Here is a 144179-nt window from a genome sequence, read left to right on the forward strand (position 1 = left end):
CTCTGTAGACGAATCTTAATCATTCTCCATACATTTTCAATAATGTTTATATCTGGAGACTGAGAAGGCCAGGTTAAACAATTAATATTGTTTTCTGTTTTCCACTGTTTTCCACTGCTGGGCCCTTCCCGACATGTGTGCAGGACAGTTATCATCTTGGAATATCCAAGGCTTATCAGGAAAATGTTTCAAGACAACAGGCCATAAATTTTGATCTAATAGTTCAATGTACTTATCTGTATTTAAATTTCCTTCTATTGGTCTCAGCACACCTACTCCGGAGGCACAAACACACCCCCAAAACGACACTGACACTCGGGAACTACCGTGACGTACAGTCCTGATCCCCAAACACTCGGGACGCCATTTCTCGTCGGCTTTTCTCCACACATACACTTTTTTATCAGTACCTAAAACTACTTGTGTCTCATCAGAGAATATTACAGTGTTCCAATTTTCAGAAATTGTCCAATTTTTATGTCCACGGCACCACTCAACTCGTTTTTTCCTGTTAACTGCCGATATCGTCAACGTCTTACATACAGACCGCCTGGAATAACCCTCAAAATGTAATCTTCTCTGTACAGTACGTTTTGAAACTTTAACAGGAGTAAATGAATTAAATTGTGTAGATAAATCTGTCAATGTTTGCCGACGATCATGTTTTACTAGGCGAAAAAGTTGTCGATCCCCCTGTTCACTTGTTAATCTGGGCCGCCCGCTTCGCTGCTTATTTTCAATACTTTCTCTTTCTTTGAAATTCTTTAAAAATTTACTGATGGTTGAATGGGAGAATCCTACAATTTTGGCAATATCTACAACTTTTCTACCACCTTCTTTCAATCGTACCACTTGTTCCTTTTCAGCCAACGTCAATTCCCGGCGAACCATCCTTCATGATTGTTGACGTCTGCTACAAAACTAAAAATAGCCCCACGCGAATTTGACAGATATGGGAGATAACCCCCGCACTTCATCTTGCACAACACAAAAGAGTTCCGATTCTAGTACTAATTTTTGGATCGCGAGGAAAGAAATTCTAATTACTTCCGGGTATTGACCGACGACGCGTCATAAAATGTGAAAGACTTTTGGCACGACACTGTATGCTGCCGAAAGTCATTTCAGGTTTTGCATGTCAGCTTAACATATATTTACAAAGAGAAGAATTTGAAGCATGCCTGGTCCATCCCTGTGTTTTAGCAGGTCCGAGTACCCAAAATAGAACACCTCAGAAATATTGATTGATTACATATTAGTAAATATCGACTCACAATAAAGTAATTTTATTGCTTTTATCCAAGTATAAGCCAATAACATCTCGTTAAGAGGGTTTTTTTTTTTGTTTGAGAACACAATGAGCTTAAAAGTTTTCGTATGACATCACTGCCTCGTCGCCCTGAATGAGAGACTGGTCCGGTTCGTTTTTGAATTTTGCGACCGGTAGAGGGCGCGTTTAAACGTTAAACAAACACGGACGGCAGAAGACGAAAAGTACAATACATCTTCTTCGTGCATAACATTATCCTGAAGAAAGGTGATTTGTATTTTGTTAACTGAAAAATCTGTTTTTCTTTGTTTAAGTGTGACTAACAACATTTTTCAAATTTTGTATCCGTCATATTTGTGGGTGTGTATCTATCAGCCAATAAAAATCTCTACCGATTTTTCGGTAAGCCTCGATTTAAAATCACAAACCGTAAATCAGCGGCGAGAGTCTGGGGAATACGAGACTATGGTAGTTTTGAGTATGTGAAATCTGATACGCAATTAAAAAAATTTATCCAACTGACATAAAAATAGATCATCATTTGAAAATAAAGTTCATTGTATTGTCAAACTCTGAGGAAGAAAAATCAGATAGAGTTATTAATCCTCCGGCCTTGAAACACAGGTGATAGGGTACAGATAAAGGTAACGTACACAATGTTACACCAGTTTGACTCCTTGTCATTGTGATGTATGAAACAAATAAAAACTATTAAATATCTTTTTTAATGATTAATACCTGTTTCCAATTTACTATTAAAATCGTCCAAAATGGCGGTATAAATGAATAGCCCGTCTGCTGTTGTTGAAGAGACCCTTTTATTCTTCCACTATTCCCTGATTTCTCACCGGTTTTAGCCGTGGAAGATTTCTCTGCCCATCCCTAGGATATAACAGATTGCGCGCTAAACTTTTGAACCTGAAGCCAATAACGTGACGTCATGATTTCATGCCATGTGATCGTGGCGTGCTGGTCGATAACGTCATCAATATTGATGTGCAGACGACGGAGCCATGTTCATGTTGCGGTGAAAATGCTTCTTTTTAGACTATTATCTGTTTCTTTTGTATATAGGAGAAAAAGAATTATTCCCTACCTTTGAGGGTGTGACAACCAAATCACAACCCTCGGAGGAATTCCTTAATGTCCAACCCTCGGAAAGCCTCGGGTTGGACGTTTATAAATTACCCCTCGGGTCGTAATTTCGTTTTCACGCCATCTAGTTAAGGAACGATTCTATCAATCTTTCACGCCAATTGTAATACATTCGCCGTCAATTATTTGTTAAAATTTGTGAACACAATAGTTTCCTGACATACTTTACATTTATATCGATTGACTAGAGAGCAAAGGTATACCATAGTTTATGCCGTAAATCCAGACGTTCCGCTAACTGAAAGTATGAAGTCATGATGTTAAAATGTACGAGACACCGTTTATGTTAAAAGGTAAATTACGCATTAGAAATCGATAACTAATATTTTAGATATCACGGATATGACATTTTTGATTTTATAAATGCATTCTGAATGTGTAAAATGAATTTGAACACATGCTGTTTCACAAGCTGTTCTGTTTTCGTACAGAAAATTGTATATGGATTTTAGAATATGAAAAACTCTAATTCTTAAAACTAGCAATGTAACCGATTTTGACTCAATCGTTTGATACTATACGGTGTATAGTCTGACCTTACAAGTAAGAATAAACAAGATAAATAAACAGAAACTGACAGATTCGGTTTATCTGGCAAATCTCCAGTTCGAAAGTCGTTCATACCCCCTCCTTCACTTCACACACACATACACAAACACACACACACCCTCCCTAGTGCCCTACGCTCAGCCTTAGCACCATTGTTTTGTATTCGCGATAACGGACTACTGTGTGTATATGCATCTACGTGTATATATACCAAACTTTGGCGGGAAAATTTCACAACAGCAATAGACTCCAAGACAGCACGTAGAGGATCTGATCAGAATGGCCGCAACACCAAGAAACGTCCCAAAGGCAATTTCCATCTTAGACCTGATTGTGAAAAAGAGACACGGACTTGCCCTGGGTAAAGAGGAGATCGAATACTTTGTACAGGGAGTTGTAGACGATGCTATAGCCAAGGAGCAGCTAGGTATGTAAACATGGCCATGTTAAATCTACGTCAGCTCCCTGTAGCAGATGCTGCACATAGAAACCACATTTTGGGCATTAATCAAGATAAGAAATCAAGGTCAATTACGCTCAAATTTCGGCCGTCTGCTTTTGTTTCACACAGCTTCTGTAACTGTGTCAAATGTTAAGATCCAGTTTTTAAAGCAGCTTTTCAACATTTATCCATGATTTATGTTGAGCAGCACATATATTGTATGCTAAGCATGATCTTGAATCGTTTATCTCCCAAGTAACTCAATGTATTCGTATTCTGAACTTCTTATAGAACATGGGGTAAATAAAAGCTACGATTGTACATGTTACGTTATAAGTAATCCGAGTAATTTTACATGTCAAAAACAGAACGCGTCTTATCAATTTATAATCCGATAATTTCATCAAGAAATAGTACCATTGCATGTTCCATGAAAACTATTGACGTAAATTTTCAAAATGGAAATTAATCATTAATCATTTATCAAAAGCGACAAAAAAATAAAGTTGCTAATAATACTATACAAACCTTTCAAAATTCCCTAACCAAATGATCTATTAAGGATAAATCAAATTGTTTCTATGGAAAAAAATTACATTCAGTACCATTAAAAGGATAAATGATATTTGTGTAAACTTATTGGAATTTGTTGGATATGTTGGCTCTCAAAATGAAAACTTCTAATGTTTGATTTATGCTACTTGACTTAAATTGATCACTCAATTAGATCCGATATAGATATATGTGTTACAAGTATGTCGTGTTACTAAATAGGCGATCTTAATACAAAGGTGATGGCTAGGCAAGTTTTACTGATGGAGGTGGCTAGGCAAGTTTTACTGATGGTGGTGGCTAGGCAAGTTTTACTGATAGAGGTGCACGTGGCTAGGCAAGTTTTACTGATGGTGGTGGCTAGACATTTTGTACTGGTGGTGGCTAGACAGGTTTTACTGATGGTAGTAGCTGGACAAATTTTACTGATGGTGGTGGCTAGACAGGTTTTACTGATGGCAGTAGCTAGACAAATTTTACTGATGGTGGTGGCTAGACAGGTTTTACTGATGGTGGTGGCTAGGCAAGTTTTACTGATGGTGGTGGCTAGACAAATTTTACTGATGGTGGTGGCTAGACAAATTTTACTGATGGTGGTGGCTAGACAGGTTTTACTGATGGTAGTAGCTAGACAAATTTTACTGATGGTGGTGGCTAGACAGGTTTTACTGGTGGTGGCTAGGCAAGTTTTACTGATGGAGGTGGCTAGGCAAGTTTTACTGATGGGGGTGGCTATGCAAGTTTTACTGATGGTGGTGGCTAGACAAATTTTACTGATGGTGGTGGCTAGGCAAGTTTTACTGATGGTGGTGGCTAGGCAAGTTTTACTGATGGAGGTGGCTAGGCAAGTTTTACTGATGGGGGTGGCTATGCAAGTTTTACTGATGGTGGTGGCTAGACAAATTTTACTGATGGAGGTGGCTAGGCAAGTTTTACTGATGGTAGTAGCTAGACATTTTTTACTGATGGTGGTGGCTCAGGCTAGACAAGTTTTACTGATGGAGGTGGCTAGACAAGTTTTACTGATGGTGGTGGCTAGGCAAGTTTTATGATGTGTGGTAGGTGGGTGCTAGGCAAGTTTTACTGATGGTGGTGGCTAGGCAAGTTTTACTGATGGTGGTGGTGGCTAGATGATGGTGGCTAAAGTTTTACTGATGGAGGTGGCTAGAAAAGTTTCTGATGGTAGTAGCTAGACAGTTTTTACTGATGGTGGTGGCTCAGGCTAGACAAGTTTTACTGATGGAGGTGGCTAGACAAGTTTTACTGATGGTGGTGGCTAGACAAATTTAACTGATGGTGGTGGCTAGACAAGTTTTACTGATGGTAGTAGCTAGACAGTTTTTACTGATGGTGGTGGCTCAGGCTAGACAAGTTTTACTGATGGAGGTGGCTAGACAAGTTTTACTGATGGTGGTGGCTAGGCATGTTTTACTGATGGTGGTGGCTAGGCAAGTTTTACTGATGGTGGTGGCTAGACAAGTTTTACTGATGGAGGTGGCTAGAAAAGTTTTACTGATGGTAGTAGCTAGACTGTTTTTACTGATGGTGGTGGCTCATGATAGACAAGTTTTACTGATGGAGGTGGCTAGACAAGTTTTACTGATGGTGGTGGCCAGGCAAGTTTTACTGATGGTGGTGGCTAGACAGTTATACTGGTGGTGGCTAGACAGGTTTTACTGATGGTGGAAAAAGATATTTTAATTCACGCTATCCACAACATACAACACTCCACCACGCCGCATCACTGGTTATATCATAAATGTCAATGTCATGCTGCCAAAATCAGATTCAAGAGTTATTCGCCATTTCATAGAGTATGAAAACAATTGAGACTTTCTGTATTGTTCTTGTCTTTTAGTTATTGTTTAAAAGTCTTTATATTTATACTATTTGTATTAGCCTACATGTATACTACAACATGCAGTGAGACGCAGTAAGGTTACTTTTGATATTTGTGTAGTGCTGGAGTAGAGTAAGCGTATAAGTAATAAAGATACTGTTTATGTAGGTAGGACGTATGAGTAAATATTCCTATCTTTGGATTTTTCTGTCAATACAGTAGTGAACATTCGGAGCCCTAGCACACCGATAGGCTGTATTGTAGTGCTACGATAGCATTCTCCTGCAGCTAATCTAAACAGTGTAGAAAGATGTTATGTAATCTAGCACCATTAATCATGTCAGGGCCTACAGTCGTTACAAGGTCAGCGTGTCAGCATTAACCTTTGAAAACAGACGAAAATAGGGTAGACTTCCAGAAAGGCCGGAAGTTTTTTTCTTACTAAAAGAACATTTGAATATATTGCATCCCTTTTCAGATTTTAGGCCATCTAACCTAAAGTGTCTGATTCCCTTTAAAGGTCATTATCCTTCATCCTTCGTCGTCCGCCGTCAGTTAATTTTGCACATTTTGAACTTCCATTCAGATCTTCCGGCGCGATTTTGCTGAAAATTGCCTGAAGTAATTCTGACATGGCCTCGACAAAATGTCGCTATTTTTTGGGTTGATTTGAAATCCTAGATGGCCGCACAGTCGCAATCTTGAAAACTGATTTTGAATTTCTTCTGAAGTTCTATCAGTGTGGTTTGGCTGAAACATGTGATCATGACATGGTCAAAGTGTTATTACATCTCTGGTTTATCCCAAATCGAGATGGCTACCATGACACCATATCTAATTAATTTTCTGTATAACTATTGCCGGGGTAGTAAGATGACCGTTAAAGCCCGCTTGAACCTCCTGTAAAATTTATATATACATCAGAAAATCATTGGCTCACTACTTGGTAATCAAATACTCATTATGTATCATGATATATAATCTTGATGAAACCGCATGTTGATGTTTGGGAGACAGTCACGGATGTATGTTTTGTAAATTAATATCGTTAATAGTACAATGCTGACGTGTCATATTTTAAATTAAATCTAAATATTTTCTATACTTATTACGAACGAACGAAAAAAACCAGATGTTCTCCAAAATGTCATGAATATAACCATTCCGGATCATCTGGTCGCTGATGGTATGATTATCTGATGAAATATGCTAATAACACTGGTATTACTGCTTCTCTCCCTGTCAGTTCATATAGTTCAATATTACTTTGGGTAATTATCCTTTGTGTGTACAATATATATTTCCCTTTCCTTGAACTGATGTCGTTCTTTAAGTATAGATCAGTTAGCTTATTTATGTGTGTATTGGTAGAAGTCACTGGTCCATACAGAGCGGGGTCATAAACTCGTCATTTGTGGTATTTGTTTACATTGTGTTATGTTTATGTCTTTGAGATTTTGAATCAAATATCGGACATAGAAGGGTAGCAGTATTTCAGTATTATAATTTGAAGTGGGTTAAAAGATGACAACAAAGCATTTCAAAACTATCAAGAAAATATTACCATATGTTTCGGAAAGGAATTCATCCCTTTCATCGACAAAACCTCTAACATGATTGCAAAATTAAACAAGAGTTCTCCTTTTGAATAAACATACTCAATAAAATCATTGCATCGAATCGGTTAATACAGAGAAGGTCATTGTCATTGCAGGTTCCATGCTAATGGCAACTGTCCTTAAAGGACTGGATGATTTTGAGACCACGTGTCTGACACGTGCGATGATGAACTCTGGTGAAGTGATGAGCTGGCCCGAGAGTTGGCGCGGGAGGATTGTTGACAAACACAGTACAGGCGGTGTTGGTGACAAAATCAGCCTCGTTCTGGCACCGATTCTAGCCTCTTGTGGAATGAAGGTAACATGATTTATCGTTGTTGGACATATGTATGTATGATCTATGTATGTTGTGAGTGTATGTGTCTTTTTGGAGTCTGTTGTGTGTTTCATTTAAAGAATTTAAGAATTTAACTTAATAGTATATGTTTAAGAATTAAACAAGGAAAGTTATATAGTTCTATAACCCAATGGAATCTTCCTAAGGATTCAATCAAAAATTAATTGATATCAGACAAAACGGATGAATTAGGATAGAGTACAGAACCCTATTAATCAGTAGATGTATACAGTGATTGATGTACATGCCGTGCTGTCCCTAAGGTACCAATGGTTTCTGGTCGCGGACTGGGACACACTGGAGGAACACTAGATAAACTAGAATCTATCCCAGGGTTCAGTGTTGCCTTCAACACGGCCGCCATGACCAAAATACTTGAAGATGTTGGCTGCTGCATTGTCGGACAGACAGATAAACTAGTACCAGCTGATAAGAAATTGTATGCTACTCGTGACGTCACTGGAACGGTGGAGAGCGTTGGACTGATATCATGTAAGTTACTAATCTAGTAATTCAACTTATAAATTTTAACAAACCTATGTAACATGCTAGACTTAATTCATTTTACAATTTTATGGTATTGATTGAAGATTGATAAATCAACGTAAGCCTGAATTGACACACACATAATGAGGTAATTCCTTTCGTCGAATACATGTATGGTATCCCAGACAAACTCTTGGGTAAAATTTGTGACACGTGTTGGACACAAAACCAAAACATTTTATTACTGGCTTAGATTTCTTTTCTCACGTTTATTGTAGCTTCCATTGTAAGTAAGAAGGCTGCCGAAAATTTGGATTACCTTATTTTGGATGTGAAGTGCGGGAAAGGAGCAACTACGAATTCAGAGAAGGATGCTTTGGTGTTAGGCTCTCGAATGGTAATTCTTTTGTGGCTCTCGAATGGTAATTCTTTTGTATGGTGCTTTTGATTTTACTATTGGCCAATCACGTAAATTTAACGTCAGTGATATTATTGCATACACCATTCTAGGAGAATGCTTAGTTATTAGTCATTTCGCGTCCATCCAATGTTCATATTGTGAAATGTACTGGCCGCAAACGAAGTTGGTTTACAGTAGTAATGGTGGATAAAATAGACAGAGTAGTTAACGAGAAATATAGTGTTGAAAAATAGTTTTGGTGGCACACTTACAGTTCTTTGTTGGTTTATGCAATTGTACAACATATTTTTACTGCGTGAACAACTGATCCACGCGTAACTAAAGGATAATTCGTTTTAAAGCTTCCAAAACCTCCAAACCATGGGAGCTCTTTATCTTCGATGATCATACTGTATTAGATAGTAATTATAGATGCATGTCATTCCCTGAGGATATAGCAAATACTTCATCATAATCAAGACGTAAAACGTGCTCTCCTCTTGAAAACATATCCTCCTTACCTCTAGGTAAATATTGCAAAAGGGCTGGGAATCAACACAGTAGCTCTCCTCACGGAAATGAACAATCCTATTGGTCAAGCGATCGGCAACTCTCTTGAGGTAGCTGAATCGATTCAATGTCTCCATGGCAAGGGCCCTAGTGACGTCATGAATCTTGTCTATCAATTGGGTATGTAGAAGGATGATAATATAAATGTGTTTTTTGGTGCACGAAATCTTGTGGATTCTTAAATACTAAAAGTGTTGTATTCATGGAAATATTTATTGTTGTTCTAAATCTATATATGTTGAACATTGTCTGTTTATCATTTAATCCTGTCATTAGCTACAGTCACTAGGTGAAATAAAATAATATCAAACACCATTAAAACAATCTGTTCAACCTCTACATTGTTGGAATAATTTCATAATTGTATAAGTTTTTTTTATTTCTATTTTATTATTTTGCTTTAATCTATCACTAGGGGGTCACCTATTATTTCGCGCTGGTCTGACCGAGACGGTAGAAGAGTCTTATAGTTTGATGGAGGCTAGAGTACGTGACGGGACAGCCATGGACTGCTTCAGAAGGATGGTTGTCGCACAGGGAGCTTCAGATGATGTTGCCAAGCAGCTCTGTGATCCAGAGGCTGATGTTTGGACGATATTACCAAAATCTAAACACGTTACAGGGTTAAAAAGCACAAATAAGGGTAAGAACTTGTCATTAGTTTACTATTCTTCTGTATCATTTATAACGTAATACCCATAAATAATATTGCATTGCAGGAAAAGTTCAATAATTTGGTTAAATTATAATCATGGGAAATAATTGTCTTTTCCAGCACTTCGTAATATTTTTGCAGAAATCATGAGAAATAGTGGAGATGTTTTTTCTGCATTTTGCTTTGTTCCTTAATTTTGACTCATTTTGTTCTGTACAAGTTTACAAATGATTTTTCTTCTACCAAACGTGTTTTTGGCTATGTCCATATAAGAAAGGAACATCGAATTGGCACTATCTGTGAATGGTTTCCTTACCTACGCTAAAACGCTGTGTAAATTTTAGGATTTGTCCACGAGATCGACTCCAAGCTGTGTGCCATTGCCTCCGGTAAGCTGGGCGCTGGTAGAAGTAAGAGCGGTGACGTCATCCAGTTCGGTGTCGGCCTCATGTTACAAGTCTGTGTTGGGGATGCTATTGACCAAGGTACGGTGTGTAGAAATGTTGTAAGGACTTTAAGCCAACTGTGATTAATATTAGATTTATGGGAATTGAAGATGCTTTAATTCTTTGTTGATTATTTCCAGAATTATTCTAATGATTTTCTATTTATTCGATTAAATTCGTTGAAAATTATTTTTCGTATGGTATTATTGTAATTGTTTCCAGGGGTTGATAAGTAATTTAATCTTTTTTTAAAGGGCGGAGATATCCAAAACGAAATTCCTCAGTGAATGGTTTTAAGAAGGTATAGCTTCCGTTAGACCAGTATAGAATAATTCCGTATACGGTTATTGGCGGTATCTTGGTTTTAGAATTTTGATCATGCCATATCCTCTTTCAGGCGAAGTATGGGCCAACGTCCACCACAATTCGGACACCATTCCACCAGAGGTACTGACCGTATTAGAGAACGCTTTAGTGGTCCAAGACCAGAAATTGACTAACATAAGTGGATCACGTGTTATCAAGGTCATCACGTGATGGAAACAGGTCTTCAAATGAAAGCGTCATCGCTTAGGGCTATTGACTGTGATGTATTGATATTGATTATACAAAGTTGAGATGATGAAGCAAATGTTGAAAAAATGGAGAAAAAAATAACATTCTTAAATGCTGATGCTGGTACACATGTGAGAGTGGCGAAAACAATCTTTGTATCAACTAGATCGTTTTGTGATCTCAGGAATAAGCAACACTACCTCTCAACTTATATTGTGAGAGTTATCTCCCCTCCCATTCTCCATCCGAAATAATTACTTACAAAATCAAGTGTATTTGCAATTGGTATTGAAATTTAGTGAAGAAGTAATAATTGATAAAAATTAATTGTTACTTGACTTTCTAAATAAATATAAATAAAGTAATTTGGACTGTTGACCGGTCAAGTCATAATGAATTGTTGACGTCATAAACACCGGCGCGCCGGAATGACCCTGATACCGATATTGTTTTGGCGAAAGTCTTTCTCACAAGAATCTCAGTGTTCAATTAAAGTTTGCGGTTCAGGTTACAAAACAATTGTTTTCATGCCTTTTCAGTCAACAGTTAAAACCTCTTTCCCGAGGTGTTGGGACCGAGGGAAACAGTTCATTGGGTTGGTCCCAACACCTCGGGAAAGAGGTTTGACTGGTGACTGAAAAGGCATGAAACAATTGTATAATATGTTTTTAAAGTATGTAATACTATGTTACTTTTTCAAAGGTAGTCCAATATGTCCGAAAATAACATTTGATCAGTTTGTCTTTTGAAAAAAATAACTTGTGATAATGCTTTTTATTATTATTTTTCAAGACTTCTAAATTGCTTTACCAAGTAATTGTGCAAAATTTATTTATCTTTTTACTGTTATCTTTTCCAACTTAGAATTCTGTTTACATGTAGTCTTATGATGGATACATAAACGAATCATTATTCTATATTGATTATGCTTCATAAGTCTCCTAATTAACATTCGACTTCTATCGCCGGAAGATGAACTGGTTCATTGCTATAAATTGGAAATACCAATTAACATGTTTGATGCTAATAAAAATGATGCTTAAAATCGTTCACGTAAGAAATTTAGATTACATATGCCTCGGTAAAAATGCGAATGGGATATAGTATGTATGAGTTTCTTAGTCTTTTCTTTGTTGCATGTTTATGAGGGGATCCAGATGAAATAAGAAAATCGTACTATAATGTATTAGTATACTCACCCGGAATTATCCGAACATTCCCCGTATTGTATCTCGCCATAATCTACCAATAATGTGTGATTAGCTCATTGGCTAAACTATTTCAGTCGAACAACCGGAGTCTGACGTGCAGGGGTCCAAACCACACCAAACGTGTGATCAAAGGGAAGTAAATCTGGTTTCCGTTTATATTGACCATTGATTATCAGTATCACTTATTTTAATGCTGTATTTTAGTATTAATGCCGTAAACGGTGCCTCATCCTTCACGTGAACATGATATCCATTTGGTGGTAGAATAATAGCATCAACCTATTATGATCTACTAGTATAACGAAATAAAGGTATTCTATCTAAAATATATTTCTATTTCAAATGTCGGTGTCAAACTGACATGCAAATTGTATGTTATCTGTTGATATGTGTATAGCTTTCCGATTTATTTTCATTTTTGCTATGCTATTTAGAATGTGAAGAAAATACCTTTTAAGCTATTTTTGATGTATGTAGTATTTTCCATGCACGGACCACATGTATATACCCCATCCACGGAATACACTTTGGTAGAACTTTGAAACATCCTTAGTGATAACCAAGCTTCATAATAGGAATAACGCCGTCTTGATGTTGTGTTGCACGTTACCTTGGTACAGTATGCATCAATTTTAATTTGTACTAATGTTTAAAATTTCATCTAAGAATGTTGTTTTCGAAAACTCTCTTGGAAACGTCTAGACCCAGCAAACGATAAGGGCGCCATCTTCGTGTTTTATGATAAGTTTATGATATTGATTGATCAATATACCAATCATGTCATTTAATATATAAAGTTTTTATCTTCTTATTATGGCGTACGATTAAGTTTCGCGTATCGATTTTCCATTCCTTGTATCATCAAAAATATCAAATGAATCCCGAATTACCCAAGGACGAGAAATCGAGCAAAGAAATCACAGTAAAAAAATCGTAAAACACAAAAACGCGTAATGAAGTCACTGCGAAAATAACGTGGTTATCAGTTATCAGTATAGTGCTTATCCAAACTCTGTATCATTATGGTGCCTATCCAAACTCTGTATCAGTATGGTGCTTATCCAAACTCTGTATCAGTATGGTGCTTATCCAAACTCTGTATCAGTATGGTGCTTATCCAAACTCTGTATCAGAATGGTGCTTATCCAAACTCTGTATCAATATGGTGCTTATCCAAACTCTGTATCAGAATGGTGCTTATCCAAACTCTGTATCAGAATGGTGCTTATCCAAACTCTGTATCAGAATGGTGCTTATCCAAACTCTGTATCAGAATGGTGCTTATCCAAACTCTGTATCATTATGGTGCTTATCCAAACTCTGTATCAGAATGGTGCTTATCCAAACTCTGTATCAATATGTTGCTTATCCAAACTCTGTATCATTATGGTGCTTATCCAAACTCTATCGGTATAGTGCTTATCCAAACTCTGTATCAGTATGGTGCTTATCCAAACTCTGTATCAATCTAGTGCTTATCCAAACTCTGTATCAGTATGGTGCTTATCCAAACTCTGTATCAGTATGGTGCTTATCCAAACTCTGTATCATTATGGTGCTTATCCAAACTCTGTATCGGTATAGTGCTTATCCAAACTCTGTATCAGTATAGTGCTTATCCAAACTCTGTATCAGTATAGTGCTTATCCAAACTCTGTATCAATATGGTGTTTATCCAAACTCTGTATCAGAATGGTGCTTATCCAAACTCTGTATCAATCTGGTGCTTATCCAAACTCTGTATCAATCTGGTGCTTATCCAAACTCTGTATCGGTATAGTGCTTATCCAAACTCTGTATCAGTATAGTGCTTATCCAAACTCTGTATCAGAATGGTGCTTATCCAAACTCTGTATCAGAATGGTGTTTATCCAAACTCTGTATCAGAATGGTGCTTATCCAAACCTCTGTATCAGTATAGTGCTTATCCAAACTCTGTATCAGAATGGTGCTTATCCAAACTCTGTATCAGTATAGTGCTTATCCAAACTCTGTATCAGTATAGTGCTTATCCAAACTCTGTATCAGTATAGTGCTTATCCAAACTCTGTATCAGTATAGTGCTTATCCAAACTCTATCAGTATAGTGCTTATCCAAACTCTGTATCAGAATGGTGCCTATCCAAACTCTGTATCAGTATAGTGCTTATCCAAACACTGTATCAATCTGGTGCTTATCCAAACTCTGTATCAGTATGGTGCTTATCCAAACTCTGTATCGGTATAGTGCTTATCCAAACTCTGTATCATTATGGTGCTTATCCAAACTCTGTATCGGTATAGTGCTTATCCAAACTCTGTATCAGTATAGTGCTTATCCAAACTCTGTATCAATCTGGTGCTTATCCAAACTCTGTATCAGTATGGTGCTTATCAAAACTCTGTATCGGTATAGTGCTTATCCAAACTCTGTATCAGTATAGTGCTTATCCAAACTCTGTATCAGTATGGTGCTTATCCAAACTCTGTATCAGTATGGTGCTTATCCAAACTCTGTATCAGTATGGTGCTTATCCAAACTCTGTATCAGTATAGTGCTTATCCAAACTCTGTATCAGTATAGTGCTTATCCAAACTCTGTATCAGTATGGTGCTTATCCAAACTCTGTATCAGTATAGTGCTTATCCAAACTCTGTATCAGTATAGTGCTTATCCAAACTCTGTATCAGTATGGTGCTTATCCAAACTCTGTATCAATCTGTATCAATTGGTGCTTATCCAAACTCTGTATCAGTATGGTGCTTATCCAAACTCTGTATCAGTATGGTGCTTATCCAAACTCTGTATCAGAATGGTGCTTATCCAAACTCTGTATCAGTATAGTGCTTATCCAAACTCTGTATCAGTATGGTGCTTATCCAAACTCTGTATCAGTATAGTGCTTATCCAAACTCTGTATCAGTATGGTGCTTATCCAAACTCTGTATCAGTATAGTGCTTATCCAAACTCTGTATCAGTATGGTGCTTATCCAAACTCTGTATCAGTATGGTGCTTATCCAAACTCTGTATCAGTATAGTGCTTATCCAAACTCTGTATCAGTATAGTGCTTATCCAAACTCTGTATCAGAATGGTGCTTATCCAAACTCTGTATCAGTATAGTGCTTATCCAAACTCTGTATCATTATGGTGCTTATCCAAACTCTGTATCAGTATAGTGATTATCCAAACTCTGTATCAGTATAGTGCTTATCCAAACTCTGTATCAGTATAGTGCTTATCCAAACTCTGTATCAATATGGTGTTTATCCAAACTCTGTATCAGAATGGTGCTTATCCAAACTCTGTATCAGTATAGTGCTTATCCAAACTCTGTATCAGTATGGTGCTTATCCAAACTCTGTATCAGTATAGTGCTTATCCAAACTCTGTATCAGTATAGTGCTTATCCAAACTCTGTATCAGAATGGTGCTTATCCAAACTCTGTATCAGTATAGTGCTTATCCAAACTCTGTATCAGTATAGTGCTTATCCAAACTCTGTATCAGAATGGTGCTTATCCAAACTCTGTATCAGTATGGTGCTTATCCAAACTCTGTATCAGTATGGTGCTTATCCAAACTCTGTATCAATATGGTGCTTATCCAAACTCTGTATCAGAATGGTGCTTATCCAAACTCTGTATCAGTATGGTGTTTATCCAAACTCTGTATCAGTATAGTGCTTATCCAAACTCTGTATCAGAATGGTGCTTATCCAAACTCTGTATCAATATGGTGCTTATCAAATTCTGTATCAATATGTTGCTTATCCAAACTCTGTATCAGAATGGTGCTTATCCAAACTCTGTATCAGTATGGTGCTTATCCAAACTCTGTATCAGTATGGTGCTTATCCAAACTCTGTATCAGTATAGTGCTTATCCAAACTCTGTATCAGTATAGTGCTTATCCAAACTCTGTATCAGTATAGTGCTTATCCAAACTCTGTATCAGAATGGTGCTTATCCAAACTCTGTATCAGTATAGTGCTTATCCAAACTCTGTATCAGTATAGTGCTTATCCAAACTCTGTATCAGTATGGTGTTTATCCAAACTCTGTATCAGTATAGTGCTTATCCAAACTCTGTATCAGTATGGTGCTTATCCAAACTCTGTATCAGTATGGTGCTTATCCAAACTCTGTATCAGTATGGTGCTTATCCAAACTCTGTATCAGAATGGTGCTTATCCAAACTCTGTATCAGTATGGTGCTTATCCAAACTCTGTATCAGTATAGTGCTTATCCAAACTCTGTATCATTATAGTGCTTATCCAAACTCTGTATCAGTATAGTGCTTATCCAAACTCTGTATCAGTATAGTGCTTATCCAAACTCTGTATCAGTATGGTGCTTATCCAAACTCTGTATCAGTATAGTGCTTATCCAAACTCTGTATCAGTATGGTGCTTATCCAAACTCTGTATCAATCTGTTGCTATTCAAACTCTGTATCAGAATGGTGCTTATCCAAACTCTGTATCAGTTTAGTGCTTATCCAAACTCTATATCAGAATGGTGTTTAGATGTGCTTATCCAAAATCTGTATCAATATGGTGCTATTCAAACTCTGTATCAGTATAGTGCTTATCCAAACTCTGTATCAGTATGGTGTTTATCCAAACTCTGTATCAGTATGGTGCTTATCCAAACTCTGTATCAGTATGGTGTTTATCCAAACTCTGTATCAATATGGTGCTTATTCAAACTCTGTATTAGTATAGTGCTTATCCAAACTCTGTATCAGTATGGTGTTTATCCAAACTCTGTATCAGTATGGTGCTTATCCAAACTTTGTATCAGTATGGTGCTTATCCAAACTTTGTATCAGAATGGTGCTTATCTAAACTCTGTATCAGTATGGTGCTTATCCAAACTCTCTATCAGTATGGTGCTTATCAAAATTCTGCATGTTCTATTGTTATTCCACGGTTTTAGTTTTCATTAGTTTTTACGAAAGTGTAATAACGATTATGATTATCAAGATTTTTGTACTTAAGATTATATACAAGCTTTGTGGAAAATATAATCATTGGTTTCTGGATGCCATCTATTATATCCAAGCTGTTAAATAAAGCGATTGTTGTATAGTTTTTTAGGCTTATTCTATCTTTGCAATGTGTAATTGTACATACCCAACCATGCACACACTAACTCTATGTAGAATATTTGTACTTAAACATGACTGTGATGTCATCTATTGTTATAGCTTGAGATATAGTTTGTGAACTATTCCACGAGAAAAGGTAACTATTCCACAGATGAAGGTAAATGTAGAGACCGGTGAATATAGCTTAGCATGTAGTCAAAAATACATCCTCATTCACTAAATCCACGGAGAGATGGATTACAGATTAACCCATGTACATGTCAAAATTGTCGTGATGTATTTGCAAACTTATTTTCATAATACCGATATATACAATTTTCATCACTTCTTTCAAAATTAAATTTCATCATTTCTTTCACAGCCTCTGTATTCACAATCCAGAAAAGAATTCACTTAAACAAATCCAGGGGAGAGAATATTAAATTCCATGAGATAAATGCTAAATTCTCTACCAAAATGAAATTACAGATGCAATGCTTGACATGATTTTTCCATATTACGTTATCCAGATCACTTCATATTCCATAAAAATGGCATCCAAACATCTTTCATGAAGATAATAATCCAAAAGAAATTCTTTCTAAAACATACTCTTTTGCCACAAGATGTCACTTTTTTTTCTATATGTACCGGTAGTATTATGATCCAAAATATGAAAATATTTTCTTATTTTTGTTGTTGTTGTAAATTTTGATTAGCTCCCTCTAAGGGCTGTGCTTCATTGGAAAAGATTTGTGCCCAAATCGCTTTACATTTATATCCAGAAATCACCACTTCTGTGTTCAAAATCTGCATACAGAGCTACATATTTACATGTATGGTCCTCTATGCTGAACTGTGAAAAATAAACTGAGTAAATGTTTCAGTGTGATTACCATATAGTACCCGTGAATGGTTCTTTAAAAAAAAAGCTTGCAAATCATGATTCTTGTTTTCCGAGTGAGGTAATGAAATGAATCATGAATAGGTCTCAAGGTTTAAATAGGTAGCAAAGGTTTACCTGGAGCTGTGGAATAGTAAAACAATACCCAGTGTAATATTGGAGAGTACCAGTGACTTTCGGTGCCATGTTTTAAGTATGAGAAACACCGAAAAGTGTGGAATTGTCAAGATAATGAATAGTTTTCGGCCCTCATGGGCCTCGAAAAATTCATCATCTTGACTATTCCACACTTTCCGGTGTTTCTCCTATATCTATTTATACACCGTTTTGTTGATTACAGGGTTTTCGACTGTCCGTCTGCAGACACGACAATTAACCGACTTCTCCTCCTAAACTACAGAAAGTATTTCAATGAAACTTGGTTACAATAAATTTGTATTCGTACGACTTAATAACCCATTTCCAGAACTAACCCCCATATGTTTAAATTTATCGTCTGACTTCTCTTAAACTACTCAATTAATGTCAACGAAACTTGTTGGCAATATTCCTTAACGGAACAAATTACCCCGTCCCCATCTTTAAGCTACTTCAATGGTACACAATCGGGAAGCTACTGCTCTTAAACTACTCAAGGTATTTCTAATTTATAAGAAGCCTGATGGCAATAACCCTTAAACAATTAAGATATGTCTACATAATCGATATCGGGATTCAGTTATGAAGGGTTTCGATGAAATCAATTATTACGTACGGCGTAGATGTGCGACCCTCTTCATGTTTGAAGTAATGTCCCCGTTATTGCTCTTATTTGGATAAAAATTCTGAAATCATTTTTGCGAGTGGGGGAAGTTTAGATTTGGGAATAAGTTTGCCGGAAGACAGTTCTAATTTCATTTTAGCGGTTTATTGTTGTTATCGAAAACGAACAAACAAATCCTTCGTGGTTTCTCAACGTTCAATGGATAATCATGTAATGGATTTCGGAATGAGGTCCATCCGATTTCACAGTCTTACGCAAATTAATTAAAAGAGTTATCGAAACCACTATATAGTGACGATTATAATTCGTGGTTTCTTATTGGTATAAAATATGTGAAATACATGGTGGTATTATATAGTTTCTGTAGGTATACCAGCGTCATTGTATAGATATTTTAATGGGACGTTTACTGATGCGTTACCACGGAGTATACATGTGATGGACGAGGTTTTACAGAAGGTGAAGACAGGTGAGTTTTTTTCCCATACTTAGCATTTTTGTAATCAAAAAAATATATGTAATACATTTACAGTGGTTATAGTGGTTGGATAAACCACTATACATATCAAATCATACTTTACCTCTGACATTATGGAATGTAGTTGTCGAAACGTTATTGTCGACCGCTTGCATTTGTGTTGGAAGCGGGTGACATAAAACGAAACTCTAAAATAGCTTATGGTTTAGAATCTAATGTTACCCCTGGTACCGAACCAAACGCTCGGCAGATATAGCGTTATACAATATAAATGTAAAGTGGTCATCCATTCCCAGTAGTCACACTGCCATTCGTAATTCAAGTAAAACTACTGAAAAAGTCATATCTCTGGTTTTGTACAATGAATTTCTTGAACGTTTTTAACACTAAATGATCAGGTTTTAGTACATACTTGGGATAAATTATACTTAACGTTAAGTTGCTTATCTTTTAAAGTTTCAATATGTATAGAAAACCATTCGATCGTTAATAAAAGCAAAACTGCAGAATGCAAAACAAGACATTTTATGAATAGATATCTCATATGGATGCAATAACTGTATAATATAGATCAATCGCTCACCACTAAGCAAAAGCAGTCCAAGATATCTTTAATCATTGACAGCAAAATAAAAATAAGTCGAGAAAATAAAAGTAAAATAAAAAAAAATACAGGACAAAAAGGCAAACGTTATCGAAAAATAGATGTAAACTTTTATGAAGTGTCTTAAGAAATGTGTTATTTCGATAATAACTTTAATTCCAACCTAAATGATAGTCTTTCTTATCTTTCATTTTAAATGTTATATCTTAAAATTATCTATTCACTCCTACATATAAATTATAAATAGCTGTAAATCACTAAGGATAACAACTGATTAAGTCACCAGTACATGTACATTAGCACCTATAGCGAATTTAAACCTTATACGAAAGGGATTATCTTTTGACAACATTTAAAATCGTTCATGTTGCGAGATCTACCGATCATGGTTTTAGGTACCTTAAGTACATTTCATACTCTATGGCGCATGACATTGTGAAGTGTATTGTAAAACAGTATACGACCCAGGTGTACCGGGGAAAGTAGTACTCCTGCTTTTCTCGACCTTATTAACTTGGTACCCGACTTAAAACCTATATGTACCGTACTTTGTATACTCACGAATCAGAGGTACCGTTTCACAAAGCATACGTAACTTTACGGGTACCCGTAACCTGTACGTAAGTTATTTTGACCGTTTCACAAAGCACACGTAAGTTACGGGTAAACGTAAATGACTTACGGGTACACGTAAATAACGTCAAAACCGTACGTAACTTACGCCAACAAAATACCACCCGTAAACCCCACGTAAGTATGATACAAGTCACAAAATCGTTGTTGTTTGGCATATTTAAAGTCTCAGAACAAATAGCCAAACACATTACATAAGTTTTAAAGTTTTCTCACTTGGATTGTCGATGCGGAAATTTCCACGCCGTCGACGGTATTTTGTATTTTTCTACTTTTAAAATGTTTTATTTGCTTTTTATTTTCATTTCATATTGATTAATCATGTCCGTGTGTTGCAGGGATACTGTCTTTTTTATCACTTAGATATTTTTTCGCAAAAGAAACACGGGCTTAATCCCGATATTCGCATATTTGTTTACGTCAGAGCGATGGTCGCTGATTTCAGTAGATCTAAATCTAATGTTGTAATCGTTCCGTTTCGTATTGAAACCTGACTTTATTTCTGGATTTTGTTTGTTACAAACACATATATACTGTATTGAAAACTTTAGGTTATACAGACTTTATTAGTATGTATACATGTAGAGTTATCACTGGTTTCAATCATTAAAGTATCTCCATTTAATTAACGCGTCACAAAGATATTGATGATACAACGTTATTCGAACGTTAATTACGTCAAATTTCGCCGATATTAGGGACATCAACAAATTGTGACACATAAACAAAATAGTACAACTAATATATGTACCGAATCCATAAATTCATCCTTAGGAGCAAATACATTTCAACGTTAACGTCACAAGTTTGAAACCATCTTTTTTTCTATTTGTGTAGACCAACATGAGTTTCTTGACAGTTTAATAGTAATATAATTATGAATATCGTAAAAGCTACAACTGCACACTGAAATAATGTGTTATAAGTTATTTACTACGATCACAAGTGCTCATTGCTACGTCATCGAAATGTTCAAAACTGTACATTACATTGTACAACAAGTGTTGGATGTACTTACCAAAGGCATACGATAGTATAATATAACATTAATTATATAACTTTGCTACACTTTTATAACACACGTAACTGTTACAAGTATGTGTTTGTATCAAATGTTCCTGTGTGCTATTGGTACTGAAAACTTTGGATATACAGAAAATAGGAAATGTCCCATTAGCGTTCCGTACATGTTCTTCAAATTCATACTCATACTATTCCGATATATGTTGTTTTTTTTTCTAACTCTCAAGTCTTACAAATCACATACATAAATATAGTGTGTACTATGTGCTAATAATGACACGTGAGTCTATATAAATTGTAATGCTTTCATTTGGAGAGGGTGACATAGGTTTATTATAGACATATAGTCATTAGCATACTATGTGTTAATAGTAGGTTTCAAATTCAAGAAAATAAGCTCAGATGAAAATAATTTAGTATAGTAGGAGTGTACCTCAGCTTTTCACTTGTTATTTTGTGCATCTTTAATATAGCTACAAGGTATAGCCTGCATATCTTTAGGGTTTCGTAATAATATCCACAGATAGCGCGCATTAGACATTTTTTATGTTAAAAATAGCCCGCGAACAATACGCAGGAAATAACGTGCTAATGGAGCAAAGTAATGATTATGCAAACCATTTTGAAAACGGTTGTAGGCTTTTCATCGTACTTGTGTTATAAAACTGAACCGTGTGCAATATCTACGGCGGCGTATTAGGGCCATTATGTAATTTTATTTATCTTGTACGTACAAGTTAGTATCTTGTACGTACAAGATAGTACAATGTTGAAACTCTCGATATTAAAGTTAATATTACGCACCCTTGGTTTATTGTGTGGTATTGTGATACTGTGATAAGTTTGTGAACATATATATGTAAATGTCTTTAACGTCTTTTATCATCATTTGGACAATAATTGATGTTTAATCATGTGTATATATGTCTCATCAACTCAAAAACAAATATAAAATGATGTGTTTTGCTTTTGTTGTCTGTGCAATCAGTAACTCATTCCGTATAGGGCATAATACCTTGGATTTTTATCGGAATAAAATTAATTATTTCCAATACTTGTATTCTGAAGTAAAATAAAAGCTAAAACTTTTCAGTGATAGTTTAAGTGTAAAGTATTTAATATTTGTCACTGAAGAAAATTTTGAATTCGTCTGCTTCTGTTTTTATATCCCGCAACGATGTTAAGGGGGTATACTGGAATCGTGTTGCCCGTCTATCCGTGTGATTGTCTGTCTGTACTCCTCCTAAAATTCTTAACAGATCTTAGGAGCTTTTAATATTTAATTCACAACCAAAAACATTCTGAGAATTACAACACTGGTTTTAATTTTAAAAGTATAAATAAGAGCTGAAAATGATTTTTGGCAGTACTGCTAAAAATTGTTTTATTTATATCCACAGTGCAGTGAAGTGAGTACTTACGGTCAGACCATGACGCCAAGTTGTTGTCTACAATTTCATTTCACATTGGCACAGTATTATAAGCAATTGTTAAGTTATATGTATTTCTGTAGGTATGTTTTCATCTTTAATCACATAAGGCATAGAAAACAAGAATTTTACACTGCATAAATTCTGTGCTGTAACTAATGTTTATTATATAGGCTTCATACATGTTTGTCTTTCCATTTGAATGATTTTCACAGCTGAATTAATCGAACCTGTTGGTTTTCAAAAGATTACTGAAACAAAAAAATAACATTCCAAAGTTTTCGCCCAGTTATGGCACATATAACTTTAAATAGGACATAAACAATATAACTCATTGTGTCAAATAAAATTGTGTCTGTATTATTAATCACATTCAGACATGTAGAGTATAGATATTGATAAAGCTGCCTCAAGTTTAGTGGCAACTTTACTTCTTTTAAAAACATATATATTGTTAATGTTTACTTCAGAAACACTTACCCTAGAAAAACATATGTTGTCCAAAGACATTTCTAACATTTGAACATTAGCTGACTAAAAATGGGCGACAGTATTCTGGAGCTGATAAGGATAAAGACGAAAGGAGAGAGGCTGACTGACCGAGATATTAGAAGTTTCGTAAGAAAGATAGTGGCGAACGATGTCGAAGGAGAGCAACTTGGTAAGTACACTTTATTACTGAAAAATAGAATCGAATATTACGTAGTTTCGTCCCACTACACCTCGTCTTAAACTATTGCTAAAGTAATCTGACACAAAATGAAAACTTCAAACAGAACAGTACTTTTACGCTCCGGTGTCAGATAGGTCTGTCCTGGGCAATGACTGTGAAGGTTGATTGTTAAGTTAGTATAGTTACACTTAGATTTAAGTGACCTTTAATCTACACGTCATTAAAAAGGTCCACAAAGGAAAAATTATACAGTAATGGGATATGAGAGTCATATCTCCATAACCACTGTATGACAGTGATATTTCGTTTTTGGAATCACAGCATAATGTAATCATTTAGATTTTAACCAATTTTCCCTCTGAATCTACTAACATTCCTACCCTATAATGAAAAAGTGTTACGAACACGAAAAACATTTTTGATGACATAAATAATATATTGGGTAAAAAAAGAGATAGCCCGTCTTCAATCGTCATAGAAGATAATGAAGTATATCAGTGTTTTACTGAATGATATGTATGCATGCACTGACAATTCAAAGTCTGCTTACAAACACGAGTTAAACTCCACGAGCTAGGAACCCCGATAAAGATGTATTTGTAACTAGCCTTCCCTACTCTGATGCATCTTTAAACTTCTGTCTTCTTTCTTTCATAAATGTTATTATTATTCAGTTTCATTCGAGAATAATAATCTTAACTATTCTTCAAATATTTCATTTTGTGTGTGACATTTACCCACAGGAGCTTTTTTGATGGCTATCAAATGGAAAGGACTAGACAGGAAAGAGACCACGTGTTTAACTGACGCTATGGTCAAGTCTGGAGAGGTCATGACCTGGCCTGACAGTTGGAAAGGAAAGATAGTGGACAAGCATAGTACAGGAGGTGTCGGAGACAAAGTCAGCCTGGTGTTAGTACCTATCCTAACTTGTTGTGGTGTAAAGGTATGTTCACATCTTCAGTGTTCTAAACAAGTCACGTACGCCTTTCATCTGGTAGATGCTATCGGCCAACGTTAGTTTCTAATAAACTTCATTGCTTAAACATAATGGGACATCACTCTAACTTCGTTCTTTCTACTTTTAATGCCATTTGCTGGAGGTTTTTTTTAAAACTAATTTGTGTATATATCCATACATACGATACGCCATTTGTCATTCTAAAATTTTGGGGCCGTGGAGTAGTAAATATGTCTCGGCATATTACCACAACCCCTCCACACCTGGGTTGCGAGTCTGGATCCCATGTGGAGAAGTTGATATGTACTGGTTTTGGTCGACTTTTTTTCTTGATACTCCAATCTTCCTCCCCATTGAATCTGGCACGTCCTTAAAATACCATGACTGTTAAAAACCGCTAAACTAAATGAAACATAATCTATCATTCTAAAAATCCGAAAGGTTTCGGGAAAGGTTTTTGGGTTAATTTGTGGGAAAATGAAGGTTAGGTTTCATCATGTGTATAAATTTCCATTTTACTTTAGTTTTCCGTTTAATCTATGTTAAATTATATTGGAAATATCAGGCTATAAACTGCCATCTGGTCAAGCATATGAATATTTAACGCGTCCTTTGCGTCACCGATAATGATGATTACAAGATCATACATAAAGAAGTCCGTCAGACGAATGGTTTAGACGGAACAAGTTTATCTGGCAGTAGTTATCAGTCATTATATGACGTTAAATGTACGATGAATTCTACCTATTGTTTGTTACCCTGTAGATTCCTATGGTTTCCGGGAGAGGACTTGGCTTTACTGGAGGGACCCTTGATAAACTGGAATCGATTCCTGGAGTCTCTGTCAGCTTTAATGTCGAAGATATAAAAATTAAAGTCGAGGAGGTGGGGTGCTGCATTGTGGGACAAACAGACAGTTTGGTACCAGCAGATAAACTGCTGTACAGTATTCGTGACGTCACCAATACTGTCGATACCAACGGTCTGATAGCGTGTAAGTATTTCTTATTAATACAAAAGATCACGTGGTCATCAATGATTGAGTGTCTTAATAAAATGTATAACTAAAAGAACGGAGTACAAATCAAATTTTAACATTATATCTTTTCTGTATTTTCATTTGACAAAACTGAACAAATCACATAACTAAGCAAATATATTTGCATAACCTACATATAATTTGAATTGAAAAGCGTCACCATGGAAAAGTTCAGATCAGCTACCGATTATCTTTTGCTTTGGCTTGTATAAATGCTTTAGTTATATATGGGGTATTTTAGCGTCAATTGTGGGTAAAAAGGCAGCGGAGCGAGTAGACCATCTGATTCTCGATGTGAAATGTGGAGAAGCAGCCATATATAAGGACGAGGAGAAGGTGGAGGGACTGGCCAAGTTAATGGTTTGTTGATACATTTTAAAATGTATACTGCATGGGATCCTCACACATAACACCAAGAGTTGTACTACATAGAATCGTCCTATAGATAGGTGGCATTTAGTATTTCTTCTTGCTTATAAATGATTAAATATGTAACTATTAACTTTATTTTCAAAACGAATCATCTGATAGTGTATAAGTATCTATCAAAGACCTATTTTGCGCGTTACTATTAAATAACTGGTTTCCATTATACACCAGCTGATGAAATAAACAATGGCATTTGCGTAAGAAAGAAATCTAGCGTTGGTTTGTTTAATTCGCAATAAAATAACAGCATATAATTCATCACAAATTTTGATGAAGAACTACAATCCATGTTGGTAGGTTGACATTTCCAATGGTCTCGGTATCGACACCATGGCCTTGATCACGAAGATGGACCATCCTATTGGACTGGCGATTGGAAACTCCCTAGAGATCGTGGAATCCCTCAGATGTCTTAGATGGAACTGTCCTGTGTGTGGAGACCGTAACACGTGTATACAATGTAGGGGGTGTGAGGATATCAGGGGCCTGGTGTATGAGCTAGGTGTGTCCCTTTTAGTTGATCGTACTTAAGGAGTGGGTGCGTTTTATACTGCCATTCATTTATAAAGCTTTAAATAGTTAAAACCAGGCCGATATCATTACAAGACAGACAGGTTTATATGTATGTAGAAGTATGTAAGTTTTATTTCTATTACATTATAGTATTCATATGATTTAATACACTCTATCACATGAACTATTCGTGGGCACTTTCTGTCGTAGTTTGGCACAATCAAACCATTTTGATGATAGTCTTCTGATCGACGATGATAATGATTGTGTAAATAATCATAAGTTGTTTTATATTCGTGGTTCCATAGGTGATATAGGGACAATAATCAGTGGAAGTCAGATTAATTAAGTTAATTATATTCAATATGTCAATTTGCTCGCGAAAAGTACATCGGTTTGTAGCTAATTGTTGTTTCTATATTATTGTCATTTGTATCGATATAATGTGTATTTTGATATTGGAATATAAAACTGCATGATTAGGAACAGTACTCTTGTGTTACAAATATTCCTTAACCACTGTTTGAAAGAATGCACGAATTTGACCGAAAATAGAAATGACCTAAAAGACCATTTAATTTGATATTTCTTTGAAAAGGGGGTCGTCTGCTATTTAAAGCTGGAGTTACAAACTCCTTGATAGAATCCCGGAACATGATGAAGGAGAAGATACAAAGCGGTGAAGCCTTGGACTGTTTCCGGAGAATGATCATCTCACAGGGCGCTTCTGAGGATACTGCCGATCGTCTGTGTGATTCAAGTACTGACTTCCGAGCGGGACTTCCTAAGGCACGCAAGGTCTCCAGACTAAAACTCCAACAAGATGGTACGTATTGTAAGGAATATTTAGGATGGTTATTAAGTTAACATAATCATTTTAATGAAAAATAACAATAGAACAAAAGGTATAATTAAATTACTTTCGCGAGTTAAATGATAAGTCGTGTAAAGTAATGTGAATGTTATTATTTACTGTAAATACAATTAATCGACCGTATCAAACTTTGTGTCGTTCTACCTAATTATAATCTTACATCTTACAATGTTGCCTTTTATTACCTGTTGTTGTGAATGTTTAGAGACACAGCTAGGTCACAGAAATTAAAGCTTCACATTTTCATCAGCTTTTCAAATTATTTTCATGTACATTGTATAGCAAAGAAATGTTTAAACTTCAATTGATGCAGGTCATAGTTCAAAACGTTTTCGGTTTACAATTATGTGATAAGGTTCCGACATTATTCTAAATAGTCATTTCGATGATATATCGTTATCATTTACACAGTTTCCAGTTACGTCCAACAGACTGAATATCACTCCTTATGGGATGTTGTTGTCACTCTATGTGACAAGTTAAACAATGTTATGTATATGACGCAAGTGTTGTTGCTGACCAAGAATTTATACATATATATATAAGAAATAAAAACAAAAAAGACTGACTAGTGAGCGCTTTCGCCCCACAAGGAAGCTCTTCAGACTGTTTATTGTGACATATTATGACGTCATAGTACATTTTCAATAAACAGTCTGAATAACTCCCTTGAATGGAGTAAAAGCGCTCACTAGTCAGTCGTTATTGTTTTTATTTCTTATAGATTTCGTTCGTAAGGATTTTTCTTCAAATTTATTATACATATTATATATGCTCTCATCGCATTACTTCCAGTCTGAGAATAGTGACGAGACTTTTTTAGCTTTTGTTTCCTCTTTTGAACATCCTTTATTAAAATGTCATGAAAATTAAAGGAATTAATTTGTGTTCCCCTTCATTGGCAGGATATGTGCATGTTATTGATGCTTTGAAATGCGGTAAGGCTTCCTGGAAACTCGGAGCAGGCAGAACCCAATCCAAGGACATCCTAAAGTTGGGAGTTGGTCTTGAACTTCAAATCTGTCTGGGGGATAAAGTTAGAAAGGGTACAGAAGTTCATCTAATTTATAAAAGTTCATGTTCAACCGATAGTGTGTATATGGCAAATAACCTTTCGGACCAAAATAAATGTTTGTATATAATATTTCATCACCAACTTCGCCATTTGTTTGTTATTAGTTTTTATGGTGCATTTGGGTAAGTTATTGGCTGGGTATTATGATAATAATTTCTACCACAATGAATTGTGCTATTTAAATCTCAGGGTATCACGATGTTTAATGATTATTTGGCGGGAAGTAATTGTAAGCGGTGCGGTTCTGCCGTGTGCATGTTTCTATATAGTCCGGCAATGGGTGTTAAATATTGTTAAAGTAACTTTGAAAAGTTGAGTTTTATCAATAATACTTCAAATGAGGTATATTTCATCCTAAAGTCGTTTTCAATTAGAAGCGTTTCATATGAATGGACTTGTTTTTAAAAATATTACTTTTGAATATAAATTAGTGCCGTTTTACTGATGAAAATATCACTACATCTTATTTGCATATCTCGGCGAACACACATTACCATATCCTCGTCGTATTTCTCTCGGCTTAAAGCGGATATAATTGTGGTAGAAACAGGTAACACGACTCGTGGTCGTTGGATTTGGCGTTTATTCCACACTCGTAAGTTATTTTTTAAAAGTTACAAAGACACTCGTGTCTTTTGTAACTTTTAAAAAATAACTCACTGGTGTGAAATATGTGTAACCTCTATATGTCAACGTTTTCTATATTTCCAGGTGACGTTTGGGTCAATGTCCACCACGATTCGGAAACTATCCCAGGGGAAGTGACGTCACTATTGGAAACAGCCATAGAGGTCAAAGGTCATGCATTGGCCGACATAAATGGATCACGTGTGATGAAGGTCATTCCATCCGAAAACGATCTTAGACTTTTAGATATTTCACCATCACGAACTTTGGACAATATGTAGGTTATATTTGTGTTTTTAAAGCTTCTGTGTCATATATTCGTGTATTTGATAACCGTGGGATCGGCATCTCAGGATTTTATTTTTGTTATATGTATTGATTCGTTTGTTGTTATATCGCATACAGGTTCACTGCTTTCTTTTCAGTGAGGCAATTTAGCCTTAAAAATAAGTTTCTTGACATCATAGTTTATTTTTCTTGCTTGCCCTGACTCTTTCCAATCACATAATATCGAGTTCATATATTACAATTTCATGTCATAGACAAATCCTGTAATCATTTGTTAGCCTATATATCATATCCTGATCAGTTTACCAACAGTAACTTGATAAAGCACAGATAATTAGATATATTGCTGTTGTCTATTCACATGTTTGTAAAATATTTATGCTAAAGTAAATGTACATTTAAGAACTAAAAAGAAAAGCAAAGTAAATCACAAGTATTGTATCCGTGTCATTGTGGTCAGTGGTTAATATACATACATGTAGATACAATATATCGCCTGGCTTATTTTCTGCCGTCCAAAGAGAGGTTTTTTTTTTATTCTACATAAGGAGTTATTCAAAATGTCTGGACCAAGGTTTTTTCGGAGTTTTTATTCATTATATATCATTTTTATGTGAAAACAAATACCTTTTATCTTGGGAAGTTGAATCCATTTTCATTGTTGTATTGTTTGTAATTTTTCTGAACATTATAAATGTTGTCATTTAAATGAGAGCATTTTAGGTCACCTGAGACGAAGTCTCAATTGAAGTGATGATGAATCGCCTTTTGTCCGTCGTCGTGCATCTTCCGTCGTGCAACGTGTCTTCGTAAATAATTTACATTTCCGACTTCTCCTCTAAAACTGCTGAAGCATAATCAATGAAAGGGGGTCAAAACTATATATATAGTTTATATAGAAAAAACACATTTATGAGCATTATTTGCTCAATTTTCATAGGAAATGAGTCAAACTTAGTAAGAATTATTAACTTGAGATAACAGTTTAACATCATATCAAATATAGGTCTTGGTTGACCCCAGGGGCCAGAGGGACGGGTCTAAAAAGATAGAAAATGGCTAATATGTAAACAATCTTCTTCTTCACTCGCAGATATGGTAGAATCAAATACTCTTCATAGATTGGAAGGTTTTATGGCCCTCTACAAAAATTGTGAATTTCATGGCCCTTGGGTCTCTAATTTTCCCCTGGAGAGGGGTCAAATTTTCTGTAGTTAATATATAGGGATAATACATTTATGAGTATTATTTGCTAAATTTTCATAGGAATTCAGTTAGATTAGAAACTTGGTTAGAATTATAAGCATGAGATAGAATTTTAACATCATATCCATGTAGGTCCCTGGATGACTCCCAGAGGTCAGAGAGGCGGGGTCAAAGAGGGTCAAAATGGCTAAAATTTCAAAAATCTTCTTCTGAATTCAAATATATGATTGAACCAAATACTTTTCATATATTAAAAGATCTCAAGACCTTCTACAATATATGTGGCCCTGGGGTCTTAGACTTTCCCCTTGGGAGGGGATCGAATTTACTTCAGTTTATAGGGATAACACATTTATAAGCATCATTTGCTCAGTTTTCATTAGAAATCTAACAGATGTAATGGAATTAAATACTCTTTAAAGATTAAAAGTTCAAATTGATATAATCAATGACTTCAAGAACCTGATGAACCAATATTTGTATAGTGTTTATATGTCTTTGTTTTATTCTCTTTCCAAACTCAGCTGACAGTTCAGGCCCATTGGCATCTTGTCTTTGATCTATAACAGATCAGGAATGACGACATTTGATATTAGATGAATAACCAATGAATTTTGCTATATTTTTTTTTAATTTTCAGACTCTGTAGTGTAACTCTCCGTGTGTTGATCGAAGGAAAGTTTTGATTTAGTAAATAAAAATTTATTGTTATGGAGGATTGAGTCATATATTATGCAGGATAGTTTGGTGTAGTAGCTTACTAGGCTATCCTTTAAAGCTTTACGTTTTTGCCGGAGTTTTCTCCCTTCCACCATATAAATGATTTGTACTATGATCATAGTATTTTGTTGGAATGGAGTGTTTGACAAAACTGATAAGAAAACACACGTTTAGGTATTAAAGCCTCTTGAAATAGCATGATTTAAAAAAAAATTACTAGACATTTGTCCTGACAAAATCTTTATCATACACGTATGTTAAGGAAGCTGTGACGATTTCTGTTATTCATTACAAATGACTGTAAACCAACATTCTTCCGCTGCTGATAAACCGTGATTCCAATTTCAAAACAAATTCGCGGAGATCCACTTTCGCGGATTTAAACCATTTAAACTTCCTTTCTGAAACTAAATATAAACGTTTCTTAAATACAACAATAACACACGAAAATTCAAATTGATGCTATATGATGAGATTATAACACCAAATAATTGCAAAATACTCTGTGTAAGCTATATTACAGGGAAGATGCATTTCGCTGTTTTGCCGTCTGGCGCAGTGATAGTCAACTAGCGCGCGGTAATTAGTACGACGGCGGGAAACATAATACGACCCGCGTTATGAAAATTAGCATATTTAAATATTTTATTTAAATTGTATAGAAGGTGATTGTACATGTAGTATTAACGTTAAGTTAATGATGTTTGCGACTCTACAAAATATTCAATCCCATTTGTCATTTCCATTTTAAGAATTAAAAGTCGTTTCGGGAAGGTAGTGGGCCTTTAATGAACATAAATTATTATTTATTGAGAAAAAGGCGGTTGACGGGATTTCAATATTCAGGAGTTATATCGATTAAGTGTGATGTTTTATATTCACTTTAGTAAAAGGACAAAACCAATAAGGCTCAATAATTCGCTAAACATGGTCCATAACGTGACAGTAATGCGGGTTAATGTACATGTAACTAGTGTGTGTACAATGATCTTAGAGAAAGCGGACACTTAGTACTCCATGCAGCTTTGAGAAATGAAAATGTATAATGAGTTCACATGTCTCATTGAAATGAAATTGACGAAAAGATGATATCAAGAATAACGATAATAGTACAGATCCGTTGCAGTTTGTTTTTTCAATAATTTTCCATGAAGAATTATCCGTCGGTATGTCTTATATAATTTAATGAATGCATCGTATGTAAGAGATCGTCTACAATATCTTCTTCTATTGATAAAACTAAGTAGTATCATTACCAATTTCTTTAATTAAGAAATACCAACATATTTATAGAAAGTCTGGTATATGATGAAACATAAGGTAAGTCCAACCTGATGTGAGACTCTAATTACTCTGATAACTCTATATAATTTTACATATACCCTCTAATTCCAATCAATATTCTCAACTTTGTTACTTTAAACTTAATCATGGATTTTTTCATATGGGTGATACTATATGTCTTGTGACAATTATGACTTTTGTAAATAAGTTACCTTAAGACAGATTTAGGAAATAGATATTTTAATTATCTAAGGCAAGATGTTTAGATAAAGAGAAGTACACCAAAACGACACACACTAGCATTCCATCAACCGAAATACTATCAGAGACAATGTCTCAAGTCCTGAATAACTATTTTAATACACACAATGATTGATTCAGATGTATTTAGGTTTTCACCCATCATTAACATAATTGATAATTGTTAAATATGACTATACTTGTTAAAATGGCCGAACACTTTATTTAAAGTCATACATACCTATCTAAATTATTTAGAAAAGATGCAATGTTTATGCAAAATTATTACATCTTAATGAACACTTGGATCCGCCATACATATTAATCGAGTCAACATACAGATGTTGCTGTGTGTAAATTCTTTGGTCTATCCTCCTCTCCTTTCTCATACAAAGGGGTGAACGATCTACAATGCAGATCAAGAGAATACATATTGGATGAACACAATCTACCGTTATCTATCTATTCATAACACCCCGATACCCGATGTTGGCGGGAGTCGTTTACCTGTAATTAACTGAATACATGACTTACCTGTATTTTAATACCTGGGGAAAGTAGACACTGATATGCTTGTGCGTCCCGTCAGATCCCACTTCACAGGTCAATTGGACAACGGACGTGGACATTCCTTTGAAGATTAAATCAAAGTAAATTGATCGCGAAAACTTCATTAATAATGTTCGACTAGCAGATTTTGTTTGTTCACCTGCAAAGTTGGCACGACCTATCACTCAGGTGTGAGACACCTGACCTCATCTTTGGGGCGTGAACCAGGTCAGGTCAATGTATGTTTCTAAAGGAAGATAAATGGATAAATAATATATTGTTGAAGTACAAGATGGTATAGATGTCCAAGGAGTTCGGGGTCCGACTCCTCGGTCGGATGTCGGTCTGTTTGTATACTTGGTATACTTGAACATAACTTAATTAATAAAAAGTGTGTATGCACCGGGCCTAACCTTGTGTATTACTTTGGAATCTGAGATTGTTGTGTCGCTTATGAATTTTTGGTAAAATATGCAAGATATGTATATTTCACTTAACAGATCTAAAGGGTCTGATACATACTTCTGTCACCATATAACTATGCCAGTATGTTTATTTGTGCCTATAGCAGGTAGAAGAAGCACTTGTTTTTGCAGATTCGACTTTGCAAAAGTATACACATCGAGTCCTTTTGACCTTGTCATGCAAATGGAGGTTGTAGATTATAGCAGACTAGTATTCCATATATGAATGCGTTCCAAGTGATACCAAAGTACATATTATAATGTCATCTAAACATAGAGCGAATATACGTACCCGGCCTACTATACCTTTCGGCCGGGTACGAATTGGTCCCTATGTGTCGTAGTGGAGCGCTGCCTCCGAAAATCACTCGGGCATAGTTTTCTATACTTTTTTGTAGGTTCCCAATTATTTTATGCGTATACATGCATTTACATATTATTTTTGTCCAAAACAAGCATAACTACCATTCTTAATATCTACCGTACCGCTCACAAGACGTCAATTTGTGGACTTGCCGTATAAATTCTCTTCAGAAAGACCTTCATATGTATTATGTAAAAAAAATAATGCCTCGATGAGAATTCGATATTTTATGTGGTTCAGTTTTATTGCCTAGTAGGTAAGCGATATCAAACAAGTACGATAAAAATGCAAACAAACGTTTTATAATGGTTTGCATAATCATTACTTTGCTCCATTAGCAGTAATAGGCACCAATTGTAGCTCTAAAGACGACACCATTTTCTGTCAAAAAGTCTTTTGAGCTACAATATTGCAGCTAATCTAAACATTGATCAGTGGGAATACTCGTGTTAAGATAAAATGTTAAATTCAAGAGTTTAAGTGAATTTTTACAATTCGGCATGTTTTGCAACAAATACGGCGGTTAAACTTTTTTTTTCAAAACTGGTCTTCGTTTTATGTTCATTGTTCCTAAAAGTATATGATAGGAGAATTTGTGATGATTGAAATGCCTTCCCATATGCTAAATTTGTATGATAAAAGCTGCAACCGCCATTTTTATGACAAGGCCAAAACGGACAAAAAAGCAAAACAACAGATGATACGATAAGATAAAATTTTGTCGGGTTGGCGATCCTCCCGTTATCAAGTACAATTAATGAATAGAAATTCGGTCCCAAGGCAAAATTAGACGAAAAATGCAACTATATTGGTCCTATGTATAATATACTGTTTACGATCGTCACGTTTTTATTTCTTAATCCTCGTCAAAATAAAGCTTATATTTACAGACCCTATAGCTTAAAAAATCAGAACTATATATATAAACAAGTTTCAGTTTATAATTTTTTATCAATATTGAAATCATTATTATTGGCATAACTGCGTGTATGTAAGGTCACGGATCAAGGTACTTTTGTATTGTCAATAAAAACCTCTCGGGTGTGTTACTTACGAACAGTTATTCAGTAGATATTAACTGTCAATCCCTATACGTTTTATTTGTCTTTATCAAACCTTCTTACCAAATAAAGAAAAAGAAATGATTCGTATTTAGTAAAGGTTAAATGTTTTATAATATAGACGTACGTAAGTATCACTGTGTTAGGATCACGAATATCAAACTTGTTTTAGTGGGCGTGGGAACACTTTTATCGATGAAAAGAAAGCAAAATTTTGTTGAGGCATATTTTGATAATTTTTAATCAAATATTTGTATCATTATAACCATAATTTACATGGTAAAACTTGAATAAACCTTAGAAATACCCAAATACATCAGCAGTAATAAGGATTTGTTTTATAGACATACCCCTGCAGACAAATGTCACCCTACCCTCGACATCTGACGTCTATTCAATACTGACATAGCGGTATTTACATACGGCCTGGTGTCCCAGTACTACTTGTACGATAGGTCGTGTCGTTTATTCAACAGAATAGGTATTCTAACACAGCTTATATATTACAAACTAATTGTATCATTCCATCTAAACAGTGCTTGATTGAATACGATTTAATAAAATATATATAAATTAAAGCAAAACGCGAAAGTCTAAAACTTATTAGGGGTCATATGCCAAAGTGAAGTTGTGTCAACTAAAAGATTATAATGATATCACGAACTGTTTTGGTTGTTTCATTTGGCGATTATAGCATCAAAACACAAATTTATCTGATACTAATCATTTTTATATGACTGACTGCAGCAATATTACTGACTGGATTATAATTAGGGGTCATAAAACGTTTTATGGATAACATTTAGAAGTTGCCTTTTAGAAACCATCTTAATTCAATGATATACCCATACGTTTATGTACCCATACGTTAAATAACAAACCAAAACAATCGTATATTTATCAGAGATAAAATCATGACTTTTACTTTAATCAAAACATATCAAATTGCATCTCTTATAAACAACAATAACAATGGAAATCAACAATTATCACACATTTGGCGTTTAACGCCGACCTTGAACAAACAATTGAGTTCGTCAAGGTCACTAAGTCGTCACAATCCTGTCATCCTCCGCCATATAACGATGTGTTATACGTCATCATACAGTCAAAGGGACTCCCTTTTATGATTCCGGCTTCCGTATGATTACAGGGTAATGTCGTCTGCACTACAATGAAATCGTTATAAAGTTTACTATCACTTTTTCATAACCATTTGATGGGGATTTATTATCTAGACGATACACAACATTATGTTACTGAATCACATTAACAGACATTAGACAAAATGCATGAAGGATGAACCAGTTAAGTCTCTTATCCATACGGGACTATTTGACGCTGGTTCAGGCTTATCAAAAGTAGGATCGTCCATTTATGTGCGTGCATAAAGGAGACAAAAATGAAAATGAGCTATGTTTAGCGTTTCTTGCAGACGACACCGTCATGATGTCAGCTTCGGGCTTGCAATATCAACTGATGTTCTTCTTCTTTCAAGTTCATTGTCTTTCTTTCCAAACATGGCTCCTAATTTCCTCGAAACGGTTACTAGAGAACTCCGTCGACGTTTTAGCAACGGTTTATTTTGCTGCACTATTTTTGTTTCTCGCAAAAGTGCCTGAAATGCGATGCTGATTGTCATATTTGTTTCAGCAGCTGACACCTCATAGTATTGACAGTTAAACTCGATCGCCATCTGGTGGCCTTCGTCCACACCCACCTCCCGTCGGTGCTCCAGGTCTGTCTTGTTGCCGATCAGTAATGTAGGAACATATGACGATGCTCGCTGTTTATTGACAGTCTCGAGGAGAAGTTTAGCACGTTCGAAGGAACACTTATCACATATACTGTATACAATGACGAACGCATCAGCCCACGTGACCTGCCCATCCGCCGGAAGTGTAGTAGAATCCTTAAAATTAAAATAAGTGATAAATCAGAATTGAAAGAGACTGGAAATTACCATGACAATAATTTATTCCACAGAAATTGTGGCATATATGTGTACTTATGATATGGGAAGTAATGGTATGGTACCAAGCAATAGTTACAAATGATATAATGGAACAAGGAACAAATGCCATTTTGTTGAAATTACCATTGAAAATACCATTTATATTTTGGAAAAGAAATCACCAAGGCTTTAATTGTTTTGGGTGCTAACGAGATCGGAGCATGACTATAAGAAACTCCTTATTAATCGTAGCTCAAGGAAAACCAAAACACCAACAAATGTTACCTAACGTGACTTGGTGACACGGCTAGGATCATTCACATTACGGCTTTGTGTGAGTAACATGAACACAATTGTACCAGAAAACAAAAACGTCGTACAGTAAGGTTTTTTTTTGTTTTAGTTTTATTTTTCATTTACATATACTGAAAGAGTTTTAATAAGGGGTTCAATTTATAAGTAAATGAAATTGTTTATAATGAAACATAAAGCTCCAATATTCAAATTGTAATAGCAATGTAAATGAGTATATGATTTTTGAAGACCAATATATACATCACATGGGTCATAAGAACAAAGAGCTTAAACACATTACAACTGTATTCTCATTTTTTGCTTGTGGACATGTGACGTTATCTAATCATATGCCAATGGAGTTTAATGTATCGATAGAACAAAGGGCGTTACCATTTTGTATTAGTTAGAAATGTTTCATCTTTCTTGTATCAGCAGGTTTATCGCGAGACAGGATTTTCAGAGAACAAGACAAATTTGTATAGCAAGCTTATTGGATCAGATATCCATGTTCTCGGTCATTGACCAGGTAAAGTAATTTCTGTGTGAGAAAGGTATACATTGACAATGTCAGAAGGTGTCCTGACCAACTTACTCGTCCGATTTCATTAAGTATCACCTAGATTCGTGTTGACAAAACATGATTATCTTAGTGAAGCAATATTTCAGAAGTGCCCAAACATGGTGAGCTAATTACATCCGATGTTATGAACGTATCCTATAGATGTCTATTTGTACTGGCGATATAATTCCAGATAAACATATTTCAGTTCTATGTTATGACTGACACTAGTTATGTCAAGCATAATAGTGACAGGTATAAACTACAATAAGTAACTTAAACCCATGTTTTTTATGTTGGCATAACAGATTTTAGATATGTCTTGTGGTTCTATTGTTTCCTCCAACACTCCACAATTTAAACTAATTTTATCTGCATAGTTGATGAAGTAGTTCTCACCTTATTCTCCTTGAACGTTTTCACGAATTCTCTTTTTATCAATTATCTTTGTTTTCAATTTGCACTATGTCTATTACTTTGATGTTCAAGTTAAGATTTTTTTGTTTAATATTTTCAAAGATACACATATTACCAAATGGAAAGGGTTAAGGAGCTAAGGTCGCTATTTTATTCCTGTCTCAATGAGATTTATGATGCGATAGCAGAGCGAGATGTAAGCGACGAAATGGCAACTCCGGCGGTATGCTTCTAATGGGTTTGACATAATCAATCTAGTGGTCATATTTTTATTCAGTATTGTTATAAGTTATAATTAGTTTAGGGAAATGTGCTATAATGTGGCCAACTTGTGATAAAGAAAACTGCAATCGTTTCCAATCTTTACTTACCTTTTTTGTACAGGTATCCAGAATTTCTATGTCTGTCATGTAGTCCTCCTGTTTAATGCTCGATTTATACAGAAGATCTGGAATAGAAAACAAATATGCAATGTGATAAACATAACTGAGTGTGAAAATAAAAGCCTATGGTCATCCCTTCATCAACGTGGTGATACAACGTTTAATTAGATTGTATGAAAATGATGTCAAAGAATCTTGCATCTTTCGAATGGTGATCTATGGAAATAATTATCAGATTTAAGTTCAGGTCATGTTTATTTTACAAAAATACATAATTTAATCCATTCGTAGAAAATGTGAAGGAAAGATTGTTGTCGACGACTTTAGTTTGGCATACAACGATTTCCATGAGATATTTTAGGAGATATTTTAAAGTTATGCGCATAACATCCCATACAATTTTTGAACCTTTTGAACTCAAGCCTAAGATTAAATGTCAAGTTTCCAAAGGAGTTGAAATAAAATTTTTGGTCTGAATAGTATTGAATTCCACGAGAAACGTTATCTGAGTGAAATCGAAAACGTATCCAAAAGATTGTTTTCCTAGCCTAGGGACATTGTAAACAATTCTTGAGCAAAGCCTATACTACAAACAAACGCCAACTTAACTTCTTGTCGGGGATTAACCGACTGATATTGAAGCTTTTAAGACACCGGAATACAATTCAGAGGACTTAAGTACTTTTTGTACTTTTATTCCTTATGAAAAGTACAATTCTGTCTTAAAAACACTGATTACGTACACAGGTGTTGTATTTATTCCAAAAGTACACAACCTGTGTGAAGCCACCACTTGAGATGTGTGTTGGTGACTTTGATGTTTAGACAGATGGCCTGGCCACATTTTTGCCGGCCATTACCCTAATGAGAAGTAGTATCATATACCTTTAAAGGTTAATGGATCCCTGGTCTAAGCAGCCCGCTATTTGTGTATCAGATCTCTCAAGACATATGTACTGTTTAACTTATAATCCGGTACCTATCCATCCCAATATTTTTATAGGTAAACTAGGTATTTTTAAAGTTATTCAAGTCTGAGAAAAATAAGACAGTTTGCTAAAATGTTTCGAATACAATCCAAGATAACGTTTATTTCATAATGATGTTACCTACACCTGCTATACCAAGTATGTTTATATTGAAACAGATGGCAATACTCATCATTTAAAAAAAAATCAATTGTCAAAAGGTCAGCAGATTTTCGGAGGAATATAGAACATTATTTGAAATTAAAGAAAATGTTGTGTGTGTCTCAATATAAGTTTCGTGTTGAAGTAGTATATATGTCAAACCGAAGTAAATTTTACCATGAACGGTTATTTTGTATGTCCTCCACTTCTATAACAATACAATATATACGTGTGGGTTATTTCGTGTGGTGCAGACTATACCTGACACGAACACTTAACACATGTGTGAAATGTACAGTAATCTCACCGGCTACATTGGGGTTCTTCTGGGCACGAAAGGAATCACTGGAAATACTGAAGGTCCTTTAATTGATTTCCTCTTTATTCATTTAGAGAAAGTTTTTAATGATTAAAGAAAATAATTAACAGAAACTAACGTGCATTTGATTCTGGGAAAATAAGATAGATATTAACCTTGAACAGACATAAAATGAGGAAAAGGAATATCCGCATCTCTATAACTACTCATAAAATGGCTTGATATTTTACAAACATTGGTAATCCAGTGATGATTGCTCACATATCAGAACAATCATTGAGGAGAGATGTAATCTATTGATATAATATATCAATTCTTAAAATAATCTTACATGTAAAATATCGTGTTGATTTCCCCTTAATGGGCCCCATTGCACTCCCAAGATTTCATGACATTTTGTGTGAATTTCTCTACATTGCATATCATTATAACAAGCTATTCAATGTTTTGATTTCAGGAGTAAGTGTCAGTAAAGCAATCAAGTACCCTCGTGGTTTCACTTTGTCTGTATCACAGTGAGAAAAGATTACCGCAGCGGGTATGGTGAAAAAGTAAACTTTTCAATCAACCTCATATTGTTGATGCAGGATTTAACATAAGCTTGAGGGTGTATCAGTTACATACGGCGGCGTATTAGGGCAACTACAAACTTTTATTTATCTTGTACGTACAAGTTATTATCTTGTACGTACAAGATAGTATCTTGTACGTACAAGTTATTATCTTGTACGTACAACTTAGTATCTTGTACGTACAAGTTAGTATCTTGTACGTACAAGTTAGTATCTTGTACGTACAACTTAGTATCTTGTACGTACAAGATAGTATAATGTTGAAACTCTCGGTATTAAAGGCTTTGGCTGGTTTACTCTCACAATGGCATCGCATGCTATACGTATATTACGTAAACTTTGTTTAAGCCAAAGGGAGAAAAGAATATATGTTGTGGAGTTGTAATGCTGTGATAAGTTTCCGAACACTTATATGTAAATGTTTATAACAGAGTATTTACTATGATCATCATTTGGACAATAATTGATGTGTGTATATATGTCTAATAAACACAAAAACACATATGAAATATTTTGTTTTGCTTTTGTTGTCTTTGCAATCAGTAACTCATTCGAATTAGGGCATAATGCCTAGGATTTTTTTCGGAGGCAGTTAATTATTTTCAATACTACTATTCTGAAGTAAAATAAATGCTCAAACATTTCCAATAATGGCACCATTGTGAAGTATTTAACTTTTATTACTGAAGAAAATTACGAATTTGTTTAATAGATCAAACTTATCATTCATCACTAAATATATCTTATCTATAAAACAAGCGACTATACAGTTTTCTCGAAAGGAACTATACAGTGTCAGTTTCAAAATAATGCAAGTGACTATACAGTTTCAACTCATAATCCGGCAATTTCAAATTACGATTGTGAAAAAGATATTGTTCTCATTAACATATATTCATATTTTTAATATTGTCAAATAAGTTAATAAACCTGTGATCGTGCTTGAAGCAATGTAAAGTAGACCGACTATCTTTAATTACGAAAAATATCAGGCGGGTGACTCAATTCTGCGGTGATGAACAGCAGTTCAACTCAACTTGTATGTTCAAGATACTAAGTTGTACGTACAAGATACTATCTTGTACGTACAAGATACTATAAGTTGTACGTACAAGATAGTAACTTGTACGTACAAGATACTAACTTGTACGTACAAGATACTAAGTTGTACGTACAAGATAATAACTTGTACGTACAAGATACTAAGTTGTACGAACAAGATACTAACTTGTACGAACAAGATACTATCTTGTACGTACAAGATACTATCTTGTACGTACAAGATACTAAGTTGTACGTACAAGATACTATCTTGTACGTACAAGATACTAACTTGTACGTACAAGATACTAAGTTGTACGTACAAGATACTATCTTGTACGTACAAGATACTAACTTGTACGTACAAGATAATAACTTGTACGTACAAGATAAATTAAATTTTGTAGTGGCCCTAATACGCCGCCGTAGTTACACATTATCCAGCAAAGAAAGAAATTAATCTTAAGCTGATTATCACATGCTTACAGATACGTATGTGAAAAGCATCTGTGCATTAACATTGAAACACCCGCACTGAGAACATGTCTATTTGAAGCACGAAAAAACAATCAGTATATGATTTGGTTAGGATGTTAATTGTTATGGAAAGATGATTTAAAACGAAATAGTGTGTGTGATTCCGCTCCAGTTAAGTCTTTATCACAACCTTTTACGATTCACCCACATACTAAGTTTGCTTTGTTCCTGTCACCATTTACGTATATATATAAATGTTGAAGCTAGGCGATGGCTTCATTTCAGCCTACATGTATTTTGTTCTTGATATTTGAGAGCAACATGCCTGCACCTAGAGATCTAATTGCATACATGTTGTTTTATGATAACAATTATCATTTTCTTACGCTTCTTACGGATTTGTGATGTGTAGCTGTCATTGACATCTCGCTAATATAAACCATATATGTTGTGGTAACGTTATAAGCTAACTAGGAAGTATGACATGTGTCTGACTCCGATATAAGCCGTGAAGGCTGGTTAAGGTACCCCGCTCTGACAATCATGCTGGTCCGTTGTGTTAACTTACCTATATTTGAGTTGTATTCACCGATGAATCTCCGAGTTAAAAACCTCACTGTGACCGCTGTAAAAATGGAAATAATATGATAGTATGTTACAATTCATATGATAAAATAAAGCTAATGTTTTATATATAAAATGTTTTATCATTTCATCATGGCCGACTGTCGATTCGGAAATTGTGAGGTGTCTGTTATACAAAGATGGAAATCAAGTCATCTGAATAATAGAAAGAAAACATCATACATTCGAAATAAAGATTTATATCAAAATATCCCTTTCCGGTAGACTTATCTGACTTTCAGACAAGTCATGTAGTGACATTGCAAAAAATATAGTATATCCATTGGACTTTCTCTTCGTTTTGTGTACAGACTATGAAAATACCACTTGAAAAAAATACAAAATGCTTATCATCAGATTTAGAATATGGCGGTTAATGTATGCACTGTCTGTGTGCCGGCCTTATTTACCGGGTAAATATTATTGATGATTGGCCTTGGGATACTGATATAAAACAGTCCCCAGTTCTAGTGGGGTGGGGACGTTAATATCTTTGATATATGGACTACAAAAATAGCTTTTGGTGGCCGTAGGCCTGTAATTAGCTAATGGGAACCTTACCCCACAAATGTGGACTAAAGTTACAAAGTCCTTTCATCGCCCACGTAGCTATATTTGTACTCCGTTATGACTACATAATGCACCACTTAAGTCATTGTGTACCATGTTCATAATTGGGTGATATATCCTGAGGAACCCCTAAGTAGCAAAGAAATATAAAGAAATGACCTCAAAATGGCACTTACTGCATCAACCTTTCCTAACTTCATGGATGTGATAGAAATTCATCTGCTTGCTTCAGGGAAGTCATAGAGAATCACCATAGGGATGGGAGGCTATTATGCGATACATTTTGTAAAGCATTTTGACCATTATTGTGAGATAAGGTAAAAAAACACTTTGCTGTATTGAATGCCTTTTTACGTGTATATTGATCTACTAGCACCCCTGCAATAGAAAAACATCTACCAAATAGGATATTTTGGTTATTTTACATTGAAATCAGAACACAAAAATGTATTAATATTTTGTATATAATTAAAAATTGTTAATATTTACTTTTTTTGCGTTTTAAAACGGAAATACCATAAAGAAATCTATTGTTTATAGAAACTCCTTAACTATGATCAAGTGACTATCGTGACTTCCAACACCCATGAGGGTATATTGAACCATATCAGGTAGATAGCGCCATGATCCTCATGTAGCTTACCTGTATAGGTTATCGACATAAAAACAGGTGTCAAATCAGAATATCTTTTTGTTATCATCAGATGCATACAACCTGGAGCTATTTCCGTGTGCATACATATCTTTATAGTGTCGGTATTGTGTTGTAATCAGGCGATCAAACCCAACAACCGAAAGAAGATAAAAAGTGTATTGTGGTATTTTAATAGTCTGCGTTTTTTGCAGAAAATGTCATTTTCCGCATATTTCACCTTTTCTTTAGGTTTAAATATAGGTATAGGTATCTCCTATGACTCTGAAAACATATAATTATACTAGCCTAAGCTGTTAGATCGTAAACTACGAGATAAATGTTATACTAAATAATAATACTATGGCTTTACATGGAAATTGAAAGGAACAATAGTGTTTGGTACACACATAGCGATTCTGTTTCAATAAGTATGCTGGATGGCCGGTGTCCATTTCAATACACCTGAAACATACATTTTTCAGCTGCCACCTGCGACTGTCACTCAAAGCCCATCAGTCTAGCTACTTATAAATGAATTGTTATCTTGTCTAATGAAATACTATGTATCAGAATTGGGTTAACAAATTTTAACGTTTTCAATTAAATTGCTTGTAGGAACGAAAATATTTAAAGTCAATTATATCTTATTTTCTATGAAGTCATTGTCGCTTTCTGGGATTGGTGTAAAATAGTTTCTATGGATTTTTTATGAAGCTGACCATACTTTCAAATGCCATCTGCACATGATATAAAATCTATCCGTGTGTATGTGGGATAGATATTGTTGCTACATTGGTAATACTATTTATACCCATGAGGACGTTAGCCGAGACGTTCAGCGTCAACATGCGAACACAAAGTGACTGGTACGGTTAAGCGAAATTATAGACACACCCTAATTAACAAACTATGTTACATTTTAAATAATTTAACTAATCCATCATATAATTTTACCAGTCAATGCATCTAGATATACATATAGTATATACATGTCACATCATGTAAATGATCCCAAATTTGTAATGGTTCCTTTCCTTTCCTTTCCGACACATTATGCTTCATACACATATCAGAATAACCATTACTACGATGTTTAGGAGCTTATACGGTCTTATTTGTCATAAATAGGTTTCAATTTGGTCAGTTAGTGATAAAATATCGGATCAACTTAACTAAATAAAATAAGCATTGGATATGTAACATCAAAAATAAACTCTCTGTGTAGTTACACAAAGGGATTTCTTTGTTTCCAGTCAAAAATGTTTCAAATTTCATTTATTTTTGTCTCACGAATTAAACCTCGCACAAAGGGATTTAGATTCAGTTTTCCATAACGTATAAAGCACGAGAAATTCACAGAAGACTGATATTTATGACAAAATGATTATATAATTAGATAAGACGGAGGAAAATTCCAATAGAACGTTTTGTGTGGAGCATACTCCTTTGTACGCCACATAAAGGCAGCAACTTTAATGCTGTAATATTACCTAACCGAGAGGATATCGGATGTTTTATATCTGGGTTTGTAATTTGTTATGTTAAACAGAAACTAATTTATATCGAATGAAAGTCGAACTATTATGCATATAAAAAACATCAGAACTATTTTAAACTCTTTAATTCGCACATTCTTTCCTCGACATGGAATACGATTCCCGGGCTCAGATGTTTATTTCACTATAAAAAGTCGGTGTTTTCTTTTACAACTCCTTTTCTACAAGGTTACTGATGCGTTTGTATGACGGCGAGGTTATTGCATTTTTAATTTTGTGTGGCTTTCTTTTCCTTCCAACGCTATTGTATCTTTTATCATTAAACATTAGAACACGTATTGCAGAGTCATACTAACAGTCCATGATTGCTGTATTACTATATAGTTGATTGAATCAATATTGCACATTATTTCGGTGCATCTCTTTCTATTACTACTGGACTATTTGGAGAAGTCATTCAAAGGTTTTAGGTTAATAATTGTAATTTGCGCTTACTTAATCGACTTTGAGACTGAATTATCATTTCGAAATTATTTGCTGTTTTAATATGGTTCCATGTATTTATGATGCATTTCAGTATTGTGAAAACTGATTTTATTTTATGTTTTCTTGTAATTGTGATTTTTTGATTTTTTCTTTCTTGCTGGTTTTATTACGTTTGTTCACCTTCAGCATGGTAACTAATATCGTTGTGTTACGTATGAGAAATCTACTATTTTCATTGTTTTATCATTGGGCTCATTATAGCTCAATGATTATCAAGGTTTATTGTAATGATTAAAGATATATATAGTCACTTATGGTACATTTAAACATTTACATATTGACACAGACTTGGTGTTTTTCTAAAACCCAATATCTTATCTCACACCCCAAGGTCTTACCCAGAAACCGTATCGTTAAATCGATATATGGGATCAGAGATGTATACCCCGGAATTAGGATTTATGTACAGGGATTGTTGCTGTTGTATATCGCCTAGATCCGGGTTTTGTTCCAAACGACATTTTTGTTAAATTACTTTCTCTAAATACACAAATATATCATCAGCCGATAAGACCCATAGATAAAGGTTTGTATAGGTAAGTCGCAGGTAAATTAACTTTTATTCCCTACATTACATAAAGCTACTTGAAACGACCCACAAATAAAAATGCCATTTTGTTTGAACACATGTGTAATGTAACCCTCTTTAACATATTTGAAGAAGATACGTATTGGTATGGGTGATAATTACAAGTGGGATTGTTGTTAGTTTAAGTTTTGATCAATTAAAATTTCTTTCAGTCTGTGTAGTGATAAAGAGTCTGCCAGTCCATGGGAGCGAGAATGGTCATTTTATTGAAACAATATCTCTAACGTAGGGTTTGGTGTGGATTTCCAGTTAGTTCCACGTAGTTTTTATTGGAATTATTTTTTCATTATTAGGCAAACGATGACGCTACGAGGATACCGTCTCTCGGAAAACCTCAAGGTCACCTAATACCGCGACTAGGTATTTGTTCATCCCAGCTAATACCATAAGACGGATGAGTATCCTACGATGAGATATAAGTCGTTGAGTCAACACATAACAATGTGTATCTGAAGTACCTGAAGAGACAACTTTATCATCCCATTCTAATAGCTATATACATTATTGAGTCAGTGACAGCGATTTCCAGATAACATATAGTGAATGTGACAAAAAAAAACCGTCTGATCAAAATCAAAGTGATAGAGCGTCGCCAAAAGGTCGTCCTCAGACTCAAGTGTCATACTATGGGAATCCATTAGACTGAGGACACATTATCGCTGACACTCTCACACTTCATATATCGATTACAGGTGAAAATTTTACAGGTAGGTGGCAATAATATAGCCCTTGCATACACAACCGTGGAATTTTGTGTACAGGTATGATATATCTACCAAAGTTCCTTAAAACCATGGGTTCGTGATCGTATCGTGCATTGCGAAATAAGTTTAATATTATATGTTACGTACTTATTACAGCATTAGATGTTAGCTTAAACAGAAAACAAATTTTATCTTGAATTGTTTGTAAAACATTTGCAAACAAAATAGAATGATGACGGCAGATTTTGTAAACGCATTCGAAGAATACTGGCACTTTGCATTGGGTAGCTTACTAGTAACTCAAAAAGGTTTTTCGCTTTTATGTAATATTTTAAGAATATAGGTATACAACACAACACATATTTTTAATTATCCGTTTGCTTAGGATTCTGCCAGGTACTTAAACTGATCAATGCAAAAAAAGTTTAAAACGTTTGCGATGTCATACTGCTGATGTGACTTAAATGTATGGTGATGATACCGGTACTCTCATACCAATTTGTGAACATTTTGTATCTCATCCACTTTCACCAAAAACAAATATTGTCCGTCCGACACAATAAATATCTTCACTTCATAGAAAATAAGTTTAAACTATGACGCTACATAAAGACAATTCTTTCAAAGGTTCGCTTTCAAGGATCCACAAAGAGCGTGTCCACCACTACCATTGATAATTTTAGAAGATAAAAGAAAACCACTTACCCGATTTTCCGACGTTTTCGGCTCCGAGAACCACAACTCTGAGACTCGCCATGTTTAGCTTCATTTGTAAAGGCTGCTCACAATTAATACCGACTAAACGATTCCTGCATCACGTCTGGTCGGGGACGTCCGATATGGCACTGTCACTAATAGTATCCTTTTATCTAACAGATAATCACTGTCTGTCCAAACGCGGATGTCAATATACCTTAAAAAGGAACTTAAGTTAACAGTCCGGCTTTAGTTGGAACAGTTATTCGTAGCTCGCACAGAAAGCAATATATTCTGAAATCCTTCTTATGAGGTTAAAAACGTTGATATGAATTTGGAAAAAGTCACATGATATTTTCTTTTCAGTTTTTCAGTTATAAAGAGATGATGTCCCGATCTCTGTTCGTGTTACTCTAAGATTAGGTCTAACTGACACATAGGTTTAATGTCAACATACAGACCACGTGACTCAGCTGTATAATACAGGTACGTGTGATCACCTTGGTGTATCTGTATCGGTTTACTACTATACTTACACCTTTATATTTGTCTATAACTAAAATGGTCTCGTTATATACCACATGATAGCCAAACTTTAACATTAAATATTATCTGAATTTGTCCTTATTGCTTTGAATATATTTCCAGTAACTTGATATTGTTGACTTTTTCCCTGAACATTTCCAACATAATAAAGTAAAAGCTAAATTAAACTTCAGTACATTACACCAAGTATCCTCGATATATACCTGTTACAATGTTATCTTGTAAAGGGATAAGCAGGTGTAGTGTTATGTAAGTCATGTTTGTTTTGGGTTTAAGTCAGGGTATTGTTGACAATTGTTGCCTCAAGTGGACGCTTAGAAACCATTTAATATTCTGAGTATTTGAAGATAATCAAGACAGTTACTAAACATTTCTTTTTGAATGCATTCTATTTCCACTTTTTTCAGAGTAGCAGTATCAAAATAAATATTTCCATCATTGTCATGATACCATTATGTCAGAATGCATTTTTATGTATAATGCTGATTTATTTTTCTCGTTGAAACGATAGCATTTGACACAATACATTACATTCTAGACCTAGTAACTACCATCTGAAATATAATTATAGGTACAATAGAAACAGGATCGCTGACGTGCACATTATATAATAATGAATGCATGCCAACCTTAGAAATATAACTAGTCATAATGGTACATTTTCGTTTTAACTATGTTTTCTTTACTCTTTAATATAATTCGTCCACACTTAAGTTGATATTGAATGCAGAGCTAACGTGAATTGAAATAACTTAAATAGTTTGTAGCATGTTTATCTTGTGTGGAATGCATGTAGATTTCAATTAATTCCATGTAAATCTACAGATATCATACAGCGACCATGGCAGGAGTGAGAATTAAGGAATGTCGAATTGATCACATTCAATCTACCTGGTAATTGAGCAGGTAATCAAGTATACCTGTGCACAGGTGTAACCCACATAGTAAACATTCCTCCAGGTATGCAAATGTTCAGCGCTAGACGAAAGTAATAAACATATATAGTACCGCTATTGAATCCGGACATTTCGCACAACAACACATTTAACGACTCGACCACCAAAGCTTTACTTGATGTAACAGGAAAAATTCTAAATAAAACCACTTTCAATGTACGATAAATTAACAACTGTTTTATTCGATCAAAAGATCCAGATGAGATGAAATTGATTCCAAAATTCTGAATTTTCTGTTTAAATGTTTACGATGTAGTAAGAAAGCTTTAACGATGGTAAAGCTATGTGACAACATAATTGACCCACATCAAAATGTTATAACTCTACAGTTGTAGCATTGTCACATCATTGTCGGAGAAAAACAGCACGTAATCTAGGTGGAGGATATGCTCTTTGGAACACATGAAATTTTGTTAAGCTTATGATAATCTGTATGTTTTTGATTTTGGTATTGTGTTTAAAGTCCTATACACGTTATATATAAGCAAAGCTACCAACCCACGGCAAGTACCTGTCAATCCAGAAGGTAGTGGAAGCTAGTCATAGAAGTAGGGTATATATAACCATTGGGCAAATCACAACTCATCTGTTCGTTAACATAAGTATGCATATCATAAACAGGACAATCATGGAGATTTATCCCATACTTCACAGGGATATCCCTTGCTTGCTAGGGAAACGATATCTCTATGTTACTCAGGGGGTTGTAAGACAGCTCGCACGCGCTAGACAATAACGTGACGTCATCAATACATGCGGCGTAACTGCGGCGCGTATTGTAGATGACGTCATCTATTTTGACGCATAACGACGTTCCTGCGATCATGGTGCGATAAATGCTGGAAACCAAGTGGACTTTCATCATTTTTTCTACAAAGTATAGGAGAAATAGGATCAAATATGGATCCGTGAAGTGGACAGCGATATCTCAACCCTCGTGAAAGATTTTGGCAGTCAACCCTCGGCAAGCCTCGGGTTGACCGGCCAAAATCTTTCACTCGGGTTGAGATATCCCTGTCCACTTCACAGACCTATGTAAGATTCTATTAGTCTTCTTGTAGCATTTTTCATCAGTCTATTCTAGCTTCTTTTTTTACATCATACGTCAGCTTTGGTCTACTACATAAATCTATTCATCAGAGTTCTTTGTATCCCAGGTCGTCATGGTTGAGAGATTTTAAGGTCTCGTGCCATGGATACCATTCTTTATCGTGTAGCCCGCCCAGTACCAGTTTATGTAAGGCCTCGGAATGACATTTAACACATATATCTAAACGTTTAATTGTTGTTCCTCGATTAATTTAAGCAAATTTAGAGTCACTATCCTCTTAAATAAAGAAAGTCTTTTCACAACTTTTTATGTTGAACTATTTGTGGGGTATTTTGATCTTCATTTGAATAAACAAGTGATTTGATGTCGTGTAAGTTACTGATTGATAATTACAGTAAACGGTCTTCGTTGCTTGCTTTATTTCTTTTGGAATAATTCATTTATGGAGTGTAGGAAATATTTAGGTTAAGTTGAATATAATCGTATACGCTTTGTTGAAGTAATTCCTATTTTATCTTTTCTATTCTTCTTCGAAATGGTTTTAGGTCAATGTCACTTCAACTTTATCTCCTAGGCCACTGGTCAGAATGACATAATGTTTGAAAAATGTAGCGCCTTTGCTTCAAAAATTACAAATCATGCAAAAACCTGGATTACCAAAATCAGAAACTATTTTATTTCCTGACGTAAAATAAATGCATACAAATGTTGACAACGACCTTCTCAAATACGCTTATCCAAAAATTACGGCAACATGTAAATAAAAATTTACATTTGTACATACATACCCTAGATTAGGTTAACAATCTCTAGAAGAGTAGACACTCATTGCCTTAATGTCACAACCTGATGTAATTTATTGAGGTTACACAACAAGTGATTGTTGGATATGGAATTTATCACACGAGTGAGTTGTTTTTTAAAAGTTACAAAAAACGCGAGCTTTTGCAAGTGTCTTTTGTAACTTTAAAAAAATAACTTACGAGTTTGTAATAAATTAACCCCGAGTTGTGTGACCTGTTTCTTCCACAGTGAAATCATCTACAAGACGGCCAAAAGAAGATAACGTTATTTTCCAATATGCAAATAAGGTGTAGTAATATCATCATAAGAAAATAGGCCTTATTGATATTCAGAAATCTTAATTGTTGAAATAACGTATAAATAACAAATTATTTTAATTGTGAACAAATATTCCATGTATTCTTACTTACCATAATGTTTTTTAAACGAAATTATTATAGGCAGTTGAACAATAACCTTATCATTGTCGAACGACATTTTGATATGTTTACAGCACAGTGACATCTACTTCCCACCAGATAATCATCAAACCATTATAACCAAGTTAAAGGCCGGCCTAGGAGCGTTTATTCTACCGAAATCACCTCCGAAGTCCTCGTTCGTCAAGATACAACACTAAATCATAGACAACTATAAATAATACGAATGGGAAAACAGTAAAGATTTCTACGCCGTCACACATCCCGTTTCAACAGCGGTTTGGTCAGCGAGCAGCGATCAGGGTGCTGCAACACGACGTCATTCGATAATTGATGACCATAACAATCTGTGACATGACAGTGAGAAAAAAGTAGTTCGTGTTAAAATTTAAAATCTCAACCAATCAAAAGACAGTAATTGTTCATTTTATCAAACATTATATTTACAAAACAAGATGTGTACATGTTTCTTTAAATATGACGGCTCTTTTAAACTTTACAGAATATTACTATGCTCAAAGATATATAGCTTATTGAAAAGGAGAAACTACTATTAAAAATTTACCAAACATTGGAAAAAATGTTAAAAGCTAGTAAAACTTCCAAATCCCTTACAGTTGTACATATCCTTTATTAAAATAAAATGTATATTTATTTGTTGTCTTACATACATGTGTCATGCTTGCATTTAATTGGGATGTTGAGCAGTAATTTTCAATGGTATTATTAGAAATAAATAGGTGTTAGTGGTTTTTTTTGACTGAAGAGGGCCCGATAGTGACTATGTTCCATAGAAAAGTGATTTTACTTTAAATTTATTTTGGCCTTTTATTTCGGATAATTAACATACTAGCTTTATACCGTTCTTACCTCATTACATTTTTTTTTCTTTTATCTCTTTCTTTTCTTGTTTTCATTGTTTTATTTGAATTTTTTCACAGAAGGATATATCTACATTTAATACTTTCCTTCCTAATTCTTTGTTCTTTCTTTTATTATTTTTTTCTTCCTCCTCCCTCTCTATATTTTTTTGTTTTATTAGTTTAAACGTCCTTTTAAAAGCCAGGGCCATATAAGGACGTACCAGGTTTGGTGGTGGAGAAAAGTTGGAGTATCCGGAGAAAAACCATCGACTAGCAGTCAGTACCTGGCAACTGCCCCACATGGCTTTCGAACCCGCATCCCAGAGATGGAAGACTTGTGGTAATATGTCGGGACATCTTTTTTTTTTCAAGGATCAAAATAGTTTTATTTTATTTTATCTTATTTTTCTCGTCAATAGGGCCTCTGGGGTTGGATGTTGGGACATCTTAACCGATCGGCCACCGCGGCCCCTAATAAACCCAAAAATGTAATTATATTGATGAATGAAAGGATAGAAGAGTGAAAGATGTGCATGGAAGACAAATATATTCATATTTCATGGTTATGTGATTATTGTAAAATTGATATATTGTTTGAAAAAAAACTAAGAAGGTGTTATTCCACTAGTGGAATATCAACATATTTATCAAATACACAGCACATTTATACGATGACCTGATATTTGAATACCACGACGCATTGGTGTAGAAATATATCTATCACATCTCTCTTAAAGTAACTCAGAAACAAAACACAAGATGATGACAACCTCTAAGCTTGTTGCAGAGATTTTCGGTTAGTCAAGTCATAGTCATTCACCATTAGAGTTAAATGTTGGCCAATGAAAATTTATATGGCGACCAAATGACCTCAATTTTCACCTTTTAATTCTTACTTTATTTATAACATTTTTTGTGGTATTCGTCAATGGAGCGGTGAACAGTTACGCTTCTGAAGCTTGTTCTATCATGCCAGCAATCTTATTAGAATAGCATGTTCTTAACTTGTTCGTTACCTCCATGACTCTTGTTCAATCGTAATAGTCTGTGATGAAACCATGGACAGATAATTATCCAATTCTTGTATATTGTGTTAAACTTCCTGTAGATAGGTTAAATTTATTGGGTTTTTTTTTCACAAATTAGTCATGCTTGTATCTACACTGTCGCTTGTGAATCTGTTAGGGGAATGAAAGTATGTGTTTCAACTTTCATGGTCATTACATAACGCTTTTGTTTATATATCAGCTTTATGCAATGATATTTAACTGACTGACGATAGCTTTATAATTAGGTGTACATATATTTTTAAAAAATCACTAAAATATATCCAGCTGCGACAAATAAAAACGTCTGCAACGCAATACACCTGAACCTTGCACGGCTAATATCTCTGTTCTATGCTTGTATTCTGAGATGTTCATATTGTACTAGTGACCCTGATGGTATATTCACGGGACATCGTATCGCTGAATATATCATGAACAGAGTATGGTCAGCTTATCGTTGTCTTATCAAACAGTTTATAGTTGAAATTAAAGTAATAGTATATATGCTTTTATACGGGGCATTTTTGAAGCCCTGTATCAGAATTTTATGTGTCAAATGGAGTGGATTTATCCTAATTAGAACATACAATGTACACAGAGGTTGAGACATGTATGTAAAAGCTGTATTTCAAGGAACATAATTATTCTCAGCTGATGATGATAATGACATGATACAGCACATTCTTAAAGCTGCCAAACAATATGCATTATATTCTTTCCTTACGTTGAATAGGTAAATATGTATCATTCCACGTGAACATATTTACCGCTTGTCCTATTTAGCATGTATGAGTGATATTTAATTCAGTCGACCCCCTGGTGAGTATAAATATAGATGATTAATTAACATGACCTTGTTATTACTGTGTCTACATGACATGGCATTTTGATGGAATTCCTTTTTCGTCCATGGACTCCCTTTGTTAATATTGATGCCTCTGATATGTTTATAATTCACCTTTTAGTGTTAAATGTTTTCATCCTTGAAGCGATAGCAGGAGGTAGGTTATTAGACTAGAAAGACATCGCCCTAAAACGTCGTACGATTCCTTGTATGTCTTAAATCAATGACAACACGTCCTGTTTCTCGAGTACAACACCCACGACATTTATCTACTTTAATTGCTTGTCATTGATATTTGGTAATCATACGAATAGTTTCTATCTTACATCTTCATATTCAACTCGAGAAAACGTAAGACATGAGAATTACAATTTCAACAAAATTCTATTTCAATGATAAATTGAAATAGGATTGCACAACAAACAATGCCTATGTGTGTACTTTCCTAGCTAACAGAACTGAATAGAGCTGACAAGTATCAATCCACAATATGATAATAACATGAAATTTATTGATGTAAAGATGTTTCAATACTGTCTTTTAAAAGCCAAACACTTGGTATCAGTCATAGTTTTCAATGGTTACTTTGTGAGTTAAATTATTGATTTTATGTGAAACAAATTATGGTTCACGTAAATTCAAATGAAAAGCATATCTTTAGCAATGTTCTTCTAGATTTTAAACCACACATTATTAATGACATTATTCTACAGTGTGATTTTGGAAATGAATGAACGATATTTCTAATGATTTGATAAAGGTATCCCCTGCATGTGTGACTTGGTTATAAACATGATATTAAAGGGGTAAGTTTGGATGTACTATATTTAAATGAGTCCTGAATACTGACAGGTTAGGAATTACCCCGCTGTAGGACTGACCCATCTTCAGACTCTATAACCCATGCAACATATGACCTTAACCCTGACCCCTTATTTCTGGAAAATTCTTGTTAAAATTGCATCTGAATTCAGTTATCCAAAACCATTGCACAGCGGATCATGGTATTGGAAATCGTCCTATCATTTGCGAACCATATTCCACTCCTTTCCATGATAATTGTACAAAAGAAAAAAAGACAGACGACAGACGGACAACCTGATTACCATGGATACCCGCATTTCAATGTATTTACATGTGTATATAACTTCAGTATATTTTTTTTATATTTTGCTGTCAATACTATCCAAACTTTCCATGTTGTGAGCCCATAATATATATATCCTATCTAATCAACGAAACAAAAAAAGGTTTCTTCTTTCTATTACTTTGGAGTTTATCCAATTTTTTAAATATATTTTTTTTAATTTTCTTTCTAGTGCAATAGGTAAAGTTTTGATCCGTGGATCCTTTTATCTTATTTCTTCTATGAGACTGAACATGCGGTATGTTAAAACCTATGCTTTAAATGGAAACACACTGAAAATGGGAATCGCCACGAAAAATCTTCAAAGCATTGTTATACTTCGATCCATTATTACAATATTTTTGTGTTATCTATATCAAAGGTATCCCAGACAATTTGATAGAGCTTCCCTAGAGTCTCCTAGACAATCCACGAATATCTATGTCCGTACACTCTTTAAACTTTGTTGATAATATGAAACTCATGCTGTACTCTGTATGGAGGTCACGTTAGACGTCCCACCAGATTGACCTTGTGGATAATGTACATATTTTCATTTTCGTGGCAAGACCTCACTGGAGGAGAGATACAAGGCCGAGTGGTTTGATGTCTTTGTGACAAAGGATATAATGATTACTGTGATATACTATATACACAACAAAGTCGTTAGAAGCCAGTTAGAAATAGTTTGCTTCATCATTCTTCGTACTACACCTTCTATATTACGCCACGGTAACGTAAACAGACTATATGTAGTCCCTGATTTATTTTAATTGGGATCAGCCCATTTAACGCCCATCTGATTTAAACTGATTCGACCTGAACATTTAAAACGATGGTAACATAAGAACATTCCTCTTAGATAGAATGCTTTAATGCGTTGTTGTCAATTTAAACCAAAACTACCATTATTTGATGATTTCTATGATAACCTAGCTTTAACTGCCCTGTAGGTAGGCAGTTGAAATTTTACCTGTTACATCAATTGCATGATCTTATAAGGTGACTATAATTGGGGTCTTATCTTTTAATTATATGTGATCCAGAATGTATTCCAATGTTGAAAAGTTTAGTTGTTAGTCAACGTATTTGAGTGTTTCATAACTTTGAAAAGCTCAATATCGAATTGTAATATTAATCTGTATACATGTACTGCTGTAACCATATATTACCGTTTGGTTAAATTTATGTGCAGTAATACCAATGGCCATCAAAGCGTACAAGGTGATGGAGTCAGAATAATACAGAATGAAAAAAAAAACACAAAAGAAACCTATCAGGAATGAACATGGTAAGTGTCAAACATTGGTTTAAACTTAATTTGGGGTCGGACTTGTAAGGACTAGTATTGGACTTGTAGGGGACGCTTAAATGACGGTTAAGCTAGCCGTCTAAATCATTCTCAAAGTTACTTATTCATCAAAATGTCTTTAAATCGTTGATATGTTAATATTGATAGAGATTATCTGATTTAGTGCCAAATGATATTTGTATCGCAAAATTCTATTGAGAATCGCTGTAGAGACGGTTGTAACATAACCGTGTTTCATTGATCCGGGTGTTAAAAGGCTAAAGCAGCATGTCTGACAATATATGTATTCAGGTATCATAATTCTACTTTTTTAAATATGTGATATTGGAATGTCTAACATGTCTTTATTTCTAACAATAACTCTGCAGATAGGACATCATTATGTACCTGTTTCTCCAATTGCATAATCACAAGAGAATAAATATGACGTCTTATCTACATAATGTATTTTCCAAAATGTCTTGTTCTTCCTAAAGGCGTCTCTCTTGACACCGTTGTTAAATGACCTTGGTTTGTGAATGGACGTTAATCAATATAAAACCAATAATAATAATAATAGAGTCAATACGTGTATTTCACTTTTTGAGAGACAGTGAGCCTTTAAGTGGTGAGCATGATAATTTGATATCATGGTACACTACCACACATCACAAACCACAACCATTTCCGGACTGGTACAAGCTCAGACAACCTCTCATTACCATATCAGACGCGCGAGATTTATCACCAATATATATAGTGTTTTACCGGGTTCTGTCGGTAAATTTACATAAATGTGCTTTATTACGCAAACACTATTTTCACAGGGTAATGTTCTGGGTTACTTAGGGACATACATTATCATTAATCCAGAAGTTAAACATCGTTACATGTAGCAATATCAATGTTAAAAGGGTTATTTCTAATATTCAAAGTCTTTTAAAATGATCTTAGACTAAATAAGCAGATGCTAATTTCATATTTCTCGTTGGTTCCTGTTTTTGTTAGGTAATGTTTATTACTCTGTGTAAACGATTCATATAGACAAAGATCCCATCGAAAGTAATTTTTATAAGTTGTATATTATCATAAACAGTTTCGCAATCGATGTAAAATAAATGAAGTTTATTCTTTCCACACCGACGCTATTTATGTAGTGTGTTGTTTCTTTATCGTTTGACGCTACATGACATGTTTATAGATCGGATATGTACAGTATACCCATAAATGTCTGAACTTAACCTAGATCAGATATTGAAACACATATCGGAAGTCTGATCCAACTTGACATGCACTTAGTGGATACCTTAAAATTATTCGTTCGAGGTTTTCTCATTAACCAAAGTGTAAAAACCACAGTTCATTTAGAAGTGTAGAAAACATGGTAGTGAGACCAAACATAATTATCATAATCAATCAACATATTGCTTTACAAAGTCAAATGAATAATGAGTAATCTGATCACAGGGTTTACAAAACAAAATCTGCCTTAGAGATAAGACCACATTCGTTTGGTCCGGGTGGTTAGTATCAATACATTTAAATATTTGTGTAAAATACCACTTAGCTATAAAGACTAACTGTTTTAATTTGTCCATTAGAAAATCTTTATAGACAGATATCACTGTATGCCCGAAGTAATCGTACATCAAAACGAATTGCATAAGTCATATAATGTGTAACTTTGATCGTTAATACAACTTTCTGGTACCCGCCGTTTTATATAAAGATCTGGATTAAACGATTAATATATCTTATAATTCAATACATTCGATACGCCACAAATGAAAAATTATTTTGAGTGGTGTGTAAATGCATTTGATCTCCATCAATTACATCATCCAAATGTTCACGTATCCATATGCCAAGGGCGACTCTTGGATTGGCTAAATGTGAGATGTTTTGCTTTTGATTTGTTTATGAAGCACTACTAAAGCGAAATTGGCAATACTCAAACAAAAACACATTTTTTGTCAAATAATCGATCATAATTAAGATTGAATCACACGAATTATTACGTGACCTCAGCCTATTTAGGAAACTCTAAAAAATATGGTGATGTAACTACCTGAATTGCTTTCTCGGCTATATACATTCTCAACTCTGTTTAGTATGACTACACTTCTTATATGTAGTAGTTTCCTTATTGTGGACCGGTAAAAGAACATTTGAGAATTCAGCATCCATCTTCTGATTATGTCGAGAACGCCTACGATGCAACTAGTAAAATCTTTTACTCCAATGGTTTGTTCGTCATAATTAACCATGGCTAACTATTCTGGCATAATCTACGACATTCCTAAGATTATGTTTTTATTTGCATTCTTTGGATTTGCAGGAGAACAGAATCAATATAATGTCCGTAATACATGGAGATAACATGCACGAAAGGATCAATAATGAAAATGGATTTAAATCACGTTTCATATAGTACATAAAAGTTACTACATTAAATCATGTGTTACTTCTACAGATGTACATCAATGTGTATATCACAATATCACGGATCATTGAATACGCCATGTCTATCAGAGCTTCGTAAAGTTTTCTACTGAAGGAAACGTTGAAGTTGAGGAACTCATTTTCAAAGTAAGTTTGGATGAAGATTTCTGTGCCCTGGGAAAAATAAACAAAATAAGTATTTTCATTTACATTGCATAGACTTTGTACTATTAGCGTTATCTATCTTCAAAATTAATTTGTTGAAATAATTGCACCTTAAACAAAGTTTCTAGATAAACAGGCAAACATTAATAAATTTATCAGTTTTCAATGATTTTTGACGTATACATTACTATCAATGCAATTGTATTATACAAATCATACGGTTAATCATATGAACTTATACACTTATAGTCGGTTTTTATATTTCTGATACTTACTTCCCAAACGTTTTAGCATCTTCGATAGTTTCCGGCAGTTTTCGCTCGAGTGTTTCCGGAAGGAGAAGAGCGAGCAATCCAGCAGCTACTGATGCGCCACCAAAGATCATTAACGGTAGAGCTAATCCAAACTTGCCTTCAACCAAACTCCCCTAGAAATTACCATAATACCAAATACCTTTATTATTCATTAAAAAATATCAATTTTTAGTCTTATCTACGATTTATCATTTAATATGATATACATTTTGAGATGTCTATAAAAAAGTAACTTTAAGAAAGGCTTCATATGTGAAGAGTGTGGTAATGGTAAGGACTATGGTCAACTGAAACTACTGTAAACTGTTTACTTAGTGATCGGACGCCGAAGACATCGAACAAGAAACTAAAACATGATCAGAACTTATCATAGTGTACTTTCTTTGTGTCTTACCGATTGTGCCACATAAGGTGCAGCCATTCCACCAAAGCGAGCCACACAAGAACTTGCTCCCATCCCACCGTTTCGGACCACAGTGGGATACAACTCGAGGGAAAAGACATATATCACTCCAAATGCAGCCGCAGCTCCGAATTTTCCAATCATCGACAACGTTAAGGTCAACGGCATAAGGTCTGCAATAGAAAACATACAATTTGTTTGGTTTTAAAATTCATAAACTAATTTAAAGTTGTTTGATGTTTGGAAGTTCATGTACTTGTTTTCACTATATCCTGTCTTAGTTATCTTAATATAAACGTAAATAATATGATAAAATGGATATGTGGTAACAGAAATGTCTTAAAATCAAACATTTTAGAAAGAACCCTGTTATTCGTTTTTTAATCATTTCATTATGGCAAGAGGAAGGGAGATCAACGTAATTAAAGTAAACCGTTCATATGTTTAGTTAGAGAACTATACGGATCGCTATATGACAAATTGTATTACCGTCAGGTATCATTGGAAATCATAATTTAGATAATAAAACTAGAAGCTTTTTAAGCTCTTTAAATATTATAAGGTCAAACTTGTATGAAATAATTTATTCATGACAATAATTCTTCCTTATATCTAATACATTATATGACCATTCTGTTTTCTCAGTATATGTAAGTATGATAAAGTTAATTACTTTTTATAAGATATGTTTCCTTTTGAAAAAACTATAGAACTGTTTACATTTGGCGCTTACTTATCATCTTAAATATCTTAATATTTAAATCACATACAATTGTACATACCTTCGCCTCCAAATAAAACCGGAAAGATGGTGCACAAACATGCAATGCCTGCTGTAAGCATGCAAGCGCATTGGAGCTTCTGTCTGCCCCAACGGTCTAACAATGCAATTGTGGCAGCCCCAGCCGGGAACTCCACTAGCGCCATCAGGAAGAATCCGAAGAAAAAACTGTCGCTTAGGTTCCCGGCATGCATTGTTACTCCATAGTAAACCATACTGACAACGATCCTGAGATAGAAAAGATTGTTGGTGGCATTTTGATGAAAATATAACAAAAAGTTTGAATTCTTAAATTTCAAGGCTACATATAGTTATAAATACTTAAATACTTTCTGAATGTCTAGCCATTTCAAAGCAACTGAAACATAGTCATAAACCTTGGAAGCTAGATACATTATGACACCAATGTGTCATTTTAAACGTTCGGTCAAGTTACACACGATCATATTACATAATAAACTGACTTAACTTACCAGTTAAAGAACAGTATCATTGTTCTGATAAACAACACCTTGTTTGTAAACAGATGCCAGAGTTGTCCCCCTTCTGGCGCGTCTAATGTCTTCTCGTCCACGAACCGTTCATTGGTCTCCACTTTGTTTACCTTCGCGACCTTCTGCATGATCTCCTCTGCCTCATCATAGCGACCTTGACTTATGAGCCAGCGTGGAGACTCGGGGATAAACCTGAATACGGAAGTTTGTGTATAATAACGTCATAATTACGATTAATGGTAAGGAAGGGGATAAGTTCACCTATTTTTACGTGTCCGAAATTCCGCGATTGTAGCTTAATGTGAGATTATGAAAGTTTTCAAGAATATTTGGCAAAAAAAACATGATTTACAATGACATTTCTTTTTGCGTTGATCCAATTCTAGCTATCGTATTATTAAGGAAATTGCGAAAATTAATTGTTTTGATACCCACGGAAATAATCGACAAACGGTATTTCGCCTTGTTCAGGTCACCCGCGATACTTAAACGTCAAACAATGGAGTCATCACTTTGTGGTCACAGGTATGCAGAAAAAATGGGTTGGTACTTTAAGCAGAATGCCAGATACAGATTGTTAGCTGCTCCATGGAAATATTATTAGCATGGAATATTAAAGGAAGAAAGGAATCACCTACCACCAGTAGAACATGTAAATAGAACAGGGAATGGCGACAGCTAACTGGATCCACTTCCAGTGTCTGAGGAGAAACCCCACACCTGCCAGATAACACAGCCCGATGGCGAAGAAGATGTGGATGACAATTCCAGCCCATATTCTCTTGTTCGGCCCAACCAACTCCAAACCTACAAAAATGAAACATTCCAAAAGCGTCAACACGACTCTGTGCTTTTGGAGAAATTACATACAGGGGGAGACCGTCCTTAGATGACTATAACTATTAATATGTAGTTAAGCTTCATCACTCAAACAATCTGCATAGGGTGATGATCTTAATAGGTTATCGATTTCCAGTTAGTGACTACCGTTAATCTTTGGAATATATATTCATTGTTTATCATTAACATAATTTGACTAATACTTAAAATTATATCATACTTTGAACAAAGGACCGAAGAATTGAAATATTTTTTCAAATAATTGATTGACATTACGTAGGATATTAAAATAATGAATCGAATAAGGAAGAAGTCAAAAATCAAAATAACTTCTTCTGAAAATAATGATCAAAGAGAAGCAACTCTTCATTTTCGCGATAAACCAATACCACCCTAAAGAGCAAGTTCGACAACTCTACGTATTTCAATAAGGTTACACAAAACTACGTCGGGCTTTTCTCCAAAACCATCTATTCATTCTGAAGTCTGAATTGTTTAAAAGAACTTCATTATCCCCTGATTTGTGTCAGTATACCTTACCTGGATTATCGGTACCTACCATGTACACAACAGACCATGAACAGTCCATGTATGGAGGCTCCTACGATAAACTCTAACACCAGAAAACTGTAGTATTCCGGGGCGAAGGCAGCACTGACGGACGAAGCGACCAGTATAACAGATGTGATGAGGAAGGTTTTCTTACGGCCGATACTATGGAAAATATTGGAAAAGAGGCAAATTTTATTCTCCAGGAAAGCTTTCCTAGACTAAGAGAAGATCCGACGGAAAACCTAGAAAAAAGGTAAAGTTTATTCTCCGGGAAAGTTTTCTAAGACTAACGGCCGATACTGCGAGAAACATGAGGAATAGTCAAAGTGTATTCTTCAGGAAAGTTATCCTATGGCCGATATGGTACTAACACATCATAAACAAAGATTTATTTTACATGCGTTCTCCTGTAGAAGGTAGTATCTAACAAAATGAACTAGTAATTAATCAACAGTTGTTCTAAGTGCTATTTATATCGTCACCTGGTGAATCAAGTTGTTTTACAAACCTATTTGACAAAGTATATTCCAAACAAAAATCGTATTGTATTGACAAAAATAAGGTTATCGGCACATAACTTGTGCATTGAATCTGGACGTTTTTCAAATTTAGATAGAAGTGAGCGTGTTTGTCAGTTTTGTGACCCTCATCGTGATATTGAGGACGAATATCATTTTATTCTCATTTGTCCAATTTATCAAGATATTAGAAAGAAATTTATAAAAAGACATTATTGGGAAAAACCATCTGTATTTAAATTAACCAAACTTTTGAGTACTACAAATATAAAAGAATTAAATCCACTTAGTAAATATATTTACAATGCAACTATTTTGAGAAAGTCATTAATGTAATGCTTTGTCCATTCTCCACTTATCCTGTATGTATGCAAATTGTATTTTGATATTATTCTTTGTAAAAAGCAAATAAGTTGAAAAACTTAATGCAAATAAAGAATTTGAATTTGAATTAATCAGCAGTTGTGTCTTCAATAATACTTAATAACAACATGTACTAGTAATTAATTAACAGTTGTGTCTTCAATAATACTTAATAACAACATGTACTAGTAATTAATTAACAGTTGTGTCTTCAATAATACTTAATAACAACATGTACTAGTAATTAATTAACAGTTGTGTCTTCAATAATACTTAATAACAACATGTACTAGTAATTAATTAACAGTTGTGTCTTCAATAATACTTAATAACAACATGTACTAGTAATTAATTAACAGTTGTGTCTTCAATAATACTTAATAACAACATGTACTAGTAATTAATTAACAGTTGTGTCTTCAATAATGCTTAATAACAACATGTACTAGTAATTAATTAACAGTTGTGTCTTCAATAATACTTAATAACAACATGTACTAGTAATTAATTAACAGTTGTGTCTTCAATAATACTTAATAACAACATGTTACTAGTAATTAATTAACAGTTGTGTCTTCAATAATACTTAAAAACAACATGTACTATAATTAATTAACAGTTGTGTCTTCAATAATACTTAATAACAACATGTACTAGTAATTAATTAACAGTTGTGTCTTCAATAATACTATAATAACAACATGTACTAGTAATTAATTAACAGTTGTGTCTTCAATAATACTTAATAACAACATGTACTAGTAATTAATTAACAGTTTGTTATGTCTTCAATAATACTAATAATACTAAAACAACATGTACTAGTAATTAATTAACAGTTGTGTCTTCAATAATACTTAATAACAACATGTACTAGTAATTAATTAACAGTTGTGTCTTCAATAATACTATAACTTATAATTAACAACATGTACTAGTAATTAATTAACAGTTGTGTCTTCAATAATACTTAATAACAACATGTACTAGTAATTAATTAACAGTTGTGTCTTCAATAATACTTAATAACAACATGTACTAGTAATTAATTAACAGTTGTGTCTTCAATAATACTTAATAACAACATGTACTAGTAATTAATTAACAGTTGTGTCTTCAATAATACTTAATAACAACATGTACTAGTAATTAATTAACAGTTGTGTCTTCAATAATACTTAATAACAACATGTACTAGTAATTAATTAACAGTTGTGTCTTAATAATAATACAACATGTACTAGTAATTAATTAACAGTTGTGTCTTCAATAATACTTAATAACAACATGTACTAGTAATTAATTAACAGTTGTGTCTTCAATAATACTTAATAACAACATGTACTAGTAATTAATTAACAGTTGTGTCTTCAATAATACTTAATAACAACATGTACTAGTAATTAATTAACAGTTGTGTCTTCAATAATACTTAATAACAACATGTACTAGTAATTAATTAACAGTTGTGTCTTCAATAATACTTAATAACAACATGTACTAGTAATTAATTAACAGTTGTGTCTTCAATAATACTTAATAACAACATGTACTAGTAATTAATTAACAGTTGTGTCTTCAATAATACTTAATAACAACATGTACTAGTAATTAATTAACAGTTGTGTCTTCAATAATACTTAATAACAACATGTACTAGTAATTAATTAACAGTTGTGTCTTCAATAATACTTAATAACAACATGTACTAGTAATTAATTAACAGTTGTGTCTTCAATAATACTTAATAACAACATGTACTAGTAATTAATTAACAGTTGTGTCTTCAATAATACTTAATAACAACATGTACTAGTAATTAATTAACAGTTGTGTCTTCAATAATACTTAATAACAACATGTACTAGTAATTAATTAACAGTTGTGTCTTCAATAATACTTAATAACAACATGTACTAGTAATTAATTAACAGTTGTGTCTTCAATAATACTTAATAACAACATGTACTAGTAATTAATTAACAGTTGTGTCTTCAATAATACTTAATAACAACATGTACTAGTAATTAATTAACAGTTGTGTCTTCAATAATACTTAATAACAACATGTACTAGTAATTAATTAACAGTTGTGTCTTCAATAATACTTAATAACAACATGTACTAGTAATTAATTAACAGTTGTGTCTTCAATAATACTTAATAACAACATGTACTAGTAATTAATTAACAGTTGTGTCTTCAATAATACTTAACAGCATGTACTAGTAATTAATTAACAGTTGTGTCTTCAATAATACTAATAACAACATGTACTAGTAATTAATTAACAGTTGTGTCTTCAATAATACTTAACAGCATGTACTAGTAATTAATTAACAGTTGTGTCTTCAATAATACTTAATAACAACATGTACTAGTAATTAATTAACAGTTGTGTCTTCAATAATACTTAATAACAACATGTACTAGTAATTAATTAACAGTTGTGTCTTCAATAATACTTAACAACATGTACTAGTAATTAATTAACAGTTGTGTCTTCAATAATACTTAATAACAACATGTACTAGTAATTAATTAACAGTTGTGTCTTCAATAATACTTAATAACAACATGTACTAGTAATTAATTAACAGTTGTGTCTTCAATAATACTTAATAACAACATGTACTAGTAATTAATTAACAGTTGTGTCTTCAATAATACTTAATAACAACATGTACTAGTAATTAATTAACAGTTGTGTCTTCAATAATACTTAATAACAACATGTACTAGTAATTAATTAAAAGTTGTGTCTTCAATAATACTTAATAACAACATGTACTAGTAATTAATTAACAGTTGTGTCTTCAATAATACTTAATAACAACATGTACTAGTAATTAATTAACAGTTGTGTCTTCAATAATACTTAATAACAACATGTACTAGTAATTAATTAACAGTTGTGTCTTCAATAATACTTAATAACAACATGTACTAGTAATTAATTAACAGTTGTGTCTTCAATAATACTTAATAACAACATGTACTAGTAATTAATTAACAGTTGTGTCTTCAATAATACTTAATAACAACATGTACTAGTAATTAATTAACAGTTGTGTCTTCAATAATACTTAATAACAACATGTACTAGTAATTAATTAACAGTTGTGTCTTCAATAATACTTAATAACAACATGTACTAGTAATTAATTAACAGTTGTGTCTTCAATAATACTTAATAACAACATGTACTAGTAATTAATTAACAGTTGTGTCTTCAATAATACTTAATAACAACATGTACTAGTAATAGTAATTAATTAACAGTTGTGTCTTCAATAATACTTAATAACAATGTACTAGTAATTAATTACAATATAGTATAATAACAGTTGTGTCTTCAATAATACTTAATAACAACATGTACTAGTAATTAATTAACAGTTGTGTCTTCAATAATACTTAATAACAACATGTACTAGTAATTAATTAACAGTTGTGTCTTCAATAATACTTAATAACAACATGTACTAGTAATTAATTAACAGTTGTGTCTTCAATAATACTTAATAACAACATGTACTAGTAATTAATAACAGTTGTGTCTTCATAATACTTAACAACATTACTAGTAATTAATTAACAGTTGTGTCTTCAATAATACTTAATAACAACATGTACTAGTAATTAATTAACAGTTGTGTCTTCAATAATACTTAATAACAACATGTACTAGTAATTAATTAACAGTTGTGTCTTCAATAATACTTAATAACAACAATGTACTAGTAATTAATTAACAGTTGTGTCTTCAATAATACTTAATAACAACATGTACTAGTAATTAATTAACAGTTGTGTCTTCAATAATACTTAATAACAACATGTACTAGTAATTAATTAACAGTTGTGTCTTCAATAATACTTAATAACAACATGTACTAGTAATTAATTAACAGTTGTGTCTTCAATAATACTTAATAACAACATGTACTAGTAATTAATTAACAGTTGTGTCTTCAATAATACTTAATAACAACATGTACTAGTAATTAATTAACAGTTGTGTCTTCAATAATACTTAATAAAATGTAAACATGTACTAGTAATTAATTAACAGTTGTGTTTCAATAAATACTTAATAACAACATGTACTAGTAATTAATTAACAGTTGTGTCTTCAATAATACTTAATAACAACATGTACTAGTAATTAATTAACAGTTGTGTCTTCAATAATACTTAATAACAACATGTACTAGTAATTAATTAACAGTTGTGTCTTCAATAATACTTAATAACAACATGTACTAGTAATTAATTAACAGTTGTGTCTTCAATAATACTTAATAACAACATGTACTAGTAATTAATTAACAGTTGTGTCTTCAATAATACTTAATAACAACATGTACTAGTAATTAATTAACAGTTGTGTCTTCAATAATACTTAACAGCATGTACTAGTAATTAATTAACAGTTGTGTCTTCAATAATACTTAACAGCATGTACTAGTAATTAATTAACAGTTGTGTCTTCAATAATACTTAACAGCATGTACTAGTAATTAATTAACAGTTGTGTCTTCAATAATAATACTTAATAACAACATGTACTAGTAATTAATTAACAGTTGTGTCTTAATAATACTAATAACAACTTCTAGTAATTAATTAACAGTTGTGTCTTCAATAAACTTAACACATGTACTAGTAATTAATTAACAGTTGTGTCTTCAATAATACTTAATAACAACATGTACTAGTAATTAATTAACAGTTGTGTCTTCAATAATACTTAATAACAACATGTACTAGTAATTAATTAACAGTTGTGTCTTCAATAATACTTAATAACAACATGTACTAGTAATTAATTAACAGTTGTGTCTTCAATAATACTTAATAACACATACTTAGTAATTAATTAACAGTTGTGTCTTCAATAATACTTAATAACACATGTACTAGTAATTAATTAACAGTTGTGTCTTCAATAATACTTAATAACAACATGTACTAGTAATTAATTAACAGTTGTGTCTTCAATAATACTTAATAACAACATGTACTAGTAATTAATTAACAGTTGTGTCTTCAATAATACTTAAATCAGCATGTACTAGTAATTAATTAACAGTTGTGTCTTCAATAATACTTAACAGCATGTACTAGTAATTAATTAACAGTTGTGTCTTCAATAATACTAATAACAACATGTACTAGTAATTAATTAACAGTTTGTGTCTTCAATAATACTTAACAGCATGTACTAGTAATTAATTAACAGTTGTGTCTTCAATAATACTAATAACAACATGTACTAGTAATTAATTAACAGTTGTGTCTTCAATAATACTTATAACAGCATGTACTAGTAATTAATTAACAGTTGTGTCTTCAATAATACTTAACAGCATGTACTAGTAATTAATTAACAGTTGTGTCTTCAATAATACTTAACAGCATGTACTAGTAATTAATTAACAGTTGTGTCTTCAATAATACTTAACAGCATGTACTAGTAATCTAACATTATTAATTAATTAACAGTTGTGTCTTCAATAATACTTAATAACAGCATGTACTAGTAATTAATTAACAGTTGTGTCTTCAATAATACTTAATAACAACATGTACTAGTAATTAATTAACAGTTGTGTCTTCAATAATACTTAATAACAGCATGTACTAGTAATTAATTAACAGTTGTGTCTTCAATAATACTTAATAACAACATGTACTAGTAATTAATTAACAGTTGTGTCTTCAATAATACTTAATAACAACATGTACTAGTAATTAATTAACAGTTTGTCTTCAATAATACTTAATAACAACATGTACTAGTAATTAATTAACAGTTGTGTCTTCAATAATACTTAATAACAACATGTACTAGTAATTAATTAACAGTTGTGTCTTCAATAATACTTAATAACAACATGTACTAGTAATTAATTAACAGTTGTGTCTTCAATAATACTTAATAACAACATGTACTAGTAATTAATTAACAGTTGTGTCTTCAATAATACTTAATAACAACATGTACTAGTAATTAATTAACAGTTGTGTCTTTCAATAATACTTAATAACAACATGTACTAGTAATTAATTAACAGTTGTGTCTTCAATAATACTTAATAACAACATGTACTAGTAATTAATTAACAGTTGTGTCTTCAATAATACTTAATAACAACATGTACTAGTAATTAATTAACAGTTGTGTCTTCAATAATACTTAATAACAACATGTACTAGTAATTAATTAACAGTTGTGTCTTCAATAATACTTAATAACAACATGTACTAGTAATTAATTAACAGTTGTGTCTTCAATAATACTTAATAACAACATGTACTAGTAATTAATTAACAGTTGTGTCTTCAATAATACTTAATAACAACATGTACTAGTAATTAATTAACAGTTGTGTCTTCAATAATACTTAATAACAACATGTACTAGTAATTAATTAACAGTTGTGTCTTCAATAATACTTAATAACAACATGTACTAGTAATTAATTAACAGTTGTGTCTTCAATAATACTTAACAGCATGTACTAGTAATTAATTAACAGTTGTGTCTTCAATAATACTTAACAGCATGTACTAGTAATTAATTAACAGTTGTGTCTTCAATAATACTTAATAACAACATGTACTAGTAATTAATTAACAGTTGTGTCTTCAATAATACTTAACAGCATGTACTAGTAATTAATTAACAGTTGTGTCTTCAATAATACTTAATAACAACATGTACTAGTAATTAATTAACAGTTGTGTCTTCAATAATACTTAATAACAACATGTACTAGTAATTAATTAACAGTTGTGTCTTCAATAATACTTAATAACAACATGTACTAGTAATTAATTAACAGTTGTGTCTTCAATAATACTTAAACTTTAGTAATATACAATGTACTCATAATTTAACAGTGTGTTAATAATGTCTTCAATAATACTTTAACAACATGTACTAGTAATTAATTAACAGTTTGTGTCTTCAATAATACTTAATAACAACATGTACTAGTAATTAATTAACAGTTGTGTCTTCAATAATACTTAATAACAACATGTACTAGTAATTAATTAACAGTTGTGTCTTCAATAATACTTTAACAACATGTACTAGTAATTAATTAACAGTTGTGTCTTCAATAATACTTAATAACAACATGTACTAGTAATTAATTAACAGTTGTGTCTTCAATAATACTTAATAACAACATGTACTAGTAATTAATTAACAGTTGTGTCTTCAATAATACTTAATAACAACATGTACTAGTAATTAATTAACAGTTGTGTCTTCAATAATACTTAATAACAACATGTACTAGTAATTAATTAACAGTTGTGTCTTCAATAATACTATAACACATGTACTAGTATTAATTAACATGTGTACTAGTAATTAATTAACAGTTGTGTCTTCAATAATACTTAATAACAACATGTACTAGTAATTAATTAACAGTTGTGTCTTCAATAATACTTAATAACAACATGTACTAGTAATTAATTAACAGTTGTGTCTTCAATAATACTTAATAACAACATGTACTAGTAATTAATTAACAGTTGTGTCTTCAATAATACTTAATAACAACATGTACTAGTAATTAATTAACAGTTGTGTCTTCAATAATACTTTATACAACATGTACTAGTATAGTAATTAATTAACAGTTGTGTCTTCAATAATACTTAATAACAACATGTACTAGTAATTAATTAACAGTTGTGTCTTCAATAATACTTAATAACAACATGTACTAGTAATTAATTAACAGTTGTGTCTTCAATAATACTTAATAACAACATGTACTAGTAATTAATTAACAGTTGTGTCTTCAATAATACTTAATAACAACATGTACTAGTAATTAATTAACAGTTGTGTCTTCAATAATACTTAATAACAACATGTACTAGTAATTAATTAACAGTTGTGTCTTCAATAATACTTAATATACAACAACATGTACTAGTAATTAATTAACAGTTGTGTCTTCAATAATACTTAATAACAACATGTACTAGTAATTAATTAACAGTTGTGTCTTCAATAATACTTAATAACAACATGTACTAGTAATTAATTAACAGTTGTGTCTTCAATAATACTTAATAACAACATGTACTAGTAATTAATTAACAGTTGTGTCTTCAATAATACTTAATAACAACATGTACTAGTAATTAATTAACAGTTGTGTCTTCTAATACTTATAACAACATGTACTAGTAATTAATTAACAGTTTGTCTTCAATAATACTTAATAACATAAAACATTATAGTAATAATAACATTGGTCTTCAATAATACTTAATAACAACATGTACTAGTAATTAATTAACAGTTGTGTCTTCAATAATACTAATAACAACATGTACTAGTAATTAATTAACAGTTGTGTCTTCAATAATACTTAATAACAACATGTACTAGTAATTAATTAACAGTTGTGTCTTCAATAATACTTAATAACAACATGTACTAGTAATTAATTAACAGTTGTGTCTTCAATAATACTTAATAACAACATGTACTAGTAATTAATTAACAGTTGTGTCTTCAATAATACTTAATAACAACATGTACTAGTAATTAATTAACAGTTGTGTCTTCAATAATACTTAATAAAAACAATGTACTAGTAATTAATTAACAGTTGTGTCTTCAATAATACTTAATAACAACATGTACTAGTAATTAATCAACAGTTGTGTCTTCAATAATACTTAATAACAACATGTACTAGTAATTAATCAACAGTTGTGTCTTCAATAATACTTAATAACAACATGTACTAGTAATTAATCAACAGTTGTGTCTTCAATAATACTTAATAACAACATGTACTAGTAATTAATTAACAGTTGTGTCTTCAATAATACTTAATAACAACATGTACTAGTAATTAATTAACAGTTGTGTCTTCAATAATACCGACTATTTTTTACAGCGTATATACAATAATTTACTAGTAATTAATTAACAGTTGTGTCTTCAATAATACCGACTATTTTTTACAGCGTATATACAATAATTTAGCAGTCCGCTTCTTTTTTATTGATTTCTAGGGTACTAGTATGTGATGTACTTCATTGAAAAAGTATACATGAGATATAAGCAGACCTCAATATCACATTTTTGGAATCGAAGCGCAATTACAACATAGGGACAAAATGTGCAAAATTAGTCTCTTAAAGTTTTAAAGCCGACATCGACCATTTAAGTAAAGGGAATACAACATAACAAGGTAATGGGAAATATTGAATACCGGTAAAAAACACAATTTACGGAAGTCTGAGATAACTTACTAGTCCGACAGCATGCCAAAGCCCAGGTCGCCAGCCAGTACACCGACGTAGAACAACATCTGACTGTGGGATGTCTTGAGAGCGTCGTCACATAGCAGACCGTGCTGCAAATACAATGTGTTTGTTTAGGTGATGAACAATGTAAAGATACCACAAACATTTGTGATATAAAGGCTGACCAAACCTTTCCTTAAAGCACATTTCAAACAAAGACGCTAACACGTTGTTTTTTAAGATATCTCTTGTGCTATTTATAAATACATGATGAAGCAATTACGTTAATCATAAGGGTCAAGCCTTCGAACTCTCTATGGCATAATCGTATATCTGTAATCGGCGTTTGCCATTCGAGCTTATTTTCATTCAACACGTTATATAAGTTCGGTTTTCAATGTCAACACATTTTATTTCAAAATGTATACGAAAAAGGTTTGAAATCTCCATTAAACAAGTATTTCATAAATATATGCATATGATATAAAGTGTTATTATTAAGAAATTAAGCACTTCAGTATAAAAATCATAAATGCCATCGGTTTTCGGTAGAATTAAGAAAAACTGTCTTTAGTAAGTTAATGGAAATATGATAATAGCATGTTAGTTACAATTCCTTATGGACCAATGCTTTACAAACTGTTTTATCCTTCACAATTGATAATATAAGCAAAATAATCTATTTCTTACATCATAAATCAGTTTTGCTCATTAGACGATGGATCTTTCTTCATCTAAATTGATAAAAGAGTACCTGTGTAGAAAATGTTTCGTCGAATTCTGATTTGTCGAAGACCCATTTGTTACATTTCACTTGATATGCAGAGTCCTTATCCAAAGACATGGGGTCTGAGTAGTTTACATCACCAGGATAGGTATAAGTGTTACACATATCATACTTATGTACACTGTCGGCCCCGGGGGGCGGGATGGTGACGTTCACGAGAGCTCTATGGAAGTCGCTCTGTATGTCATACGTATCATTGGCATAACTGGCAATCATACACCTTAAACAAAAACGATGAAGATTAAATTATTTCATTTAAATGTAGTTTCTTTATAAATGTGATCACTGATGATCACTAACTAAGAATCTGCTATATTTTATAGACCAAATTAGACGGAATATTATCGATGAAATAATGAAAGCATAGTGCCGTCTTATTAATTTCTTCATGTGAATGCTATTGTCAATATAAACAAATTAAATCGTCTTCTGTACGGCACACTTGTATATATTTGTAGCATAATTTAGGCGGGCATCATATATATTAGATTATCATATGACACATCTAAACACGATGTATCATTCTTATATACTTCCGAAGTGTAGGCGCAATATTTGTATATCTAATTGTACGAGTTTATTTCTATGATCCATAAGAATATTAAGTCTAGAATAAGAAGTATTATGGGTATTATGGAAATTGCATCAAACAATAGGCAGGTGAAAGTTTACCTGTGTTCTGGCGATTGCATGGCGACGATGAGCATCATCATGTAACAGCCGGTACTGATAGAAGGAATACATAACAATAGGTAGAGCCGCTTCTGATACCAGCCGAACTCCCCTAACCGTACCAGGATGTCGTCAAACTTCATGGCGATCACGTCCTTCCACTTCTAACATATAGTATTAGGAAGCGCTGGACAAAAAAGGAGGACACCGATTAATATTCATTTATATTAGTACTCTCTTACTTGTTTCTTTCTATTTTATTCCAATTGTAAACCGATTTCAAGTATGTTATTTCATTATGTTATCAACAAAGAATACAAAGATGTTTTTCCCATATTGTACATAACCAAAAGCAAAACAAAAATAAAACAAAATGAGTTATAAAATGATCAAGTTTTGAAACAAAAGGGTGAATTGGGTTGTGGGGCCATTGTTAAGTAGATTAATGAAAATGAATGTCAATCAAATTCTCAAGAGAATAGGATGGTAACGGAACCGCACGACGAATTTCATATATGTTCCAAAAATACAAAGGTAGATGTAAAATGTTTTCAATAGATTTGATGTGAAATTAATATTATTTTCAAGCCTGTCTCGTCCACGTTTTAAACAGGTTACGGCGGTTAGAGTACAGAGTGCAGAAGGTACCTATATTTCAATGTTGGGGTGGTTAATGGTGTTAAAAACAATTAATTCCATTTCGCCCTCGGGAAATTTGATTTTTCCTTGGGCGAACAAATCGTTGTGTATTGTTGTTTTGCAACTCTAAACCACGTTGTATGACAATGACAGGTCACCGTAACTCACTGTAGAGCCAGAAAAGACGAGCGATTTTTACAGACATCTGCGGTAAGATTGAATCGTTCAAGGTTATTGGGTTATAAACACAATAGCAATAAAGTAACGATTCAACATAAAACATTCTGATGTGCGTCAACAATAGAAAGAGTTTTTATTTCAAAATAACATTATAATCCATGCATTGTAATTCATGTAATATAAATGCAGAATTTACAAAGCACGCATGCAGCTATATAACGTTGTATAGTTAAAGAGCTTAAGCAAGCTTAGAACATCAGTTTATTTCTTGATCTGTACTAAAGTAGGATACGGTGCCATTGTCCTGATATCTGGATAGTACTATTTATTATCCCCCTTTACTATGAAATAAACATAGGTATATCATAAAAGAAGCCCTTTTAAACTTTATACAAAAGCAACGCAAGTCAGATATTCAGGAACGAAACCATTTGTCCCTTTCCTCTGTCAAACTGTTTAAACTTATTATCAATTAGCAAAATACAATTTCACGATTTTTTTTTCGAATTTCAAGGAATGAACAACAAAAGTTGATATGATACCCACATATCATTACGTAATCGTTATCGGGGAAATGATAAAGAGTAAGTAACTAATGGCCTGTCTGGGGACAAGGCGCGCGTTCTTTTTCCTATAAAGTAACTTCACAGCTGTAAATCATAATCAGTCACACCATTTGTTTGTTTGTTGTTGTTGATTTTTCTTCTGAACTACAACCGGTATTGTTTTATAGGGAAGAACCTGTGATACAGATAAAGCTCTGGGGTATAATTTTATTGCTTATTACAACAATGACTACATACGTTTACTGGTTAACAGTCATGTGGATGGTCAATAGGTTTAAAGGGTGCGTCCAAGGAGTCAAGGACTGGTCAATATGTTCATACATTCATTTGAGTTTAGTTCAAATATGGATTAAACAAAAATCACGAAATATACATGAATCATTAGCCGTATTATTGTCGCGGGAATGATATGTCTCTCTTTCGCGGGTTATTGACAAGGTGGCGACGTTTGATCCGTGAAATACTAAAATAAGAATGATCCAGTCAGATCACAAAATTTGGATTTATTGAAGTTTAATCTAACTCTTTAAGTGAAATCGCATTTTTTTCGAGCTGAGACAATACACATTTATACGTTATTACACTAGATATCAGGTTTTCTTTGACCATCAAGATATCACTGACATCATTTGCTATTTCATATTTTACCTAACAGTTGAATATCAAAAACAAAATATCTTTAGCACGCTGTACTTTCATGTTTTGTAATAATTTATATTATTTATTATTTCATTTACTGTTTATCATCTATTATTGTATAGTTCACAAGGTTTGGCGTATATAAGTTTAGTTACTTTTGTAAATGCATAGCTTGGAATATACTATTTCGTATGCAAAAGCAACGTTCACCAACTCGATGATACAACATATTTGACGAAACAAATAAAATGCACAAGAATCATTCTAATACATACAGCCATAATTGAAAACACAACATATACATGTTCCATGACAAAGACTGCAACATGTAGCATAATTACAATTATCCAGCGATGTATTTGCAATCGCTAAAATACACTAAAGCGAAAATAGATAGGTGCATATGATTCACAAACTTTTTACCAAAACGGACAGCCAGTAATTTGTTAAAGATTCATTCAGAAAGAAAACATGTATTAAGACAAACTTAATATTATAGGAATAGTTTGATACTTTTTACATCTAGAGTTATTGTAACTCCCCTACCAAATGGAGATAATACTTACCTTATGCCCGCTCACACCTGCTGCTGACTGTTTGTTTCTGAGATGGTTGTTACCTGTCTGGTCCTATTAAGGCACGCCTACAGGTAATGAGACTGACCTGCCATCAATCATATCTCGCGACACTAGACACACACATTAGTTACGGCCCTTCACTGACCTGCTAACGCTATGTTTTCTTCATCACTTATCAAACCCATTGAATATTTAATGCAAGGTAAACTATTTTCAAATAATTTACACTGCACTTGAACTTCAAAGGTTCAAGGTTATATGATGAATAAAATTGTCATGTTTTCGATAGAAATAGCTAATCCTGTTTTTATATGTTAATCTATTCACATATAAAATGAACTTTTGATGCATATACTTCATTTGCTTATAACATTTAAGACATACTATTTACACTGTATATTTACATAGCTATCTAATGGTACCACTGCACTTTTGATGTGCCTAGAACAAAATTATTCTTACATAGCAACTTCACAATTATCAACACTGAATTGCTTAACCCACTATTTGACTCGTACAATGACCCATAAAAACTTCATCACTACCATGCGTGTTTCACGAGGCCGTGAAATGTTATTTAATTAATAATAACTACAATGTTGCACTTGAATATTTCCAACAATTTTATTCTATGTCACATCATTGTGTTATTAATTATTCAATCAGATATTTGCCTAAAAGTTTGTTTTATCGGCCAAGTTTCATAATTCAGTACAAAAATTTTTAACGAATTCATGGTTATAATGTAGTAACTATCCTCGTTAGTGGTCCTATACCATGCAACTTTGTGTTATACATCTACATCATCCTCTCTAAAAGACACAACTGAAGTTTTTGAAAATATTATATTTACAACAGAGAATGAAAATGTCAAGTTAATGTTATTTTTATTCAATTACGAGTAACATGACAGACAACAATGTCAGCCATGCTGCACAAACATACTTTATATAACCAAAAAAGTGGAGCACCACAACAGGACTACAATGCCTTCTATACCATTGGGGTAGAGGAAATTTTAGATGAAATATATCATGCATTTTGAAAGCGGCCACAGACTAACGTCAAGTTAAAACTAATCCAATCGGAATTGAGTTATTTTCAACTTGTACTCGAAAAAAGTAATATACAAATGTATATAAATTGGATTATGTAATAACTTTGTGAATACGAACTTTACAATAACTCAGAAAATATGGAATGACTTTACATATCTTTTCTGTGACAAGACGAGAGCAAGTTATTGACCATACAATTTAAATCTATTACAGGAACTGTTCATTTAAACAGATCAGAACTTGAGTGGAGCATGACTACTGTCTTCCATACCCACCGGTACTGATAAATTGAAGAAAATCTTATTGTCTCTAGGGACCAATTAGCAGGTAAATCATACCCAAGTTTAGTTAGCAAGGTTATATTAAAGTGGGTCGCTTACATAAGTATCCCATGATACTATTTCCATATCGGTTTCTTTGTGATTAACTTGAATATATATTTTATGTTACGGAGATATAACACAAACACCATAATGTTACAACTCACTAGCGTTATAATATCTTCTCCAAGTTTATTATTATAATTCAATCTAAACCCGTGAAACTACAAATGTCTCGAGGGACTCTTTTTATTATGCAATCGTTCAACAAATCCGAGATGGTGATACAAAGGACGAAATCAGTTTTTACGTAATGAAATGACAATATGATTTTTAAGCCAATGAAAATGAACGTTACAAGCAAGATGCAATTATCTTTGTCTTTGTCTTTATTATCTTTGACAGAATGTGACATTGTCATTGTTCTGATTCAACAATTGTCCTACAGTTCATTGAGGTGGTGAAATAAAACTAGAATTCTGTGTGGATGGATATCTTTGAAAAGTTAATTGTTACTGCTTTGATTCTTAGAAAAGAAAATTTCTGTATTTTCTTTGTTTGTGATCTGAATATGAAATAACATCCCACACAGAGAAATGTTAACCTAATAAACGGTGCCCCCTCGTTGATGGCTCCTCGAGGTACCACTATTTGATTTAGTGACAGGTCGCTTCCATTCCGTGACAATGCATCCAATGGCTGTCGTATGTCCTATAAAATATAATTAAAGTGATAATTTATGTTTGCAATACGACCTCTGATTTTGTACATTGTTTGACATGTGCTTTGCTGTAGATATACCCGTGCTCTCACATATTGTAGTTTTGAAAACGAGAGCACTTTTCCTATCACGGAACTTGAAACCATTTCACAAAATCATATTTCACAACCGCCATGTCATCGCTGGAGACTGGCCCAGGATCACTCGGAGTATGTCCATTATAATCATGTTGTAGATGTCAGGCATCCTGGTAACCTACAAATGATTACTAAGAAATACATAAGACAAGGTTAAATGGCGATATTAGGCTACCAAAAAAAATAGAATACACGTAATAGTTGTTTTAAATATAATTGAATCAGAAACCTATAATTTTTATGTAAGTCTTATCGTTGTAGAACCAGTGATTATCTATGTTAAGAGTGATGAACATATACATATATATATATATATCCGTTGTCAACGTAATCCTTGCACATTGTACCTATTCGGCTAAGATATTCCTTAGAAAATATATATAATGACCAAAACGTCGTTGACAACTGTCATTTTGTATTTCCTATATGTTCATTTATTTTTGTTTAATGCCTACATTTTTTGAAATATTTTTGATAATTTGTTTTATCTTTCTTACAACTCACTGATATCAAAAGCAGATTCAAATATATATATATAAGTTATATGAAAGCTATATGAACATTATCTAAATTGATTTAGTTTGGTAGATCTTCGTTGTACATTTTTGTACAATATGTGGTCGTACTGATACCTTGAACATTTGCTTAAACATTGATTCATCTAAATATGCAAAGGATCTTCTTATGATACCAATTACATAATTTGCTATATTTGTAGAATTTTGTATTCGAAAGTCTAGCTTGTTATCCATCGTTACACCCAAGACTCTTTCAATGGTAATAGTTTCAGGTGTAATTTGTTCGCAATTCTGAGCCGTAAGATTGCAGCCCATAATTAAAGTCTTCTTTTATCCTAATGGAGCACATTTATAAGGATGAAATTTTAATACCCAATCGTCAGAACATCTTTTAAGTTATTCGAATCAGTTTGCAGAATAACTATATCTTCTTGGTTTTTGATTTAAGAATTGTGCACGAAGATACGTGTTCTCGAGCATATGTAACTGTCACCATTTTACATCAACTTATGTCAGACTCTCCGTCATTGAGCTCTGTCACCTACTAGGCCTTTATGTGGATTTTACAGTATTGAGATTTGAAATCCAATTTTAATCAAATAGTATTCCGTCTGCATATTGCCGACATATCCCCCTTTCGGCTAACTTATAACTGTGACGTTACACCCATAACAAAAATGACGTAACATGCATGTGCAGTTACCTACCCGTGAGTGCAGATTAATCTGTAATATGTAAATACAGAATACAATAATTAAAGTAATTGTATTGAATTACTTATTCACAGTATTTGATCACAAATAAATGTTTTCGCCTGCCCGTGTCTGTACCTTTCGCGATTGTTACAAAATAGCAATGCCTCTATGTAGTTTTCGCATAATTTGAACAGAAACTGTGAAAAAATGTCGTATTGCTGTATCCTCTTTCATGTGTGGGCCCTTGTGATTTTAGTGGATGACTCAAGTCTTGTCAATGACGTAGCAGTTAATCAGATAAATGCTATTCCTATTGGTTGAAATCCGTCAGACTTAAGTCACATGACCAGCGTTGTATAAGCATCTAATCATATTCCTATATACTCAGATATCACCACAAGAGAATCATAATCTCTAGTTGTGTGTGGCCATGATATTATCGTACCTAAGTGCCGCTTGTCTGCCGGTAACGTCCGCTGATGATAATGTCAGAAGTGCGATATAAACAACTATAATGTTATGAGTAACCTCACTGTAGTATCATGGCATCATACTGCATGGATCAATTGATAAAATATTAACAAAGTTTCTCAAATTATGTTATTGGTTTTTTTTAAATCAACGGATTGTTAAATAAACTGCTTACTCCATTAGAGTACCTGGTTACTATGATGAATAGGAACAGCTTAGACAAGTATTAGACCAAGTATAAAAAGTTGGAATTATTTCCGTGATCATATTCATTTCTTGGGGCAACACCATTAATCAGAAAACAAACGATGATTGTGAAAATGTGATTTCTTTTATTTTAACATTTCCAAAAGACAAATGTATTTTTAAAAAATGTACAATAAGAAATTCTGTTGGCACTGCAATCTACGGAACTATCGATAAAATCCCCAAATTTAAAAGGGGGGTACAAGAAACTTTTGAAGTTGAATATTGATTGGCATTTCTTTGAGTATTGAAAACAGATGTAAAAATGCATTTATATTTTAGAATATACATCTGAAAATTCACTTGATAGTTTAGTAGCAATAAAAACAATGTATATAACAGAGAAGGGCTGTTGGACCTATCTAGAAAAAAATCTGTTTATATATCTAAATATCGATTTATTCCTACCTACATTGTGGCTGGTATATTTCACAAATCCTAGCCCAATATATATCATATTACATCACTAAGCAATCAACTAAAATGAGTAGTGTGTCATTCGAAACATTGGCACAATACACGAAAGTATTGTCATTACTCTTATATTTTTGTTATTTATCTAAAAACCTACTTCTTCGCAAAGATAAACAACATGAATTGCAGCAGTTGTGGTTCACTCAGTACGTCCTGGTAAAATCTTTGCATGAAATAATTGTGCGACATTATAACATGGATTCAAAGGTGCACAGTAAGCAAAGCATTGTTATCAATCGATTGTTTTATTACATGTATACAGAATTTATCTGATACACCGGATTCTCCAGCTTCGATTAATCAGCTTACCGTGAGTTGGCAGTACATTTTGAAAAATAAAACGATATAGATAGATTTATGATCAGGGGGAGATCACTCTAAATATGAAATGACTACGTAGCTGAAACATAGCTGAATGCGTGGATTTCTATCGATAACCATGTTATCAGTAAGCCTTTAAATTTATAATCAAATACACGGTATACTAAATAGCAGTGATGATACTCATTAACACTTGCACGAAAAAAATCATTTAGTTCTTGAGCACAAATTCATGATATGAAGAGCATATTTATCAGATTTTAACCGCACGCCCCTCTTATGTGTAAAGACATTCAGAAAATTAGAGACCAGAAATCGTTTATTCATAACAATTGATAAAAATTGCTAGACAGATCTCTCGAGCAATAAATGAATTGTTCCATATCGAAAAAAAAGAAGTATGGGAAACTCAATCGATTTAATTCAAATCATTCTCGGCAAAATACTTATTGAAGGATTTCGTTGAGATGACGATGTCAGTTGTTTTAATGAAAACATTATCTATGAAATATAAACTAAATACTGACAATGTCTCAATGAGAGAAAGATAAGGATTTCCTCATAATAAAAGGTCAAATAAATGTTTAATTCTTGAATGTGTATTAATATATATCCCAGTATTAAATTTCTACACGTTTAAAATTACTTAAAAGCGTTTATGTCTTACAAGAGTTAGCCTTTTCTTAATCTTAAACATCTAATGTGGTAATTTTGCAAATTACAGATCTCATAGACGATACAGTGATGGATGTAAAGTAGTCGGATATTTAAGTAATAAACATGTATATACATACCAACATGAACCGGGTAATTCTCAAGATAAAACAATACAAACGTATACATCACAATGAATATGATGACAATAACAAAGCCAGATATTAAAAATAAACTTATCATCTTCAAAGGAACATGAAGGTGGAAGACCAGAAACAATATCAAAGTTTGACATTATTGTGATTTAGAAGATATTCCTTTAACTGACTTTGTAGAATATGAACAAAATTGATCATGACAATATTGAATTCTAAGTATCAATATGTATTTATAAAATTACGATATATCAAATTTTCTAAGATATCTCTTATCATGGGAATATAAAAGAACTTCAGTTCCAGACATTTCGATGATAGGAAACTCACTTCTGGTACAGAAGCATATAAAGACAATAAAATAAATATATCAGGTAAATCATAGTTTGAAAAAGAAATAAGAAATTACCTCAATTCTATAATACTGGATAAGTGCATTGATTTTGCTATTGAAACAAGTGGCAAGCTTAAAGTTGCATAACTGGTATAATTACGATAATTTCTATATTATATAAAACACGACAAAATTTGACCATCAAAGTGGACGATTTTGCGTATTATAGAAATGAGATATACAAGATTACACAACTTGTAAGACTCTTTCTTATGTATTACCAAAATCAAATATTTAATACAAGCTCTTTGAAATGAATCAGAAGATATACATATTTGTTGTACTGCATCAGTTGATATGCTAAATGGTTCGTTTAATGTTATTTTTCTTTTGTATATTTGACAAACATTCTAATTATCTTGCATGATTTTACACATTTTTTTCTTATTTGAAAAATAATTCTGCAAATAGTCTAACACATCAAGTAGTGCCCAACTTACCTCAAACTATAGTTAAAGTTTTAACGTGACATTCCATTTTGATTGAATATAGATGTAAGTTTATGACATATTTTACTACACTCATTTCCATGAGCTTTTCAAAAGTTCGTAGCCTCATAAACGTGATTCAATAAGATGATGTCTAAAATCAAACTTGTGCATTGATACTTGTTTTATAGTTCTATCCAACATCCAACGAATTATTGATGCCAAATATTATATAAAAATTATGTTGCTTTTTTTACATTGTATAAAGATCTGTGACTTAGCTTTGTATCAGAAAAATATATAAGAGCTATTACTTGAACTTGAAATATGAAGGTAAAAAAGTAATTTTGTAGTTATATTCCCGTTTGTAGAATTATTGTTTGTTTATTACGTTGTTCGCTATGATGGATATTTGAGACTTATCACTTTGTATGCTTTTATTGGTCTGAGCTGATGATCGCTCTGATGGGCATGGTATGACATTATTTACAATGTAACAGTCGATGGACGAAGTGAAAGTGATAATAAAAGTAGAATTGGATTCTGCATTACGCTCTTCCCACATCCATGGTGATCATCACTACATATTGATAGCTGATACATAACAGGTGGAAACATCACAGAAACGCTTTATCATCGGGATAATCGCCTTCCTCAATATCAGCGGGAACCATTTTGATTTGGTTTTCGTAAGGTTCTTGGTCTCGATTTCTGTGCAAATAAAAGATGTTGTTATACATTAATTATTACGGTTTACAATACAAACAAGTATTGGCATTAATGGATCATCTTTAAAATAACATTCTGGTTTCGAATCAGTGATCCTTACGTCAACAAAGCACTGTTTTAACGATTTTGTGATCGTTCTACATTAATGCATTACTAGTAAACTTTTCCTAAATAAGTATACATTATCCAGCAGGTTTATCACGTATTAGTAAACTTTTCCTAAATAAGTATACATTATCCAGCAGGTTTATCACGTATTCGTTCTCACTCGTGTGTTAAGTTATAACATCCAATATATTATCTATTTTATCTATTCGTTACTCACTTTCCGAAATTTTCTCCGTCTTCGATGGTTTCCGGAAGTTTCTTTCCCAGTGTTTCCGGAAGCAGTAAACATAACAGGCCCGCCGTTATTGACGCTGCACCGAACACACTCAATGGGAACGCCTGGCCAAACTTTCCACCAATCATCTCACCCTGGAGTGTAATACAAATCATTTATTCAATATCAATAATTTACATCATCTATAGAAATATTCAATGTCAAAGTATCTATTTTTTAATTACTTTTGTATGATCAATCAATAACGTTTATAAAAATGTTGCTGCCTAACTTATGTACTTTAAGTAACGTCGTACTGTAATATTAAATGCTTCCATTGTTCCTATAGCTATAAAATAATACGTTGTGTAAAACAATAACTTTGATCTATCTCGTTTGTGAAAAAAAAGTTATGTTAAGTTTGGTATTGTCTATAGATCTTACATTCGGCTGGACCAGCGTCATTCTGATGCATTAGAGTTATTCCCCTTTTAACAGATAGCCGATAGAAAGTAAATTTCTCAGGAACATAAATGCCCGCCACTTATATTCATATCGCAGACTGAATTGTTTTTCCTGTCTCCATAGCCCTCTTGGATCACCCATAATAATTCATAAAACTACCAACATATCATCTATGGTGTTTAAGCATTTGATTGGTATTTTCCAAAGACTTACAGATTGAGCAATATAAGGAGATATCATTCCGCCGATCCTGGCGACACACGAGCTGGCTCCCATGCCACCGTTCCTGACAACAGTAGGGTACAATTCCATAGAATACACATACACTACACCAAAGGCAGCCGCTGATCCCATCTTACCAACTACAGCCAGCGCAAGTGTAAGTGGCTCCAACTCTATACAATAAATGGAATGTTTAGATAAAAGCAACAGTATTCCTCACGATAAAATATTTACATTGGTATTCTTTTATATTCAAATTACCTTGATTGTGATAGTGCATTTTTCCAAATATGGTTTTCGACGATTGAGTATTGCGAATGGGCTAATTCACAAACCTGTTTTAACGACGTATGACGATGTATGTAAGATTGTCAAAGTTTGAGAAATTATTTGTGTTTATTTTACATTACATGTATATGGATTTGCTGAGATATGTCAATGAACATTTCATTTTCTTTAAAAGCATTTCCCGTTGCATTGCAGACTGCTCACCTTTGCCTCCATATAACACAGTAAAAATGGTGCACATACAAGCGACACCTCCAACCATCATACACAAACACAGCAGCTTCCGCCGGCCCATAGCATTGAGTAGGAAAATGGTTGAACCATTGGACGGGTACTCCACCACAGCTAGGATAAAGAACTTGAGGAAGAAGTTGCCTCCCAGATTGCCAGAGTGCATGGTCACACCATAATACATCATGCTGATCACCAACCTAGGATTAAAAACAAGGACAAAAACTTCCATCAGAAAGGGACTCTCTTGCTCAGTGAGAATTATATCTATTCTACAACCATATTTTAGCCCATATCTCTGTCCAGCGGTGCCTGGTCTACCCGATGCCTGATTGCCCTATCCCCTCAGCCTACGGACATCACCAGCCTTATCAAACAGAGCGAGTGTATACCCCGGCATCGTTCCGAGAAGTGCAACAATTGGCTCTATGAAGAAAATTAAAACAGGTGTAAAACAAACCTATCATAATAACCTCACTTAATCCTATTTTGACGTAATGTTTTGTTGAATATACAAATGCATGGTAAATGCACAGACAATCGTCCATTATCAAGAAATAATCACAGTCTTTCTTGGCATTATTTTTTAAAGATTATATTCTAAATTATCATTGTTTGGTTTCTTCATAAATATATCAATATTGCGACTATTCAAAAGGTTTTTGGTACCGTAGATTATTTCTCGATAACACTTTTTCAAACCTTTTTTTTACGAAGAACCTATTCAATAAAAACAGCGAATTAGTTCAAACAACAATCAACCTATCTAGTAAATTATACATGAGAAAATATTAAATTATTATTTTATAAAATATTATGAATTAGTTATAAAAATATAAAAAAATATATTAATGAATAAATAATCAATGTGTAAAAATGTAAATAACTATTTATCAAAAACATATTAGTGATATTTTGTATATTATTAAGCACTTCAAAATAACTTATTTAAGAATATTCTCACCAATTAAAGAAAATGATGAGAGTCCTGAAGAAGAGGGTCTTGGACAAAAACAAATGCCACAAGTGTCCCTCTTTCACTTTCTCCACAGAATCGGCGTCGAACATCTTGTCCGGAACAGTTGTTTTGTTGACTTCCGCCGCCCTCTTGACAATCACTTCCGCTTCCTCATAATGTCCTTTACTGATCAACCAGCGTGGCGATTCAGGGATAAACCTAGGACATATACATGCAGCCAGAACTCTTAAAAAGTTGTTATAAAGAATAATGTTTCCTAAAGCACTATTGAGACTCTGATTAGGATATATCTCGTAACCACTGATGGACCATGGGTATTGTAAATGGATGCCAGGGGATGGACGCAGGGAGGGACTATCGTTGTCTGCAGGGCTAGCCAAGGCATCTTGCAGACCTCGCTCAGGAATCCTTCGGAAAACAGCGCGATCAGGATCATAAAAATCCTATGAAGATCTTGTTTGTTCTGTTTTATATGTTAAGTTGTAGAACGTATTCCAACTTCGGTAGATTGGATAATGATACTAATCTTTATTTATGTCTTATGTAAATACCAGTTTTTAGTGTTATTCTTGTAAACAAGCTTTAGTCAGTTTTGAGCTAACCCGTGTGTTGTACCCCTAAGCTAAACCCTGTGACGTATGTAGATGGTGTCTAAGTATTGGATGTATTGCGTGACTAAACGAAATGGTTCAAAAACTCTAACATTTAGACTGATTTCATAATGACAGAGATCTATCTAAATAATTTGAGAAAAAAACAGTATTTGATAAAAAAAAGGTTACAGGAGAAATCAACATCGATAATTTCAGTAAAAAGGTTGAGGTTAATGGAACCATGAGATGTCAAAGTTTACAAAGGCTTTACGTTTATCATTTATTAAATCATTCTTAAGTTATTTTCATTTAAATAATGTTCAAAAGAACGCGACACGACACTGTGCAAATGGTCAGACGATAATAAATATCCGTAAACTTTGTCTAATATATGTTGTTTTAAGCCTCTTTCCCAGGTTAAAGTTAATCCGTAAAAAACGACTAAGGTCAGTTGAAATTCAACAGAAATATTTTAGAATTTCATTATGTCTTCTTCCATATATAAAACCAGCTCAATTTTCTACAATACATTGATCTTCCTACTTTGAAGGTGTTTTTACATACGTCGCATCCGAATTGAGTTATAATATTCATTTAATAAGATATTGCTAATTTAAACGATAATTATAATTTTCGCACCAGACACAAATGACAGAAGACATGTTTCCTCAAAAGATTTGTTTGTACTGGTATTAATGACGGAATAGTGCACTGTTCTGCTTTGATAATAAGATAATTTTATGTTTTGTTAAAAGAACCATCGATAGGTAATTGACTATGTATATAACAAGTGTTTTATGTTTTGAATGTTTTAACATTTCAAGGTTCGGCATATGTTTAACGATGATCGAATGAGGTGAGGTAATATACATTATAAAAAAGCACGCAGAAACTCTCCAATTTATTCTGGGAGCTGATACAAAGTTTGGCGAGCAAGAAACATCACTGACACCACGCAAATGTGACAGAAACAAGGCAAACTTATAAATAAGGCCTCAAACAAGTGACGAAGAAAAAGCTTCATACAGTTCAAAGAACATTCTAAAAAACAGAAACGTACAAAAGTAAGTTAAAACATTCCAAGCCCAAGGGGCAACAGAAGTTACGTCATGTACAATTGTTTTGTTTTTAAATGGATAAACCAGAATTCAGAATAGTTCTCCGTAACTTATTAATTTCCATCCATATCTCAAAAACTTGAAACCAGGTTATCTGTTCGTCCTTTATCATGAATTGTACATAGTTTTGAGTCGCCATGGCAACAACCGCCATTAGTGTTATGAAGTTCTAGCAGTGCTGCTTGTTCTAAAGAAGTATTTTCATCCGTATTATTCTAATGTGTCCTTTTGCAATGTATCGCTTGACGCTCACAAATGGAATAGTTAAATATGCACCAAAGACTCAACCTTGTTAATGTAAAAACTATTCAATAGACCCCGAAGCAAAATATCTGCTTCATTTCAATGTTTTCCTTAACTAAGGGACTTCAATATCGTAAAAATTAAACTAACTAAATCCGGTATCTTTCGGAACGTAATGTCTTGGGTAGAGGCGATGAGGAGGTGAAACCTGCAAAATATAAAATCAACTTCATGAAAACTTTGCATCAAAATACGTATTCAAAATTGCATCAATTACATTGTACACCAGCGCGTTTAATACCAAAATACTGTTCGTCAGGAACTATAAGAGAAAAACTAACAATTTTGACTTGTTTGCCTAAATAGCTAATAGCCTAATAAATAAGTGGAGTGCCAAAGTCTACTTACAAAAAACAATGTAGATTGTTTTAAACAACTGATCCCACAATGGCTCATTATTGAGGATGTAATTACGAAACACGTTGTGTGAATATAACACATCCTATCTACTTACAGGTATAATATTCTCGCTTGAAAACAACCAATCAATTTAATTCATAGTAGTTTTGTCAGAATTTACTGATTTTGTTTTCATTCAAATAATCAAAAGGAAATACTGTTTAACCAATTTCATAAAACGAACATTTGTTCGGTTTTTTGATATCATAAACATATTTTTTTCAAGCGAGGATAGCTACCTGTGTATAAGAGCTCGAGACTGGAATGTCATTAAATAGTTCCTGAGGTACAGCAGAGGAGTACAAAAATAAAAAGCCTACTTACCGTTATAATTGCGCCATTGGTTAACAACACGACCACGAGATAGGCTTCCATTTTACAGCGTGATATCTTACCTTTTTCAAACAACGCGCCTAACACCCTAACATTTAATCTACATATAATTGTAGTTCATTTAGTATGACAACAAATCTCAAAAGAATAGTCTTGCTTTATTGTCTGATGCTATAGGGAACGGTACATAGCAGCATTCATTATCGCCAAAAGAAAAAGCAAACTTTTTGAAAAGAGTTTTCTTTGCTGCTGTTTTTTTTGTTTTTATATTAACACATATGAAACAATAGCAGGACTTCCCGTTGAGGAGAGAGAAGATTGAAGATAACAGAGCAATATATATAAAACAAATAGTTTATGTCTGTGAAGATACAATCATTATGTATTCAAATATTCACGGAAAACAAGACCAAATCTGTCGTAAAGCTGAATCATGTGTAATCAGGATTCGTGTAATGAGTCAGTATTAATTGATAAAAATCATTCATCCATAAATGACGGTTATGGTTGAGTTGTCAATGAATGTTAGCACAATGAATCACCATTTGCGCAATAAAGAATTTCTAGTTTTAAATTACAGCTAAAACAGTTTCCATGCAAACTGTTCAATAAATGCCTCCGACTCGCACAGACAGCATCACATTTTAATCAATAAAGCTATCGGGCGTTCGCCAGTCAGAATTATACTGTACACGTTGGAAACATAGGCCGTCTCCCATGTATGTGTTATCTGCACGCTTATGAAGTACCATTAATAACCAAAGTCAATCTAGTGAGTGGTTCGTTGTAAACGAAACCAAGAAACAACTTCATAACATTTGCACATATGGTACGAACAAATGCCAGCTTTATCCGGTTTGAATACTAAGCGATGCAGTTCTTATAAATGACCAAAAATTGCATGCTTCTTCAAATTGCTCTGGTATCTTCAATCCCATTTTCATAACATAATTATCCCCTAAACTGAAAATCAAATGATAATTGTATCATAGAAACTAGAAATATTTACATATATGTTTTATTTGTCCACAGCTCTTCCACAGAATGCAGCCTCCAAATCGTCTTGCTTGAAAAACTGCCGCTTGTGAATGAAATTTATTTGGGAAATTTATTTAAGATATATCCACATTTAGTTATCACTATCCTTGCCGTTATACTTTTAATTAAATGCCAAAGCATTTTATTTATGAAAAAGATAAAAGTATTTATGATAAAGCCTTATATTGAAGAAAACCAGAAAAATGTGGATAAAAATTATTTAGGAAATGGAGTAAAATATCAAGTTTATGCTATAGAAAAACACCGAACCAAATAAAAAGATACGATAAATGTTTCTGAAAAATACAATTTGTATATGATATATTAGTCGCCGAATTTAATAACTTTTCTCTCCTGAATGAAATTTGATTATTTTAAACTAATATCAAAACCAAGTTTGACAACATATCTTTTACATTATTTAATTCCGTGTTTTCTATAAATAACAACATTAAAAGGCGCCATACCTCCCAACCGGTGCGCAGACAGCCAACACCTTATGTGGGCTAGCAAATTAAAGTTTGGGTCCTTTATTGTGTTAAGATACAGTGCATATTGGACTAAGTCTATAATTGACAGCATATCAAAACGATTCATTAGATCCCCTAATGCTAGCAACATTTTAACATATCAACAGTACAATATTTTATTTGCCAAGAAAATACATACATACAAGCATACATTTGTAGCAAAAAAAAACCAACACAAACTCAACGCAGTGAGCAGTGTTTGTTAAATCAAACAGGTACCTAGTACTACTTACTATTGAATTTATTAAAGTGTTGAGTCATCTCTTTGTCTTCTCTATTTCGATCATCTGGCCATCTGGGTTTCATAGCAGGCGTTGTCTTCTGTAGTAGGTGTCTAGTTGCTGGTATATATTTTGTAGGTGAACTTATGATTTAGGTTATAAAAGGTAAAGAGAAATTTTGCAAGTAAAATCTAACTTTTCTACGTAGCAGAAAGGCAAGATTGGCGAAAAGTGGTTTTCATCCGATATCGCAATTTGAGGTTTTAATTTTCATTTAAGGAATGAATTCATTAGATTTTGATATTAAGAGTAAAATCATTCTTTACGATATAATAATCGAATGTGCATTCATGTGAATTTTATGTATTTCTAATTGTTTCTACTTCATGCAACTTTGATATCAGATGAAATTAACGTTTAAACTATATTTTTTTAAACCAAATATTTTTATCTAAACGTAATCAAAACAAAATTTGTGTTAGCTCTTGCAAAGAAAAGGTCTGTGCGAAAAGTGGTGATCATAAAAGTGTCAAATCATAATGTACATATGATCTTCATCCCATGACCGCCATGTGGCAAAACAAATCTTCGTTTTGGCTTTGTCTTCAACATCTCTGGTTTGACATCTGACACCATCTATTGACATCTAAATATGGAATCGATTCTTCTTTTTACAGTGGTCTCTTCTTTTATTCAATTGACAGCAATAGGCATATTCTTGTCGGACTGGCCACCTTGTCAAAAAGATCATTTTCACTGGTCACAGCAAAATAAACAACCGCGCAAAACACCGTTCTGTCGGAAAAAATCGCGATATTTATGCAAGTTTGACCTTTACAGCAGTTTCAGTATCTTCCTATATAGCTATCCAATACATAGATAAAAAGTTTATTAATCCTAAACCGAGTACGCTAATTGCCTGTAATCCACTACATTGTACGTTCATTTTAATGAATAGAAATTATAGTATTGTCAACTATGATTTTATAGCAATTCTAAATTAAATTTAAAAAAAATATCAGATCTGTAAAATAAATCAAACGGTAAGATTAATTTGAAAATTATTGAACCAAATTCTTTAAACATTGACTGTTAATATATTTAGTGGAAACCTATGGAAACAAAAATACTGCAGACTTCCTTTTCCTTTCTAGTTAGTGAACACCTCCTTAAATGACAGATAAACCATATAAAACCAATTAAACCTTACCAGATAATTAGTTTCAGTAATAAACTCATAAAATACCCATACGCGAACGGAGGCAGATACATGAACTGTTGAAAAGGTCAAACTTGATACATGATGTACATCAGTGTTAGAACTTACGGTTTGTGGTCCATTTATCTGCATCCCTGCGACGCTTTGATGTGATGAGGAGATTTAGTAACAAAGGGATAAAAAGGAAGTGGGGGCCAATCGTGAGTCTACAATAAGTACACTCTTTTTCAGCGGTTACGAGTTTCAGTCTGATTAAAAAATAAGCCTTCCTTCATCTGACTTATCAAGAATTTCAGGTAACCTGCAACAATATAGAATGACATATGTAATTTTCAGAGCAAAGATTCCGATTGAATCCTTATTCATTTGTAGATATCGTCGACATGAGAGATAATGCTAACAGTGTGTGTTTCCGCCTTACGTCTTGTTAAATGTTAGAGCTGATACGAATTTTACATCTCATCAGAGTAAAATTGACTCTCATCAGCTAGGTAACTCCTAGAATAAAGCTATCGTCGGATTCGATAGAACGTCTTGGGAAAACTCTTAATGCTGTACGTCCATTTTCTTAGAGCCAAATGAATACCTTCAGTCATATTCAAAAGTTACTAGTTTGTACTAATTTAAAAACAAATGCCTCGATTAAAATCAATCCATACTCTTTCATTTCATTTGATTTTCAAAAGTTCTGAAATAAAATATTTGATTCAATACATTGATCTTTCACCTTTGTTGATTCAGTTAAGCATTTAGTGCTTTGTATTTTTGATAAGAAAGAAACTTTATTGAAAGACGGAAACACACACACACGCCTTGCTGGGATTGAAAAGTACCGTGCTCTTTGTATAAATTTGCCTAACAATCTTACCTCTTAACGTTATTGACAGGCTAATTATGTTTCATTTTCAAGACGAATAGAATGACAAATATGATCAGTTTACTTATTCATATCATTAATGTCTTTTGAAACTCATCGACAGATATTTCTACTGAGGTAAAAACGGTATAAAGCTAGTATATTAATAATCCGAAATAAAAGGCCAAAATAAATTAAAAGTAAAATCAAAAACCATCTCTATGGATTATATATTCAGCCACTATAGGGCCTTCTTCAATCCAAAATACACGTTAACAGTTTTAAATACGTTTTGTACATAGTATTTAATCATTCCACTTTATTTCAACGTCTAGTTACATTCAAGTAGAAAATTTGGAAATCAGTCTCCACTTTAATGGAGTATTCGACAGCTGGTGCAATTACCAGTATGCCTTGGCAGATTGTCTACATAGAGTACGATACTGTTCGCTTTAATTATTACATGCGACAAGCAAAATAGTTAAGAAAGAAAAAAACTCAAACATGTATGTCTCTCTGGTATGAATATTTGCATTACAAAATTCCTAAGAAATGATTTTAAGCCCAAATACCCAGATCATATTGCAAGTTTCCAACCCATCAGCTTCTCTTGATATTCTCCTTTTGAGATTCGTGACGGCCATCTCGTGTAACATTATTTCTGTAGCGACTAGCTTGGTCCTCATATTCTACTAAGCGAGATGTGTGTTACCATATTACTAAATAGTATAGTAAATATTACTCCCTGGCATTGACGCCTACTTATACAAGGACTTTTTATCTAAACACAGACCAGTTACTTAGGTAATTTCTTATCACTGTAAAACATCTCGGTTTTCTAGTCCACTGGTTATTCCTCACTTCTGTTCCATCAACCAATGCCCTCCCATCCCTATATTTAAATGACATTACCGGACATATCTTAAAATATTTCAACCAATTGTTAAATTCATACATTGTTTAACCTAACCACCCGAAACCCTTTAAGATTAGCAAATATATAGAGCTGTGGTTACATGATTCAGATCAGTCCTAACGATTGCCCTTATGTTTTTAGTACATGCAGTGGCAGAACAGGACATGCTTGATAGAAGGCCTATTTTCGGATTAAAATCGATATGTATGTAAAAACAGACGCTATCAAACAATTGAAAAACGTCTTCATCAAAATTTATTTTTCAGTTGCAGATATAGACTTAGACAAATGCATATGAAATAAAACTTATTCAAAGACAAATCCAAATGAAAATAATCGTAAATAAAAGAAATTCCATCGTGTTATTTTTCAAGCGGCAACTTTGATAAGCTTTCAACGCATTTTAAACCTGTTCAAAATATTAATTTCAAAGTATTTTAAGGAAAACTATTACTACAACTGGCGTTTGTATCAAACAAAGCTCAGTCGGTGTATACACATACCACCAATAGAAGAGGTAGAAGACGCAGGGGATGGCCACCGCCAACTGAATGTATTGCCAATTCCTGAGGAAGTAGCCAGCTCCAGACAGGTAACATAGACCCGTGGCGAAGAACATGTGGATCGGAATGCCTGCCACTCCACGCTTCGATGGTCCCACCATTTCTACACCTACAGGATAAAAAAACACACACGGTAGACATGTTGCACAGTTTTAACATTAATGAAATGTTGGCGCTAAGTCTGTGGCATTCCATTACGCATATTGTAACCAATAAACACTTTACTTTGTAGTTACTGTCGATCTTCACTTTATTACCACAAAGGAAACAAACTTTTTTCAGTAAACCAGAAAAAATAAACAGGCAATAAGCATGCAACGTTAATCAAAATTCATATAACTATAGGGTGTGAGATTGTAAAACAAATTGGCAATCTAAATAAAGATATGTCACTGAATGCAAGTTCATTGCCTATCAACGACCAGTTTGCAGACATGTTATTATCAAAACTGGACACATTCGATCATCAAAACATGCTAATACGCAACTCCGTTTCGAGATTATATATCACGTTGAGATGATATGGAATGTTTACATTGTTGTAAAGTGATACTGAATAACAAGTTGGTTTTGAATATACAAGTGTATAACAACTCTACTATGCACCTGTTCTATATAAACTAATGATTCTGAAGATAAATAATGCGCGGGCCCCATTCTACGGCAAGCACTTACATAGAACAGAAGAGTTCTGTTTTATATCTAAATTTTTCTAGTTAATATTTTTGTAGAGGAAGTGTTATTGTATACATCGAAATGTATATGCTATTATCGGGGAGCAATGTTTTTGTTGTTTGCAAACACATGAAGAACGCGTACATGAAACAAATGTTTAGCACCAAAATGATAGCATCACAATCAACGTAGTATTGTTTCAGAGGTGTGTCTATAGTATGTCCATCTATTTCCTTAATGTCCTCCTTCTGGATCATTTGTATTCACAACGAGAAACGCTCTTTTTGGATTTGTTTCTGTTATTGTACTATGTTTCCTACATCAAGATAGTCTTTAATTAGTTTTCGGTCATACCTGTATGCCAAAATATATAAACATTGGTATCCAAAGTCACTATTTAGGGATACTACTTAAAGGAATCGATTTCATCAGAAACAACACTTACGATCAAATTTAAGCTCAAAGATAACGCAATCAGAGCTATATATGTAGTCATACTTATTCCTGTGTGCAATCCATTATTGTCTTTCATATTTGTGCTTAAAGATTAATATTCGCTCCATGAATATAATGATGCAGTGTAAACGAACGTGTGTACGTAAATAAAACCAAGAACGACAATTCCACGACAAAATACCACAAAGGACTTCCTAAGAACAAATTAATGGCAGAAGCATAATAAAATACCACAAAGGACTTCCTAAGAACAAATTAATGGCAGAAGCACAATAAAATACCACAAAGGACTTACTGAGTACACAGCAGACCATGAACAGCCCATGACACGCCGCTCCCACAGTGAATTCTAGGAGGACGAAGCTGTAAAACTCGGGTGCCCACGCTAACGCCAGAGCAGACGCCAACATCAGCACCGAGCAAATTGAAAATGTCTTTTTACGTCCGATACTGAAAACAAGATCACATACAATCTGAATACAATCTGCCAGTAATGAATTTGGCTACCATATTTGTTCTATAATTATCTGCTTCCCAGACAATTCTTGTTATGTCCTTATTTATCGAATAACTAATGGCAGCGGAAGTGTCTCATAACGCGCCACTGTGTCCCTATCTAGTTGTGTTCACTGTTTCATGACAACAATCAAGACTTCTTTTGGAGCCATCAATAAGAAATCAAAATTGCAATATTTCGTGTTAGGTTTTCTAGCATATTAGGTAACATTTCTTTAGAAAATCGATAACACTTGACCGTTAAATGTCAGTCTTGCAGAATGCCGTATGAACTTGATGGTAGCAATATGAAAACAATCAGCACAGAAAAAATAAAGTAGATTAATCCCCCTCTCCCACATCTAGAACCTTACTAGTTTATCAGCCAGTGGGGGTCGTCCACATGTCATGTTTTACAACATCCTGATTTGAAATGGCGTGTTTATGTTATCGTGGTTGGAACAATATTGTTGAAATGTTTGATTCACAATACACAAGAGCACTGACATTAACCAAACAATAGAATGACATAACTAGTTCATGGCTGTGTGGAGCACTTATTGTTTTCACTTTAGAAATTACTGATAGATTCAGTATAAAAATAGTTGATTGCAATCGTGGGAAAGCCGCTTCACTAGTCTACTGCCATAATGTAAAAACATGGAAATGTATGTTTTGCAAAAACTTTAATTTCAATTCTGAGTCAGGTACAATTTTTACAATGCGTTATGTATAAAAAGTCAAGCTACCAATCGGTCCTAAATATGTAACCAGCTTATCAAAACACTGAACTGAAAATCAAGTTTACAGTAACAATACCACAAATGGTAATACTAGTCCGATAACATTAATAATGTTAACCAGCATTACTTACTAGTCCGATAGCATTCCGAATCCCAGATCCCCACACAAAACACCGAAGTAAAATACCATCTGAGCATGCGAGGTCTTCAAGGCGTCGTCACAAACCAGGTTATTCTGTAAGGGATACGGGAGAACATTATAAGAAATAAATACGCTTTATGTAGATATTTAAGGCGATTGGTTTAGTTTTTGTTTAGCATTGTCGAAACATCCAATCAGAGTCAGAGTCGTTTTAAGACGGTCCCTGTGTATGTCATGTCTTTGTATATTTTGGGTGACTGTGGTATGTTCATGTACGCAATAGCATACTGAAGCATACTGTCTCTTTATATGTTCGCACTAGTAGGACTCCCTCCTATATAATGTGCAGTGCTACCTCACTGAACCACACTGTCTTTTTTATTTCATTTTCAAAATTCTATTGCAAAATTTCAACTTATAAAACACTTTCTGGCATCTTTCTCGTTATGTTTCAGAAAATGTAAGAAATAATAATAACTAATAATAATAAATAATTAAACACTTATACCACTACGGAATTAACAATGGAATAATCTCTTATTGACCTTTCTGGCCAGGTGAGTCATATGGTCTGGTAACGACGCCAGGGTCACTAACCAACAGGTCTCGTACTGAGGGAAGCCCGTGATCCGCGGCCTTCGCTACATGTGCTTTGATTAATACACTTGTGTCAGACAACAAAATGCTGCTTGGCCGTATTCCAAGTTAACTATGAAAGGAACCGGGATATTTGGGTTTAAAACTATCGGTACTGCCACCTAAGTTGTATTGTATGGTACCGACTTCAAGAGCAATTAATATTCGCTTTCGTAATGTCGGCATTTCTTATCGGTAACGAATGAGATGCAAAGACGTCAGAAGAATCTATTCAAAGATATCAGGTGCAACTGTTGCTGTCTTCAAAAGATAAATAAATGATTCATTATTAATTATTATGTTCGTTAAGCTGAGAACTTCCCAGCCTAAGTAAGCCAGTAAGTGATATTGGATCAAAGGATGAAGCATGGAATGGTTGTACAGTGTTGCATGTTAAGGACCTTCAGAAAACCGAGTGGGGTAGAATATGGAAAGATCTATAAATCTCAACCTACTATACTCGATATGTTCAGTTCATGTAGTTCCACCCAATGCGGATTTAACCGAGATATAACAACTAACATCGTCAACAATTATACCATTTATAGAAACAATAAGGAATGTCAGACATAATGTCTACACAAGCACGTCAACAGCAATATCTGCCTTTAAATCCTAATAAGTTTATGTTTTCTAATGTATTTTTCGATACGACCAATCGTTAATAATTAAGAATGCTTAAGTGAAATCGAAATATTTCTCTCTATTTACGTATGTATTGATTTATTTTGACTAAAGTTCAGTTTTGAGTTTTCAGTGCCAAAGACTTTCTCAAAGAAGTTGTACGTTAAGACAAGTTTGCAGTATAACATTTACCTCTGATGCAAATGTTTCCAGGAAAACGGACTTGTCGTAGACAAAGTCCTGACAGGCGACTCGGACAGTACTGTTGACGTAGTAGCTGTATCCGCCAGCGCTGTCCCCGCTAATCTCAACCCCCTTGTAGTGACTGCACATTTCATACTTTTTGAGGATGTCTTGGCTAGGAGGAATGGTAGCGTTGATGAGATCGGCGTGGTAGGCATTCTGTACTTCAAATGTGTCATTAGCATATCCAGGGATCTTGCATCTGTGTAAAAAAAGACATAAAATCAAGATCAGTTTTAAAGAACCGAAAAGTGTAAATAGGCAGTAATGAAGGATTATGGAGTAAACTTTTAATATAACAGTAGGTTCTCATTACCTTTCCGAGTTTTGTTAAATTAACTTGAGATATGACATCTCAAAACTGCACTCTTCAGAATATATAAAGCAAACAAGGTTGGGTTTCCGAACTTAATGAGTCTATGAAATGTCAACAACGGTCTTTTAGTGATTCCACTAAGCAAAAGAGAGAGAGAAGCGACGTTGGCATAATTGAATTTCATTTCGTTTCGACGTCATTCACACCGACAGGCTCTGTGGCAAATTGGCTAAAACTTAATTTCTGGTCTACATGAAAGGTTTTAGACCTCTTATTATTAGAATGTTGGTAGTTGATGGATACGTGGATGCGAGCGTTTGTGAAATTATCCGAGCCTGATCAGCTCTTAGAACCCATCAGATGTCATATCATCGCGCAGGCATGGCCATGGCGATGTTACCAAGTGACTATATTTCATAGTGGCAATTGTCAGTTGATATTTTACCATGAATGCAAAACGACATTGTTTGCGTTCATACAAAATTTATTGTAATGACAAGTTTCATAAAAAAGAAGAATTCTACTGTTACGTAATATTCACAGTAAAAAGCTTACAATGATTTAGACCGGGATATATGTTCCTCCACGGCGTATTATCGATCGACTGCCCCGAGACACGTCTCTGACTACTTCTATCGGTAATGGAGAACATTTCAGCGCGATCGTCTGATTCTCCTACAAACAGGTCCATTGTGGGGGCGTAGAGGGATGTAAATATTAATGATTTCGCGTGAAGTCAATCTAAATTATTTTTGGTATTGCGCCTACAGCGACAACAATATGTTGAAACATTAGTTAACGTCGTTGCTTGAAGCTCTAATACATGATAAACACATTAATATCCAAATGCATTAATATTGTTGATCACATGTATTTATTATCGTTATAGAACAGTATTTTATCTAATGAACCTAGACAATTTAACTTTATTTACAAGTAAATCCAAATTTTAAACTCAGCTCCGCTATGTTAATAAAAGGAGACCTACAGCGACTACGAGACAAAAATAGATCTGTAACCAGTATTACACTCTTTCTATGAAGCTTGTCCCACTTGACGCATATGTGCTATTTTATTACCGGGGTGGAGATTAGGTACAGGTGTTCGTAAGATGATTTACAAAATCCACATGTACATTTATTGGGTCATAATTAGACTTAAGAATACCAGCCCATACGTCCTCATATAATACGTGTTATGGTTGATTAAACAATGGTGTAATAAATTGACTGCTATTTTATTATCAACACGCTTACTTCATATTCTACAGAGAAATACTTAACTGAAACAAAAAATTCTCATAAACGCATGTCATGTGTACCTGTGCCAACACCACAGTGCGTCTTACCCGAGTTTATGATCATGTTTTGACCTGCCTCGGCTTTTGGTTCTATGCGATAAGGACAAAAAGCATACAATGAATCGCCAAGAATATCTGACCTGTTGTGACCATTGATTGAAACAAGACCGCCCATAATCAGATAAACAGTAAAGCTCTAAACAACACAAAATTTTAAATGTATGGTAATCATATCAGACATTCTTAATGATCATAGTCTGAATAGGCGACTAAAAGCTACACCATAGCATAAACTTTTATCAAACTAAGTTCTCTTTCAAATAGTCAGATAAGTGGAAGATAAACTTGTCTTGATATACCGTAATTAAAAGCATAACTTACCTTTACATTATTTCTGATAAACTAAACATATATTTGCCTTACGTTAGATAAATTAATTATGCCTTTATTTAAATGAAATATGTTATTATCATCATCATCATTCTTTATTTGTCCCGGTGTGTAGATAGACGTTTCTTGATACATAATTATCATCATCATCATTCTTTATTTGTCCCGGTGTGTAGATAGACGTTTCTTGATACATAATTATCATCATCATCATTCTTTATTTGTCCCGGTGTGTAGATAGACGTTTCTTGATATATAATTATCATCATCATCATTCTTTATTTGTCCCGGTGTGTAGATAGACGTTTCTTGATATATAATTATCATCATCATCATTCTTTATTTGTCCCGGTGTGTAGATAGACGTTTCTTGATATATATAATTATCATCATCATCATTCTTTATTTGTCCCGGTGTGTAGATAGACGTTTCTTGATATATAATTATCATCATCATCATTCTTTATTTGTCCCGGTGTGTAGATAGACGTTTTCTTGATATATAATTATCATCATCATCATTCTTTATTTGTCCCGGTGTGTAGATAGACGTTTCTTGATATATAATTATCATCATCATCATTCTTTATTTGTCCCGGTGTGTAGATAGACGTTTCTTGATATATAATTATCATCATCATCATTCTTTATTTGTCCCGGTGTGTAGATAGACGTTTCTTGATATATAATTATCATCATCATCATTCTTTATTTGTCCCGGTGTGTAGATAGACGTTTCTTGATACATAATTATCATCATCATCATTCTTTATTTGTCCCGGTGTGTAGATAGACGTTTCTTGATACATAATTATCATCATCATCATTCTTTATTTGTCCCGGTGTGTAGATAGACGTTTCTTGATATATAATTATCATCATCATCATTCTTTATTTGTCCCGGTGTGTAGATAGACGTTTCTTGATACATAATTAATTATCATCATCATCATTCTTTATTTGTCCCGGTGTGTAGATAGACGTTTCTTGATACATACATAATCATCATCATCATCATTCTTTATTTGTCCCGGTGTGTAGATAGACGTTTCTTGATATATAATTATCATCATCATCATTCTTTATTTGTCCCGGTGTGTAGATAGACGTTTCTTGATACATAATTATCATCATCATCATTCTTTATTTGTCCCGGTGTGTAGATAGACGTTTCTTGATACATAATTATCATCATCATCATTCTTTATTTGTCCCGGTGTGTAGATAGACGTTTCTTGATACATAATTATCATCATCATCATTCTTTATTTGTCCCGGTGTGTAGATAGACGTTTCTTGATATATAATTATCATCATCATCATTCTTTATTTGTCCCGGTGTGTAGATAGACGTTTCTTGATATATAATTATCATCATCATCATTCTTTATTTGTCCCGGTGTGTAGATAGACGTTTCTTGATATATAATTATCATCATCATCATTCTTTATTTGTCCCGGTGTGTAGATAGACGTTTCTTGATACATAATTATCATCATCATCATTCTTTATTTGTCCCGGTGTGTAGATAGACGTTTCTTGATACATAATTATCATCATCATCATTCTTTATTTGTCCCGGTGTGTAGATAGACGTTTCTTGATATATAATTATCATCATCATCATTCTTTATTTGTCCCGGTGTGTAGATAGACGTTTCTTGATATATAATTATCATCATCATCATTCTTTATTTGTCCCGGTGTGTAGATAGACGTTTCTTGATATATAATTATCATCATCATCATTCTTTATTTGTCCCGGTGTGTAGATAGACGTTTCTTGATATATATAATTATCATCATCATCATTCTTTATTTGTCCCGGTGTGTAGATAGACGTTTCTTGATATATAATTATCATCATCATCATTCTTTATTTGTCCCGGTGTGTAGATAGACGTTTCTTGATATATAATTATCATCATCATCATTCTTTATTTGTCCCGGTGTGTAGATAGACGTTTCTTGATACATAATTATCATCATCATCATTCTTTATTTGTCCCGGTGTGTAGATAGACGTTTCTTGATACATAATTATCATCATCATCATTCTTTATTTGTCCCGGTGTGTAGATAGACGTTTCTTGATATATAATTATCATCATCATCATTCTTTATTTGTCCCGGTGTGTAGATAGACGTTTCTTGATATATAATTATCATCATCATCATTCTTTATTTGTCCCGGTGTGTAGATAGACGTTTCTTGATATATAATTATCATCATCATCATTCTTTATTTGTCCCGGTGTGTAGATAGACGTTTCTTGATATATAATTATCATCATCATCATTCTTTATTTGTCCCGGTGTGTAGATAGACGTTTCTTGATATATAATTATCATCATCATCATCATTCTTTATTTGTCCCGGTGTGTAGATAGACGTTTCTTGATATATAATTATCATCATCATCATTCTTTATTTGTCCCGGTGTGTAGATAGACGTTTCTTGATATATAATTATCATCATCATCATTCTTTATTTGTCCCGGTGTGTAGATAGACGTTTCTTGATATATAATTATCATCATCATCATTCTTTATTTGTCCCGGTGTGTAGATAGACGTTTCTTGATATATAATTATCATCATCATCTTTCTTTATTTGTCCCGGTGTGTAGATAGACGTTTCTTGATATATAATTATCATCATCATCATTCTTTATTTGTCCCGGTGTGTAGATAGACGTTTCTTGATATATAATTATCATCATCATCGTTCTTTATTTGTCCCGGTGTGTAGATAGACGTTTCTTGATATATAATTATCATCATCATCATTCTTTATTTGTCCCGGTGTGTAGATAGACGTTTCTTGATATATAATTATCATCATCATCATTCTTTATTTGTCCCGGTGTGTAGATAGACGTTTCTTGATATATAATTATCATCATCATCGTTCTTTATTTGTCCCGGTGTGTAGATAGACGTTTCTTGATATATAATTATCATCATCATCATTCTTTATTTGTCCCGGTGTGTAGATAGACGTTTCTTGATATATAATTATCATCATCATCGTTCTTTATTTGTCCCGGTGTGTAGATAGACGTTTCTTGATACATAATTATCATCATCATCGTTCTTTATTTGTCCCGGTGTGTAGATAGACGTTTCTTGATACATAATTATCATCATCATCGTTCTTTATTTGTCCCGGTGTGTAGATAGACGTTTCTTGATACATAATTATCATCATCATCGTTCTTTATTTGTCCCGGTGTGTAGATAGACGTTTCTTGATATATAATTATCATCATCATCGTTCTTTATTTGTCCCGGTGTGTAGATAGACGTTTCTTGATATATAATTATCATCATCATCGTTCTTTATTTGTCCCGGTGTGTAGATAGACGTTTCTTGATATATAATTATCATCATCATCATTCTTTATTTGTCCCGGTGTGTAGATAGACGTTTCTTGATATATAATTATCATCATCATCATTCTCTATTTGTCCCGGTGTGTAGATAGACGTTTCTTGATATATAATTATCATCATCATCATTCTTTATTTGTCCCGGTGTGTAGATAGACGTTTCTTGATATATAATTATCATCATCATCGTTCTTTATTTGTCCCGGTGTGTAGATAGACGTTTCTTGATATATAATTATCATCATCATCGTTCTTTATTTGTCCCGGTGTGTAGATAGACGTTTCTTGATATATAATTATCATCATCATCATTCTTTATTTGTCCCGGTGTGTAGATAGACGTTTCTTGATATATAATTATCATCATCATCGTTCTTTATTTGTCCCGGTGTGTAGATAGACGTTTCTTGATATATAATTATCATCATCATCGTTCTTTATTTGTCCCGGGTGTGTAGATAGACGTTTCTTGATATATAATTATCAGCATCATCGTTCTTTATTTGTCCCGGTGTGTAGATAGACGTTTCTTGATATATAATTATCAGCATCATCGTTCTTTATTTGTCCCGGTGTGTAGATAGACGTTTCTTGATATATAATTATCATCATCATCGTTCTTTATTTGTCCCGGTGTGTAGATAGACGTTTCTTGATATATAATTATCATCATCATCGTTCTTTATTTGTCCCGGTGTGTAGATAGACGTTTCTTGATATATAATTATCATCATCATCGTTCTTTATTTGTCCCGGTGTGTAGATAGACGTTTCTTGATATATAATTATCATCATCATCATTCTTTATTTGTCCCGGTGTGTAGATAGACGTTTCTTGATATATAATTATCATCATCATCGTTCTTTATTTGTCCCGGTGTGTAGATAGACGTTTCTTAATATATAATTATCATCATCATCGTTCTTTATTTGTCCCGGTGTGTAGATAGACGTTTCTTGATATATAATTATCATCATCATCATTCTTTATTTGTCCCGGTGTGTAGATAGACGTTTCTTGATATATAATTATCATCATCATCATTCTTTATTTGTCCCGGTGTGTAGATAGACGTTTCTTGATATATAATTATCATCATCATCATTCTTTATTTGTCCCGGTGTGTAGATAGACGTTTCTTGATATATAATTATCATCATCATCATTCTTTATTTGTCCCGGTGTGTAGATAGACGTTTCTTGATATATAATTATCATCATCATCATTCTTTATTTGTCCCGGTGTGTAGATAGACGTTTCTTGATATATAATTATCATCATCATCATTCTTTATTTGTCCCGGTGTGTAGATAGACGTTTCTTGATATATAATTATCATCATCATCGTTCTTTGTTTGTCCCGGTGTGTAGATAGACGTTTCTTGATATATAATTATCATCATTATCATTCTTTATTTGTCCCGGTGTGTAGATAGACGTTTCTTGATATATAATTATCATCATCATCGTTCTTTATTTGTCCCGGTGTGTAGATAGACGTTTCTTGATATATAATTATCATCATCATCATTCTTTATTTGTCCCGGTGTGTAGATAGACGTTTCTTGATATATAATTATCATCATCATCGTTCTTTATTTGTCCCGGTGTGTAGATAGACGTTTCTTGATATATAATTATCATCATCATCATTCTTTATTTGTCCGGTGTGTAGATAGACGTTTCTTGATATTTGTCCGGTGTGTAGATAGACGTTTCTTGATATATAATTATCATCATCATCGTTCTTTATTTGTCCCGGTGTGTAGATAGACGTTTCTTGATATATAATTATCATCATCATCATTCTTTATTTGTCCCGGTGTGTAGATAGACGTTTCTTGATATATAATTATCATCATCATCGTTCTTTATTTGTCCCGGTGTGTAGATAGACGTTTCTTGATATATAATTATCATCATCATCATTCTTTATTTGTCCCGGTGTGTAGATAGACGTTTCTTGATATATAATTATTCATCATCATATCATTCTTTATTTGTCCCGGTGTGTAGATAGACGTTTCTTGATATATAATTATCATCATCATCATTCTTTATTTGTCCCGGTGTGTAGATAGACGTTTCTTGATATATAATTATCATCATCATCATTCTTTATTTGTCCCGGTGTGTAGATAGACGTTTCTTGATATATAATTATCATCATCATCATTCTTTATTTGTCCCGGTGTGTAGATAGACGTTTCTTGATATATAATTATCATCATCATCATTCTTTATTTGTCCCGGTGTGTAGATAGACGTTTCTTGATATATAATTATCATCATCATCATTCTTTATTTGTCCCGGTGTGTAGATAGACGTTTCTTGATATATAATTATCATCATCATCATTCTTTATTTGTCCCGGTGTGTAGATAGACGTTTCTTGATATATAATTATCATCATCATCATTCTTTATTTGTCCCGGTGTGTAGATAGACGTTTCTTGATATATAATTATCATCATCATCATTCTTTATTTGTCCCGGTGTGTAGATAGACGTTTCTTGATATATAATTATCATCATCATCATTCTTTATTTGTCCCGGTGTGTAGATAGACGTTTCTTGATATATAATTATCATCATCATCATTCTTTATTTGTCCCGGTGTGTAGATAGACGTTTCTTGATATATAATTATCATCATCATCATTCTTTATTTGTCCCGGTGTGTAGATAGACGTTTCTTGATATATAATTATCATCATCATCATTCTTTATTTGTCCCGGTGTGTAGATAGACGTTTCTTGATATATAATTATCATCATCATCATTCTTTATTTGTCCCGGTGTGTAGATAGACGTTTCTTGATATATAATTATCATCATCATCATTCTTTATTTGTCCCGGTGTGTAGATAGACGTTTCTTGATATATAATTATCATCATCATCATTCTTTATTTGTCCCGGTGTGTAGATAGACGTTTCTTGATATATAATTATCATCATCATCATCATTCTTTATTTGTCCCGGTGTGTAGATAGACGTTTCTTGATACATAATTATCATCATCATCATTCTTTATTTGTCCCGGTGTGTAGATAGACGTTTCTTGATATATAATTATCATCATCATCATTCTTTATTTGTCCCGGTGTGTAGATAGACGTTTCTTGATATATAATTATCATCATCATCATTCTTTATTTGTCCCGGTGTGTAGATAGACGTTTCTTGATATATAATTATCATCATCATCATTCTTTATTTGTCCCGGTGTGTAGATAGACGTTTCTTGATATATAATTTATCATCATCATCATTCTTTATTTGTCCCATAGACGTTTCTTGATTATAATTATCATCATCATCATTCTTTATTTGTCCCGGTGTGTAGATAGACGTTTCTTGATATATAATTATCATCATCATCATTCTTTATTTGTCCCGTGTGTAGATAGACGTTTCTTGATATATAATTATCATCATCATCATTCTTTATTTGTCCCGGTGTGTAGATAGACGTTTCTTGATATATAATTATCATCATCATCATTCTTTATTTGTCCCGGTGTGTAGATAGACGTTTCTTGATATATATATCATCATCATCATTCTTTATTTGTCCCGGTGTGTAGATAGACGTTTCTTGATATATAATTATCATCATCATCATTCTTATTGTCCGGTGTGTAGCCTTTAGATAAATATAACTTGTCTTTACCTTTAGATAAATATAACTTGTCTTTACCTTTAGATAAATATAACTTGTCTTTACCTTTAGATAAATATAACTTGTCTTTACCTTTAGATAAATATAACTTGTCTTTATATTCCGTTTGATCAAATAAACATATATTTATCTTCCAATATGTTTCGTGAGAGGTAAGATAATAAGTAATATACCAAACCGGCACTTCAGTGATATACCAAACCGACACTTCAGTGATATACCAAACCGACACTTCAGTGATATACCAAACCGACACTTCAGTGATATACCAAACCGACACTTCAGTGATATACCAAACCGACACTTCAGTGATATACCAAACCGACACTTCAGTGATATACCAAACCGACACTTCAGTGATATACCAAACCGACACTTCAGTAATATACCAAACCGACACTTCAGTGATATACCAAACCGACACTTCAGTAATATACCAAACCGACACTTCAGTGATATACCAAACCGACACTTCAGTGATATACCAAACCGACACTTCAGTGATATACCAAACCGACACTTCAGTAATATACCAAACCGACACTTCAGTGATATATCAAACCGACACATCAGTAATATACCAAACCGACACTTCAGTAATATACCAAACTGACACTTCAGTGATATATCAAACCGACACTTCAGTAATATACCAAACCGACACGTCAGTGATATACCAAACCCACACTTCAGTAATATACCAAACCCACACTTCAGTGGTATACCAAACCGACACATCAGTAATATACCAATCCGACACTTCAGTGATATACCAAACCGACACTTCAGTGATATACCAAACCGACACTTCAGTGATATACCAAACCGACACTTCAGTGATATACCAAACCGACACTTCAGTGATATACCACACCGACACTTCAGTGATGTACCAAACCGGCACTTCAGTGATATACCAAACCGACACTTCAGTGATATACCAAACCGACACTTCAGTGATATACCAAACCGACACTTCAGTGATATACTAAACCGACACTTCAGTGATATACCAAACCGACACTTCAGTGATATACCAAACCGACACTTTAGTGATATACCAAACCGACACTTCAGTAATATACCAAACCGACACTTCAGTAATATACCAAACCCACACTTCAGTGATATACCAAACCGGCACTTCAGTGATATACCAAACCGACACTTCAGTAATATACCAAACCGGGACTTCAGTAATATACCAAACCGACAATTCAGTAATATACCAAACCGACACTTCAGTGATATACCAAATCGACACTTCAGTAATATACCAAACCGACACTTCAGTGATATACCAAACCGACACTTCAGTGATATACCAAACCGACACTTTAGTAATATACCAAACCGACACTTCAGTAATATACCAAACCGGCACTTCAGTAATTACCAAACCGACACTTCAGTAATATACCAAACCGACACTTCAGTAATATACCAAACCGACACTTCAGTAATATACCAAACCGACACTTCAGTATTTACCAAACCGACACTTCAGTAATATACCAAATCGACACTTCAGTAATTACCAAACCGACACTTCAGTAATATACCAAACCGACACTTCAGTAATATACCAAACCGACACTTCAGTGATATACCAAACCGACACTTCAGTGATATACCAAACCGACACTTCAGTGATATACCAAACCGACACTTCAGTAATATACCAAACCGACACTTCAGTGATATACCAAACCGACACTTCAGTAATATACCAAACCGACACTTCAGTAATATACCAAACCGACACTTCAGTGATATACCAAACCGACACTTCAGTGATATACCAAACCGACACTTCAGTGATATACCAAACCGACACTTCAGTGATATACCAAACCGACACTTCAGTAATATACCAAAATCGACAATTCATCAGTAATATACCAAACCGACACTTCAGTGATATACCAAATCGATACTTCAGTAATATACCAAACCGGCACTTCAGTGATATACCAAACCGACACTTCAGTGATATACCAAACCGACACTTTAGTAATATACCAAACCGACACTTCAGTAATATACCAAACCGGCACTTCAGTAATTACCAAACCGACACTTCAGTAATTACCAAACCGACACTTCAGTAATATACCAAACCGACACTTCAGTAATATACCAAACCGACACATCAGTAATATACCAAACCGACACTTCAGTAATATACCAAACCGACACTTCAGTAATATACCAAACCGACACTTCAGTAATATACCAAACCGACACTTCAGTATATACCAAACCGACACTTCAGTGATATACCAAACCGACACTTCAGTGATATACCAAACCGACACTTCAGTATATACCAAACCGACACTTCAGTAATATACCAAACCGACACTTCAGTAATATACCAAACCGACACTTCAGTGATATACCAAACCGACACTTCAGTAATATACCAAACCGACACTTCAGTGATATACCAAACCGACACTTCAGTAATATACCAAACCGACACTTCAGTGATATACCAAACCGACACTTCAGTAATATACCAAACCGACACTTCAGTAATATACCAAACCGACACTTCAGTGATATACCAAACCGACACTTCAGTTATATACCAAACCGACACTTCAGTAATATACCAAACCGACACTTCAGTGATATAGCAAACCGACACTTCAGTAATATACCAAACCGACACTTCAGTGATATACCAAACCGACACTTCAGTGATATACCAAACCGACACTTCAGTAATATACCAAACCGACACTTCAGTAATATACCAAACCGACACTTCAGTAATATACCAATCCGACACTTCAGTAATATACCAAACCGACACTTCAGTAATATACCAATCCGACACTTCAGTACACCCGATGTACTACAACTATGAGTATGTTAGTTAATTGTATGGCATGTACCCATTTCATAAGTAGCAGTTCACAAGCAATGATCGAAACTATGATCAGAGGACATGACAAGTACCCACAATGACTGTGGCTGTTTGATCTGTAGTTACCAATGACGAGTGCACCACTTTTAATATAACTACACACTTCCTATTTTACTGTCTTGGCTGTAGGATCAGTTTTATGTCCAGGTTTTATGGAGCATGGATTAAGCAAACCAAATGAAACATGCTTTATATATTATAAGACACTTTCATATGTGAGGATTTTACAACATTTTGTGATCCCGAGGGTAGAATATCCCTATCCTTCATATCCACATATGAAAAAGTATTTTTTTCTCTCATACCTCGGCGTTTTATTGCAACTGTTATATTCTGCCATTTTGAAATGCATCAAAATAAAACCGCGACTGCAAGTCAATTCTCCATACATGAAAATGGTGAAATTATAATACAGGTTGAACTGAGAAGCTTCTTGGAGTAAAACTGGACCACCATTTTTCTTTTTCATAACATGTAGAATCCATTTTATCAAAAGTCAACAGTGGCTTAGGGCTTTTTTTACTCCTATCAAATTACTCTTGTTTTATTTAAAGGTCTTTCGTTTCGTGTGCAGTTGCTTTTCTTCTCACTATCATATAACTTAATGTATCGAAATATAACCCTCTGATACCATTGGTTCTCATTATAATGTATCTATGTATTGACATGCGGTAGCTGGTGATGATGCTTAATAAAGTCTATGATATAATACAACATTTATTTCCTTTAAACAAAAATGCATTTTATATGATCTAATGCAATTCTTCCTATTGTCCTGAAACAATACTCATTTTGTATACATTATGGTATCATTAAGATATCCTAACCTACTACACATCTTATGCCCTGCTATTGGACAGGAAGGTAGTTGACATTTAAAACACACGTGTTTACACATTACAGTTAACGTATTCACATTTTACCAAGAGTTCACTGACAGTGACAGCGATATAATTACTGTTTTTTCACAAATATAGGCATAAGTTATGCTTCATGACCACTATTGTAGGTTGTGTATTATTAAATGTTAAATACCATTTGCCTTATAAGGCTACATTTGAATCTGTTCTCTGACGGGTGTAGGTATATTAGAAAAAACATATATCCTTCCGTGCAATACTGGGACATGTTGTTCGGGTACTCCCTTTATAACCAATTTAATGATTGCTTAACTCCATGTCCATTGTATTCGACATTTTAAAACACAACTCTGGTGTGACGTCAGTCCCATTGTCTATCGGTTAGTCGAGCATGAACTTGCTTTGTCAGTGACACAATCTGGGACTATTTTCACAAGATCTCCCGCATTCAGACGGTTTTTATTGCTAAAGTGTATGTACATAATGTCTGTTTGTTATACTGGTATTCATTAATAGTATGCGGTACCCACTCTATCAGGAAAGAACGGCTTAAGAACTGTAGCCTTTCTCATTATTTATAAATGTGTTTTACATTATCTGCATCTTAACATCTGTGCCGTGGCCCACTAACGCCATTATCATAGTGCAGTCGTATGACGTAATTTGTTAGTTCAGGAGAAATATAAAGCATATTTATCCAACATTAAGTTGAAAGAATTTCCATAAGCTTCCTAATTATTACACGACGTTCAAAGAATTATGGAACAAGAACGGAAATGGAATTTCGACATTTGTAAGAAATAACTCCTCGTTAAATATATCCCGACGAGACTACATGGGTTTTTAAACATTGGCCTAAATTGTGCGGATGTTTTAATGTCAGATGAGTTTTGATGATAGCACCACGGAGCTGAGAAATGAGGTATGAGTCAGCATTAGTAATAGTCTACGGGAGTACGACATCACGCTGTGGGGATCTCGCTCTTGGAGGGTCTGAAAATATCTGCTTCTTTATACATGTTTTGACTACTCTAGTGCAATAATCTATTATCAGACCAGCATCAGATATCGTCTCTTCCCATGATTAGCCACTTGCTAATCGGTTGATATTGCTATTGGACGGGATTGCCCTCATGCTTCGGCAAACAAATTGATACTGTATGTGGTTCTCTATGGATATGAAGAACAGGGCTGATCCTGAAGGATGATAACGAATGTCAAGGGTTTTCTTTTTTAAATTATACCGGGACCGAAAGTTGAAATAGGGATATTTCAATAGAGATGATTTTTCGTTCTCCTTGAAATCAACTGTTCGGGGTTCGAATTTTTATTTTAGAAATATCATATAGGTTGTCTGTGCCACTCGACGTTTTCAAATTTTTTCTTGTGCTGCCTATACCACAAAAAAGGTTCACATTGGCCCGACGATATGTCTGAACAGTCTGGTGTATTAGCTACATGGTTAGGTATTACTGGCCACGTTTGACCGCCTAAACTCAGCCATGTATTTACAATTGGTGATAAGGAAACCAGACCAAACCTACAATTCAAAGCCGATAGAGCGTAGGACAAATACAAATTACATTGAGTCCAGTTAAGAAGGACAATGAGGAATTTAAACGTCCGGCGTGCCGTGGATAACACGTTACGGCCTGTGTGATACACAATACCAGACCGATACCAGCACACGATAACTTAGTGCCACCATAATCAGTATCATCACTCGGCCAAATTAAACTTAATGATTCGGATGATTTAGACGTGCGTTGTGCCTTGAAACCTATCTAAATTCTAACGGTTAGATTCGAGAGAAAAAATGAAATGTGTGTGTGTGTGTGTGTTTTAATCATTTTAATCATATGAACTAGACTCATATCATAAACAATATTATTTATACTGATGTTTCACTATTGGAAAATAATTCTGCTACATAACATATTCAATAATGAATTCTAAACAATTTCCGCGTCTTACATACATCTATCTTTAACATACTAGATATGTTCCTTCTGAGTGTTTATCAATTCCAACATAACTATGAGAAACATTGATAAACATTGTTTACTTACCGATGTTCTGGTTTAAACATCTGGAACACCAACATCATCATAAAACACCCTACAGACATAGCGGGTATTTGGAGAAGGATCCATAGCCTTTTCTGGTAGAACCCGAACTCTCCCAGCTTCATCAACGCGTCATCGAACCTCATGGTGCCGAACACACTGTATACGACAATACAAACACAATAGTCTTGACCAGAAGTCACAAATCTCTGTTTAAACGTTAGTCCAATCCACAAAATGACGGTAACTGTTTAGCCGTGTCTTGCTGAACAGTATACCCCGGCAGTTATGACTACAAGAGAAGAGAGCACTGTGTTAGCTATGGCAGACTCGCATTAGTTATAGGGCTCGGCCACTCGGCAAGAAGCACGTGAATGGTAGTTATTGATTACGGCCAGGCTATGTTAGTGGTGGCGTGTGGAGCGGGAGTGTCAGTGTTAAAGATTAATACGCGTCAGATCCAGGCCGAATTTCATTGGTTTAACTACCTGTATTTTAATTTTGGAAGTGTTATTGTTGAAAAGTCGCAATACACTGACGTTTTAAACTGTAAACACGCCGTTTCACAGGGACACAAAAAATCGCCATGTTGTTTGAATTACGGCATAGGAATTCGAATGCAGACGAAACTGTTCTCGATTTTTATTACTAAAAAGAATCATTTTGCAATAAACATACATCTTAAAACGCACAGAACATGTTAACAAAACAAAACTTTCTAATTTTAAAATCGTTTCTTGCTCAACCATTTTAATAGTCACCAATCATTTTCACAATTCTTGAATTCTTGTATTCATAATTAGCATCACCAAGAAGGATGCGCTCACTTAGACGTCACAAAAACTATCCATCAACAGCCAATCAACATATCAAGTACACTATGCTATCTACTTGCCCGTCCATATATGCCAAACAAACAATCATTATCACCACACTCTAGCGGAAACTATTGTTAGTACTCTTGTGTCATACTACAGTTACTACTAGCACTCTTGCAGCAGTCAGTGTCAGAAAAAAATGCCTATACCCAATAGTAAATATAATTAAATCGTAAGCATCAACCCAGAAGTCGTTATCACAAAAACTCTTTAATATTATCACTTAAACTCAGTAGACTATATTCAGCAGTCACTATCATCAAAACTCTTAATTGTGCCTTACAATCACTATTATCAAACCTTTGCATTCAATCAACAATCACTATCAGCAAAAAGACTTCAACCAACCAGCCATCTCCATCGAGGAAATCAATGAATTTTCTCATTCACTAACCAAAACAGTGAAATACCCATATAATTGTATGAATGTAAAAAACTTCATCCTGATTCATTCGCTAGTACAACAACTTTGCCGTCAAAACAAAGTGATACCATTACTCGATTGTGAAGCCAACAGCATGGCCTCAGGAGAGATCAGATAGTGCATAACGTTATAATTTCCATCATTAGCACATACAGCTAATGTTTTGCAGTATTACTCAGTCTAAATGAGTGTGTAACTGAGTATGACGAGAGGCGCTGCAATGATAGTGGTCCGAATAAAACGGCTGAACCTAGATATAAATTATATCTTTCAAAAAGATTGTCTGGTCTAGATTTAGAGTTATCTTTCCTTGGTATGATTTGGCCTTTACTGACTGTCCATGACCTTCTTTTACCTTGTCTGACATTGTATTGCCTTTAATAACATTGTATTTGCCAAACCTTTTCTTGTCGGTGACTGTCTGCTTTTGACCTGCTTTGACCTCGTACGAACTTGTACAGCAGTATTTTGTCCGATTGTGTCTGGGACTGTCTGATTTTGGCCTGCCTTGACCTTGTATGGCCTTGCATGATATTGTATTGTCAAACCCTGTTTGGGAAGTCTGTTTTAAGTCTACGTTACCTTATATGACCTTGTATTGTCGCCCTGCAGGTAGGGCGTTAGAATTGTACCTGCTGCCCCTATTGCATGATCGTAAAAGGCGACTAAATTTAGGATCTTATCTTTTCTCTTCTTCCTAACTGACTTTATCTTTCCTAATACATCCCTTGGCACCGCCTCACTTTTGGCCTTGAGTTGAGCGTTCGCCCCTGTGAGGAAGGCTCTGGGTTTGTCCCCTGGCCGAGACACACCAAAGTCTAAAAAAGTGGTAGTTTCTGTTCTTGCTTAGCGCTCAGCATACAGAGAGTGGGACGACTGGTTTTCCCGTAGTCTGTATAATGTGACCGGGTGGGATGTGTTGCTTGGTGTCTTCGGCGGCAAGCTTCAGTGGTGTATCACTATAAAAAGGGCAACAGTTCCACTATACAAGAAGACACAACACGAAAATACCATAGTCTCCCAAACCACGCACCTCGCACTTCACACACGCTACACACTGCATACATGGGAGACCGTCTTTACATGACCCTGGCTGTTAATAGGACGTTAAAACAATCAAACAAACAAACAAACAAAGGTTTGTCCAACCGTCTCTGACGCTGTCTGCTTATAGACTCCCCTGACCTCGTATGGCCCTGATTGATCCGTCTCGAGTCTGTGACTGTCTGGTTTGATCTGTGGTAGTTTTGAGCGGTAGATGAGTAGTTTTTTGTGACGTCTTGGTTTCTTCGTGTGTATCATCTCTCACAAGGCGGATAGTTTCTTATCATTGCCTCCAAATCACAAACTCTTTTATACGTGTCTATTAGGATGTGTTTATGGTTTATAACCAGTGAACCGAGACGGTACTGACCAATATTCCCAACAAAAGTAGTACCCGGGAAAAAATGTCAAAACTGAGTGTTATTGGTAAACATAGTTGTCAGACGTGATTAGAAAAGACGGGAGCAAATGACAAATCCCACAACAGGCAGTACTGGACCTTGTCAGGTATCAACCTTGCCAGAAATTACTGTTATCACGTGTCATGTGTTTGCAGGGGAAAACGGTTGCACGTGATATCTACTCATTAGATGGAGTCTTGCCGCTGTGTTCGGTACTAGTAGGAGACTACACGTGCGTTGGTTTACGCTGTAGATGATTTTGTCGTGTGTCACTCATGATGCTTAATTATAGTTTCTATGTGATAACGCTGATCACGTGATCTGAATTTGAATTTGGTTAGCTTGTCCAAACTTTAATTTTGATCTAACGTTATAGAAAACGCAAGGATTGTTCTGATGCAGATTGCGTATATTCATTGATTCTTTGTTTTCGTATTGCAAATGTCGAACACTTATTTTGTTCATATTCACATGACAGTCATTCATGGTACAAAAACCGATCGAGTGGTGTTCGTATGGTCATGTGTTACATATAGTGATTATTGATTGTTTCTATATGTGCCACAAATTATAATAGTGATGATGATGTGTGTGTGTGATACAAATGTTAATTAGGTATTGTGTATATATGTACCGTTTTATAGTACTATTAACAAGTACTGTTTTCTTTAGATTCAAATGATTTCGCGAGTTTATCATGTATAGACTGAATATTCGACCTCTTTCTGATATGTCCTTCCACAAAGTCATCCAGAACATAGAAAAAACGACTTAGTGTAAATGTCACGATGGTAAAATTATCCAGTGAACTTTTTCAGAAATTATGCAGATTTTGGGTGGATTTGGCGGCTGTGCACAATCATCTGATAAAGCCGTGGTCTGTGAGATATGGCGATATTAACATTACGATATTCCTAGTTGTGAAGTATTAATGGAAAAGGCCAAAGCTTTGTAACGCCATTTTCATATCGTTAGCACCTATCTCGGCCGCCTTGTTCAGAGCTGTGTGACATTTCATGGGAGATTTCTATAGCAGATGGTCAGTTGTAATAACACCATCTACAGCGATGGTAATGCCAAATAAACATTGGTATATTGTATCCGACCTAGCGATGACAAGAGATATTGACGTTGTGCCGGATACACACTTATTGATCGTGAGAGATGTGTACATATATCAAGATACATAAAATCATTCTGGTCAGGCTTGTTTCTCCAGCATCCATTAAATTGGCATTAATTCCTGTTTTCAACAGCTCCCAAAAAATTAAAGGAAATCACATCTTAATTACTTTTTTGAGATTTGCCGTATATATCGACAATCTGACATCATCAATCTTAAAAAATACGACATTTTGTATCTAAAGTTTCAAAATGACCGACTTACCAATATTTCAGCCTGTAATATATAACTGATCTTTCCAATGAATTCGTGAAATGTCTACTGTTTAGCTAAGCTTCCATTTGATACCTCAATGTACATTAAAGTAACAGAAAACTTATTGGAGGAAAGGTCGGGTTGGGAGCTCAATATGCAATCACAGGGATCTGAGAAATAGTTACTGTAAATAATTATCATATCCCTGTGCTAGCAATGAGTAGTATTCAAGACATAAAACATTCCCCCAATCGTTAAAATGGCGTAAGGTATCTTTGAAGAGAGGAGGCGGTGAGGATGACGTAAATGGAGTTGGCAGACGACCCTTACCATTTCAAGCTTGGCTGTGTGCTAGGTTCTAGATGAGGATTCCTATTCCAAAATACAAGTGAAATATTGATCCGACTGTTTCGAAAGCCTCAAATTCTGATGTAGTAGAATTCCGGTATAGAAGCCAACAGCCTGCTGTGAATGTGAAATGTTACAGGAATTAACAGTATCTCCGAAGTCTGTTTTGATGAAGTATCTGTCGATAAAGGTGGATTAATCACAGTTTATATTGCTTCACTTCAGCGAGATGCTTAAAGTTGCAACAGCCTCTGTCTTGCGCACCCTAAACTTGCCGAAGCTCTTTTCAGTATGGTATAAGAGAAGAACACATGAGCATGTTAACATTTCAGAGTAATTGATTTATCAATATTTTTAATATATTTGGACTAATAGTTTAATTAAACTGCATCGCGCAGCTGTTTCATCGTTCAAAAGACTCTTTGTTTTATAAGGGAAAAGATAAAACTGTAATTGAGGAAAAAGAAAATAAAGTCAATATCCACACATCAATGTATACTAACCTACTCTATTCGGTAATTACAATGTTGTACTCAATTAACGTCCATTACGTCATTCCTTAGTAAAATGAGTTCTGTAGTGTATCATAATGACGCTAAAGAGCTAGGTTATCTTTGAGAGCAATATGTATTTGTGTGGTGACAGCGTGTTTTTGGGACACTACTGTAGGGATGACTCCTTGTGATAGAGAGAACATCGTACTATTTTACAGTGCTATCTCACTGAAACGTACAGCTGAAGATATCTGTACCATCAGACGACGATATGTTATTTTTACGTGGATACATGAATGACCCATTACGTCGGCGTCTAAATGTAATAGCAAACCTTCCTCATTCCACAGATAGTCACAATTATGATAGAGAGATCGCGAAACAGATGTACGGACATGTGCAACGGATAAACACAGCATGGTGCCAAGATTGATGGCTGGCACATTTACCCCTTTCCCCATTACCTAGCGTTAAATATAGGTGCAGGTAATTAATGGTAAAGCATGTTCACATAACATTTACTAGGCTATCTCCATAGCAACAAGCCGTAGATTATATCTAATTACTAAGTATAACCCGATTCCCGGATATTCACAACATTTCCATTACATATATAATACTGCTTCATTTTGCATTGTGTTCAGTTCTTTGCCAGAAACGAACAACAACACAACAATAATTATGATATAAAATAATATCCTTTTATACTTCACAAACCATATCTTCAGTAGAAGATGCCTGTATAACTTGACGAAGTGCCCGACTGTATGTTTCCGGAAGTTGTTCAGTAAGATAGCACTACCTTGCAATCTCGTTATCAAAGTGAGACCAATACAAAATATCACACCTTTGTAGATTAAACAAAAAATAACGAGATTTCAAATATTGTATCATATTGAGACGTGGGATATGTAATCAGAAAACCAATTACTAAAGTATTGCAATTGACCTGTCACTGCAAACCAGTTATTTTCAAACCACTATACTCTTACACTTTACAATAGATTAAGATCCCATATTTATTCGCCTTTACGATCAGGGCAATGGGGCAGCAATCACAATTCCAACACCCGTCCCTCAGAGTAAGTGTTGCTTGAGATTCTCGAATAAAACAAACTTAAATCACTTCAAAACTTGCTTTAAACATTGAAAAAAAAGGATGCTTATTGACAGAAGATAGCATTAATTGAGTATGACCTAATGTATCTCCGTCACCAAGCCCATGTGAATATAGGATGTAATCATATTGAGCACGTCACTAAGACATACAGTACTATACATCAATCTCAAGCTATCCAATTTTATGAAAAGTGAAGGTATACGTAGTCGAAAGATAAAGATACCAAATTAAGTCGCCTTTTACAAACATGCAGTGGGAATATTGCGGAAGATTCTCGCACCAAAAACGGATTATTGGAATAAAGGACATTGGATGACCTTAAAAATAATGTTATATCAGTTTTATATTTTTTTGTAAATACTGTACATTTTTATGTAACCATAAGTTAGACGAGTCTTCGAATCATTTTGTCAACAAGTATAAATAAAGACTTTAGTTTCATTAGTCAGGTCAAATCACTGGTAAACTTTGGAGTTCTCGCGTCTGATATATTGTACAGGGAATGTCTATGTATTGTACACCTAACGCACACAATGAAACGAAATGAAATTTAAATGTTTTAAATGGGTGTGATTAGAACTACAGGTGAGAGTTTTACAAGTACATAACCACTAACCCATTCAGAAAATGCTTTTTTCAAAACATTTCTGACAGCAGTATAGATATTTTACGTAATGTTAAAACGGGTGATTTACCCGATCGATGTTTCCATTGATAAATTAGCATGAGGTCATTTGAGGTTAAACACACCAGTCACGTGACCGCATTATAACTAATAACTAGCCCTTAAATTACAGATAAGGTTCTTTAGAACTGACAATGCCTATGTGACACAATGTAAACCGCTTATCTTAAAACGAGACTGCGCATTGTGATACAGGTTTAATTCAGCACTTTGGTTCGTTCTTGATGAAACAAGTTTGTAAAACGCCCATTGAGACCGACCGTTCATGTATATGACGAAAGATCAGGGATCTCCCACAGTCCGTCTACAGTACAGACATGTTGTAAACTAAGGCATAGGACTTTTTGTCTAGCATTTATATGATCGCGTGACTTAGAACTGACTTTGTAGGTTTTGATTGTAAACATGTATTTTTGTCCCTTATTTCATTTGTGTCTCAATTATTCTGCTTTGATTATGTGTCAAATTTTATATATTCTACGTAGTCAAACTTTCTGATTGCATGTCTTTATTTCTGACTATGAAGATTTTAAATCGTATGATAATGTAATGGACTCTTTCTGAATCACTTTAGCGTTATACTAGACATATACAAAGAAGAATATAAAGGTTCATCATATACACTATAAAAACAATAATAATTGAGGTCAGTTTTTAAGATTTTTATTTTATTGCGATTCGCCCATTTTCCATTTCATTTGCCCTACATACAAATATCAAATGCATGTGAAAATGGACTGGTTTAGGCTATTTTGGCAAGCGAAGTGGTGTTTCATGTCGAATCATTAAGTTTTAGATGGTGATCAAGAAAACATGTTTTAAACTTTATTTTCTGTAGGTGGTATGATGAATACGATGAGATTATAAATGTATGTTAGTGTTTAGGAATTGTTTGCTTATACTGATATGCCTTAGGTCTGCGTCTGCATATCTCATTTGCCTTTTTACTGTAACGTAAACAAAGTATGACCAAACCGTATGTAAAACAAACTACTTAGTATACTCTATGAAACTGTTGGACTAAATACTAAATGATCGTGTTATAACATCAAACCACTGCATTCAGTCCATTCATTTTACAGTAACAAGCAGTATCAAAAATGCCAACTATGAGGAATTAAGCCAATTTGTCTCAGAAAACGTTGGTTACAAAAAAACCAATTTACTCAAGCGTGATAGAGATCTTTTCGTACTGAAAGAAAGTCAGTAGATTGTAAAAATAATTGATACAATTATACAATAAATTGATAGCTCATGAATATATAAAACAAAACAACAGTTTGAAAGCTGCCAAAGATTTCGTCAAGAACATGTTTTGTATGTTAGAACTTTTTTTTAAAGTTTTTTACCTGTTAAGAAATTTTGTTCGTTGATGAACTGGATATTATACACAAAAAAAATTCTACAAACATTCCATGACCTCTGACTTTGTCAATGTTCCAAAAAACGTTGATTTATTTGCTATTTTTAAAACTTGTATTAGTTGCTATGTTGGTATTACCTTACAGCCCCGGTGTGTTGTGATTCTAAATTATACACTATTTAAACTGTTTTAATTCAGACAGAAAGCTCACAATGCTTTAAATTGTTTTTGACCTCCTTGCAGTACAGCCATGATGACACTACATAACTAAAGTGAAGCAATGAGCACTGTTATTGCGTGGTTAGTTGGTTTTGTTTAATCTGTACTTAATTGTTTAATGTTAAAACATTTTATCAAAATCAGTCGAAATCGAGTTGGTAAAAAATCTTATATGAAATTCACACTATTACTTTTAATTATTAAATTAGAGTAGTTATCCTCACTACCAAACTACCCTATATCTTTTCTTTCAGCTATGATAATGTCTTATGTGTTAAACCACCATCTTTTGGTCAATAGCCATCTTGGTATTGATTAACATGAAAGAGTGCTTACTCAAGGGAGATAATCTAATAAGCAAAATTGAGTAGCCATTAAGCGAGGTAGTAATTTGGAATCGCCATGAGGAGCGAATGAATAATTGATTCCATAAACCTTGTCATAAAGTTGGACCAACGTCACATACAAGAGTGGGTTATGTTAAACAATTGAACATTGTTCATGATGCTAGTCCCAGGTGGCAATTATTTGTTCATCGGCAATCTTGTTCTCACACATGGAAAAAGTCCTAGCGCAAAACAATGAAAAATGAATTTCTATTTTTCCAGTGATAACAGGAAACGATGGGGATCTTTTTTTTTTTACTTTAAATTTTCATGTTAAGAAAATATCAGATACAAGCAAAATAGAAAATACAATCCAATCAATTTTTTAAAAAGCAAAAGAAAGAGAGATAGCTAGAGAGTAAAGACGATGTTCAAGCTAAATATCCCTCAAAAACTACTTCTTTAAACTTTGCATTTTGTTCATTTTAACGAAATATTGTTCATTTTAATCTCAGTTTAAAAGAATTAAGGTTCACTCACTTATAATCGACCTAGCTGATCGAGGTCACAAGGACTCCAGGACCTTCTCACTTTACCTGTAGAATAGGAATACTTCAAAATGACAATTTAATCTTTTATCAGTTTTCTTTTCCTTCATTCACAATAACACAAATTAGCATTGGACCTCGTATCACTGTTTATAATTCATTTTGTATCGTTCTATACAAACGTATCCCGAACTGAAGTATTATTCAGAAAAATTAAATTTATCTATTTCAGTGTTTAAGGAGTAGCCTTTATATGTGTATGATGGTTAAGATAACACTCCCCCTCTGATCTGGTACTGGCACAGGCACAAAACAAACATGTTGACAATAGCCCGGAATCCGTTCTCTGTGAGGTTTACTATGTAGTATATCTGTCCGTGGTATCTTACCGTGATGTGGTGCGGTACAGTTAATGAGACGTACACTCGTCAGGACTTATCAGGCTATTGCTACAGTTTGTGTACGCGCATGAACAAACATGACATTTTTGTCTTCCAGTGTAAAATAACTTGTCTTCAGCTAGCAACAGATTCCAGTTGGACATTAACGGCACACATGTGCGACCTTCGCTGTTTACACATTTTAGGGAGATAATGTTGTAAGCTATGTAACATTGCGGATTTTCTATTCCAACAAACTCGTCAGATTACTGATGTTGTTAAGCAGAAACAGTTCTAAATTTATAAAAGAGATTTACCTAATGTTGTTTAAATGTTACTTTGTCGTGGTGTGGTATTACCATTTACCTTATACATTTTCTTATATCTGAGGTAAACAAAGAAACAGTTAAAATATTATATATCGATATGTTCTATCGTTTGGTATTAATTTACAAACCGAACAGGTAAATAATTATAGTTAAATGCATTTTGTTTCTAATTTTCTTTGGACGGCCGTAATAATGTATTCGCCCCAATTCATGCACCTCTCTAGAGCCCCAATGATACTATAGGATACTAAATATTGTTCTGTTGAAAAGGAGAAAATAGCATCAAACCGAAATCTTGATGGAAACTGCTTTCATAAATGGCATTTGATATAACCTACTATCAAAATCAAGCCAAAATTGATAACGCTGGCCGTCGAAAGGATATAAACAACGTTATGATTTTTGTTAAACTCGGATACTTTTCGAAAATATCCAAAAAGATAATAACCACAATGAAAAGTCAATACTAATATCAACGGACGAAAAGATATCACCTTGAGAGAACATGCCTGTCTGTGGAGTTATAATGTATTTCGTGTTAAAACGTATTGTTTTCCCTGGGTATTTTAAACATTAGATCATGATTTGAATGAATAAAAAAACAGTGTCGCTTTGAACAACAGTAATAACTGCTTGTAGAACACCGTATAATTAAAGGTCAGGTCGGTCCCGTTTGACATGGTTGAGTGATTTAGGTTTTTTAGCTCACCTGGCCCGAAGGGCCGGTGAGCTATTGCCATGGCGCGGCGTCCGTCGTCCGTCGTCCGTCCGTCGTCCGTCCGTCAACATTTCCTTTAAATCGCTACTTGTCCTAGAGTTCTGCATGGATTTTGACCAAATTTGGTCAGAAACTTCCTTAGGGAAAGGGGATCAGATTTTGCATAAATGGTGACCCTGACCCCCCTGGGGCAGGAGGGGCGGGGCCCAATAGGGGTAATAGAGGTAAATCCTATAAAACGCTACTTGTCCTAGAGTTCTGCATGGATTGCAACCAAATTTGGCCAGAAACTTTCTTAGGGGAAGGGGATCAGATTTTGCATAAATGGTGACCCTGACCCCCCTGGGGCAGGAGGGGCGGGGCCCAATAGGGGTAATAGAGGTAAATCCTATAAATCGCTACTTGTCCTAGAGTTCTGCATGGATTGCAACCAAATTTGGCCAGAAACTTCCTTAGGGGAAGGGGATCAGATTTTGCATAAATGGTGACCCTGACCCCCGTGTGGCAGGAGGGGTGGGGCCCAATAGGGATAATAGAGGTAAATCCTATAAATCGCTACTTGTCCTAGAGTTCTGGATGGATTGTAACCAAATTTGGCCAAAAACATCCTTAGGGGAAGGGGAACAGAACATGTATAAATTTTGGCTCTGACCCCACGGGGGTAGGAGGGGCGGGCCCAATAGGGGAAATAGAGGTTAATCCTATAGATCGCTATTTTTCCTAGAGTTCTGCATTGATTGTAACCAAATTTGGCCACAAACATCCTTTGGGGAAGGGAAACAAAACTTTATAAATTTTGGCTCTGACCCCCCTGGGGGCAGGAGGGATGGGGCCCAATAGGGGAAATAGAGGTAAATCCTAAAAATCGCTACTTGTCCTAGAGTTCTGCATGGATTGTAACCAAATTTGGCCAGAAACATCCTTGAGGTTAACAGAATTCGTATAAATTTTGGCTTTGACCCGCTGGAGCAGAAAGAGTGGGGCCCAATAGGGGAATTACAGGTAAATATTCAAATTCCTTTAGAAAAGAAACAATGAACTTATATTCAGAACATTACATAGCATTACAAACCAGGTGAGCGATACAGGCCCTCTGGGCCTCTTGTTTTTCTTGGTTGTGGTGATTCAAATCCTATCCCCAAAGTATGGTAATGATATCTACTGCTCTGAACCCTGTAAAAGTTGTATTTTTCGGTCAATACAGAGACAAAATGTAAAAGCATTTGAAACTAGCTTCGTATATTATTTATAATATAATGTGAATCAGCAACAAATGTCGAATAATGATAACATGTTTACAACTTTACAACTACACTTCGATACTAATCTTTGAGGTTTATCATTTAGCAACTATTTGTATTGTCGTTGTTCAATGATAAAAATACACTGTATGTTTGTTTTTCTTGCATAAAAACCAGTAAATATTATCATAGCATCCAGTTATTTTATATTGTGTAAAAATTAGAAATCAGTCTTCCTATGTAAGGAAGTCAGTTGGAGAATTGGCTTACTCGCACAAGTAATTGTCCAATGATGTTCTCAATCGGTGCAGATGAAATCTGGTCGATGTGTCATGGGGAAACACTTAAATAGAACCGTTTGTAATCTTCTTTTGAACAACTTAAGTTCTTTTAAAACATTTGGGAATGAAAAATTGGCGTTTCTGCTTTAAATGCCTCAAAATATAATGGAATAAAAAGGATATCCTGAGAATACATTGAAAATGAAAACTATAATACTATGTTTGGGTGAAATAATAATCTACAAATCAAACATTGAAATATGCATATCATATTCAAGATTTTTGTCAACTCAGCTAAAGCATAAATATCCGCATTGTACCAAACACCCATGCCAATGCACTGCGTACTTCCGCCAAAGCCCGCAGTCAAATTTATTGTGCCGCATAAAGAAAAAATAGTTCACTTATCTGTAAACAACATGGGGTCTTGGGCGACACCGTTCTGATGGTGAAACATAGCACTGAGCCTAGATCAATTATTTACAGTGTGTGTTATAGTTCCGAGGAATTCCATCAGGGAAAGAGATGGTCTCAGAAAAGCTTGACTCTACTTTTCCACAAAATCGATCAGACACCTAAACTTGGATGATTTGGTAAACGTAGAGGCCGTGTTCCAAACTACGGACAACTTCGGATCAAACTATAAACATTGTCTGTGTTGGAGTTTCCACGTATTAGGCGCTCGGGGGCTTAACTGCTGTCGGTAGCATGTTTAGATTTCGTGTATTGGCATAAACGCAACCCTTATCATTGGTGATTATTTAAGTCGCTTTAAGCAGTGACGGCTATTCGTTTTGCCAAATTTTAAACACCTTTCTTAGTATTTCAGATTTAAACGGTCAACATAAAAATATTGAAATTTCACACAATAACTAGAAACACTCTTCAACTCTAATATGTCGGAGAGAGTGGAAAAAGAAGAGTTTGTAACTTGTAAATTAACTTGTTTTAGCGACAACTTAAGTTCGCGATTTCCTGCTTGTACCATGGGTCGTTTAATGCCACACCTACGTATACAACTGTGATTCTCCATGTTTTTCTTTTATTTCCCGAATACTCAATGTACATTATTTATTAAACAGTTCTTCAAAGAATATAAAGCTTACCCTACCCAACATTCTTTTCATAATATAAAAGATCAAAAGACGAAAAGAAAAAAAATGATCACCATGCATGTTTCCGTTTTTGTGAATGCCCTTCAAAGCATTCGGTCGGACAAACAGTAAAACATTTTTATTTTAAATTGATATTAAAAAAATCCACTTATTGGATTACAGAGTATATTTATAGCTGGTATGGTCTTTGCAATTTTGAAATACACCATTGTATTAGCTGGCATTTCGCCTGCCTTAGTATTATGTTATTTTGTTATGAAGGTCGGAGGTGTACAATAAGCCTGGATCTGTGTGGTAGAGGTTGTTATACCAACGTATACGCATAATTAAACACATGACCCAATTCATAATCGAAAGAGCAACTAGTTTGATGACAATCTGGCGCCTCAAATAGCTTCAATAGAATAAATTAACAGCTGATTATATAAGTTTCTGTTCTGTATATACCTATCTGTTCTGTATATACCTCTCTGTTCTGTATATACCTATCTGTTCTGTATATACCTATCTGTTCTGTATATACCTATCTGTTCTGTATATACCTATCTGTTCTGTATATACCTATCTGTTCTGTATATACCTATCTGTTCTGTATATACCTATCTGTTCTGTATATACCTATCTGTTCTGTATATACCTATCTGTTCTGTATATACCTTTCTGTTCTGTATATACCTATCTGTTCTGTATATACCTTCTGTTCTGTATATACCTATCTGTTCTGTATATACCTCTCTGTTCTGTATATACCTATCTGTTCTGTATATACCTTTCTGTTCTGTATATACCTATCTGTTTCTGTATATACCTATCTGTTCTGTATATACCTATCTGTTCTGTATATACCTATCTGTTCTGTATATACCTATCTGTTCTGTATATACCTTCTGTTCTGTATATACCTATCTGTTCTGTATATACCTATCTGTTCTGTATATACCTATCTGTTCTGTATATACCTATCTGTTCTGTATATACCTATCTGTTCTGTATATACCTATCTGTTCTGTATATACCTATCTTTCTGTTTACCTTCTGTTTGTATATACCTATCTGTTCTGTATATACCTATCTGTTCTGTATATACCTATCTGTTCTGTATATACCTATCTGTTCTGTATATACCTATCTGTTCTGTATATACCTATCTGTTCTGTATATACCTATCTGTTCTGTATATACCTATCTGTTCTGTATATACCTCTCTGTTCTGTATATACCTATCTGTTCTGTATATACCTCTCTGTTCTGTATATACCTATCTGTTCTGTATATACCTCTCTGTTCTGTATATACCTATCTGTTCTACCTATCTGTTCTGTTCGTGGAGCTATTGTTTTAAAATATAATTCACTTTATAAGAATCAAATTTTTGTACCCGGTAATAGAGACAATGACAGTTTTATTTTTATTTTCTAATTCAGCGTTGAATTTTCATTTTTACTGTGTAAATCTATATTTGTTCCTAGACCGCCTCCGTTCATCCATATTCGGTCAGAGTTATGGATTTATCATTATATTTTAACACATGATTATTCAATCTTAGAAGACAAAAAGGTAGCCTCTAAATCCGTGCTCGTCAACGCTACGTTAATATGTGATTTCATCAAAGGACACCTACCTTTATTATGCATACCTACTTCTTCTGAAAGCAAATTTAAAGTAACACCTTTGAAGTTATTATCATATGGTGACCGATGTTTGCATCTGTTTAAATACTGTATTAATAAGTTTTTGCTAGGTTGTTACGCTGATGAAGGCAGTTTGATAAATAAATTAGTGTTTTACATGAGTATTGACTGTCACTTGGTTCATTCCAGTTTTCCTATTGCGTTTTTCGCCTCCCGTTCAGCAATTTCCTCTTTTTGTGTGAACCCTCACCCAATTAAATTGCCAACAATATCATACACGTCACACGAGCTTATGTTTCGGTAAAATCGTGATCGGTTGTTACACACACCTTTACCACTAACTCAGAATATTACCCCTCTGAAGAAAGACTACATTGCCAATAAGGGGCCGTGGTGGCCGAATGGTTTAGATTTCTCGACATATTACCACAAGTCCTTCACCAGTGGGTCGAATCCCATGTGGGGCAGTTGTCAGGTACTGACTGCTGGTCGGTTGTTTTTCTGCGAGTACTCCGGCTTTCCTCCACCAATAAACCTGGCACGTCCTTACACGATCCTGGCTGTTAATAGGACTTAAAACTAATAAAAACACATTGCAATTATTGTCAGTAAACACGCTTAATTCCTCCTTCGTAAATAAACCTGCATTATCTAGCAATCCATTTTGTTTTGACAAATGCTTTCAAACAATCTATTAAGAGAAATTCGGTCAAAAAGAAGACCGATCATACTGAAGCTGCCTGCTAAATAAATCTCAGCTCTTCCCATCCGACGAAGGCACCAAGATGTATGGTTTCATCTCTCTGATCCGGTTAACACCATGTAAACTGCTTATCTGAATCCTGAGGCGTATCGACCATAAGGTGTAGGTATCCTGTCAGGGCTCAATCAGCACATTCGTTAGTATAAAGGTCTTATAAGGTATTGCATGGTACTGTGACTTATCCTGACATTGTTGAAAGTTCTGTATTAACATTAATAAGAAACTTATAATAAACTTGAATGTCATGTATTGTTTTAATTTACTTTTTATCGATTGTTATTGTGTTGTTGTATGAGCTGTATACAGTATTATTCACGAACTATCAGGATGTTCTTTTTCTTAATTAAACGAACTCCAGAACACATATATCTCGATTACTGTAAGAACTCCTGGTTTATAAAATAAAACAAGGGAAAGGATTTTGGTAATGCAAAAATGTACACGCTTGTGTATTCTTAAATCTGGTATGATAATTCAGTCACGCTACGTATTTATCTAGTATGTAGAAGTTTCCCTGCTAAAAAGTTCCATTGGACAAATATACATTGTAGGTCGATGTTTAGATCCAAACCTGAGGTAGCGTGTTCATCATAACGTAATGCTTGTTGATTTTTGAAAATTGAAAATAATAAATTCGAAATACATTTGCTAAACTTGGCAGTATGGTATCGTATTACCATGGATATCTAGTTAAATATTTCAATATTACTTACTGTTAACGAGGTTTGAATCAAAATTGCGAGAGGTTTTGAGTTTGATACGCATTTAAAACTTGCAATGTAACTTTCTGACACGGCTAGGTTCACTGTGCTTAATCTCTCCACAGCATGCATCACATGTTTGTACTGTTTCCACTGATGACATTACAGCATATATACACTACACAGTCATCTTGAAAACAGATCAATGCCATATCCGTCAACCATAGTTGTAATAGTATTCCATTCGTCTTTTTCTCCCTTCTATATCTCTGTTTTTTCCAATTACATTCAAATCAATTTTATTTCATCGTAAGTGAACTAAACTCTGTTATTATAACACAATCACATATAAGCATACAAAAGTGCTTACAAGTTAGCGCAGTGGTGAGTTTGTGTATTAATTTTGATTATTGAATTGACTACATATAAAACATCATTATCGCAATGACATATTGTTATTACAGACTATAATACGATTGTCAATACTTCAATTAGTGCGTTCTTATAATGTAATGCCGAAGGAATAATTCAGGATCAAATTAAAAAGTGTTGTCTGCTGAGATTTCATGGTATACCAAGGGATTGGTTTGATATTTTTAATATATGAAAGTCAAATTTCATTATCTCGAACAATCGGTCTAAGAGTTACGTGTACTGGGTATAAAGGGAAGAGTCGGGACCAACTAGACACTTCAAATTAAAACAGGGTAGAGAAGTCGTACAGGTTCGTGTAAACGGTGTGCAAATCATAGTTGATTATGCGAAAATCGAGAAATGCTTCTTTTTTAAATGGATTTATTGTAATTTGCACAATCACCATTTACCTATACCGTCCCGGCTGTTTCAAGCACCTTTAGCTGTCACTGTAAATTTCGAGAAAATTCCAGTGACTCCCTTTTCTTAAATCTGGTGAGCATAACAATCAGTCTAGCCTTTCTACCTTTCAAATTGAGTTTAAGTCAAATCGTCTCTCAAACTAAGAAAAGATTGTTTACAAAAATCATTGTGCCTATAATTTGTGTAAAGGATCATTTTAAAGAAATCAGATGGTCATATTCATATGTACAGTGCGGAAGGATCCATAACAATAGTAGTGATATTAGGCTGAATATCTGACTGCTTACATGAATGCTTAAATCTTCTACTCTGTCAATTACATTTAAATGGACCAAGATTAAATGAAGGATAATACGTGGTGATTTTCCCGACGACAGTAGAATTACCATTGTTATGTGACTAAACTACCAGGTCACATCGCATTCCTTACGTCCCGTGAGATCTTGCTACTACATCCGCAATAGATAGGCGGCGGCGAAGGATATAAACGTTACACTGAAAGTATTGAAAAATGTTCCTTCTGTAATTTTACATTAAACTGATTATGTTTCATGTCTATTGAACATTTAAATTAAGTGAAAACTTTCTGTAAATAAATTAAAACCTCTGTATTCTTAGTACAGTTGTACGATCTAACAAAAAATTCATGTTAAACTTACCTGGAGTATCTAGAATACCAGTAGTGTCAAACACATTGATTTCAATGGCACTCGTGTGGGAGTGAGAATACTATTACCTCCAATACATTTACATAAATCATAATAGCGTTAACTTTACGGGGAAAGTAATCAGCATTTTGTTCAATATAATTTCTTTTCGTTATAAGAATACTGAGATTTAACTAGCAGTAATTCAAGGGTACATTCGTGACAGTAAAGGATGAACTATTGTAGTCCGCGTGTTTGTTTGTTGTTGTTGGTTTTTTTCATCAGTTAAATTTCGGTATTTGGCAGACGATTATAATGCAAACACGTTGTTTTAATCAGAGATAGAGCAAGTGAGTTTAACTGTGTGTGGCGAAAATAAATCGGTGTAAATCGTCATGAAAACAAAGAGTGGCTACGATACGTTGATTGATAGTAGTTCCCTGGTCTAGTCAGATCCAAAACCAGCCTTAATAATCCCTAATGATCCAGATAAAAGTTCCTGGTCTAGTCAGATCCAAAACCGCCCTCCTTAATAATCCCAAATTTTTAAAAAGGAACAAGTTAATGATTCCAGATATAAAAGGAGGACCTGTTATATCAATCGATTTCCCCGTAGTCTATGTTAACTTGGTGTTTGATCTGTCGCCTCTCGTGTCTTATTACGAGTTATTATGTGGTGCTACACGCGTCATGTATCCAATTACTCCCGATGACCCCAATATGTCCTGGTCAGTGTACGACTGACCTCAATACGGCAAACAATGCAACATAATTAACACACCTAGTAAGTCACCTTTAAACTTGGAAGGAAAATTTATCTTGTTTTTACCATACCTGGCAGTTCAAATATTGGTAGTTCTGTCAGTTTTAGGAACTTAAATCGATCGTGACCTTCAGATGACCCTTGGGTTGATGCAATAGCGGTAAATGTTTATTGCCTCAACTAATTTTAATACCTAGACATTTTTAAAGATTGATCAAAGAATGATTAATTGTTTGAATAGTAATAGATATTTCAAACTGTAATTAATCTCCGAACAGTCCATGGTACCAGACAACTCAGACCTAGAGATACTAACAAATATTTTTTTAATGTATTGAATGTGTTCAAGTTCAAATACAAACCAAAGAGTCCAAAGATTATAAGCACTAATCTGTTCTTGGTGTACTTGGACAAAGAAATATTTGTAGACAAAATGGATAAATGTTTTTACGGATCACTGATCAAGCAAAGGTCACATGTACTTCACCAATTTTTGACATTAGAAGCACTGGCGATTTGTGGAGCTGTTTTTTAAGCATTCAACATATTTTCTCTCTTTCTTTTAAAACCAAGATACAGGAAGCGTAATTCGAAATACGATACAGGAAGCGTAATTCGAAATACGTTAAATATTTATTTTGATTGGAAACGTAGACTACCATTTGGACATTTACACACACGACGATTCTTCCAAACAGCATTACAGATATGCTGATGTCCTGCCCTCGTCTGACATATTATACTGATGGCGAAGGGCACTGGATGTAGAGTTACACCATGTGATGGTATCACTATATCCTGACATCCCACCTGACCAGTATACAACATGTGATGGTATCACTGCCATCCTGACATCCCACCTGACCAGTATACAACATGTGATGGTATCACTGCCATCCTGACATCCCACCTGACCAGTATACAACATGTGATGGTATCACTGCCATCCTGACATCCCACCTGACCAGTATACAACATGTGATGGTATCACTGCCATCCTGACATCCCACCTGACCAGTATACAACATGTGATGGTATCACTGCCATCCTGACATCCCACCTGACCAGTATACAACATGTGATGGTATCACTGCTATCCTGACATCCCACCTGACCAGTATACAACATGTGATGATATCACTGTATCCTGACATCCCACCTGACCAGTATACAACATGTGATGGTATCACTGCCATCCTGACATCCCACCTGACCAGTATACAACATGTGATGGTATCACTGCTATCCTGACATCCCACCTGACCAGTATACAACATGTGATGGTATCACTGCCGTCCTGACATCCCACCTGACCAGTATACAACATGTGATGGTATCGCTGCTATCCTGACATCCCACCTGACCAGTATACAACATGTGATGGTATCACTGCCGTCCTGACATCCCACCTGACCAGTATACAACATGTGTTATGATATCACTGCCATCCTGACATCCCACTTGACCAGTATACAACATGTGATGATATCACTGCCATCCTGACATCCCACCTGACCAGTATACAACATGTGATGGTATCACTGCCATCCTGACATCCCACCTGACCAGTATACAACATGTGATGGTATCACTGCCATCCTGACATCCCACCTGACCAGTATACAACATGTGATGGTATCACTGCCATCCTGACATCCCACCTGACCAGTATACAACATGTGATGGTATCACTGCCATCCTGACATCCCACCTGACCAGTATACAACATGTGATGGTATCGCTGCCATCCTGACATCCCACCTGACCAGTATACAACATGTGATGGTATCACTGCCATCCTGACATCCCACTTGACCAGTATACAACATGTGATGGTATCACTGCCGTCCTGACATCCCACCTGACCAGTATACAACATGTGATGATATCACTGCCATCCTGACATCCCACCTGACCAGTATACAACATGTGATGGTATCACTGCCATCCTGACATCCCACTTGACCAGTATACAACATGTGATGGTATCACTGCCGTCCTGACATCCCACTGACCAGTATACAACATGTGATGATATCACCTGCCATCCTGACATCCCACTTGACCAGTATACAACATGTGATGATATCACTGCCATCCTGACATCCCACTTGACCAGTATACAACATGTGATGGTATCACTGCCGTCCTGACATCCCACCTGACCAGTATACAACATGTGATGGTATCACTGCCGTCCTGACATCCCACCTGACCAGTATACAACATGTGATGGTATCACTGCCATCCTGACATCCCACCTGACCAGTATACAACATGTGATGGTATCACTGCCATCCTGACATCCCACCTGACCAGTATACAACATGTGATGGTATCACTGCCGTCCTGACATCCCACCTGACCAGTATACAACATGTGATGATATCACTGCCATCCTGACATCCCACTTGACCAGTATACAACATGTGATGATATCACTGCCATCCTGACATCCCACTTGACCAGTATACAACATGTGATGGTATCACTGCCATCCTGACATCCCACCTGACCAGTATACAACATGTGATGGTATCACTGCCATCCTGACATCCCACTTGACCAGTATACAACATGTGATGGTATCACTGCCATCCTGACATCCCACCTGACCAGTATACAACATGTGATGGTATCACTGCCATCCTGACATCCCACCTGACCAGTATACAACATGTGATGGTATCACTGCCATCCTGACATCCCACCTGACCAGTATACAACATGTGATGGTATCACTGCCATCCTGACATCCCACCTGACCAGTATACAACATGTGATGGTATCACTGCCATCCTGACATCCCACCTGACCAGTATACAACATGTGATGGTATCACTGCCATCCTGACATCCCACCTGACCAGTATACAACATGTGATGGTATCACTGCCATCCTGACATCCCACCTGACCAGTATACAACATGTGATGGTATCACTGCCATCCTGACATCCCACTGACCAGTATACAACATGTGATGGTATCACTGCCATCCTGACATCCCACCTGACCAGTATACAACATGTGATGGTATCACTGCCATCCTGACATCCCACCTGACCAGTATACAACATGTGATGGTATCACTGCCATCCTGACATCCCACCTGACCAGTATACAACATGTGATGGTATCACTGCCATCCTGACATCCCACTTGACCAGTATACAACATGTGATGGTATCACTGCCGTCCTGACATCCCACCTGACCAGTATACAACATGTGATGATATCACTGCCATCCTGACATCCCACCTGACCAGTATACAACATGTGATGGTATCACTGCCATCCTGACATCCCACCTGACCAGTATACAACATGTGATGGTATCACTGCCATCCTGACATCCCACCTGACCAGTATATACAACATGTGATGGTATCACTGCCATCCTGACATCCCACCTGACCAGTATACAACATGTGATGGTATCACTGCCATCCTGACATCCCACCTGACCAGTATACAACATGTGATGGTATCACTGCCATCCTGACATCCCACCTGACCAGTATACAACATGTGATGGTATCACTGCCATCCTGACATCCCACCTGACCAGTATACAACATGTGATGGTATCACTGCCATCCTGACATCCCACCTGACCAGTATACAACATGTGATGGTATCACTGCCATCCTGACATCCCACCTGACCAGTATACAACATGTGATGGTATCACTGCCATCCTGACATCCCACCTGACCAGTATACAACATGTGATGGTATCACTGCCATCCTGACATCCCACCTGACCAGTATACAACATGTGATGGTATCACTGCCATCCTGACATCCCACCTGACCAGTATACAACATGTGATGGTATCACTGCATCCTGACATCCCACACTGACCAGTATACAACATGTGATGGTATCACTGCCATCCTGACATCCCACCTGACCAGTATACAACATGTGATGGTATCACTATATCCTGACATCCCACCTGACCAGTATACAACATGTGATGGTATCACTGCCATCCTGACATCCCACCTGACCAGTATACAACATGTGATGGTATCACTGCTATCCTGACATCCCACCTGACCAGTATACAACATGTGATGGTATCACTGCCATCCTGACATCCCACCTGACCAGTATACAACATGTGATGGTATCACTGCCATCCTGACATCCCACCTGACCAGTATACAACATGTGATGGTATCACTGCCATCCTGACATCCCACCTGACCAGTATACAACATGTGATGGTATCACTGCCATCCTGACATCCCACCTGACCAGTATACAACATGTGATGGTATCACTGCCATCCTGACATCCCACCTGACCAGTATACAACATGTGATGGTATCACTGCCGTCCTGACATCCCACCTGACCAGTATACAACATGTGATGGTATCACTGCCATCCTGACATCCCACCTGACCAGTATACAACATGTGATGGTATCACTGCCATCCTGACATCCCACCTGACCAGTATACAACATGTGATGGTATCACTGCCATATCCTGACATCCCACCTGACCAGTATACAACATGTGATGGTATCACTGCCATCCTGACATCCCACCTGACCAGTATACAACATGTGATGGTATCACTGCCATCCTGACATCCCACCTGACCAGTATACAACATGTGATGGTATCACTGCCATCCTGACATCCCACCTGACCAGTATACAACATGTGATGGTATCACTGCCATATCCTGACATCCCACCTGACCAGTATACAACATGTGATGGTATCACTGCCATCCTGACATCCCACCTGACCAGTATACAACATGTGATGGTATCACTGCTATCCTGACATCCCACCTGACCAGTATACAACATGTGATGGTATCACTATATCCTGACATCCCACCTGACCAGTATACAACATGTGATGGTATCACTATATCCTGACATCCCACCTGACCAGTATACAACATGTGATGGTATCACTGCCATCCTGACATCCCACCTGACCAGTATACAACATGTGAATGGTATCACTGCCATCCTGACATCCCACCTGACCAGTATACAACATGTGATGGTATCACTGCCATCCTGACATCCCACCTGACCAGTATACAACATGTAATGGTATCACTGCCATCCTGACATCCCACCTGACCAGTATACAACATGTGATGGTATCACTGCCATCCTGACATCCCACCTGACCAGTATACAACATGTGATGGTATCACTGCCATCCTGACATCCCACCTGACCAGTATACACCATGTGATGGTATCACTGCTATCCTGACATCCCACCTGACCAGTATACAACATGTGATGGTATCACTGCCATCCTGACATCCCACCTGACCAGTATACAACATGTGATGGTATCACTATATCCTGACATCCCACCTGACCAGTATACAACATGTGTGGTATCACTTCCTGACATCCCACCTGACCAGTATACAACATGTGATGGTATCACTTATCCTGACATCCCACCTGACCAGTATACAACATGTGATGGTATCACTATATCCTGACATCCCACCTGACCAGTATACAACATGTGATGGTATCACTATATCCTGACATCCCACCTGACCAGTATACAACATGTGATGGTATCACTGCCATCCTGACATCCCACCTGACCAGTATACAACATGTAATGGTATCACTGCCATCCTGACATCCCACCTGACCAGTATACAACATGTGATGGTATCACATATCCTGACATCCCACCTGACCAGTATACAACATGTGATGATATCACTGCCTATCCTGACATCCCACCTGACCAGTATACAACATGTGATGGTATCACTGCCATCCTGACATCCCACCTGACCAGTATACAACATGTGATGGTATCAACTACCATCCTGACATCCCACCTGACCAGTATACAACATGTGATGGTATCACTATATCCTGACATCCCACCTGACCAGTATACACATGTGGGGTTTTAAATGTGGCTCAATGCTACCAGCATGACTGTATTCATGCCAAAACAATAATATCATGTTGTTGTCTTTTTTCAATTTTGATAGGTATATAGCTGTTAGCTAAAGTCATGCACACCGTGCAGTACATTTTGTTATGTATTAAGACCTATGCCAAGTTGTATGTGTGCTTTGTATTATCAGAATGAAGAGATATGAACTACACATAACACCGGTGGTATTGATACCGTGGTACTCCCTTAACGCGGTGTTTTATAATACAATTTGACTTTTATGAAATACATATGTATTCCTATTGTAGTTATTGAAAAGGCGAAAGAGGATGGTCCGGCACATTTCGGCGTTTCATTTTGTTTGTCAAACAATGAATATTGGATCGAAAATGCCCATTTTCAAGTTTTCATTGACACACAGATTATGCACGATGTGTTATACAGTGATAGTCGGATAAATGAGTTAGAAAGTGATAACGTCGGAGTCTATCTTTCCATAAAGGTTTTTAATGTTATCGTTTATCTTGAACGATTATTTGAACCTTTATCATTAATTTTCTTCTGGGTGTCCTATTTTCGCGTAAAATAGGTGTCACGTGTATATATCTGTTTCTTTGTTAATTTTATTATTTTAAGCAACTAAAATATGAGTAAGATTCTATTTCACAGTTTGCCCTGAAGTATTCCTCATTAAGTTCTGTTACGTGTTGTTCAAAATGTCTCCCTCACTTATATAATTATGTCGCTACAGATTACTATACAAATATCAAAACAGATCGATACAGTAACGCTGCTCTATATAGCAAATAATCACATGTGTAGCAGCTCTCTTCCGACCACACGCAGGACCTTATACCAGTGTACATTGTCTTTGTCGTCATGTTGGTCTTTGAGTTTTCTAACTGTTTATGGTTGAAAGGCAATCTTCGTGGTCTGTGATAATTGCAATGGCTAAATTGTTCCTTTGTTTTAGATGTCTCTTCTTCGGCATGTTTTAAAATATAAAGTTTGCATGTCCTATATTGAGATCATTCCGCTATTTGATCTCAATTGAAACTCGTAAGTCAACTTTCTTCGTACACGTTTGTAATCATTTATTAAAGTACCAAAAAAAGATTCCTGATTATTATTGGTTTTTCCTTTTTGTGGTTTTTATTTATTTGTAATTGTTTATGTCTAGTCATTATTCATATACATTCATAACGTGGATGTGACATATCCATCATGTACTGTGGTAAAAACATTCATAACGCGGGTGTGAAATTCATAATGTGGGAGTGAAATATCCATCATATACTGTGGTAAAAACATTCATAATGTGGGAGTGAAATATCCATCATATACTGTGGTAAAAACATTCATAATGTGGGTGTGAAATATCCATCATGTACTGTGGTAAAAACATTCAATGTGTGTGAAATAACATGCGTGGTAAAAAATCATAACGCTGTGTGAAATATCCATCATATACTGTGGTAAAAACATTCATAACGTGTGTGTGAAATATCCATCATATACTGTGGTAAAGACATTAATTATGTGTGTATGCAATATCCATCATGTTCTGTGGTAAAAACATTCATAATGTGAGTGTGAAATATCCATCATATACTGTGGTAAAAACATTCATAACGTGGGTGTGAAATATCCATCATATACTGTGGTAAAAACATTCATAACGTGTGTGTGAAATATCCATCATATACTGTGGTAAAAACATTAATTATGTGTGTATGAAATATCCATCATGTACTGTGGAAAAAACATTCATAATGTGAGTGTGAAATATCCATCATATACTGTCGGGTAACAACATTCATAACGTGGGTGTGAAATATCCATCATTATACTGTGGTAAAAACATTCTTAGTGTGGGTGTGAAATATCCATCATTACTGTGGTAAAAACATTCATAACGCGGGTGTGAAATTCATAATGTGGGAGTGAAATATCCATCATATACTGTGGTAAAAACATTCATAATGTGGGAGTGAAATATCCATCATATACTGTGGTAAAAACATTCATAATGTGGGTGTGAAATATCCATCATGTACTGTGGTAAAAACATTCATAACGCGGGTGTGAAATATCCATCATATACTGTGGTAAAAAACATTCATAACGTGTGTGTGAAATATCCATCATATACTGTGGTAAAGACATTAATTATGTGTGTATGCAATATCCATCATGTTCTGTGGTAAAAACATTCATAATGTGAGTGTGAAATATCCATCATATACTGTGGTAAAAACATTCATAACGTGGGTGTGAAATATCCATCATATACTGTGGTAAAAACATTCATAACGTGTGTGTGAAATATCCATCATATACTGTGGTAAAACATTAATTATGTGTGTATGAAATATCCATCATGTACTGTGGAAAAAACATTCATAATGTGAGTGTGAAATATCCATCATATACTGTGGTAAAAACATTCATAACGTGGGTGTGAAATATCCATCATATACTGTGGTAAAAACATTCTTAGTGTGGGTGTGAAATATCCATCATATACTGTGGTAAAAACATTCATAACGCGGTTGTGAAATATCCATCATATACTGTGGCAAAACATTCATAGTGTGGATGTGAAATATCCATCATATACATGTACTGTGGTAAAAACATTCATAACGCGGGTGTGAAATATCCATCATATACTGTGGTAAAAACATTCATAACGCGGTTGTGAAATATCCATCATATACTGTGGTAAAAACATTCATAGTGTGGGTGTGAAATATCCATCATATACATGTACTGTGGTAAAAACATTCATAACGCGGGTGTGAAATATCCATCAAATACTGTGGTAAAAACATTCATACCGTGTGTGTGAAATATCCATCATGTATTGTGGTAAAAACATTCATAACGTGTGTGTGAAATATCCATCATATACTGTGGTAACAACATTCATAACGTGAGTGTGAAATATCCATCATATACTGTGGTAAAAACATTCATAACGTGGTGTGTGAAATATCCATCATGTACTGTGGTAAAAACATTCATAGAGTGGGTGTAAAATATCCATCATATACTGTGGTATAAAATATTCATAGTGTGGGTGTGAAATATCCATACATATACTGTGGTAAAAACATTCATAACGCGGGTGTGAAATATCCAATCATATACTGTGGTAAAAACATTCATAACGTGGGTGTGAAATATCCATCATGTACTGTGGTAAAAACATTCATAACGTGTGTGTGAAATATCCATCATATACTGTAGTAAAAACATTCATTATGTGGGTGTGAAATATCCATCATGTACTGTGGTAAAAACATTCATAATGTGAGTGTGAAATATCCATCATATACTGTGGTAAAATCATTCATAACGTGGGTGTGAAATATCCATCATGTACTGTGGTAAAAACATTCATATAGTGTGGGTGTGAAATATCCATCCATCATATACTGTGGTAAAAACATTCATAGTGTCGGGTGTGAAATATCCATCATATACTCTGGTAAAAACATTCTTAGTGTGGGTGTGAAATATCCATCATATACTGTGGTAAAAACATTCATAACGCGGGTGTGAAATATCCATCATATACTGTGGTAAAAAACATTCATAACGCGGGTGTGAAATATCCATCATATACTGTGGTAAAAACATTCATAACGTGTGTGTCTGAAATATCCATCATATACTGTGGTAAAAACATTCATAACGTGAGTGTGAAATATCCATCATATACTGTGGTAAAAACATTCATAACGTGGGTGTGAAATATCCATCATATACTGTGGTAAAAACATTCATAACGTGGGTGTGAAAATATCCATCATGTAATGTGTAAAAACATTCATAGTGTGGGTGTGAAATATCCACCATATACTGTGGTAAAACATTCATAGTGTGGGTGTGAAATATCCATCATATACTGTGGTAAAAACATTCATAACGTGGGTGTGAAATATCCATCATATACTGTGGTAAAAAACATTCATAACGTGTGTGTGAAATATCCATCATATACTGTGGTAAAAACATTCATAACGTGTGTGTGAAATATCCGTCATGTACTGTGGTAAAAACATTCATAACGTGTGTGTGAAATATCCATCATATACTGTGGTAAAAACATTAATTATGTGGGTGTGAAATATCCATCATGTACTGTGGTAAAAACATTCATAATGTGAGTGTGAAATATCCATCATATACTGTGGTACAAACATTCATAACGTGGGTGTGAAATATCCATCATGTACTGTGGTAAAAACATTCATAACGTGGGTGTGAAATATCCATCATATACTGTGGTAAAAACATTCATAGTGTCGGTGTGAAATATCCATCATATACTGTGGTAAAAACATTCATAGTGTGGGTGTGAAATATCCATCATATACTGTGGTAAAAACATTCATAGTGTGGGTGTGTGAAATATCCATCATGTATTGTGGTAAAAACATTCATAATGTGAGTGTGAAATATCCATCATATACTGTGGTAAAAACATTCATAACGTGTGTGTGTGAAATATCCATCATGTACTGTGGTAAAAACATTCATAATGTGGGTGTGAAACATCCATCATGTACTGTGGTAAAAACATTCATAACGTGTGTGTGAAATATCCATGATGTACTGTGGTAAAAACATTCATAACGCGGGTGTGAAATATCCATCATATACTGTGCTGAAAACATTCATAACGTGGATGTGAAATATCCATCATGTACTGTGGTAAAAACATTCATAATGTGGGTGTGAAATATCCATCATATACTGTGGTAAAACATTATTTATGTGGGTGTGAAATATCCATCATATACTGTGGTAAAAACATTCATAATGTGGGAGTGAAATATCCATCATATACTGTGGTAAAACATTCATAACGTGGGTGTGAAATATCCATCATGTACTGTGGTAAAAACATTCATAACGTGTGTGTGAAATATCCATCATATACTGTGGTAAAAACATTAATTATGTGTGTATGAAATATCCATCATGTACTGTGGTAAAAACATTCATAATGTGAGTGTGAAATATCCATCATATACTGTGGTAAAAACATTGATAACGTGGGTGTGAATTATCCATCATGTACTGTGGTAAAAACATTCATAACGTGTGTGTGAAATATCCATCATATACTGTGGTAAAAACATTAATTATGTGTGTATGAAATATCCATCATGTATTGTGGTAAA

General features: G+C 34.4%; 5 protein-coding genes and 1 long non-coding RNA gene across 6 annotated transcripts; 3 read left to right on the top strand and 3 right to left on the bottom strand.

Moving 5' to 3' along the window:
• Positions 1–3110: 3110 nt before the first annotated feature.
• On the top strand, positions 3111–11980 carry LOC138304726 (thymidine phosphorylase-like). The gene is made up of 8 exons (XM_069244974.1): positions 3111–3401; positions 7523–7725; positions 8028–8256; positions 8529–8647; positions 9178–9340; positions 9636–9863; positions 10220–10360; positions 10719–11980. The coding sequence occupies exons 1-8, from the start codon at positions 3254–3256 to the stop codon at positions 10856–10858; spliced, it is 1371 nt and encodes a 456-aa protein (XP_069101075.1). The 5' UTR covers positions 3111–3253; the 3' UTR covers positions 10859–11980.
• A 2831-nt stretch (positions 11981–14811) lies between these two features.
• On the top strand, positions 14812–31390 carry LOC138304735 (thymidine phosphorylase-like). The gene is made up of 8 exons (XM_069244986.1): positions 14812–23655; positions 24411–24613; positions 25394–25622; positions 25909–26027; positions 26394–26598; positions 27208–27435; positions 28389–28529; positions 29270–31390. Exons 1-8 carry the CDS (start codon positions 23535–23537, stop codon positions 29464–29466), a joined length of 1443 nt encoding a protein of 480 aa, XP_069101087.1. The 5' UTR covers positions 14812–23534; the 3' UTR covers positions 29467–31390.
• Positions 31391–36255: 4865 nt separating this feature from the next.
• Positions 36256–48821, bottom strand: LOC138304744 (ras-related and estrogen-regulated growth inhibitor-like protein). The gene is made up of 4 exons (XM_069244997.1): positions 48379–48821; positions 43079–43135; positions 38960–39036; positions 36256–37273 (listed from the first exon to the last, which is right to left on the bottom strand). Exons 1-4 carry the CDS (start codon positions 48440–48442, stop codon positions 36806–36808), a joined length of 666 nt encoding a protein of 221 aa, XP_069101098.1. The 5' UTR covers positions 48443–48821; the 3' UTR covers positions 36256–36805.
• LOC138304752 (uncharacterized) lies at positions 46894–53081 on the top strand. Its single transcript, XR_011205634.1, has 4 exons — positions 46894–46916; positions 47263–47676; positions 48736–48855; positions 52220–53081. It is a non-coding gene; the product is annotated as an uncharacterized lncRNA (long non-coding RNA).
• Positions 53082–58326: 5245 nt separating this feature from the next.
• On the bottom strand, positions 58327–77684 carry LOC138304756 (organic cation transporter protein-like). Its single transcript, XM_069245017.1, has 11 exons — positions 77537–77684; positions 74947–75133; positions 74242–74494; positions 73494–73597; positions 63317–63471; positions 62556–62724; positions 61897–62109; positions 61425–61651; positions 60634–60815; positions 60201–60352; positions 58327–59934 (listed from the first exon to the last, which is right to left on the bottom strand). The coding sequence occupies exons 2-11, from the start codon at positions 75087–75089 to the stop codon at positions 59847–59849; spliced, it is 1686 nt and encodes a 561-aa protein (XP_069101118.1). The 5' UTR covers positions 75090–75133; positions 77537–77684; the 3' UTR covers positions 58327–59846.
• A 4096-nt stretch (positions 77685–81780) lies between these two features.
• On the bottom strand, positions 81781–114844 carry LOC138304766 (organic cation transporter protein-like). The gene is made up of 10 exons (XM_069245029.1): positions 114435–114844; positions 99429–99681; positions 97966–98069; positions 96892–97046; positions 95406–95574; positions 87362–87574; positions 86371–86597; positions 85870–86051; positions 85195–85346; positions 81781–84851 (listed from the first exon to the last, which is right to left on the bottom strand). The coding sequence occupies exons 1-10, from the start codon at positions 114575–114577 to the stop codon at positions 84758–84760; spliced, it is 1692 nt and encodes a 563-aa protein (XP_069101130.1). The 5' UTR covers positions 114578–114844; the 3' UTR covers positions 81781–84757.
• Between the last annotated feature and the right edge of the window lie 29335 nt (positions 114845–144179).

The sequence above is a fragment of the Argopecten irradians genome, chromosome 1, assembly GCF_041381155.1.
Source record: "Argopecten irradians isolate NY chromosome 1, Ai_NY, whole genome shotgun sequence".
Taxonomy (NCBI): Eukaryota; Metazoa; Mollusca; class Bivalvia; order Pectinida; family Pectinidae; genus Argopecten; species Argopecten irradians.

Coding starts and splice junctions, on each gene's coding strand:
- LOC138304726 (XM_069244974.1), top strand. CDS start 3,254: ATGGCCGCAACACCAAGAAACGTCCCAAAGGCAATTTCCATCTTAGAC. Junction 3,402..7,522: donor TATAGCCAAGGAGCAGCTAG/GTATGTAAACAT, acceptor TTGTCATTGCAG/GTTCCATGCTAATGGCAACT. Junction 8,648..9,177: donor TGGTGTTAGGCTCTCGAATG/GTAATTCTTTTG, acceptor CCTTACCTCTAG/GTAAATATTGCAAAAGGGCT.
- LOC138304735 (XM_069244986.1), top strand. CDS start 23,535: ATGGGCGACAGTATTCTGGAGCTGATAAGGATAAAGACGAAAGGAGAG. Junction 24,614..25,393: donor TAACTTGTTGTGGTGTAAAG/GTATGTTCACAT, acceptor GTTACCCTGTAG/ATTCCTATGGTTTCCGGGAG. Junction 28,530..29,269: donor GGGGGATAAAGTTAGAAAGG/GTACAGAAGTTC, acceptor CTATATTTCCAG/GTGACGTTTGGGTCAATGTC.
- LOC138304744 (XM_069244997.1), bottom strand. CDS start 48,442: ATGAAGCTAAACATGGCGAGTCTCAGAGTTGTGGTTCTCGGAGCCGAA. Junction 43,136..48,378: donor CGAAAACGTCGGAAAATCGG/GTAAGTGGTTTT, acceptor CCATTTTTACAG/CGGTCACAGTGAGGTTTTTA. Junction 37,274..38,959: donor TGGATACCTGTACAAAAAAG/GTAAGTAAAGAT, acceptor TTTAATTTTAAG/GATTCTACTACACTTCCGGC.
- LOC138304756 (XM_069245017.1), bottom strand. CDS start 75,089: ATGAAGTTTGACGACATCCTGGTACGGTTAGGGGAGTTCGGCTGGTAT. Junction 73,598..74,241: donor ACGAAACATTTTCTACACAG/GTACTCTTTTAT, acceptor TTGTATTTGCAG/CACGGTCTGCTATGTGACGA. Junction 59,935..60,200: donor GATGCTAAAACGTTTGGGAA/GTAAGTATCAGA, acceptor TATTTTTCCCAG/GGCACAGAAATCTTCATCCA.
- LOC138304766 (XM_069245029.1), bottom strand. CDS start 114,577: ATGAGGTTCGATGACGCGTTGATGAAGCTGGGAGAGTTCGGGTTCTAC. Junction 85,347..85,869: donor CTCCTTATATTGCTCAATCT/GTAAGTCTTTGG, acceptor ATTACACTCCAG/GGTGAGATGATTGGTGGAAA. Junction 84,852..85,194: donor GACGGAGAAAATTTCGGAAA/GTGAGTAACGAA, acceptor TTATTTGCACAG/AAATCGAGACCAAGAACCTT.